The sequence below is a fragment of the Carassius gibelio genome, chromosome A10, assembly GCF_023724105.1.
Source record: "Carassius gibelio isolate Cgi1373 ecotype wild population from Czech Republic chromosome A10, carGib1.2-hapl.c, whole genome shotgun sequence".
Taxonomy (NCBI): domain Eukaryota; kingdom Metazoa; phylum Chordata; class Actinopteri; order Cypriniformes; family Cyprinidae; genus Carassius; species Carassius gibelio.
In genome coordinates, this window is record NC_068380.1 from 9,088,945 (window position 1) to 9,215,488 (window position 126,544).

At 37.7% G+C, this 126,544-nt stretch overlaps 6 protein-coding genes across 9 annotated transcripts; all 6 read right to left on the reverse strand.

The window, feature by feature from the left end:
• Positions 1-289: 289 nt before the first annotated feature.
• LOC128021094 (protein Wnt-11-like) lies at positions 290-11,444 on the reverse strand. 2 transcript variants are annotated; one of them, XM_052608022.1, is made up of 6 exons: positions 11,224-11,444; positions 9,649-9,862; positions 7,661-7,887; positions 6,214-6,494; positions 5,644-5,936; positions 290-1,555 (listed from the first exon to the last, which is right to left on the reverse strand). In XM_052608022.1, exons 2-6 carry the CDS (start codon positions 9,729-9,731, stop codon positions 1,381-1,383), a joined length of 1,059 nt encoding a protein of 352 aa, XP_052463982.1. In that variant the 5' UTR covers positions 9,732-9,862; positions 11,224-11,444; the 3' UTR covers positions 290-1,380. The 2 variants fall into 2 exon arrangements, with proteins under 2 accessions (XP_052463982.1, XP_052463981.1); XM_052608021.1 differs by having other exon boundaries at positions 303-1,555; positions 9,649-9,859; positions 11,224-11,443.
• Positions 11,445-21,444: 10,000 nt separating this feature from the next.
• LOC128021095 (uncharacterized) lies at positions 21,445-45,213 on the reverse strand. The gene is made up of 14 exons (XM_052608024.1): positions 44,924-45,213; positions 44,232-44,352; positions 41,493-41,591; positions 33,275-33,311; positions 31,290-33,139; positions 31,119-31,146; positions 29,204-30,972; positions 29,063-29,111; positions 28,752-28,795; positions 28,483-28,525; positions 26,513-28,368; positions 26,309-26,345; positions 26,098-26,181; positions 21,445-25,999 (listed from the first exon to the last, which is right to left on the reverse strand). Exons 1-14 carry the CDS (start codon positions 45,010-45,012, stop codon positions 22,320-22,322), a joined length of 9,786 nt encoding a protein of 3,261 aa, XP_052463984.1. The 5' UTR covers positions 45,013-45,213; the 3' UTR covers positions 21,445-22,319.
• A 1,262-nt stretch (positions 45,214-46,475) lies between these two features.
• On the reverse strand, positions 46,476-60,633 carry LOC128021096 (uncharacterized). 2 transcript variants are annotated; one of them, XM_052608025.1, is made up of 11 exons: positions 60,314-60,633; positions 60,057-60,177; positions 57,018-57,125; positions 53,925-53,961; positions 51,941-53,790; positions 51,765-51,792; positions 49,899-51,667; positions 49,759-49,807; positions 49,447-49,490; positions 49,178-49,220; positions 46,476-49,057 (listed from the first exon to the last, which is right to left on the reverse strand). In XM_052608025.1, the coding sequence occupies exons 1-11, from the start codon at positions 60,400-60,402 to the stop codon at positions 46,701-46,703; spliced, it is 6,495 nt and encodes a 2,164-aa protein (XP_052463985.1). In that variant the 5' UTR covers positions 60,403-60,633; the 3' UTR covers positions 46,476-46,700. The 2 variants fall into 2 exon arrangements, with proteins under 2 accessions (XP_052463985.1, XP_052463986.1); XM_052608026.1 differs by having other exon boundaries at positions 46,476-49,054; positions 60,314-60,624.
• Positions 60,634-61,696: 1,063 nt separating this feature from the next.
• Positions 61,697-65,388, reverse strand: LOC128021097 (52 kDa repressor of the inhibitor of the protein kinase-like). The gene is made up of 5 exons (XM_052608027.1): positions 65,105-65,388; positions 64,460-64,580; positions 64,205-64,285; positions 64,016-64,055; positions 61,697-63,818 (listed from the first exon to the last, which is right to left on the reverse strand). Exons 1-5 carry the CDS (start codon positions 65,191-65,193, stop codon positions 61,921-61,923), a joined length of 2,229 nt encoding a protein of 742 aa, XP_052463987.1. The 5' UTR covers positions 65,194-65,388; the 3' UTR covers positions 61,697-61,920.
• A 412-nt stretch (positions 65,389-65,800) lies between these two features.
• On the reverse strand, positions 65,801-69,905 carry LOC128021098 (cytoskeleton-associated protein 2). 2 transcript variants are annotated; one of them, XM_052608029.1, is made up of 8 exons: positions 69,739-69,899; positions 69,222-69,287; positions 68,258-69,078; positions 67,438-67,771; positions 67,254-67,314; positions 66,806-67,121; positions 66,583-66,716; positions 65,801-66,494 (listed from the first exon to the last, which is right to left on the reverse strand). In XM_052608029.1, exons 2-8 carry the CDS (start codon positions 69,240-69,242, stop codon positions 66,445-66,447), a joined length of 1,737 nt encoding a protein of 578 aa, XP_052463989.1. In that variant the 5' UTR covers positions 69,243-69,287; positions 69,739-69,899; the 3' UTR covers positions 65,801-66,444. The 2 variants fall into 2 exon arrangements, with proteins under 2 accessions (XP_052463989.1, XP_052463988.1); XM_052608028.1 differs by having other exon boundaries at positions 65,801-66,716; positions 69,739-69,905.
• A 2,742-nt stretch (positions 69,906-72,647) lies between these two features.
• Positions 72,648-101,106, reverse strand: LOC128021099 (LHFPL tetraspan subfamily member 6 protein-like). The gene is made up of 4 exons (XM_052608030.1): positions 100,869-101,106; positions 99,716-100,219; positions 73,583-73,681; positions 72,648-73,420 (listed from the first exon to the last, which is right to left on the reverse strand). The coding sequence occupies exons 2-4, from the start codon at positions 100,098-100,100 to the stop codon at positions 73,302-73,304; spliced, it is 603 nt and encodes a 200-aa protein (XP_052463990.1). The 5' UTR covers positions 100,101-100,219; positions 100,869-101,106; the 3' UTR covers positions 72,648-73,301.
• Between the last annotated feature and the right edge of the window lie 25,438 nt (positions 101,107-126,544).

A 126,544-nucleotide genomic window follows, 5' to 3' on the forward strand; every position in this document is an offset into this window, starting at 1 on the left:
TGCCAAACACAAGGTTTTGCTAGCACTAGCACGTTGCTATTTATTAGGCTATGGTGTCCAAACAAACACTTTCCCATGGTTTTTGAGTTTGAGAGACTGGTTCCTGTGTGCTGTTAATCGGAACAATAACAAGTGTGAGATGATTTATAGAAGTGTCATGCGTAATTGTGCTAAATTGTTATTTGCTCAAGACAAGGAACTTAAATTAGTGACAACTATGTTTTTGCAATCAGTCTTGCTCAATGTCTCATGAAAGTCCATAAAAGAAAAAAAGGAGTATCAGGTTTAAAAGGTAAAGATTTTTAATTAGTTCATAAATATTTTCTTTTTTAATTCAGCATACAAAAATGACTATGTACATCCACAGATAAGTGGTTCACGAAGACCGTAATGGGTGACCCACATATTCTGTTCACATGCTCAGAGAGGTTTGGCATTTGAATGTCAGCATTTTTTTTTTTTATGTTGAGTAAAAATATAACAAGGCACAACACATATAGTCCAATGTCCTCGTTGATATATTTGGAACAAATTACAGGTATTCTCCCTCTAGAACTGAAGTAACCAACCAACAGATGGAAGCCATTGCAAAGTCCCTCATTCAAAAGCCACATTTGAAGTTCCCTTTGCGTGTTCAGCAATTTCTTTATCTCGTCAGTCTATTAAACAAAAACAAATGTGGTGAAAAAAAGTACCATCTGAGTTTAGAGGTCTTAATCCCTTAGAACTTGGAATGTGGAATCCTCTGGAATGTCAAGCAATTCTGAAGGTTCTAAAAAGAGTCCTGAAAATCAATGCCTTGCCAAAAACTGGGAAGATGTACCTTTTAAAAACAATTAAAATAAAAACGGACCCAGGTATTGTGTAAGAAAATAGACTTTTAAGATCTGGAACATTAGAAAGGAGCATATGTTCTAATGTTTCAAAAAATGAGGAGTAAAAATCCTCTTGAGGACGGCGAGCTGGGTGTTTTTAACAAAAAAAACATAAAAGATAAAGTCCAGCTTCTGAGTTTCTTTATAAAAGTTCATAAAGCCCAAAACAAACCATGTCTTCTCAAAAACACATAAGCTGGAAAAGCATAAGACAAAAGAAAGGCTTGTTGGTAACATGCTTTGGTTATTTGTTGGAAAATTAACTCAGGTAGACAAAGGTTATGCTCCACACCCAGGCTGAATATATCTAGAATAGAATCAAGTCTTGAAATTTTCAGCTCGTTCAACCACAAAGTCTGGGAATTCGAATGAGAATTCTGTCCAGTTCTGTTACAATGAGTAGAGCGCATTCCAGATCTCCTTTAGATTAGTTTAGCTGAGAATAGGTACGTGTGGCGGGGATCGGGACAATTGTTGGAGATGACTGCAGAGATGGAGAGCCACCTCATTTGCACACGTATTTCTCCACAGTCCTCTCACACTTCTTGCACGTGACGTAGCAGCACCAGTGGTATTTGCAGTGGCATCGCTCCACCACTCTCTCTGAGTACGGGTTGTGTCCCCTGCCACAGCACATCAGATCACAGCTGTCACTTCCGCTGGAGGTTTTATTGCACTGCCTGCAGAAGAAACAGACAAAAAGAACTTTATAGTACATGCTGTACCACCGAAAACTCAGAAACTTTATGAATTAAAAAAAATAAAAAATAAACCTTATTGTTGTCAGTGGGTTGACAACAATCATCCATAAGGAATGCTTTTGTTATTGGACTTTTACACACATACACACACACGCACACACGCACACACACACACACACACACACACACACACATATATATATCTTAAAAACACAATGCTTTTAGTCCAACAAAGCACATACAATTTTGGGTAAAACATATTTTTTTAGAAATAGCTTTTCTATTATTTTATATGAGATAATTTTTTTATCAGCATATCATATTGAGGAATATTTTTGATAGAAAAATCAGCAAAAATATTTTTTATAGTTTTCTATGATTTCTTTGTTTTTTTTTTTATATAAATGTTATATTTGTATTATAGTTTGTATATAATATATTTGATTGTTTTTATCAAATATATATTTATATTTAGTTTTTTAAGCCAAAATACACTTTTCAACACTGAGGAATTATATTTTTTTGAGAAAAATCCGTGGAAATATTTGAAGAAATCTTTTCCATATGTATCTATTATAATTTAATTTTTATTTAAAAGATATAAAACAGAATTTTCAACATTAAGTGAACACTGAGTGAATTGTATTTACGTACTTAAATAAATAAATAAATAAATGTACTGACTAGTTAGTTAGTTGTTAGACAGCTAACTTATACATAATCCAAACTGTTTTGTACGTGGAACTTCAAAAACATGACTAAAAAAATACATTCACACAAATAGATGACAAAACATTTCTCTGTGACCATGAGAGAAATTGCTAAACATAAGCTTCTTTTCAAACCAAGGTAAAAAATTTAGCTCAACCACATATTAAACCAGCAGCACTGAACCTTCTTATAGCTCGTTTTAAGAGCCAGTTCATTCGTACCCAGGGAACGTGTTCTCTTGCATTTAAGTGGATCCTCCAGACATGTACTGAAGCCTGGGGCATCTTGAGCAATGAATAGCCCTGTCATAAATCACGCTCTATACACTAGGGGTCGGCCTGTGTGTAGCCCTCTCCACATAAGTGCATTGTTTTATAATTGTGTGGTATTAATGCTCAGGGTGCTGAGAGACAGACAAGAGCGGATGGCTACTACAGAACCAGAGAGAGGTGAAGAATGCTGTTATTTAAAACTAAAGTAAAAGTTTCTCTCAGGTCAGTGCTGAAAGAATAGAAAGGCAAGTAAACATGCATTAGGACTCAATGAGTAGCATATGTTCAATGCTGACCTGGACCAGTGTGGAGTTATATAGTCAAACAGTTTCTAATTCATGAAGAGACCTTTCAAAAAATGTAATAAGAAAGAAAAAGAAGTCTAAATTTAGTACATTTTGCTTCCAAAGTCCTAACATCTCTAAAGTGATCATCAGTTTAACAATATAACAGCTGTGAGCAGAACCATACCTCAAAGTGGAAAAACATTTTATAACACATCTTTTAAATAGCACTCAGTCACTCAGAGATTGCTTCCAATGCACTAATTTCATTAATAGCAGTCTTGTGGCACACAAAGCAGCATGAGGAACAGGGAGAGAAATGTAACTTCAGATCAGATATGTTCTGGGCTTCTCTAAGCTTGTCATTTGGACTCTCCCCATCTCTCATCACCAAATCCGATTAGAGAAGCCATCTCTGCAGGTCTAGTTAGGGTAACACTCATGGCTCATTATCTTAAGACCCTTCAAATCACAAAGAGAGGATGTGAAATGATAGCAGCTTCCTGACTTCATAGGTGAATCTCAAAAAAATAAAATAATAAAATAAATCCCAAGCACATTTCACTACAACACTGAAAGAAAAAAGAAAAAGAAAAATAGAAAGAAATTTTTACATTTATAATAAAATGTAATGATGAAAATGTAGTTATATGTGTTTTCATGTGCTTATAATTTGGACACCAATATATATATATATATATATATATATATATATATATATATATATATATATATATATATATATTGCTATTTTATTCAAATTTAGCACATTCCCACATCCCAAAATTATAATTATATAAAAAATACAATGATGTTTTTGTCACAAAGCACACACACATTACTATTTTTTTAATAATTAAAATGTATTTTTTAGAAAATATATGTTCGTTAAATAATATAAAATAATGCATTTTCATAAAATTTGAATTGCCATAATTTGTATGAACATTTTACTCAGAACTGACATATAATAATTTAACAATTCTCATTAGATTCTTAATACTGGCATTACAGATATAAGAATGGGCTTTTTTTTCTAATGGGAAGTGTGCTTAGTTGTCACAACACCACATATTTTCTTCATTCTTTCTGCTGATTTTAGTTTAAAACATGACCTGGATTTCTTCACAGAGTTCGTGAGATTCACCCCCGTTGTGTGGTATAATTATAATAACTGACCTTCTGTAAAATTGACATCAAAACACAGCACAATTGAATGCGAGGACAGCAGGTGTTGTATTCACGTTTTAGAGGCAGGTATGGGGTGATAGGAGTGCTAAACCCCCTACAAAACAGAGACCACCATGGAACCAACATGTGCGACACACACAGTTCCCTGTTGACGTTCTCTATTGATTACAAAACACACCAGAGTCTTGTGACCAAGTGCCAAGCACTAAATTTATGAACAGAGAGCACGTGTGAGTACTCTTATCAGCACTAAAGCTGAGGATGTATACTGTGTGATGAGTGCACCTGACATACAGCATGTATCTAGGTTATCAGTGCACTGACCTATAATTCCTATAAAAGCCTAAATGCTTACAGTGTTCAGCTGTAAATATTGAGTTTAAGAGTTTTAAAACTAACAGTACTGACTCTACAATTTGACTGAATGAGCAGCTTTCAAAGAAATGTGTAACTCGTACCGAAGTCCCAAATTTTACTCGGTGACCATCTTGGCAACAAATCAACAATAAAATGTGTAACCAGCAGTATATTATTAAATGTTTCTTCTATAGCTCCAATTACACACGAACACACACACACACACACACACACACACACACACACGCACACAAAATACTACATATCATTTACATTTTTTATTATTGTTATTTTTATTAAAATAATAAACAAAGAAAAAAATATTAGAAATACAATTATTATTATTATTTTACAGACATTAATGTCTTTTATTGCTGCTGCCACCATTTTTGGAGCTAGCTAAGACTGATTTCCACATTCATTCCATAAAGCTTAGTCAAAAAAAGAGACACGGAGCACATTAAAACGCAAACATAACAAAAGCGAGGAAGCTGAGGTTATTCCATTCTTACCTAAATCTACACCTGAGTCTCTGCTGATAAAGCAATAGGAAATAAGCAGGAAGAATTCATTGTCGTGCTAATCTGTGTGTGCAGAGCTGCTATCAGCTGAGAGCCCTTAGCTCTGGGAATAGCAGCATTACTCACAGACAGACTGTGATAACAGTAAAGAGGACACAGTCACTCTGGACATGTCAGAGACACACGTGTACACACACACACACACACACACACTCACAGTCTGGCTTTATCAGGGATTTTCAAGAGATATCTTATGAAGTGACAATGAATAACCCATAATAAAAAACATTTCAAGACATGCGCATTGTGTTTAGAGACTACCTGTCAAGTTAGAATAGTTCTTAAAATGTGGAATAGTTTCCTTCTCTGATCAGCAATAAATCATAAAGTTAAAAACAAGGCTTTTAGAGTTAGTTAAATTTGATTCTGGTTATATCAGCTTTTCTGGACTTAAGTTGGTTTACAATGTTTACAAGTTAAGATGTGGTTTCATGATCAATCATTACCGCCAAGTACTGTGTCTTTTCCACTTTCTACTACAAATGATTGATTTGAATGGACATCATTGGAATATTTAAGAAAAAATTAAATCATTTAATGAAATAAAAATAAATATTTTTGCATTAGAGGCTGTGAATATATTGTCACAGAATTTATAAACCTGACCTAAGTGGGCTACCAAAAAAGAAACTGTTGAGCAGTGATGTAATTTGTTAATTAGTTAGTCTCACCTGTCCTGAGTGCCGAAAGAGCCCAACTTGTCATTCTTTGTGCAATAATCCGGTGAACTCTGCAGATAAACCAGCTCATTCTCTCGGACTGGCCGGATGTCGATGTCTTTGGGGACGAGTTGCTTGCGTGTACCCATAGGCCGATGAACCACCTTAGTGGCTGACAAGTACTTGGTCTTTAGGTCCATGGCGATGTCCTTCAGATCCTGTAAGCCTCTCCAGCAAGTCCGAATGGAGCAAGAACCAGAAACACCGTGGCATTTGCACTTCATGACCAGAGCGTCTCGCAAGGCCTGCATTAGGCGGAAAAGTGGGATGGATTCAGATGAAAGTAATGAAAAATAATAATAAAATTACATGCAACATATTGGTGAATTTGGACAGCTTTTGCTCATTAAACCTCATGCATCAAATAAAACAAAATAAAATATCCAATCAGACTTGCAATAACCCATTTTCATTTTAAGGTTTATTATTCCTATCAGACTCCATGCCTGGCAGATTAAGTCATGTGACTGGCTTTTCTAGTGAATCATTGATGCCACATGGTTTCTGTGTGGCAACGCTTACCTGTCTGCCCACTTCACTATTGTGAAGATGCATCAGCTTGTTGGCATTCGAGCCAGACTTCTTCTTCATCTTCATTGGGGCATCAGAAAACTTGGAGCCCATGAGGAGACCATAATGCAGGTTATCAGCACAGCCGCCCCACCTGTACCCAGGCTCTGGTATTTCACCTGGAATCGGACCACACGAGCACAACCTCAGGTCTCCGGAGGTGCACGCCCGTGCTATAGTGTGACTTATAGTGGCTGCGGAGAGTGCATATACAAATGCAGATTCCCTCGTTCCTGAAAGACGGCAAAAAAAATAAAAAGATTAAAATTAGTTTCTTATACTAAAAAAAAAAGAAGACATGAATTCTGACTTTTTTTCCCTTAGAAAAAAAGCAACACAGAGCAAAATGAGAAACCTGTCAATATTCAGTATGAAAGGATAATGGCAGAGATTATGGAACTGTTCTAACAGTGCACATAAGTCATGATAATAGGTGTAGAAACAGGTGCAACTTGACCCCGTACAAGGTACATCAAAGGCCGCCAGTGCTTTTTGACAAATGCAAACAGTATGCAGGAAAAGTCGTCAAACAACCAGATTTAGTCTGACCATCTCCGGCATTTGGATCATGCTAAATGCATGTAATAAATAAATAAGGAGGACGATTAAACCACCTGTCAAAGCGTAGCATGCAAGTGTCACCACTGTGAGGAAATTCAAGATGTGATGCTGCGTCATTAATCCACAGAAAACCAGGTTGACTATCCCTTTTGTTTTATTTCGTTGATTTCATATATTTTTAGTTGGTTGACAGCTGAAAATCACATCTGTGCTGCAGGGGTCATACACAGGGTAAAACCGTAGGCTTTAAATGACTGTGAAACTAGGAAAAAAGGCAATTCTCTGTCCATTACTGACTAACTCGCTCAAAAGCATCTCTCATTGAATAGAATGGATCCTATTGTTTGTCCTCACAGTAAATGCTGCTCCTCTATGAAGCCTCTCATCAAAAGGAGCATGAGAAAGAAGAGAGGAGCAAGAATTCTGCGGGTCGGAGGTTTCTGGGTGGGCAGGGGTATGATTTCTTTTATCATGAAGCGAGGCACTTAGGCCGAATTGCAGCTTTTAACTGGAATAGTCTGTGTTACCCGGAGCGAGAGTGTTTAAAGATCACTGTAGGTTGCTTTTTAAGCCATTGCCCTCATTAAGTTTTCCTTAAACAGTTAGATGGGTTCCTCAGACCTATTAAGGCCTGAATGGAAACCACGCTTGGGTATAAAGAGAGGTGTGTGGTTGCCTTGAAGCGGCTGGCAATGGACAGACAGCGGCCCTTTCGCTAATTTAGGGCTTGTTCTGTCTAAACAGAACATCTGTGGATAGATTTCAGAAACACTTCACACAAAATAGACTTCAATTGGAAATAAATCCTCTTTGGACATGATTTTCCTCTGTATCTCACCTCGTTCCAGGTCCGGGAGGAATTTTGAAGCATCAATAGAGGAACAGTTCCAACGCATGTCTGCGAAGGTCTTTTGGCAGACCTTTTTAACCTCCCGTGCTGCTTGGATGATGGTTTGCATGAGTTCCAGGTTACTCCTACAGAGCAGAGCCTGAGAGGAGACGAGGCCTGGCAACGTCTTGCAGTGCTGGGTCTTGTTGATGTGTTGTGTGGTCTGCGATAGCACCCTGGATGAGAAAATGCATATGTTTTAATGAACACTGGATGTCTGTGAATTGTGTATATTGCTAGAAATGTCTTTTGAGTTATAGAAATTTAATCAAATTTTATATGACAAGTTAAACAGACCCTTGAAACATCATTAAAATGTTTGGTGTTGTGAAAAAGTGATCAAAATATTTGTGGCAAGTCTTGAATTTAAAGTGACTGAATAAAGCACAGTCAAATAAGCATGTATAAAGCCAACTGTTAAATATTAGGAACAAAGTCAATGGTTGAGATACGTTTTGAGAAAGTGTTCTCGCACGCATTTAGGCTGCGGGCTAAAATTGTTCAGTGTCTCGCTCGCAAAGGCATGCAAACAACAACTCATTCCCAGAGATAATCAATCAAGATTAGACCAAAATGGAAGAAGATTATTTCTGCATCGCTTGGAAGCAAGAAAGGCACCAAAAAGCAATTGCCAATGGAAAAAAAAAATGGGTTTAGATGATTCGGTTATTGTTAAAAGTTTAGTGAATGTTCCATGGTAAAGCTGCTGTCAGACAATGCCACAAGACTTTTTGCAAGCTTAAGTCATAGTAGAAAATGCAAATCGTGGATTTTATCTGAGCAATATTTCCCTGAAGCTTCTGTGACAAATAATTAAATTGAGTAAGACTTTGTAGTGAAACCTGGTGAATTCAAGCATTGTTTTACTATTCTCTTTTAGTAAAATGCACACATGTATCACTATTCGTGAGAACCAACTAATGCCCACTCTACCATCAAAAGGCAACCAATCTTGAAATTAGTTTTCTGTGTATCTAGATGAAATGATTACATGCTGAGATACTAGCAATCTTATTTTATTGTTATACAGTACAAAAAGTGCTCAGTGCATGTTAAAATCAACAAATGTTTCAGTCACGCAGGACCTTCCTCAGTGTTCACATACTGTTGAAACGATTCATTGTTCTATTTAATTCATCACATCTCAACACATGTGTGTCTAATCAATTCAATTAATGAATCAGTAACAGGTCATTTACTTCACTGACAATTTACAAATTTAAATAACTTTTTTTTTTTTGCACTTCATGAGAATAAAATAAGATTGCTAGTATCTCGGCATGTGATCCTTTTATTTGGATAAGCAGAAAACTAATTTCAAGATGAGCTTGGTTGCTTTTTGATGGATTTTACTTGAAATTGTTTTACATGTGAATGGAATTAAGTGCAAGATCCTCCGTTTTTCATTTTTGATACTCAGATTAGGGGAAGCCACTTTATGTTCCATGATATGTGACTGAAAGACCCCTGTCTTAACCTCCGCACACACATACACCCTTCGTCTTTGTTATCCAGGGAACACAGGTGTTTATGGCGGCATCTGTTTCACATTTCTTGCCATGCAATATCAAGATCTTGTGCGTGCAAAATGGCCTCTTTACGACCCAATTTCTCTACCATCATGCTTTCTATCGCAATTCATCAACAGTATGATTATGTGAAAACAAAACATTCTGCAGAAATCACAAGTTGCAAGGAAATTAGTGTTGAACTGGATTAACCTCTGATTTTATAGAACTAAAATAAAATTATTTTTAGATTTATTCCTAACACTTCCAAATCCATTATTTCATTACCACAAAAACATCTTTTCCTAAGTTCCAAACGTAACCTTTTTCCATGTTGCACATGATTTGACAAATCAGTCAAACTTGACAAACATCTTGAATGCATTAAAACAGTTTCAGTATATATATAAAGAAAAAAGAGCAACTCACAGCCATCTGATTCCTGTGCACTGCTGAGACAGGAGCAGAAATGTGAGGAGACAGAGCGGGAGTGAAGGGAAGGTTCGCTTCATGCTGTACAATAAGATCCAGCTCAATCAGAAGACACTGATGCAGGTGTTGTCTGACCCACTGCTTCTTGACACAGTTCTAATTAAAAGCCAAAAGCCATGGCTCTTGTTCCTTATTTCTGTCACTTCTCCTGCTTGAAAAAATAAAATCAAAAATCAGATTCAGATTACATAGATCACATGCAGCAAACCCTAGGTTCATGTTCTACTTTGATGATTACTAATGTGCCCCAGACATACTTTGAAGATTTAAAAAAATCTATATAAAATATTTGATAGCATTACTTTTGCTCCGAATAATACTTTTGTATTTATGTTCTGTATTGTTATTATGTTATGATATTGTATTACTGTATCACTTTCATTGATGAATATAATTTAAATAAAAAAAAATACTTTGTTTATTGGTTTGTGACAAGGAGATGTAATAATAATAATAATAATAATAATAATAATAATAATTAAAAAGATAAATTATTATTTATTTTTTTAATAATATTTTTAAGAGTTTTAATACTCTGCATGAAAATTTCTTAAATATAGGTGTGGCAGTTTTTGGAATGTTATCAAATGTCCTCTAATTATTCCATCTGCTGTAATAGGAGGGCAATAAACAGATACGAGCTCCCAGTGGACAGGCTGTCTGGCCTCAGGCATGATGCTTTCACATACAGACAGTGATCATTCAGATTGCAGAGAGCTTTTCCCCCCTTCTGGGTATAGACCTACCCAGAAAACTATACATCAAAAGTACAATTGCAATTACAAACGTAACTATTGTATCAAACTTATTATACTTAAATGTTTTCTTCTGTTGCACTTACAACTATAATTTCAACTATTTACTTTCAGCTTTATTTTTTATCAATAACAAAATGCAAAGTGCAGGTTGTAACTTTGATTTTACGAACAAATTTGGGGCAGCAATTTTCAAATTTTCTGTTTATTTTTTAGTGTACTAAATATAAAGAAACAAATACAAAATGTAGTGTAGTTAATATCCTATGCATTATCTATCAGTCTATATATCATTCACATGGCTAGCTATACGAATCCAAAGAGTTTAATATTTCTTCAGAGCTCCTATGTATACAAACTATGTAATTGAACAAATCCCATACGAGATATAAATAACGGTTCAAGATATTAGCGATTAGCTTTTATTGTGTGTAGCTATATATAGCCTATGTAAAAGCAATAAAACAGCTCTTTCACTCTTGCTTTCTCTACGTTTGCACTTTATCTTTTATTTTTTCGCCTTGGGGAGAAACGAGGTAAACTTAATGTAATTAGTTCACTCGATATAACCCCTCTAGATTGTCTACAATTTAGGCACTATTGCAGATTATTGCCCTGTCAATTTATTGCATCAATGATGATGTTTAAAAGCTAAAATATCTTTGTAAATAAGTTAAGAGACGCAATAAAGCGTATCATAGGCTATTAAATCAAGAAACTTTGCGCACAATAAATGGGAACGCACTTTTATCCTCACCTTTATCAAACGGATACTGATGCCAGAAAAATACCGCTTGTGCAAAGTAATCCAAAAGTGTGTTTTATTTAAATCCAGCCCAAATTCTCTAGCCAACTGTGTTAATGTGCGTTAATCCGTTTATGCGAAGTCCGACTGAGAATGCATCGTGCAACAGTCCACTGATAAAGAGATGCGTGTTGATTTTGCGGTGCTGTGCTGCTCGCGCGCTGGAATCTGCTGGACTGAAGGTGCAGACGGAGCTCGAGACACTATATGAGCCCGCGCGCCACTTTGATCTCGCGCTGATGTCAGGGGCCATTAGCATAACAAAGTGGTTAAGGTTTCCAAGCCAAAGAAAACGCTGAAAATATGATCTGTGACACGCTGGGATCTCGCTACTTTTGACACGGAATATCAACGTTATTCATTTATTTTTTCTTTCCAAGGCTATTTTAATTATGGGTCAGTCATCGAAAAAGGTGCGGTTTGTGTTCCTCATAAATAGCCTATTTGTGTAAACGAGTTTGAAAAGCTAAAACCAACTCTCATACTGTAATACTGTAGGCATTTTTTTTTTTATTGACAACTTAGGCTATTCCATAACTTATTTCAGTGGAAAATATATATGTATTCTTTCTATACCTTTAGATTAGTTTAGAATAAAAACAGTTGTTCATAACTATAGCTACTTTATTAAAATAATTTATTATTCCACATAATGTCATCTTTTTAAGATGTGAACTCAAGGACAAAGGTGTGATTTATTAGCGCTTAATCTCAGGGCATGATTTTAAATAGTCCACTCTGTCGCCATTATTTTCTACAGTAGTGATTTTTGGAGTGGATATTTGTTGAAATATCAGTATTAAATTCCCAACTTAATAAACTACTCATAACATCATGCCATAGGCTATATTTTAAAAGCATCAAATGGAACAGACACCCTATTACTAATTTCCAGCATCTGTAATCCATGGGAGGTGAAATTAGTGAGAAATCGTGGGAGCGTCAATTTCAGGAAATACAATCACAGAATTCGCAATAAAGTTGGAACTATTGCAATTCTGCATGGTCCATAAAATTAAGTAGGTTATGCGGCTGTATGCCAGAGTTTCCACACTCATGCCATTTAAAGTCCTGTACACAGCCCATATTGGCCACTCCAAAAACAAGGCAATTTTCCAAGCATGCTAATAATGATTTCAGCGTGATGAATGTGTCCTGATGGATGTTTCATATTAGCCACTATATGACAAAGCTTCTTCTACATTTCACACAATAAATGGTTTAAACCTCTAGAAATACTCCCAGTAGCCCATTGAAGTCCACATCTGAGCAAAGATATTTCCTAATTTATAAAAATGAGCTATTAAATTCTATTGTTGTTTTTGGTCTATAAAGAAGTATAAAAGAGTCAATTAAAGGATTCATTATCATTACAAATTGCTAATAATAAATATAAATGTGTTGAGAAAATATTGTTACAGAATAAAAAATAGGCCAGTATGTGTCCATTTATTACAGATTGCACCACACAGAATGGCCAAGTTAATATTTTAACCATTTAAGGAAACTGTCCTTTTAATAGTGTCTATGGTGTAATAAAAGTCAAGATGTTCTCTGGCCATATGCTTCTCTTATTAACCTGGCTCTCTGGTCCAAAAACGCCTCCTGCGGTGAATTCCGTAACACTCACACAAGTTTCCCTCTGTAAAACACACCACACAAGCCAATTTTCATATAACGACGCAATTAAAATACAATCATTAAGACTTTTTCCACTATTAACAGTATCTACTGTTTTATATAAAATAGGCAATTCCACTGATTTTGTGGTTAAGTGTGTAAAGGTAGGAGTGTATTAGTTTGAAACAAAAGAGCAAGAAAGTAAAAAAAAACAAAAAAACATCTAAGCTAAAGTGCAAAATTAAAGAGGTCCATACACTGCATATGAAAAAATGTACATGAAATTTTGGTCCAATTCAAGTAAAGTGCTTGTAAAGTAAAATACAGTGTTTTAATAGTAAGGTCAAAGCAGATGAGCAATAAAAGTCTGCTTGTTCTAAACTAATGCACTTTTCCTACCATCTACATATTTCTTCGTAATACACGCCAAAGTTTGAATGAGGTTATTCTCTGACACTCCTCAGTATCAAAAGAAAAAGAAACCCGATGGATGTCTCTCGCTATTAAGTTGAATTGAACTGCACAGATCCCGTTTGTTCAAGGCCTTGCGTGTATATGAGTAAACGCCAGGCGCTACTTATTATCTTGAACTGTATTTACTTATGTGCAGTAAATCAACCATTATAACCTTGATTGACCCACCGAATGCCTTTCCTTTCACCTTCTTTTGTATAATAAAACATACTGAGGGGTGTCAAGAAGACAAAATGCCACACAGACTTAAATCATTCATTCCAAAGAGGTATGCAAGAGGGGCATGATATTGGAAACTGTAGGCACAACTATTTTAGTTTAACTGATTTAAGAAATAATCTAATAAACTAATCCTCCTCTCACAGCTGAAACCAAAGCAGCAAAGAAAAGAAAATAGGGCAGCGTGGAGCTAATCTGATACTCTTAAGAGGTACCACCGACAATTGCAGGAGCATGACATTTCCATTCGCTGCCAAGCTGCACCATTTCAGCTCGTGAAATTTCAGTAACGTGAAATGCCCTTGGAGCTCTAATCTCGACCCACAGCGATGGGAAAGCAAATATATGTATTATTTCGCTAAAAACATCTGCCCACAGCAAATTATTTAAATATGCGGGAAAGGGAATTAGCCAAGCTTAGGGGGATGTGCTGGAGATAATAGACTTTGGACTTGAATAAAAACCACACTTTTATTTATTTTATTTTTTTTAGATTAAATGCATTCTGAACATTGTGGATGGATGGAAGCATCAATAAATGGGTCTTGTTTTAATGTTGAAACAAACTTATTTATGATTTGTTATATGAACTAAACAAAAATATACATTCACACGTCTTTCAGACAGCTAATCTTCATGCAATGTGAAGCCATAAATGGACCATGTTTATGGAAAACTAAGTCTTACACCCGTTTTATGAGAGATGTGAAAAGCATCTAGTAGCAGGGAGATGTGAATGGGCATGAACTCTTAATATCAGGTCAAACGGGACTGAAGACTGAGCAAAAGAGCAGTGACCTCTCTAGTGTGTCTGTGTTAGAGGTTTTAACACACAGGCTCTCAATTCCTTTTTATACCAGGATCAACACCACAGCCTCTTTGATCTTTCAGCCTTCTTCTATCAGCATTGAGAGTCTTACATAGCCTTAGGGTGGTGCATAGAGGGCAAGAAGGCTACTTCGGTTTATACAACTGAAATTATGCATGTGTTTGAATGAGAAAGTGTCTCTTTTTTTTATATTTTGCATTTGAAACGTTAACACAATTTAACAATTTTAGACATTTTGTTATGGCTATCCCTGTGTGAAGTTTAATGCCATTACTGAGACTAATGATTTAACGTTTGCATAATGAATCATTTGCGGCAGCTTTGCCAACTGGTCCACACTATTTGTCTTCTATCCAAGACATCATGAGACACACAGTACCATTTATGCTGACACATATTCAGATCATTCATTCTGAGCTTGTTGAAGGAGTGCAGAGACACAGTGCCCCCGTCCCCTGACATCTCGGGTCTCTGCCCTGCTCACAGCTGCCTTGTGTCTTAGTGACTGTCAGTGGCACAGAGCTAGAACTGCACGGCTGCATCTGCATGTCACACTCCTGATATGCATCACAAAGATTGCAAAGTTATAAGAAGAAATAAACCTCAATCAAAGGCGAAATAAATCTGTCCTCTGAAATAAAAATTCCTCTTAGTAAAAAAAAAAAAAAGCAGTTATTACATTTTATTGTCTTGTAAATGTATTCTATAATAAAATCTCATCATTACTCATGAATTTATATTTGATACTAAACATGTATTCCTACTGAAAGTGTAAACTTCCTTTAATCTTTTTCATCTTTTATTTTGGATTAATCTGAGTGCAACATTGTGAAAAAAATCTTTTTTTAAATATCATTGTATCATTGTACATGCATAAAATGTATCTATGATTATGTATGTGAGTGTGTGTGCAATTGTAATTATAATCAAAATAATGATATGCATATGTGTACACTTCAATAATTATTTAATAATATATAAAAAGTACATGTACATAAAGCATATTTACCATAAAATATAATAAAAATATGAATTAATGTCTAGATACACAAACATGTATTGTATAATTATAAATGTGTGTGTGTGTGTGTGTGTGTGTATATATATATATATATATATATATATATATATATATATATATATACACACACACACACACACACACACACACACACACACACACAGCATAAAAATAAAAAATCTATATTAATGCAAAAGTATTTACATGTAGATAGTCTACTTGTAGGCCACCTTAACATTTAAATAATAAAATTTACCCTAACTTTATATTCCAGTAAGCAATATATATTGATTTTCAGCAACGAATGGTGGGAATCATTACCCATTTGATGCAAAACATCTACACAGTACAAACAGAACCCAGCAGCAATGTTGATTTGAAACATTGTTCAGCAGCTCTGTGTCTTCGATAAATACAGAATCCATTTGTTTGATGCACAAGAAAGGCAGCAGCGCCTGTTTGGTGCTGTCTGCTACGCCATGATGGAGAGTCTGTCACTGACTGGCTGTTTAAACTAAGGAGAAATGCATCATTTTGGCTGCAGCACTGTGTCCAGCCAGTTTCTTTAAGCTAAGGTGGGAGAAGCTTTGTTTTGGCTGTTTTTTTGGCTTTTGAAACCTGTTTTAATTGGGCAATCTCATAAAAACAAATCATGACTTAATAGGCTAAACGAAGGGAAACCTGACAAACAGCTTATGTCTGCATGCCAGTATCCTGAGTTTTCTTTTTTTTTTCTGTGGCAAGCATGGTTGTGCTAAAGCTTAAATATAAACAAATTACTGTTAAGGCTAACATTTAAAAAAAGTTTACACACATCAAGAAAGAGAACTTAAAAACAGCTCTCCACAATTAAGTTTCCTATTCAGAAACTTGTCAAAATTAATACATTTTAAATTCCATGCTTTCAGAGCACAAAAAATTGCTGGACATGCTTTCGCATCTGGGTTTGTGTGTTGCCTGCTTTTTGCTTTAAACACACTGGGACAGTCATACTCAGCAGGAGAACTTAGAGAGAAAACGTTCAGCGTCCAATTCAGACTGTTTAGAGAGTTTGGACCTGTTCTTCAGAAAGGGGCCATTTGTTTAGGACAGGCCCTCTCTCCCCTCTTTGAAAGCGATGGCCCCTTTCATGTACCAGATGGGACATACTTGTCTTACTGTATGGGGAACATGCACCCGTTTTTTTTTTTCTATTAAAGTCTGGTAACATTTGCTGCTTCAAGAGACGTCCCTCATATATGGTTATATACAAACTGATTTGGAAAATGACTAAACCTGCTACAAGCAGTCAACCTTTCATGAAAGCAAATTCTATAATTGTCAAACTCCATTGCTTGTCGTTGCAGTGTTGTAGCTATGTGGGGTTGTAAATCATAAAATAGGTGGGAAAGACAAGGATGTGAAGGGGAGGAACAAAGAACACTTGTTCACAAGCCAGCATGAAACATGGAAGGAGAATTAAACTATGGTACAAACAGCAGGGGCATGAAAGGCCTTACAGACATCGCCTTGTGTGCGTCCATGTTGTCCATTTGAGTGAGCGTTACTTTTCCCTCAGTACGAGATCAAAGCTTTTACCCATCTGCAAAGGAGAATGCTGGGACAGGCGATACAGATGAGATAAAATCAGTATCACAGCGACTTTATCGGTCAGAAGAGATGTCCTTGTGGTAAGAGCATTTTCTGCTCAAAGCAAGATCAAAAGAAGCTGCTAATCAACAAAAGTGGGTGGGTTATAGAGGTTTATACAGATGAGATCTAACCACTGTCATCAGAAATGTATCAGTAGGCGGACTGGAATACATGCTGTTACAGCAGTCCTAGCAAAAGCTAGATCAAAAACCACTGTGCAACACTAGAGCCAGAGGATTACAGTTGGCCTCAAACCACAATAATAATAACAGAACATCACATGTCTATAAAATAGCACATCAATTTTAGAATAAACGGCTAGGAGTATCTATTATATTGACACAGACACAGTGTTGGGCTTGACATTTATTTAACAACAGGTGTGACTCTGGCTATTGCCAGGAATATTGGATCCAGTCTCTTTAACAGATCATGTCAATAGATATATCGATGATGACTGATTCAACTGACCCAAAATCCATAACACTGTAACTAAAAATCTTCTGTAAGCCTGATTGGTTGACAGAGGAGACCAGGAAAGAGAAGAAAGCAGGAGACGAAGTGAGGGTGATAAACATGAGCAGGGTTTACTTACATTCTTGTGTGTTTCAATGCTATGACTTTGTCTGACCAGCACAAATCCAGCAAGTGTTGTTATATCAAACTGCTTAAAACAAAAATAAATAAATAAATACAAATACAAACCCTTGAAACTAAGATATTCTCTCTCATTTGTAAAGTAAAAAATTCCATGAAACCCCACAATCATAAGATTAAACCATCACTAGCATTGCAAGGAAAATAAGTAATATAAAATGCAAAAATACAGGCTAATAAAAACGGTACAAATGCTAAAATAAAACAAAATGAAGAAAATAAAACAACACGCATGTATAAAGCTACACACAGGTCCTCAGATCCTTCACATGCATGTAGCAAGTGGTTAATGAATTTTATGATGTGACAACTAGTTATTTTCCAGTAGGGTCCAGTTCACACAACAGGGGTTCAAAAATGCTTATAGCAGATAGTGGCTATTCCAGCAAATGATTTGGAAGTCTTGCACATTCACAGGAAACAGCTTGCTTTTCACTTTCAGAAATAAGATGGATAGAAGCTTGTCACTCTTGGAAATTTATGCAAAATTGTAATTATATTAAGCACTTAAATAGACACTGCATTTTGCTGCTGTGGGAAAGTGGCCTATCATAATAGCCTTTCATATGACTTGCAGAGTTTGTCGGTTTCTGAAGATTAAGAGAATTTGAATTAATGAGAGAATGGAGTAAGCTTTCTGGGTGGCAAGAGCATAGACTTGGCAAAAGTTTTGGGTCTAGATGAACAATGATCTACTAAAGTGATGGAGATTAACAGGGCAGAAAGAGGTAACAAGTAGAACAACAGATAAACTGTGCGTACACATCTGTTTTTGTTCAATAGCCTTAGGATTAAAGCAAAAAGAAACCAGAGTATCGGGGTCAGTTATAAGAACTATAGATGCTATTACTTTGCTTTCCGATCTGAAAGCAAAGTAATTCTGAGAAAAGGCTACCAGAGCGGTAACCTAATCACTCCAAATCACAAGATAATCCTACTTGTCCTCCACTCGTACAGCAGGGCATTATTCATACCAGCAGGCACTCTTAAAAGAAAATTGATGAGCGACACACATTCCTAATATTCTTGATTTATAAAGCCAAAAAGGACTTATTTCAAGAATTCTAATAGCCATATTAATCTGTCCAAGATATGCCCATTTCATCTCCAACCAGTTCCAATGTAGGTTCAGCTTTAAGTGTGGGGGGAAAAACCGAAACACTAAAACTGCTTAAAACCTCACAGGTCAATCCATGGCTTTTAAATACATGAGCGATCTGATGTTAAAATCTAGATTTACCTGCAGAATACAATATTCAAGTGTTTCCGGATCTGACCAACATATCTGACATAGGAATAACTCAAACCAAATGCGTTATTTGTTGGTGGTTCTGAGATTTTTGCTTGGGATTGCCATCACGGAAACCTTGAAATAAAATCCTTTTAAGCCCTCTGTCTCTCTCTCAGGAGTATAGTTAAAACCATGCTGTGCATGGTCACGATTATGCACCGCCACAGGTCTTATGGCATGGCCCAACTTTGACTTCCAGCAGGAAACAAGCTCAGGAGTTCAATTAGGGCAATTCTCAGTTTGGCGGAGATTAGCAGGTGATGTAATACAATCAAAGAGGGATTAAGCATATAACATACTTTTTAATCAGCAATTCGAAAGAGTACAACTGATTTTAGAACTGATTATAAGGTTACTGACAACTCAGAATAAAGAATTAAAGTGGTTATGACAAAAGCTGAATGTGGGAGTCTCTGAGAGCTCGAAGACTGGAGGACTCCAACATAATCTTGTCTGCAAACAGCGCTGCCGAGCTGTCCAGCCGACAGAGGAGACGGATCCGTTTGCTCTGTGGATGAGCTGAGGTAACACGAAGAGATAGTTCTTTCACACCGGGCTGAGCAGACACAATCAGACCCTTGTTCTGAGAGGAGGAAGAGGGCAGCTCTGTTTCGGCCGACAGAGAATACATGAGCCCTCTACAGTGTGATCAGAGCAGTGGATGCTCCAGTTGAACACACAGAGTGAAACAACATTCAGACTGAGTGCCTTTGGAGGAAAGAGAGAGGAAACGTACTAATCCCATATAGCAGTACACAAGAGGAAATGTATCTTGGCATTTCAGCTGCAGTTAATGGCTTCAGGGGTTTTAAGGCTCATGTAATTAGCCTGGGAAAGGCCAACAAAAGGAACAAGAATTCAGTCCTCAAAGATATACTAGATCTTCATGGTTTCAGAATTTGAAATAATATAAAAACATTACCTGAGCAACAGTGTCATAAGAGCTGCAGTATTAACTGACGATATATAAACTCACCTGACTGATGCTGCAACTCCTGTCCTTAATAAACATTTAAGGGGTTTCTAAAGATAAAAAAAGAGAGAAAATAAATGTCTAAATTTTGCACTTGTAACTTTGTAATTGAGCACAATGAATATCATAAAGAACTTATAAAAATCTGGCCAGCAAATCTCACAAATAATAATTTATTGGTTGTGGAAAATGGGGAGAAAATCAAAACCACTGTGGTATGCGAAAAGCATTGGTCGATGAAAGATGGACAAGGACTTGGCTTGTCAGCACACTATCAAACCACACATACAAAAATCCTGACAATAGACACTCTACAATATTATCTAACCACAATTTTAACAACACATTCAACAACAGAGCAAGATTACAGTATAAATGTATTTATACAAAACGCTTTGATGAAATTTTTTATCCTTTCAGCTGTCGGCTGAAACCTACCCTAAGGAGCAAAGAAAGAAAAATACATACATTCTTTGGAATCGTCTTCATGGATTCCAGAACCACTACTCTACTTTCTCTTGACTGCAAGGCATAGATTAAATCTGCCACAATAAAGTAATAAAGCAGGCCTTGATTGATTTGTAGTTGTAATTACTGTAGCATTGTCTTGTTAATAGCTTTATTTTCCTGCCTTTCTAAAAACATCTACTGTGGCTCTCACAAGAAATGACCTTAAAAGGTTAAAGCCTGTAGCCCCCAAGGGTAGGTCCAAGGTTACATGGAAATGGGAGACTGATTGCTTCTCTAAGACATTTTGAAATCTACTCACGAAAACAATATTATATGACGGATCCACAGTCTATAAACCAAGGGTTAAAGAATGGCAGCAAATCATCGACAGGTAACAGGGGGCCAATGCTACATTTTGTTTTTTAAAAGCCTTAACTAAAAAAGGCATTAAAAAGTGAAAACATAAACAATTAACTACCTTTAAATTGGAGAGTAGAGGGCAGTAAGTGGTGAACTGAAGTGGTAATTTTCTTCCAAAATCATTTATACAAAAGTGAGTTTTTAACATTAACGAATTTCATTAGAGTAGCATGGCAAATAAATAACTTTATATTAATGACCACCTAATCTAACTGAAAAAGAGAGCATAATTTTGTTTCATCAATTTCTGTATCATTTGCCATTAATAAATGTGCTGTTGCATTTTCAATGCACAAGTCACACAGCTCTCTAGATGTTGAAGGGGAGAAGAAAAATGGAATCAACCACTAATCCATTACACACACTAACTTAATTGAGAGTAAATAAATTAATGTTTACTACAATTTAATTCGCTTCTACAATGCATTACAAAACATCTAGTTAAGAGTCTCGGCAAAAAGTTTTAAGAAAGGCGGGCATGAATCAATACTTACTCACAGATACTTGCCAAACTACACTGCCATCTTGTGGACACCATTAAATATTCTGGCTTTGAATTGAGCAGAGCTTCATATGTAAAACACTGATTCTTTTCATTGATTTTATTTGTTTATTTTAGTCAAACATATATGTACGCTTCCTTCATGAGGGCGGCTTCAGGGAGAATGGTTTACATAAAGATCCATTCATCTAAATAAAACTGCAAACAAATCAAACATTGTAACAAGCATAATGAGACAAGCTATTTTTAGTTTGTGCCGATGGATGACTTTTTGACAATATAACACAGTTACATTTCATTGTGTAAATGAATGAATAAAACATGAATCTCTTCTCCTCGCAATGCATCTCGAGTATTTATATGATTTGTAGTCTTTAAAAGTTCCTGAAGATATTAGGAAATTCCCAAAAAGTGTTTTTGTGAAAGCCTCCATCCACACTTTCGGTGTCACATGATTTAAAGAGTTATGTTGGAGGTTTTTGCATAAAGGCACAAAGCAGTAAGGCCCCACAAGGGCATCCTATTCTCATTTTTTTTTGGCAAGACATTGGTCCCAATTAGCGGTCCTCTTTTTCCATGCCACTTACATAAAAGAAATGTAAAAAAAAAAAGATGTTTTTAATAAAACCAATATGTGGTTATACTTAAAGTCTACAGGTATAATTCAATTATATATATTGACACACACACACACACACACACACACACACACACACACACACACACACACACACACACACACACACACACACACACACACACACACACACACACACACACACACACACACACACACACACACACACACACACACACATACATACATACATACACACACACACTGAAACCTACTGCCAGATGTGACCTACAGTTTACAGAAAACAATGGGACATTCTGAAGTTTCAGAAGTGTATGACATCCTATTAGAGAGCTTGTTTGGGGGCAGCTAAGCCAAGCTTACTACAGACGGTACAGCTCAGAATGAATCTTTCCCTGTGTGAAGCTACTCTGTGTGCTGGAGACAGGCAGGACTGCCAGGAGCCTAAGGATAGTTGAAATGTTGGGAAAAGACTCAATGTCTGAAGTTTTGAGAGTGCCGAGAACAGTGTCGGGTAGGTGTTGATGACTTGCAATAGAGTCTTGCCATCTGTCCCTCCACCTCTGCAGTTCATCCTGGAAGGAGTTTAGGTCAGGTAAGACATATTGGAACACCTTGACAAACTCCGTGTCCTTGCAGCATCCCTCCACTTTCGACATGACATAAGGCACAACCTGCAAGCAGCGAAGAGCAGACAGGACATCCTGGGAGAGCCCTTCCATCTCAGCAATACAGTGCTCAATGGCCCCTTTACTGAAGTCCTCTCTGTAGTGCACATTTAAGGGCGGTTGTAGTGAAAGTGGCTGCTTAGACGCTAATGCAACTGCCTCTTGAAACCAGATTTGATGATGTGAGTCAATACTGTTCTTTATTTCACTGAGAGAGGGGAGCAGATCAGACAGGCGGTTTACAGCTTGATACACATCGAAGGCATTTCCCTGAAGGCTTAGGCTTATGCTTTTGGTGAGCCTCAAGATGTTTTTCATAATCACAACAGTCAAAATGAAATCAAAGTTTTGGATAGCAGAAAGGAAGCTTTGAGCCTGTGTTTTGTTTGCCTCATTATCTTGGTTCCCTTTCATCTCATTCAAGGTAAAGGCAATGGCCTCTAGAATGTCTGAAGTAAGTTCCAGAACTTCGGGGCTCATTGCCAATTGATTGCTGCTGATCTTGGCTTTCAGATCACTTGCCTTCCTTTCATCATTCTGGAACAAATGCACAACAGCATCCTCTAGTCTTACACGTCGCTGAATATCCTCAGAGAACCACATGAAGAGCTGCTCCAAGCACTCAAAACAGTGAGTTGTGTCTGTTAGGGAGGACAAACTGGCTAGCAAAGATTTTGGAGTTACAAGGTTTGGGAAACTGAAAGCATGAGGGAGTCTCTGGGAAAGCAAAGCTGAAGCCTGTGTCATCTGAGGGACACCTGGTCTTGCCAAAGATTGACTTCTACAGAGTGCCAAGTTCAATCCCCAATTCTCAGAGAGGGTTATGGTGAGTGTATCCACAAATGAAGGAATGTTTGTGGAAAGGGGGATAAAGGCTAATATATTTTCACACTGAATGTCTTGTTTGTTAAGGTAGTGTATCCCTACAGGCATGTATGGTTGTCCATCAATTGCAAACTCTTCCTCAGTGACTATTGAAAATAACTTTATGTTGCACAGTTCCTTAAACAATTCCTCTCGAGCAACAGCATCGTATGGGGTAAAAACTATTTTTTCTAGTCCATTGCGATCCAGGTTAAGTACCTGGTTTGCACCATCCTGAGCCTTTGCTTCAGGCTGGACTGTGCCTTCAGATTCTGCTGCCATGGGATGATCAGTAATATCTTCAGGTGAAGCAGGTGTGCAATGGTCAGAAACACATGGAGATATTGCAGAGGACTGATCAAGGCTAATGTATACTGCTGCAGTTTCTTTGTCTGAGCAATCAGGAGCAACAGAACTAAACTTATCTGTGCCACAGTCTGCAACTATTTTGGGTTTCTCAAGGCCAGCCTGATCTAGTATGCTGGACTGATCAGTTTCACTTTGATTCCCTGGTACAATCTGATCATTTTCACCTTGACTAAGTGCCACACACTGATTAGGCACACTTTGATTCAATACAATTGAAAGAATAGTTTCACATTGAGCTTTTACTACAGACTGATCATTTCCATAAGGTTCATCTGCCACAAGCTGATCATTTCCATTTTGATTCCCTGATGCTATCTGACTCGTTCCACTTCCATCTGCTAACCCAAATACACTTTGATGTTCTACTAAAGGCTGATGAGTTGCAACTACAACAAATGTATCAGCTACAGTTTGATCTGCTGATGACTGATCAGCTCCAGCTTGACCTATGGTTGCAGTCTGATCATTTCCAGACTCAACAATCAGCTCATCAGATCTGCATTGATCTCCCAAAACTAACTGATTAGTTCCAACTTCATTTGGTAAGACAGACTGACCAGTTCCACTATGATCTACTTTTACAGACTGATAATTTCCAGAGTCAACTACCATGAGATGATCAGCTCCACTTTGATTCCCCAATATTAACGGACTAGTTCCAACTTTGTTTGGTAATATAGTTTCTGTCTGAGTGGTTTCAATTTTGCCCTCAGCTATAGATTGATCTGACTCAACTTGACCAACTGCTATAAACTGGTTAGGTACATTTTGATCTCCTGATACTAACTGACTAGTTTCACCTTGGCTTGGAAACCTAGATTCTGTCTGACCAATCTTATTTTGATCTTCTACTATGGAATGATCATTTACAACATGACCAACTATTATAAACTGTTCTGTTACCCTTGGGTCTCCCATTTCTGACTGACCAGTTAAACTTTGATCTGCTATTAGATACTGTTCATTTTCAGAGTCAACTACCGTGAGCTTGTGAGATTCACTTTGATCCTCTGATATGAACTCCCTTTCATTTGCTAACCCAGGTTCTGTCTGATCAGCATCTTGACTTTCCACTACTGAATGTACGGTTTCAAATTGACCATCTGCCATGAACTGATCATTTACGGTCTGATCTTCAGTTACTGACTGACCAGTTTCATCCTGACCTGCTGGTAGAGAATGATAATTTCCAGAGTTATCAACAGTCTCAAGTTCATGAGATCCAGTTTTTTCCACTGAAACCAACTGACCAGTTTCTCCTTCATGTGCCATCACTGTTACTATACGACAAGCTTCATCCTGACCTTTTACAATAGAGTGATCAGTTTCAACTGGACTAACTTCCAATTGGTCAACTACACACTGTTCCCCTGTTGCTGGATGACCATTTCCACCCTGATCTTCAACTATGTATGGATAATTTCCACTCACAGCAATTTCCATGACTTGATCAGTTTCGCTTGGATGGACTGACAATAACTGATCATTTACATTTTGATCAACTGACATGAGCTGAACAGGTTCACTCTGATCCGCTGACACAAGTTGACCATCTGCTAACCCTGTTACTGTGGGACAAACTTCATCTTGAGCAACTATGGAGGAATCAGTTTCAGTTTGAACAACTGCCATGACCTGATCAGGTACACTTTGTTCTTCTGTTGCTGGCTGGTCAGCTTTACCTGGTTCTGCTACTACAAACTGATCAACTTCCATAGGTTCATCAGTTTCACTTTGATTGAATGATACTGACTGAACATTGCTAACTGGCCGCTCTTCATTAAATTGCTCAGTTTCACCTTGATTAGTAATGATTTGATCCTCTGTTACTGACGGACCAATTCCACACTGATCAAGTACTTCAGATCTATTATTTACATCTTGAACAAGAACGATCAGTGGATCACTTTTATCATGTTCTGTTACTGTAGATTGCATAATGGCATCTTGGACAGATTCTATTAGTTGGTCAGATGTGCTGGTTGGCAGAGCATGGAAGACTTGAGCTGTAGTTGTGGCTCTTTCTGAGCTGTTAAGTGTTAAAGATGATGTCTGTTCAGGTATGTTTTCTTCAGCTCTTTCCATTTCACTAGAATCATTGGTTTCCACTAGAATTGCCTCTGGAGCAGCAGTTTCAACATCTAAACAAAGGATGATACAGATTTAATAAAAAAAAAAAAAAAAAAAAAAAGTTGAGATAATTACTTGTTACTAATACTTTTCATTTAATATCACTCACCGATTCCAGCAACCTTTGTCTCTTGTGGATAATCCGAACCATTTTTATCTACAGCCATCTCCTGTGGAGCCATGGTAATCACCTCTGAGAAAGGACAGGAAAGTGTGTCAGAATAAAACACAACAGCAATTTCATTACTTTGAATGCCCATTTGAGCTACTCAATTCATTTCAGTGGCCAAGTTATTCATTTAGAAATTAGTTTTACTTACCACCTTCCATTCTCAGATGATTAACTCTTGATTTTACCTACATGTACGAAAAACCCCCCCAAAAAACAGGAACATTACTTTGTTTATCAGTTGATATTAATACTAATAAGAGCAAACAGCTAGGGTGACTGATAGTGTATGTTAATTTCATGTTTTTGGACAATTAGAATTATTACAGGGTAACCACTAAGAAATTTACCACACCTGAGCAAGGAATTGATTTCTTTCTGGATCAACCTCCATGCATTTCTCAATAACCTCCTCCAGGCTCTGCAGTGTCTGGCGATGCATTAGAAGCATCACAGCTTCAGGCTTACTGAAGATACTACCTCTGAGTAAGGTCCTCAAGGAGTTTAGTGTCGTCTTCATTAGATCACACTCCATGCTAATACTAGGCAACACTGCCACAAGCTTAAGAAGTGTTGTAACGTTTGGAAGGTTTCTGGCTTCATTATGGAGCAATGTCTCAGAGATGGAGGTGGGGGGACAAACATCTTGATACTTCTCCCTCCATACTGTGGCCCAGGTGTTAATGTCTTCTTCAGCTGTCTCTGGCTCAGGGAGATCACTCAGGTATATAGTGTGCAGTTTATCTGTGGATTCTGGGAGAATAGGCAGAGGGTTGCACGTTGGCAGTAGGGACAAAACTTTCAGGGCTTTTAGATGATTCTCTGAGAAGTTAAACTTCATTTCTTCAATTAAACCATTTAGAATTGGTAAGCTTACTGCTTCCATGTAGAACATTTCTGGTGAATCATAGCTACTGACAGATTCTGCATATGACAGCAATCCCATGACCTTAGCAGCAAGCTCCACTGCCTCCTCAAACCAGATAGAATGCATTGCACTCAGATTGTCCAACATCTTGCTAAAATAATCTATTATTGGCATAATCTTCTCAAGTTCGCAAATAATGTCAGCAGGGTTTCCACAGCGAAACACAGTGCTGCAATTCCTCAAGGGAGCACAGACATTCTTTAAGATCACTAGGGGGATGACAAAATCAACCTGCCTAATAGCGGTGGACAGGGTCTGGGAATGCAGTGACATGCTTCTACTCCATGACCCACTGCAGTTGGTGCTCACAGAATCTAAGCAGTTCAGGACTCCCTCCAGCATGTCCACCAAAATATCGAAGAAGTCTTCTCTCTTTTTCCATCTGGAGAGGCAGGTCTCTGGGATCTCTCCAAGTGCTTCCCGTGGTGTATTCAGCAGCCCATCCATGGTCTTGGAAAGCTCACTGCCTAATTTGGGTGACTGGTCAAAAAACTGTAGCAGATTCTCAGCGGTCTCTAGAACCTTTGTAATGGAGGCATTTTGTAGGCTTAAAGCCAGCCAGTAGGCAAGTCCACAAGACTCACTGGGAGTGTTCACAGCTAACGGATAGCTCTCTATAAAGCCCAAAGCCATCTTTCTGAGACTTCTGCTCCCCGTACCAAAGCACATGATGGACTGGCCACGACAGCAGCCCATTTGAAGTCCCCACTCATCCTCAAGTGTGGTTGAAAGAGCCTTAGCTTGCAAATCCACATCAGAGCTTTCATCAAAAGGCAGAAATCCTATAAGCTCCACTTTGGGTATGCAGTCATTCACATATCTAACAAAGACTGGTAGGAACTTCACCTCTCCAACTGAGATAGTTCTATCAGTGATGATTGAAAAGAAAGGAGAGTCATGAACTTCAGTGAGGATTGTTTGTCGTATGGCCTTCACAATTCTTTGTAACATTTCTCCCTCTGAAAACAATTTCCCTTCCTCCTGTACCCAATGACACGAGGCAAGATTCTGAACAACGGCATCTTGCTCTGGTTTACTGAGGTCAATCAATGAGCAGTTTCTCCTTGCAAGCTTAGCTGCCTGTATAAAGACTTCGTCACAGTTACTTGTGCTGTCAGCTGGTTCATTGGAATGGCCATTCTCATCTGGAACCAGCTCTACTTCTTCAACCTTTACATGCGGCTCCTCAGATGCCACTTCCAAGCAACCAGCAAACACTTCTATATTCTCAGACTGCTGCAGAGTCTGTATGCTTTCTGCTCCAACTTTGTGGATGTCTGCTTCTAGAAGTCAGGGTAAACATTATTTTAGACAGCTTTTTCAACAACAACAACAAAATATGTAGGCTCAAACACATTAATAACTCAAATGCAAGACCATTCCCAAAGATGACATACCACTGCCAGTAATCTCAGAATTCATCACAAGTATTCTGGAGTCCTGTGAATAGAAATGCTACTCATGAACAAAACTGAAAAAAATAAACTAACAGCAACTGATTTGAATCAACAATTTACCCAAAATAGTTTAAAACAATTTTCAACTAAATCAATGATCTATTCTGTAATCTATAAACTATTCTCTCAACCCTTTGAAAATTTGAAGGTTATAAACTATTTAAAATGTTAATAACAATTATAATAATTATCACCACAACTATACAAACCTGCTGAGCTTCCCTGTCTTCTTCTTCAATCACGTGGGTGTCATCTGCAATGTTGGAAAGTGAGCATTAAAGTCGACATGGAATGAAAATTTACCCTACCTATTTTTCTAAGTAATTGTTTACTGAGCTTATTGTAAACAATTCATGCTTGCATGTTTTATTTCCTACTGTATGCAATTCATGCATTCATGTTTTATTTAGCAATTTTTCCCCCTCACTTTTAAATTAAAAGATAACTTAATCTACTGGGAAACAACAAAGCATCCAGATATTGATTCTTTTAAAAAAAGCAAGCATAATATATTGCATACCTTCGGTTTTCATTTCAGCAGCCCTTCCTAAGGTTTTGGATTCTTTGTCCTGTGAAGTAAAACAGACTTTACTAACACATCTAGAAAGCAAATTAAACATTTGAAACAAGCAACACATTACTGAAAAAAACTGATTCTTACCAGACAAATACCCTCCAATGTCTTCGGTGTGAGCCTTAAGCACTGAGCAACCATTTGGTCTAGGTCTCTGTTAAAGTCAATGCCCACCTGAAGCACGGCTAAACAGGGTGATCTGTCCATAGGTGAGGTGGTGCTCACATAGTCTTGATACATTTTGTGCCGCTTCACCTCACCACAATATTCCAAAGCTGTGCTTGGCAACACACACATAATCTTCAGCAATGTGTTGATGTTTATGAAGTACTGCATAAGGGGTAGACGCAGAGTCTGAAAAATGGTCTCTGGTATGGTTACACTAACCACTTTTGTTTTCCACTTCACTTTCCAGCAGCTCAGCTCCGTGAAGAAGTTGTCAGGATCGGGAAGATCACCAATGTACAATGGAGGTTTTGACTTGAGCATTTCAAAAACATAGCTCATTGTCACAGAGCAAGGGACCAAGGACAACAGGTTGAGGGCCTCCTTGTGGTCATCAGAGAAATAGTCTTTTACCATGTTTATAAGGTGGTCAACTAAAGGGACACTCATTGCATCTTTGTAGTATGAACCAGGTTTCAAAAGGCTGTCCCTTGGAATGATCACACTATCAGGAACTTTAACCTGCACACTCAGACTCTGAGCAAAACAAGAAGCTTCATCAAACCAATTCTGATGGAAAACCTTGATGTTGGTTTTCACTCTGTTAAGTGTGGCCACAATACCACTGATCTGGCTAAGCTGCGAGGCAGCACTAAAATGGTCTTTCTGTAGTGCTGCACTCAGTTCTTTGGTGAAGGATGAGGCGTTTTTTAGCGCAATGATTGCCACAATGAAATCAAAGTCCCTTATTAACTGAAGTAGTCTCTTGGCTTTTTTGGATACGGCCGAACTCCATCTCTGAGATTGGCAGTTATCAATATTTTCTAACCAATCTACCAGAGGCTCCAGAATCTGAGCAAAGACTTCATAAGAGTCATGTTTCTCAAGCCAAGTGGAGCAGAACTTTCCTTGAAGCTCATGGATTTTCTCATAGCTCTCTCTTAGGCCTATGGCTAAGACTTGATCTAACTCTTTCTCAAGGGCAGGCATGCTGTGGAAAAATGACACTATCTCCTCTAATGTGTCAATGGCTCTGATGACTGCAGCTACTGGAACTGACCTTGACCACCAGGTATTGAAAGAGTAACACGAGCAGTGTGTGCATATAGCAAGAGGATACTTCTCCTGTATTTTACATGCAAAGGCCTTGAGCTTGTAGGATACTTCCCCAGAGCCAAGGTAAGCTTGACCTCTGCAGTAGCTCAAATCCAGATGCCACTCATTGGTGACTACATCAAAAAGTCGTTCACACATGGCCTCAGTGTCATGCCTAACCTCGATAAAACCCAGAAGCTCAAGACGCATGACATCAAAACTGTCAACAAATCTGATGAACATGGGAATGTATTCTGTCTCTCCGAATCTAACAACTCTGTCGATAAACAGGGAGAAGAATGAATTTCCGGCCTCTAAAAGAATCCTATCCCTAACAACATCCTCACAAACTTTAAGGACTTCATTCATCTCGGATTTGGTCACATATTCTAATTCTTGATCTTGATCACCCTGAGTGTGTCTGCTTTGCCTACTGTATGCTGCGGTGACAGCTGCCTGTAATGCAGATTTGAATGCCTCTTTATCAGTTTCTGCATACTCAGGCAGTTTTGGTCTCTCAATGTCCATATTTAAAGTCATCTCTCTCTGTTCTTCTGTATCTTCTTTAGAGGCATCATTTGCACTGGTTTCAGGAACTGCATAGTTTTTGGAGTAAAAATAAATTAAATCAACAACTATCTAATTTAGTTAAATCAGTTAAACTCATTCTTGTTCAAGCTATGAAAATCAGGAGCGTGTTAACTTTTTTGAAGGAAAATAAGTCAAAGGTGAGAAGCTTTACCTGATGGTTGCACTTCCATTACATCATCCTAAAAACAAATGAGAGGATCAAAATGTTAAACAGCTCATTAAAAACATGCAAGTTTTTTTTATTAATCTCCAGAAATTAAATATAATTCAAAATAAAATGATATTAACTCAAATAAAATAAAAGTCTCCAAAACATGCTTACTTCACGTAATAGCTGCAAGATTTCTGGATATTTCTTCACATACGCCTCCACCATTTCCTCAGTGCTGAAGTGGACATCTTGATTGACATAAACAAAGGCCATATTGCTCAGTCTCTTTTCCGCTGGTAGTTCTTTCATGTAGGAGTGATAGCGGTCCAACACCATGTCATAGTGCCCATACACATCTGATTCGGCGCGGACACAAGGGATGGTGCCCAACACTCTCAACAGGCTCTGTACATTTGGGTAAAATCCTATATCTGGGATCTTTAGGGTAGCAAAAACACTGGTGGGAAGAATCCTTCGCTTGCTAGCATGTCGCCATTTCACTTCCCAACAGCCCAGCTCATCATAAAAGGAGTCAGGACGAGCCAAGTTATTCAGGTTAGCATCAGCAACTTTGTCTTTGCGTATGCTAAAATTGTGGTCAGCCATATATGAGGGCACCAATGACAACCATCTGAGGATTCTTGCCATTTCAGTGCCTAGGACTCTTTTGACTTCATCAACAAGGTACTGTATAACCTTCTTACTCAGTGCTTCTCTGTAGTAATCCTCCAATGAGGCTTGATGTTTCTCTGCACCATCACCATTTGTCACCATCTCCACTGGCAGATCCACTGACACCCCCAACTTCTTGGCTCTGGCCACTGCATCAGAAAACCACTTCCTGTGAAAAATGTTGATCTCCTGCATATGTTTGTTTAAAAGCTTTAAGGTGTTGGAGATGGTGTACTGCAAAGTGCTGCTGATGCTGATTATTCCCCTGAGACTAGGGTTCAGGATGCTCACGCAACACAGCGTGTTTTTCAAAACCACAAGAGTAATGAGGAAATTGAAGTTCTTCAGCTTCTCTTTCAGCATTAGAAGCCCTACGATTGTGTCAGCGTCCACATCTGAAAGGGCACTGGTGCACATCTCTCCAATGCTGCTCAAAAGTGGCTCTAAGATATCAAGCATTGTCTGAAAAGCATCTGTGGCATGTTCCCAATGGTTCTGACAGGACTCCTTTACTCTGTCCACTTCGCCTTTGATGTGGCTGTACGAAGCAATGATCTTGGCATTAAGTTTCTTTGCCAGAGTTTCCGATTGCCTAATAATGGAAGCAACCTGCTCTAAAGTATCAACAACATCCTGAATTGGAAGGATGGGCATGGAGCGAATCAACCACACATTGAAAGCGTAAGGTTCACTAGGGGACAAAACTACCTGTGGAAAATCCCGCAGCATCCTGCATGAGAGATCCTTCAGTTTCTGACACATGGCACCTGATGACAGGTAGGTGAAGCCGCGGCAGTGCTCCATCCGCAGACCCCACTTGTTCCGGATTTCAGATATAAGCATAAGGAACAGACTTTCAGAGTCTACATCACAGGGAAGGAATCCCATGAGGTGCTTCTGTGGGAAGCCTTCACTTGTGACTGAGCGGATAAACACAGAAATCTGGTCCTTGCCATCAATGTTTACCTTGTCTTGGAGAAATATGGAAAAAAAGCGCGCAAGCCGCAAGCTATTACGGATCTCCTCACGCATGACATCCTCACCTAAGGTGAGCACTTCTTTTTGGTCGATCTTCTCTGCACATATGGTGTTGACAGAGAGTGACCCAGCTGGGTCATTCCCCAGTGGTTTAACAACGTTAAGAGATGCATTGTTTGCGATGCTAAAACCAATGAAAGCTAAAGTCTCCTTGAAGTAGTCTTTCAAAGTTTCCTTCGCTTTGGAAATAGCAGGATCCTCCTCTGACTCCTCATGTGCAGGAGGATTGTGTGTTTCGCTGTTCTCAGCAGAATCACTCTCAACTTTATCTTGTGCCTCTGGCAAAGAGGGGTTTGAGTTATTGATGGTACCTTAAAAAAAGAAGAAAAAAAAAAGAGCACAAACAATTCAAAAGAAAAACAACAGAGAATATACTGTAATTACTTTGTGTAATTACAAAGAGATAAAAGAATTAAAAAATGGTGACATGGAAATGCATTACTTACCTTTAGATTTCTTTGTGGCAACCGGCTCCTCTCCTGTCTGAAAAAAATACGATACGATACAATAAATAAATAAATATTATTTGTAGGGCTGAAACGATTCCTCGAGTAACTTGATTACAAAAAATTATCGAGGCAAATACCTCTGCCTCGAAGCCTCTTTTAATTTATTTTAAATCTCACGTCAGGTTCTTTCGCAATAATTTTTTTTTAATGTGACAACGCGTTTACGTCACCCACAAAGTGGAAGGAGACACAAGCGCTGTGTCCGAAATCTTTTACTGCAAGGAGTCAGCAGTGTTTTGAATTGATGGTGCGGGCAAACGTAAAGAGAACGTTGTGGCATGTGTCCATTGCAAGATAGAGCTGGCATACAACAACTAGGACCATCTCGGTTATGTATGTAACCATGGTTCCCTGAATAGGGAACGAGATGCTGCGGTGACAACACCGGTATGGGAACACCCCTCGGTGTGATGAATGTCTGAAGCCCTATACCATCTCACCAATCCTATTGGCCAAATAGCGCCTGGCACTACCCTTACGCATGTGCACACATCATATACCTGGGTGCCGCAGGCCATTTCGCTCAGATTTCATGAACTGAATAAGAATGCTATCAAGGTATGGAACGGCCAGGACCGCAGCATCTCGTTCCCTATTCAGGGAACCATGGTTACATACATAACCGAGATGTTCCCTTTCATAGGTCACTTCGATGCTGCGGTGACGTCACCGGTATGGAAATGCTATACCATAACGCCTGACGTACCTGACAGTTGGGATCCAAGGAAGCATCTGCTCAAGCGAGACAACCCGGGAGCCAGGAGCCATCCTCACATCCAGACTGTAAGACTTGATAAAAGTGCTCGGTGAGGACCAGCCTGCCGCTGCACAGATATCATCCATAGAAGATCCACTGAGAAAAGCTCGAGAAGAAGGCACTGCTCTCGTGGAATGGGCTTTAACTCCTAAGGGCGAAGCGAGTCCGCGCGCCTCATAGGCTAAAGATATTGCTTCCACCAGCCAATGGGACATGCAGTGTTTTGTGACAGCATGGCCTTTATTCTTATGTCCAAAACAGACAAACAGCTGGTCAGACTCACGCCATGGGGCTGTTCGAGCAACATAAGTCTTTAAAGCTCTGACAGGGCAAAGACTCACTGCCTCAGCAGGGGGTAAAGCCTCCAAGAGCACTTGTTGAAAACGAAAGGGATTAGATGCGACCTTAGGGACATAATTAGGCCTCGGTCACAACACCACCACCACAGAGCCCGGTGCAAATTCCATGCACGAGGATGAGACCGAAAGATCCCGTAAATCCCCAACTCTCTTGAGGGAGGATAAAGCCTTAAGAAGAACTGTCTTCAGAGTCAGGATTTTATCCAGTACAGTTTCCAAGGGCTCAAACGGGTGCCCTGATAAACCTTGCAACACAATGGATAATTCCCATGAGGGAACTCGCATGGGGCGGAAAGGCCTCAGCATTGCGCACCCTGTATAAAACGAGAAAACAGCGGATGACGGCCCACTGAGGCACCATCTATATATTCGTGGTTAGCTGAAATGGCTGCCACCTAAACTTTTAGAGTGGTTGGTGTCACTCCATCAGAAAAACGGTCCTGAAGGAACTCCAGTACTGAAGCCACTGGGCAGTAAACTGGATCCATATTACGAATCCCACACCAGGTCGTAAACAGTCTCCACTTGAAAGCATATAAGCATCTCGTAGAAGCTGCTCTAGAATTCAGTATAGTCTTGGTGGTTTCAACAGAAAGACCGGGACATACTAACTCACTCCGTTCAGAGGCCACGCCCACAGTTTCCATAGATCTGGCCTTTGGTGCCAAATCATTCCCTGTGCTTGTTATAATAAATCCTGTCTGAGGGGAATCTCCCATGGAGAGCCCGCCAACAGACTGATCAGGTCCGCAAACGACGGCTGTGTGTGCCACCACGGAGCCACCAGCAGCAGCTTTTCCACTCTGTCCAGCCGTATTCTGGATAATAACACTGGGATTAAACAAATCAGGGGAAAACATACAAGCTGGTCTTGGGCCAATTGTGAGCTAACGCATCCAAGCCCAGGTGCGATGGAGGGCATAGGGAGAACCATAGCGGGCAATGCGTAGTCATGTTCGAGAGCTTAATCCTCCCTGATGATTCAGATAGGACACAACTGCTGTGTTGTCTGACTTGAGCAGCACATGACGGCTGATCCAAAAAATACTGGAGAGCTAGAAAAACTGCCAGTAATTCCAACCTGTTTATGTGCCAACTGCGTTGTGTCACTGTCCACACTCCGTGGGCTGGGCGCCCTTGAGCAACAGCTCCCCAACCGGTCAAAGACGCATCCGTCGTGACAGTCTCTCGGAAAGCACAAATCCCCAGCAAGAAGAAATTTGGTTGACATCCACAGTTTTAACGACATCACACACCTCCGTGTCACCGAAATCATCCGATGCGGAAGACAACGAGGTGAAATGTTCTGTCTTTTCGTCCACCACTGAAAAGGGCGCATGTGAAGTAATCCCAGGCGAATTATGGGGAATGCCGCTGCCATTAGACCTAAATGTCTGAGGCACAAGCTCACTGTCACTGTGTGACCCGCTTTGAAGCGACGCACGCATGACGCAATCGAATGAGCGTGCGGGAGAGATAGCTTTGCTGTCCTCGTGCGAGAGTCCAAGTCTATTCCCAGAAAGGTTATCCTTTGAGAGGGAATTAAAACACTTTTCTGGAAATTTGTGCGTAAGCTCAGGCTTTTTAAATGATTCAGCACAAAATCCTGATGAGAGTGTGCTTGGGTCTGCGATTAGGCTAACACCAGCCAAAGTAGTTCAAAACGCGAACGCCCTGGAGCCGCAACGGGGCCAGAGCTGCATCCATGCATTTTGAAAAAGTACGGGGATCCAGAGCTAAGCCAAAAGAAGAATGCAGTACTGATACACCTTGCCCTCTAAAGCGAATCTGAGGAACTTCCTGTGTCTCTTGATGATCTGAATATGAAAGTATGCATCCTTCAGATCGATCGTGACAAACCAGTCGTTTGGTTGAATCTGAGACAAAATAGACTTTACCGTTAACATCTTGAATTTGATCGCCCTGAGCGCAAGATTCAAACGGCGTAAATCCAGAATGGGTCGCAACCCGCCGTCTTTTTTTGGTACCACAAAATAGCATCTGTAAAACCCTGACTCCACCTGAGAGGGGTGTACTTCTTCTATAGCCCCTTTGCTCAGCAGAGTTGACATCTCCTGTTGCAGCACCGCTATTTCCATCGGTTTCACAACCGTGGGAAGAATTCCACGGAAAGGAGGCGGGCCTTTTCGAAACTGAATGGTGTATCCGTGATAAATTGTGCGTAACACCCATTGAGAAATGTCGGGCAAGCGTTCCCACGGGGCCGAAACAATATAAGCGGTCTCAAGATTTCCGATTCCTCCAACGCTTTCATATGTGTTAAAATGTCCAGGCACGAAAAGCTTGTGGCGTTCGTGAACGGGAAGTGCATGCGTAAAAGCCGTTGCGTCGTCTTGTGTATAATCCTGAAACGTGTCCATGGCAGGAATTATTCCAACAGGATGAACATCGGGCTCTGCCGCTGGCGTAAAAGCGGCGGCTGTGTGAGCCGTCATTAACGGGTCGTCTGTGCAAGACCCTTGAACCGTGCCTGGAATTCTGAAAGCTGGATTGCGCAGAGTGTCTGAGGGAACGCTTGGCGTAACAACTCGATCCAATGCTTCTCAAGGCACTGTTTGCGGCGAGACAGTCAGTGTTTGAGTATGGGGACTGCAGTGAGAGGGTTGAATGCACAAAAGCGGTCCAACAGCGCTCTCTATTGGAGGGCACAGTCCCTGGCAAGCAGCGAGAACATCAGGAGCTGCTTTTCGGGGCCCGAGAACAAGAGGCATTAGCCGTCGAGCTCAGGTTGGTGAGACGGTGGAGAAAATTCCAACGCTGCACTGTCCTCAAAATCCATGTCGCACGTGTCACCCCAAGCTATCACCCCAAGCTATCACCCCAAGCTATCACCTCGTGCGGTGCCTCGACAGTCGCAGAAGTGACATGACGGGGGTGACATTAGAAAATACTTCCACCCTCGATCGCAGTACTCTGAGCCGCAGGCCATCACAATGGGGACAAGAAGAAAGGCCGCTAAGCACCGCCTGTGCGTGATGTAAACCCTGTGTGCGCATGCGTATGGGTGGTGCCAGGCGCTATTTGGCCAATAGGATTGGCGAGATGGTATAGGGCTTCAGACATTCGTCACACCGAGAGGTGTTCCCATACCGGTGACCGCAGCATCGAAGTGAACTATGAAAGGGAACCTATGATTTCCGCAATGAAGAAAACATGGAAGGAATCGCGTTATCCAATCATAAACATTTACATGTTCTGCGTGTCTGTTAATGAATGAAGCAGAAGTGTGTCTTCCTTTATTAACACACACTGAAGCACATGTGACGCTCGCGGTAATTTCAGCATCTGCTGTCTCACCAAATAAGATGTGAACAACATCTCCAGAACTGCTCTGACGGTCACTTCATGAGTATTTGACCTTTTGATTTGAGTAAAACTAGCGTCACATCACATACTCAGAACTGTAAAGGTACGTCAACCCGTCAAAATAAAAGTCCGGTTAAAGACTATTGTTCAGCAGAATGTACATAGCCTACTACAAAAAATTTTTTTTAAGGTTTAATCACACAACATTTCTTCCATGTTTTATTTTTAATAGTAAATCCCCTTTGTTTACCAAAAGTTAAGTTAATTTTCAATAATTAAAAGATAAATTAAATTAATGTTTTATGCATTTAATGTGCATCTCAGAAAATGCTTTATTTTAAAACCCAACTGAATGGTACTTAATTCAGCTGTCAACTTTATTGTCATTGTTCACGGTACAAGTACAGACAGAGAAACAAGGGGTAATAATAAAAGTTTTATTTTTGATGTATGCAGTGCATTCTATGCATTTAAAGAAAATACAAATAAAATACAATTTTAAAAAAGGAAACTTGTTCATTTTAAGAGACCTAGGAGTGTTATTTTCTCCTGCATAATTACTATTGAACTTTAAGCAAAAACACATTTTATCTGATTACTCAATTAATCGATGGAATTTTTGGTAGAATACTCAATTACTAAAATATTTGATAGCTACAGCCCTAATTATTTGTACTCAATACAGACAATGTGTCTACAATGACAAATAAAAACAATTAATAATAAGAATAAAATGCTAGTATATAATTTTAATGATGGCTATAAATTATAAAGTTATTGTTGAGGGAAAGGGCCATTGATAACTATTACAAGCATGAAATCTATTTTACAAACCCGATTCCAAAAAAGTTGGGACATTGTACAAACTGGGAGTAAAAAATTAAATTATTAAATTATTTATAAATCTCATAAACTTATATTTCATTCACAATAGAATATAGATAACATATCAAATGTTAAAAGTGAGACATTTTGAAATGTCATGCCAAATATTGGCTCATTTTGGATTTCATGAGAGCTACACATTCCAAAAAAGTTGGAACAGGTAGCAATAAGAGGCCGGAAAAGTTAAATGTACATAAGGAACAGCTGTAGGACCAATTTGCTACTTATTAGGTCAATTGGCAACATGACTGGGTATAAAAAAAAGAGCCTCTCAGAGTGGCAGTGTCTCTCAGAGGATCACCAATTCCCCCAATGCTGCTTGCGAAAAATAGTGATGCAATATCAGTAAGGAGTTTCTCAGAGAAAAATTGTAAAGAGTTTGAAGTTATCATCATATACAGTGCATAATATCATCCAAAGAATCAGAGAATCTGGAACAATCTCTGTGCGTAAGGGTCAAGGCCGGAAAACCATACTGGATGCCCGTGATCTTCGGGCCCTTAGACGGCACTGCATCACATACAGGAATGCTACTGTAATGGAAATCACAACATGGCCTCAGGAATACTTCCAGAAAACATATCTAAACATGAATCAGAAGCGCAGGTGTTTTCTCTGGGCCAAAGCTCATTTGAAATGGACTTTGGCAAAATGGAAAACTGTTCTGTGGTCAAACTAATAAAAATTTGAAGTTCTTTTGGAAAACTGGGATGCTATGACATCCGGACAAGGACAACCCAAGTTGTTATCAGCGCTTAGTTCAGAAGCCTGTATCTCTGATGGTATGGGGTTTCATGAGTGCGTGTGGCATGGGCAGCTTACTAGTGCTGCAATGACTCGTCGACGTCATCGATTACGTCATCTACATAAATACGTCGACGTGCGTGAAATGCGTCGACGTGTCACACTGTTTGTTTACATCTCACGTAATGGCATACTGGGAAAGGAGAAAGTTGCATTCTATCACAAAAACAGAGAACACTGTTATCAAAATATGGGAATACTTTAAACAGAGGACAAATAAATTACCCTTTGTTCCCTTCACAAAACCGATATGGTGGACCACGGCAGCACAACTGCGATGCGCGAGCACCTCAGATGAAAACATCTTGGCGCCCCTCGGTGTTACGGTTTAGCTGGTTACCGTGTGAGCTGGTGACCAACTTACTGGTTCAGGTCTGATATTCTTGCGCTTGCGGCATTCTGGAAAGTTGAGATGTTTTTAACTCGATGCGGTGCAGACGCGCCTGGAAAAAACGAGCGCATTGCGGCCGCGTCACTTCCATTATGAGCACGCTTATTGCACGCCTACATTGGAAATAACGAACTTGAGCGCGCAAAAGACGTGGAATGTGAACGGCCCCTTAAAAGGCAGTGCGCCACAGGCAACAGTCACAAACCACCGAGCTACCCCGAATCAGCTCCAGATCTCTGCAAACCATGCTAAACCATAGCAGCAGAACCCTGACTACATTTTATGGTTTGTGATGCTAAAGAACATTTCATGACATCTCAGACAACTGTAAATTTATGGCTACTGTGGTTAAATTATAAACGCTATCATAAACTTATATTTACCATAGTAAAATAATTGTCTTTGCCTCTTTATTATTTTATACTGTAAAAAATTCAACCACATTGGTTGAAAATGAATAAAGGTTGAAATATTATATTGGAAGTTGTACTTATATATATATTTTTGTGAAGTTATACAAAGGATTCATTAGCTAATTAAAAAAAGAACATTAATTATTTATTGTAATACAAATAATCGTTAGATTAGTCGACAGAAAAAAGCTCTACAGCTTACACATCTGGAAAGGCACCATCAATGCTGAAAGGTATATCCAAGTTCTAGAACAACATATGCTCCCATCGAGATGGCGTCGCTTTCAGAGAAGACCTTGCATTTTCCAACATGACAATGCCAGACCTCATACTGCATCAATTACAACATCATGGCTGTGTAGAAGAAGGATCCAGGTACTGAAATGGTACAGGCCAGCCTGCAGTCCAGATCTTTCACCCATAGAAAACATTTGCCGCATAATAAAGAGGAAGAAGTGACAAAGAAGACCTAAGACAGTTGAGCAACTAGAAGCCTGTATAAGACAATAATGGGACAACATTCCTATTCCTAAACTTGAGCAACTTGTCTCCTCAGTCCCCAGACGTTTGCAGACTGTTATAAAAAGAAGAAGGGATGCCACACAGTGGTAAACATGGCCTTGTCCCAACTTTTTTGAGATGCGTTGATGCCATGAAATTTAAAACCAACTTATTTTTCCCTTAAAATGATACATTTTCTCAGTTTAAACATTTGATATTTCATCTATGTTGTATTCTGAATAAAATATTGAAATATCCACATCATTGCATTCTGTTTTTAATCTCAATTTGGACAGTGTCCCAACTTTTTTGGAATCAGGTTTGTACATGAGATGGTGCAATCACATTTATGTTCAAATGCAAGTAAGTACGTACTCTTAAGTAAATCTACACAGAACTCAATCCTGAAATTGTTTACCTTGCCATCTCGTTTTTAACTTATTTAATCAAAAAAGAAATACATTGGCAAATAGTTCGCTCCGTTATTTTAAGTTAACGTTATTTATAAACCTGTATTGCATAAGAATGTGCTGATAAATAAGTCTTTTGCTAGAGATCATGCATTATTTTATTTTTTTTTTCATGATTTTGACACTTTGAAATAAGTTTTCTTAAAAAAAAATTCTCTCAGTCCATTCACAAAGCAAGAAAATTATGAAATGGTATAAATAAATGTTTTTGAATCTAGATGTGTACATTAGATACATTAGATACATACTTTCTCCCGTGTCCTTTTTCTGTTGCCAGTTGGTTGGTTGGTTGCAAAATTGAAAACAGTAGGAACAGCATCATCCTTCAAAACAGACATCTGGGAGCTCTGAAATAAAAAGTAGTAACACAGAGTTCGCTAATCCTTAGCAAATAACAATAAGTAAATAAGTGGTTTCAAACGTTAATTCAAAAATGGTGCAGTTTTCTGGGGGATAATAGGACACATGTCAGCCTACTGGTCAACCCAAGTAAAAATTAATTTAACTGGATTTGTTTACTCACATAATGATAAATGTAATATATATATATATATATATATATATATATATACACACATACAGTGGGGCTCGAAAGTTTGGGCACCCCTTGCAGAATCTGTGAAAATAGGAGTAATTTAAAAAAAATAAGAGAGATCATACTAAATGCATGTTATTTTTTATTTAGTACTGTCCTGAATAAGATATTGTACATAAAAGATATTAACATTTAGTCCACAAGACAAAAAAAAAATTGCTGAAATTATTAAAATAACCCCATTCAAAAGTTTGGGAACCCTTGGTTCTTACTACTGTGTTCTGTTACCTGATGATCCTCGACTGTCTTTCTGTTTTGTGATGGTTCTGCATGAGTCCCTTGTTTGTTCTGAACAGTTAAACTGAGCAGCGTTCTTCAGAAAAATCTTTAAAGTACACATGAAATCAAAATGACTATATTTACTTTGTTCGCCTAAATTGATCGTTTTGTGCTGAACAATTCATCCATGCGAGTCAATCCACACAAAAATTTTTTTGGCTTCATAATCTTTAATCAAAATCTGAAAATGCCCCTCCCCTCTGCATTGGAGGACCTTCACTGATGACGTAGGCTTGAGGAATTGGGCGTCTGCTTAATCCGTAACCACGCCCCTCCAACTGACAGCAGACAGGCTGCCTGTGTGTTTGCGAGCATTGACAGCGCGTGAAGGGAAAGATGGCGAGGAGGTGCATTTTTGGTTGTGGAACTCACGGAACACTTTTCCCTTAAAATTCCCTCGTTACGGTCCAGATGGATCGATTTTATTACATTTTGAGGAAGGAGGGATAACAGAGTGTTCACGGATGTGCTCGAAACACTTCACGCGCGAATACTCCAAAATTAGGAAAGAACACGTAATGGGGTTCTTGAAATATCTGTCATTAACAGATAACGCTGTCCCGTCAGTGTACACCGTTGGTACCTCACAAAGTTTGACGACGGTGAGTTGAAATGAACCATGTCTCATGCAAGTGAACACACCTACTTATCTAGATCCAATCAGGTGCTAGTTGGAAAATAAGCCACGCCCACTATTTTCCTCATTTATTATTCCGTTTCTCTCGGAAATACGTCACAACACTGGAGAAAAGCCGTTTGCAACTTCCGTTTCACGGGGACTTTAAGGTCCTGCAGATTCTTCAGTTTTCCAGCATCTTTGCATATTTGAACACTTTCCAGCATTGACTTTATGATTTTGAGATGCATCTTTTCAGACTGAGGACATTTAAGGGGCTCAAACACAACTATTTAAAAAGATTCAAACATTCACTGATGCTCCAGAAGGAAACAAGATGCATTAAGAGCTGGGGGTGAAAACTTTTGGAATTTGAAGTTCAAGGTAAATTGTACTTAATTTGTGTACCGGGAAACATACAAGTAGCTTCTGTTGCTTACGAAGGGCAGAACTAAATGGAAAAAAATTATATTTCAACAAAATAAGACAAATTTGGGCAGCTCCATCGTGTTCAAAAGTTTTCACCCCCCAGCTCTTAATGCATCTTGTTTCCTTCTGGAGCATCAGTGAATGTTTTAATCTTTTTAAATAGTTGTGTTTGAGTCCGTCAAATGTCCTCAGTCTGAAAAGATGCATCTCAAAATCATAAAGTCACTGCTGGAAAGTGTTCAAATATGCAAAGATGCTGGAAAACTGAAGAATCTGCAGGACCTTAAAGATTTTTCTGAAGACTGCTGCTCAGTTTAACTGTTCAGAACAAACAAGGGACTCATGCACAACCATCACAAAACAGAAAGACAGTCGTGGATCATCAGGTAACAGAACACAGTCTAACTTTTGAATGGGGTTATTTTAATAATTTCAGCATTTTTTTTTGTCTTGTGGACTAAATGTTAATATCTTTTATGTACAATATCTTACTCAGGACAGTACTAAATAAAATAGATTTAATAAATAAATAAGTAAAATAGATAAATAAAATAGATAAAATGCATTTAGCATTATCTCTCTTTTTTTTTTTAATTACTCACATTTTCACAGATTCTGCAAAGGGTGCCCAAACTTTCGAGCCCCACTGGGAAGTCGTGGCCTAATGGTTAGAGGGTTGGACTCCCAATCGAAGGGTTGTGGGTTCTAGTCTCGGGCCGGACGGAATTGTGGGTGGGGGGAGTACATGAACAGTTCTCTCTCCACCTTCAATACCACGACTTAGGTGCCCTTGAGCAAGGCACTGAACCCCCAACTGCTCCCCGGGCGCCGCAGCATAAATGGCTGCGCACTGCTCCGGGTGTGTGCTCACAGTGTGTGTGTGTGTGTGTGTGTTCACTGTTCTGTGTGTGTGCATTTCGGATGGGTTAAATGCAGAGCACAAATTCTGAGTGTGGGTCACCATACTTGGCTGAATGTCACTTCACTTCACTATATATAAATATATATATATATAAAAAAATCACATTTTTTAAATAGAAGATGCTCAACAAAACCATGCAAACTTACTTGCGGACATATCATTGAGGTCTCAAAGTGTTTTGAGCACAATTTGTAGTTCCTGTGTAAATCTTCAGGTGTTTTGGTCTCCAGATCTGGTCTTTGGCACTTTCCCACCCATTGTTTACATCTAAAGATATGAAGTGAGGTTACCGCAGTAGTGCAAAAGTGATATTTTACCATTACAAACAACAACAATTAAAAATCACAGGTCTAAAACAGAGCACTTTTATAAACATTAAAATTGTCAGTTTGGCAAGAAGAAAGCAAGAGTAAAAAAAAAATCAAGCCATTAACAGACTAAAGTATTCTGGGGGAATTAAATCCCTGCCATTTTGGGAAGGGCCTGATGATGGCGAACGTGTATAGAAATCATTTGCTTACAGTAACCCCTTAAAAGTTGCATTAATCACTTTGAAAAAAAAAAAATCGAAAGATATTTTTATGATTGGCAATTACAAAATAGTCCCTCGCAAAAATAAATCACTTCATAACAGATTAAAGAAAGCAACAATACAACCATAAAATGACAATAAGGGGCCATGCATTCAATGAATCATTGTAAAAAAGGGGGGCAGAAGCTAACCAGCTAACAAAAAATGCTAATTTGCTCATTCTGTAATTAAATAAAAAATTTAATTTAGAAAAAAATATATAGCATTACATTGCGGTTGCATTTACGTTCAAAAGGCTGCACTCACCGAACGGGATCCAGTGGGAACCTGAAGAAGGAAACGTTGGACTGGTCCGTACTCTGCTCGCAGTTTGCTGCGGCACAGCAGTCGGGCATTTTGGACTTAGTCAAAATGAATACTGCATTGCATGAATCCTTCAGCTCAAAAGGAGACGCTTTTACAGCAAAAAGCGCGCGCGCGTCTACTCACGCTATCGAATGTTATTTTCAATTATCGCGTGCATTCTACTGAAACTTGCTAATGGCCGAGATGTTGCTACTTTCACATGGGAATCAACAACCAGGAAGAACACCTACGTAGAGCGGAAATGGTCTACACTGAGGACGGACCCCCGCCAAAAAAAACAAAACAAAAAAAAAACTCTTATCATCGTCATTCTTTACCCTTCTCTGGTGCATTTCCAGATGACTCAAATACAAATGTATGCCCATTCTGTACGAGCCGCCCAGGTTTTTTTGTAACCCACCAGAACATTCGAGATCACACCCTTTTAATAACACTTTGAACATTTTATTTAGTCCTGATTATTTCATAAGTGTAAGTATGGAGGAAAAAATTATAGGGAGTTTAACCCATTTATTCACACATTCTAACATTTGAATTCGAAGGATCTAATAAGAGTTGTTGATGTACTTTGCAACGATAAAATACAAACTCAGGTCGTACTGATGTTAAGATTTCAAACGATTACAGCAGTTTAATTTTATTTTGCCACTACAAAAGATGTTATAAAACACATACAAGCAAGCACCATGTTTGGTACATATATTATTACTTATTCTAAATATTTATATTTATATATTTAAAGGGTTTTATAAGGAGTAGCTATATAATTTACCCCACAACTGCCTAGTAGAAAAAATATTAAATATTTCTATAGTTTCCAACTCTACTTATGCCTTATTGAGTAACAATTTTGATTCAGTAAGAATAATCACACGATAAAACATGATTTCACATTTAAAAAAAATGCATGCTGTTTTTCAGTATAAGACTTTTCATTATTTTTCCAAAGAGTAAAATGCATGTGCTCACTTTGGGGGAAATGTTGTGTTGGAATAAATGAGTTAACATGGTGACTCGATTCTGCAATCAAATGCACAGGTCTCAGGATTATTAAATAATGTACCAATAAATAAGCAAAAAAGCTAATTTGTGACAAAAGCAATATAAATATTTAATAAATATTACATTATATATATATATATATATATATATATATATATATATATATATATATATATATATATATATGTGTGTGTGTTTGTCTGAAATAACTATGAAAAATCAAATGCACTATATAATAATCTGCAAAGATGTTAAGGCTATTTCTAAATGCTTTATAGAAATAATTATTAAGCCATAATACATAAAGTTGTAATTTTTATTAGACAAAATACATATTTTAAGAGATTTTTTGTTGAATACTTAAAAATAATTAAAATATATATACATATATATATATATATATATATATATACACATACACACACACACACACACACACACACACACACATATATACATACACTTTTTTCGTCAAGACAGAATCATGGAGTTGGTCAGCAAAATATCTTTTTAATGTTCAAATTCAAACTGGGGGTACACTTTTATATACACCATGTTAAATGAAACGGTAGAATAATAAGAAAAGGCTCAAGTAATCTTGTATGACTGTACATAAAAAGCAAAAGTAACAAAATTATAGCTGAAAAAAAAAATACAAACTGCTGATTGACAAGTCATCATTCTGCAATATGTAAGACTGTGCTGCTACATGCAATCAATCATGATTCTCTGACAGCTCACTATTTGGATACATTTTCAAGTATTTCTCCACCATAGTGTCCAAATCATGCTTAATGCCACAGTTAATAAAGAACAGAGCCATGCTCTTGTTTCTGTGATGCACAGGTGTATCTTCCAGGTATGTCTTCAGTCGTTGTTTCGCAGTGCTGCATTTGTCATTTGTCAAAGCAAAGACTGGCAGATGGTACAGGACTTTCAGGAGAGCACAGACGTTGGGGAAGAACTTCACATCAGACAGCTGAAGCGTCTCGTAGATGGTCGATGGCAATACAACATCTTTAGTGCCATGTTTCCATTTAATCTTCCAGCAGTGCAACTCAGCAGGAAAGGTGTCTGGGTTCAGCAAGTCATCTTTATAAATGTCTGCACTGGTCTCCTCTGCAGTGTTGAACTTCAACTGTCCCATGATAGCAGGGACAAGTGACAAGGACTTCAGGGCCTTCAGATGATTTTCAGAGAAAAGATCAGACAGCTCCTTAATCACATGGCTGACCACTGGAATGGTTACATGCTCTTTATAGTAGGTCTCAGGTTGGATTTTCTCACCAGAGGTTGGTCGTCTTCTATAGTACAGTCTGGGCACTTTCACTGGGATTTCAAGAGCTGCAGCCAGGTTAACAGCCTCCTCAAACCAGAACTCATGGTAGACTTCGATATTCTCGTAAACTCCATTCAGCGAATGCAGAACCGCAGTAAGACTGCTAGAAGCGAAGAAGACCTCGTTTGTTTGCCCTTGCAGATTCTTACCAAAGGCTCTGGAGAAGGAAAGTGTGTTCTTCAGGACCACTAATGTCATGACAAATTCAAAATCGGCCAATGCCTCGGATATGACAAAGGCCTTGTGTGCTACCTCATCGCTCCATTTGTGATCTTCATTGTCATGGACGCTATCCATGCAAAGCAGCAGAGACTCCAGGAGGTCGACAGCTACTTCGAATGTATCATGCTGCTCTGTCCATTTCGAGTAACAGGCCTCTTTGAGGACATTGGCTTTTTCTTCATGTCCCTGGTAGTAGATCGAAATGGCACTTTCCAGCTGATTTTGCAACAATGGCGTTTTACTAAAAAACGCATCCAGCTTTTTCAGGGTAGACATAACAAGATGCACTCCTGTTAAGGTCATTGTGTTTGCCAGGCAGATGTTTAAAGAGCAACTGGAGCAAGGGGTGAGAACTGCTAGTGGGTTTAACTCCGCTATTCTGGCCACCACTGCTTTGACCTTCATAGCGGACACACCAGAACACAAATATGCCTGTCCTCTGCAGTACTGCATGTCCAGGCCACATTTTTCGGTTACTTCAGCAATAAGCCTCTCGGTTATAGCCTCCACATCGCCTTCAAAAAGCAGGAACCCGACAAATTCTTCCCTTAGGCAGTTGGTGTTGTCCACAAAACGTATGAACAACGGGAGATGGCTCTCTCCACCTATCTCAACCAGGTTGTCTACTACCAACGAGAAGAAGCGTCCTTCTTTAACTTCAGCCAACAAGTCCTCACGAACACAGTTTTCGATCACTTCCAGCATCTGCTGCAATTGAGTAGAAGAGCAGTGCTCAAGGTTTACGGAGGACCCTTCGAACTTCTTTCTGAGGAATTCATCACCTGCATTGATGCGGTACTCCAACAGTGCCTGGAAGTTGCTGGGAGTGAAGCTTTTGCTTCTGGGTTCTTTGTCGGAGTGCCCATGCAGAGGGATGTTCTGTGTGCCCATCATCATGACAAGATCAAACAAAGACTTGAGAAACTCTTTGTTTAATGTTTCCTCATCAATGACCTGAGGGCTGCAGGCAACCCCATCACCATTTTTGCTCTCACTGATCTCTTTTGATTTTATAAGCTCCACTTTGGGTATGCAGTCATTCACATATCTAACAAAGACTGGTAGGAACTTCACCTCTCCAACTGAGATAGTTCTATCAGTGACGATGGAAAAGAAAGGAGAGTCATGAACTTCAGTGAGGATTGTTTGTTGTATGGCCTTTACAATTCTTTGTAACATTTCTCCCTCTGAAAACAATTTCCCTTCCTCCTGTACCCAATGACACGAGGCAAGATTCTGAACAACGGCATCTTGCTCTGGCTTACTGAGGTCAATCAATGAGCAGTTTCTCCTTGCAAGCTTAGCTTCCTGTTTAAAGACTTCGTCACAGTTACTTGTGCTGTCAGCTGGTTCATTGGAATGGCCATTCTCATCTGGAACCAGCTCTACTTCTTCAACCTTTACATGCGGCTCCTCAGATGCCACTTCCAAGCAACCAGCAAACACTTCTATATTCTCAGACTGCTGCAGAGTCTGTATGCTTTCTGCTCCCCCTTTGTGGATGTCTGCTTCTAGAAGTCAGGGTAAACATTATTTTAATCATCTTTTTTAACAACAACAACAAAATATTTAATTAAAGGCTCAAACACATTAATAACTCAAATGCAAGACCATTCCCAAAAATGACATACCACTGCCAGTAATCTCAGAATTCATCACAAGTATTCTGGAGTCCTGTGAATAGAAATACTACTCATGAACAAAACTGAAAAAAATAAACTAACAGCAACTGATTTTAATCAACAATTTACCCCAAATAGTTTAAAACAATTTTCAACTAAATCAATGATCTATTCTGTAATCTATAAACTATTCTCTCAACCCTTTGAAAATTTGAAGGTTATAAACTATTTAAAATGTTAATAACAATTATAATAATTATCACCACAACTATACAAACCTGCTGAGCTTCCCTGTCTTCTTCTTCAATCAGGTGGGTGTCATCTGCAATGTTGGAAAGTGAGCATTAAAGTCGACATGGAATGAAAATTTACCCTACCTATTTTTCTAAGTAATTGTTTACTGAGCTTATTGTAAACAATTCATGCTTGCATGTTTTATTTCCTACTGTATGCAATTCATGCATTCATGTTTTATTTAGCAATTTTTCCCCCTCACTTTTAAATCAAAAGATAACTTAATCTACTGATGAAACAACAAAGCTCTCAGATTTTGATTCTTTTAAAAAAAGCGAGCATAATATATTGCATACCTTCGGTTTTCATTTCAGCAGCCCTTCCTAAGGTTTTGGATTCTTTGGACTGTGAAGTAAAACAGACTTTACTAACACATCTGGAAAGCAAATTAAACTTTTGAAACAAGCAACACATTACTGAAAAAACTAATTCTTACCAGACAAATACCCTCCAATGTCTTCGGTGTGAGCCTTAAGCACTGTGCAACCATTTGGTCTAGGTCTCTGTTAAAGTCTATGCCCACTTGAAGCATGGCTGAACAGGGTGATCTGTCCATAGGTGAGGTGGTGCTCACATAGTCTTGATACATTTTGTGCCGCTTCACCTCACCACAATATTCCAAAGCTGTGCTTGGCAACACACACATAATCTTCAGCAATGTGTTGATGTTTATGAAGTACTGCATAAGGGGTAGACGCAGAGTCTGAAAAATGGTCTCTGGTATGGTTACACTAGCCACTTTCGATTTCCAATTCACTTTCCAGCAGCTCAGCTCCGTGAAAAAGTTGTCAGGATCGGGAAGATCACCAATGTACAATGGAGGTTTTGACTTGAGCATTTCAAAAACAGAGCTCCTTGTCACAGAGCAAGGGACCAAGGACAACAGGTTGAGAGCCTCCTTGTATTCATTGGAGAAATAGTCTTTCACCATGTTTATAAGGTGGTCAACTAAAGGGACACTCATTGTATCATTGTAGTATGAACCAGGTTTCAAAAGGCTGTCCCTTGGAATGATCACACTATCAGGAACTTTAACCTGCACACTCAGACTCTGAGCAAAACAAGAAGCTTCATCAAACCAATTCTGATGGAAAACCTTGATTTTGGTTTTCACTCTGTTAAGTTTGGCCACAATACCACTGATCCTCTTAAGCTGCGAGGTAGCACTAAAATGGTCTTTCTGTAGTGCTGCACTCAGTTCTTTGGTGAAGGATGAGGCGTTTTTTAGTGCAACGATTGCCACAATGAATTCAAAGTCCCTTATTAACTGAAGTAGTCTCTTGGCTCTGTTCGATACGGCCGAACTCCATCTCTGAGATTTGCAGTTATCAATATTTTCTAGCCAATCTACCAGAGGCTCCAGAATCTGAGCAAAGACTTCATAAGAGTCATGTTTCTCAAGCCAAGTGGAGCAGAACTTCCCTTGAAGCTCATGGATTTTCTCATAGCTCTCTCTTAGGCCTATGGCTAAGACTTGATCTAACGCTTTCTCAAGGGCAGGCATGCTGTGGAAAAATGACACTATCTCCTCTAATGTGTCAATGGCTCTGATGACTGCAGCTACTGGAACTGACCTTGACCACCAGGTATTGAAAGAGTAACACGAGCAGTGTGTGCATATAGCAAGAGGATACTTCTCCTGTATTTTACATGCAAAGGCCTTGAGCTTGTAGGATACATCCCCAGAGCCAAGGTAAGCTTGACCTCTGCAGTAGCTCAAATCCAGACGCCACTCATTGGTGACTACATCAAAAAGTCGTTCACACATGGCCTCAGTGTCATGCCTAACCTCGATAAAACCCAGAAGCTCAAGGCGCATGACATCAAAACTGTCAACAAATCTGATGAACATGGGAATGTATTCTGTCTCTCCGAATCTAACAACTCTGTCGATAAACAGGGAGAAGAATGAATTTCCGGCCTCTAAAAGAATCCTATCCCTAACAACATCCTCACAAACTTTAAGGACTTCATTCATCTCGGATTTGGTCACATATTCTAATTCTTGATCTTGATCACCCTGAGTGTGTCTGCTTTGCCTACTGTATGCTGTGGTGACAGCTGCCTGTAATGCAGATTTGAATGCCTCTTTATCAGTTTCTGCATACTCAGGCAGTTTTGGTCTCTCAATGTCCATATTTAAAGTCATCTCTCTCTGTTCTTCTGTATCTTCTTTAGAGGCATCATTTGCACTGGTTTCAGGAACTGCATAGTGTTTGGAGTAAAAATAAATTAAATCAACAACTATCAGGAGTGTGTTAACATTTTTGAAGGAAAATAAGTCAAAGGTGAGAAGCTTTACCTGATGGTTGCACTTCCGTTACATCATCCTAAAAACAAATGAGAGGATCAAAATGGTAAACAGCTCATTAAAAACATGCAAGTTTTTTTTTATTAATCTCCAGAATTTAAATATAATTCAATATAAATAAAATTACATTAACTCAAATAAAATAAAAGTCTCCAAAACATGCTTACTTCACGTAATAGCTGCAAGATTTCTGGATATTTCTTCACATACGCCTCCACCATTTCCTCAACGCTGAAGTGGACATCTTGATTGACATAAACAAAGGCCATATTGCTCAGTCTCTTTTCCGCTGGTAGTTCTTTCATGTAGGAGTGATAGCGGTCCAACACCATGTCATAGTGCTCATACACATCTGATTCAGCGCGGACACAAGGGATGGTGCCCAAAACTCTCAACAGGCTCTGTACATTTGGGTAAAATCCTATATCTGGGATCTTTAAGGTACCAAAAACACTGGTGGGAAGAATCCTTTGCTTGCTAGCATTTCGCCATTTCACTTCCCAACAGCCCAGCTCATCATAAAAGGAGTCAAACCGAGCCAAGTTATTCAGGTTAGCATCAGTAACTCTGTTTTTGCGTACGCTAAAATTGAGGTCAGCCATATATGAGGGCACCAATGACAACCATCTGAGGTTTCTTGCCATTTCAGTGCCTAGGACTCTTTTGACTTCATCAACAAGGTATTGTATAACCTTCTTACTCAGTGCTTCTCTGTAGTAATCCTCCAATGAGGCTTGAAGTTTCTCCGCACCATCACCATTTGTCACCATCTCCACTGGCAGATCCACTGGCACCCCCAACTTCTTGGCTCTGGCCACTGCATCAGAAAACCACTTCCTGTGAAAAATGTTGATCTCCTGCATATGTTTGTTTAAAAGCTTTAAGGTGTTGGAGATGGTGTACTGCAAAGTGCTGCTGATGTTGATTATTCCCTTGAGACTAGGGTTCAGGATGCTCACGCAACACAGCGTGTTTTTCAAAACCACAAGAGTAATGATGAAATTGAAGTTCATCAGCTTCTCTTTCAGCATTAGAAGCCCTACGACTGTGTCAGCGTCCACATCTGAAAGGGCACTGGTGCACATCTCTCCAATGCTGCTCAAAAGTGGCTCTAAGATATCAAGCATTGTCTGAAAAGCATCTGTGGCATGTTCCCAATGGTTCTGACAGGACTCCTTTACTCTGTCCACTTCGCCTTTGATGTGGCTGTACGAAGCAATGATCTTGGCATCAAGTTTCTTTGCCAGAGTTTCCAATTGCCTAATAATGGAAGCAACCTGCTCTAAAGTATCAACAACATCCTGAATTAGAAGGATGGGCATGGAGCGAATCAACCACACATTGAAAGCGTAAGGTTCACTAGGGGACAAAACTACCTGTGGAAAATCCTGCAGCATCCTGCATGAGAGATCCTTCAGTTTCTGACACATGGCACCTGATGACAGGTAGGTGAAGCCGCGGCAGTGCTCCATCCGCAGACCCCACTTGTTCCGGATTTCAGATATAAGCATAAGGAACAGACTTTCAGAGTCTACATCACAGGGAAGGAATCCCATGAGGTGCTTCTGTGGGAAGCCTTCACTTGTGACTGAGCGGATAAACACAGGAATCTGGTCCTTGCCATCAATGTTTACCTTGTCTTGGAGAGATATGGAAAAAAAGCGCGCAAGCCGCAAGCTATTACGGATCTCCTCACGCATGACATCCTCACCTAAGGTGAGCACTTCTTTTTGGTCGATCTTCTCTGCACATATGGTGTTGACAGAGAGTGACCCAGCTGGGTCATTCCCCAGTGGTTTAACAACGTTAAGAGATGCATTGTTGGCGATGCTAAAACCAATGAAGGCTAAAGTCTCCTTGAAGTAGTCTTTCAAAGTTTCCTTCGCTTTGGAAATAGCAGGATCCTCCTCTGACTCCTCATGTGCAGGAGGATTGAGTGTTTCGCTGTTCTCAGCAGAATCACTCTCAACTTTATCTTGTGCCTCTGGCAAAGAGGGGTTCGAGTTATTGATGGTACCTTAAAAAAAAAGAAAAGAAAAAAAGAGCACAAACAATTCAAAAGAAAAACAACAGAGAATCTGCTGTTATTACAGTGTTATTGCAAAGAGATAAAAGAATTAAAAAATGGTGACATGGAAATGCATTACTTACCTTTAGATTTCTTTGTGGCAACCGGCTCCTCTCCTGTCTGAAAAAAAATATGATACAATAAACATATATATATATATATATATATATTATTTGTAGGGCTGAAACGATTCCTTGAGTAACTCGATTACAAAAAATAATCGAGGCAAATTCATCAGCCTCGAAGCCTCTTTTAATTTGTTTTAAATCTCACGTCAGGTCCTTTCGCAATTATTTTTTTTTAATGTGACAACGCATTTACGTCACCCACAAAGCGGAAGGAGACACAAGCGCTGTGTCCGAAATCTTTTACTGCAAGGAGTCAGCAGTGTTTTGATTTGAGGGCACGGGCAAACGTCGTGGCATGTGTCCATTGCAAGATAGAGCTGGTATACCACAACTAGGACGCTATGATTTCCGCGATGCAGAAAACGCGGAAGGAATCGCGGAATCCAGTCATAAAAATTTACATGTTCTGCTTGTCTCTGTTAATGAATGGAGCAGAAGCGCGTCTTCCTTTATTAACACACACTGAAGCGCGCGTGATGCTCGCGGTAATTTCAGCATCTGCTGTCAAATAAGACGTGAACACATGAACAACATCTCCAGAATTGCTCTGACGGTCACTTCATGAGCATTTGACCTTTAGATTTGAGTAAAACTAGCGTCACATCACATACACAGAACTGTAAAGGTACGTCAACCCGTCAAAAGAAAAGTCTGGTTAAAGACTATTGTTCAGCAGAATGTACATAGCCTACTACAAAAAAAAAAAAGGTTTACTCACACAACATTTCTTCCATGTTTTATTTTTAATAGTAAATCCCCTTTGTTTACCAAAAGTTAAGTTAATTTTCAATAATTAAAAGATAAATTAAATTAATGTTTTATGCATTTAATGTGCATCTCAGAAAATGCTTTATTTTAAAACCCAACTGAATGGTCCTTAATTCATCTGTCAACTTTATTGTCATTGTTCACGGTACAAGTACAGACAATGGGTAAACAATGGGTAATAATAATTTTTTTATTTTTGATGTTTGCATTGCATTCTATGCATTTAAAAAAAAAATGCAAATAAAATACAATTCTAAAAAAGGAAACCTGTTCATTTTAAGAGACCCAGGAGTTTTATTTTCTCTTGCATAATTACTATTGCACTTTAAGCAAAAACACACCGATTACTCGATTAATCGATGGAATTTTTGGTAGAATACTCAATTACTAAAATATTCGATAGCTACAGCCCTAATTATTTGTACTCGATACAGACAGTGTGTCTACAATGACAAATAAAAACAATTAATAATAAGAATAAAATGCTAGTATATAATTTTAATGATGGCAATAAATTATAAAGTTATTGTTGAGGGAAAGGGCCATTGATAACTATTACAAGCATGAAATCTATTTTACAAACCCGATTCCAAAAAAGTTGGGACATTGTACAAACTGGGAGTAAAAAAGGAATTAAATAATTTATAAATCTCATAAACTTATATTTTATTCACAATAGAATATAGATAACATATCAAATGTTAAAAGTGAGACATTTTGAAATGTCATGCCAAATATTGGCTCATTTTGGATTTCATGAGAGCTACACATTCCAAAAAAGTTGGGACAGGTAGCAATAAGAGGCCGGAAAAGTTAAATGTACATAAGGAACAGCTGTAGGACCAATTTGCTACTTATTAGGTCAATTGGATGCCCGTGATCTTCGGGCCCTTAGACGGCACTGCATCACATACAGGAATGCTACTGTAATGGAAATCACAACATGGGCTCAGGAATACTTCCAGAAAACATTGTCGGTGAACACAATACACTGTGCCATTCGCCGTTGCCGGCTAAAACACTAAAGGTCAAAAAAGAAGCCATATCTAAACATGATTCAGAAGTGCAGGCGTTTTCTCTGGGCCAAAACTCACTGGAAATGGACTGTGGCAAAATGGAAAACTGTTCTGTGGTCAAACTAATCAAAATTTGAATTTCTTTTTGGAAAACTGGGACGCTATGACATCCGGACAAGGACAACCCAAGTTGTTATCAGCGCTTAGTTCAGAAGCCTGCATCTCTGATGGTATGGGGTTTTTTATGAGTGCGTGTGGCATGGGCAGCTCACACATCTGGAAAGGCACCATCAATGCTGAAAGGTATATCCAAGTTCTAGAACAACATATGCTCCTATCCAGATGGCGTCGCTTTCAGAGAAGACCTTGCATTTTCCAACATGACAATGCCAGACCTCATACTGCATCAATTACAACATCATGGCTGTGTAGAAGAAGGATCCAGGTACTGAAATGGCCAGCCTGCAGTCCAGATCTTTCACCCATAGAAAACATTTGCCGCATAATAAAGAGGAAGAAGCGACAAAGAAGACCTAAGACAGTTGAGCAACTAGAAGCCTGTATTAGACAATAATGGGACAACATTCCTATTCCTAAACTTGAGCAACTTGTCTCCTCAGTCCACAGACGTTTGCAGACTGTTATAAAAAGAAGAAGGGATGCCACACAGTGGTAAACATGGCCTTGTCCCAACTTTTTTGAGATGCCATGAAATTTAAAATCAACTTATTTTTCCCTTACAATGATACATTTTCTCAGTTTAAACATTTGATATGTCATCTATGTTGTATTCTGAATAAAATATTGAAATTTGAAACATCCACATCATTGCATTCTGTTTTTAATCTCAATTTGGACAGTGTCCCAACTTTTTTGGAATCAGGTTTGTACATGAGATGGTGCAATCACATTTATGTTCAAATGCAAGTACGTACTCTTAAGTAAATCTACACAGAACTCAATCCTGAAATTGTTTACCTTGCCATCTCGTTTTTAACTTATTTAATCAAAAAAGAAATACATTGGCAAATAGTTCGCTTCAAACGTTATTTATAAGCCTGTATTGCATAAGAATGTGCTGATAAATAAGTCTTTTGCTAGAGATCATGCATTATTTTTTTTTCTTCATGATTTTGACTTTTTGAAATCATTTTTCTCAATATTTTTTTTCTCTAAGTCCATTCACAAAGCAAGAAAATTATGAAACGGTATAAATCAATGTTTTTGAATCTAGATGTGTACATTAGATACATTAGATACATACTTTCTCCCATGTCCTTTTTATGTTGCCAGTTTGTGAATTGTCCTGGTTGGTTGCAAAACTGAAAACAGTAGGAACAGCATCATCCTTCAAAACAGACATCTGGAAGATCTGAAATAAAAAGAATTTTTACAGAGTTCGCTAATCCTTAGCAAATAATAAGTAAATAAGTGGTTTCAAACGTTAATTAAAAAATGGTGCAGTTTTCTGGGGGATAATAGGACACATGTCAGCCTACTGGTCAACCCAAGTAAAACTTAATTTGAAGGGGGGGGGGGTGAAATGCTCTGGAGGTGGGCGGAGCTAAAGAATCACGAGCACCAGTAAGCTTTTGCGTTGAGAGCGTTTGGAAGCTGTGACATTACCGTGAGGAAAAAAACATCCAAAACAAACCATGGCTAACTGTGGGATATTCTGTGCGCAGTTGGGTGGTTGGAACTCAGCTGACCTATTTCTCCAGTTAGAAAGAACTGCAGCTACTCCAGAGTGAACATGTCAAGGCTGAATGTTTATTTGAATGAATATGCACAAAATGTGGTTTCTGTCAGAGAACAATTGAAGATGATAAATATACATGTTATAATATAAAATGAGAAATGACAGATGCAAAGATAAAACACTATACTGTATGCTATAGGAACTCTACATAGAACTTATTGTCTGATGCAATAGTAAACAAAATAAACAAGAGATTATTTTCACATATGAACACTTAATGCAGCTTTATTAGAAAACCGGGACTGCTGCTGCTTACAAGTGGTGTCAAATTACACTGTGTGTGGGCGCTGTTCTAGCTCTCCAGTGTGCTCATTGTAATAATTGTTAAAATGCTGGTCAGAGACTAAATAAATATTTACATTGAAACATTTGACAAGCAATGCTCTTATACAAATAAATAAGCATCTTTGATTGCGAATAATTAAATAAAGGTAAAGTGTACATAGGTAAAATAAACTGAATTACGCTATGACACACTCTGAAACATCTACTATGATGATAAATATTATTACTTACGGAGTTATAAACGCACAGCAATACCACATAAAGCCAGGGAAACTCCGTATCAAACTATTATGCTGGACAATAGTGTCTAACTGAAAACTTTTGCACATGCAAAAGTCTGGACAAGTTCGACTCGCGCATGCATGAGGCAGGGAATTTTGTACACTAACAGTCAGATTCAGCGTATATTTATGATCCAGAATCAGATCCAGAGGCGCAGAAGAGCAGCATCAGCAAAGACGTCTCTATGTGGTAATGAAACTGTATATATTTGCTTAGCGGTTTTGGAAAATGACTACCACTTTATGTCGTCTTTTTTTTTTTTTTTTTTAACTGTACAGCTGTTTTACTCACCGCCTGCGGTTCCAACACACGATCGTGACCCCTTTTTCGTTGGGACAGCATTATCCTTAAAGGGGGGGTGAGATGCTCGTTTTCACTCAATATACTGTTAATCTTGAGTACCTATAGAGTATTACTGCATCCTTCATAACTCCAAAAAGTCTTTAGTTTTATTATATTCATAAGAGAAAGATAGTCTGTACCGATTTTTCCCGGAAAAACACGACAGGCTGGAGGCGTGACGTGTGGGCGGAGCTAAAGAATCACGAGCGCGAGTAAGCTTTTGCGTTGAGAGCGTTTGGAAGCTGTGACACAGATCCAGAGGCTGAAATTTAACAAGAGCAGCATCAGCAAACGACGTCTCTATGTGGTATGTACTAAAACTGTATATATTTGCTTAGCGGTTTTGGAAAATGACTAAGTTCCACTTTATGTCGTCATTTTTTTTTTTTTTTAAGCTGTACATGTGGAAAGTACAGTTTGATGACAACATCGCATGTTGTTTACTTGATGTGCTTACGCGCCGATAGCTAAGTTAACAACACGGAGATATTTGAAGCAGTTTTACTCACCGCATGCGGTTCCAACACACGATCGTGACCCTTTTTCATTGGGACTGCATTATCCTTAAGAAATAAACGATGTGCAAACCCGGCGTCAAACTGGGCCTTGTTTGTAAAACAAGCATCTTCGAAATGCAGGGAACAAACAAAAATACTTGCACAACTCCGTTGATGCTCTGTAAAAATAAACTCCATCCACTGGTCCCTTAATGCTGTTTTTTTTTTTTGTAATCTGTGCAGGGTTGTCTTGCCCTGGCAACCAAAAACACACTTCTGTGACATTTCGCGACACTCTCGCTCTGATCAGTGAATGTCTGTGCTCAGCCTCTCAGTGCGCTGCTATACGGGAGCGCGCGCTCTTCCGGCAGAAGTGTCATTAGGACCCATATAAGGAACAAAAATACTCCTTCAAACGTACAAATTAATTTTTGAAACTTTGTCCATGTTTAGCATGGGAATCCAACTCTTTAACAGTGTAAAAAAACTCAGTATGCATGAAATAGCATTTCAACCCCCCTTTAAGAAATAAACGATATGCAAATCCGGCATCAGACTGGGCCTTGTTTGTAAAACAAGCATCTTCGAAATGCAGGGAACAAACAAAAACACTTGCACAACTCCGTTGATGCACTGTAAAAATAAACTACATCCACTGGTCCCTTAATGCTGTTTTTTTTTGGTAATCTGTGCAGGGTTGTCTTGCCCTGGCAACCAAAAACACACTTCTTTTGTGACAATTCGGTCTCTCGCTCTGATATGTGAATGTCTCTGCTCTGCTCTATGGGAGCGCGCGCTCTTCCGGCAGACGTGCCCTTAGGACCCATATAAGGAAATTCCGCTCCAACTAACGTCACACAGAGCCATACTCGAAAAAAACTTACCGAAACTTGTGACAAACCGGAAGAGGTATTTTTGGAACAAAAATACTCCTTCAAACATACAACTTAATTTTTGAAAATTTGTCCATGTTTAGCATGGGAATCCAACTCTTCAACAGTGTAAAAAAACTCAGTATGCATGAAATAGCATTTCACCCCCCCTTTAACTGGATTTGTTTACTCACATAATGATAAAATTATATATAAATAACACATTTTTTAAATAGAAGATGCTCAACAAAACCATGCAAACTTACTTGCTGACATATCATTGAGGTCTCAAAGTGTTTTGAGCACAATTTGTAGTTCCTGTGTAAATCTTCAGGTGTTTTGGTCTCCAGATCTGGTCTTTGGCACTTTCCCACCCATTGTTTACATCTAAAGATATGAAGTGAGGTTACCGCAGTAGTGCAAAAGTGATATTTTACCATTACAAACAACAATTAAAAATCACAGGTCTAAAACAAAGCACGTTTATAAACATTAAAATTGACGTCCAAAAGGCTGCACTCACCGAACGGGATCCAGTGGGAACCTGAAGAAGGAAACGTTGGACTGGTCCGTACTCTGCTCGCAGTTTGCTGCGGCACAGCGGTCAGGCATTTTGGACTTAGTCAAAATGAATACTGCATTGCATGAATCCTTCAGCTCAAAAGGAGACGCTTTTACAGCAAAAAGCGCGCGCGCGTCTACTCACGCTATCGAATGTTATTTTCAATTACCGCGTGCATTCTACTGAAACTTGCTAATGGCCGAGATGTTGCTACTTTCACATGGGAATCAACAACCAGGAAGAACACCTACGTAGAGCGGAAATGGTCTACACTGAGGACGGACCCCCGCCAAAAAAAAAAAAACTCTTATCACCGTCATTCTTTACCCTTCTCTGGTGCATTTCCAGAATGTCAAAAATGCTGCACAACTGATATTAAAGAGTGTTATCACAAGCTGATGACTCAAATACAAATTTATGCCCATTAGTGTAAGTGTAAGTATGCAGGAAACAATTATAGGGAGTTTAACCCATTTATTCACACATTCTAACATTTGAATTCGAAGGATCTAATAAGAGTTGTTGATGTACTTTGCAACGATAAAATACAAACTCAGGTCGTACTGATGTTAAGATTTCAAACGATTACAGCAGTTTAATTTTTTCCCCTATAAAAGATGTTATAAAACACATACAAGCACCATGTTTGGTACATATATTATTACTTATTCTAAATATTTATATATCTAAAGGGTTTTATAAGGAGTAGCTATATAATTTACCCCACAACTGCCTAGTAGAAAAAATATTAAATATTTCTATAGTTTCCAACTCTACTTATGCCTTATTGAGTAACATTTTGATTCAGTAAGAATAATCCCACGATAAAACATGATTTCACATTTAAAAAATGCATGCTGTTTTTCAGTATAAGACTTTTCATTATTTTTCCAAAGAGTAAAATGCATGTGCTCACTTTGGGGGAAATGTTGTGTTGGAATAAATGAGTTAACATGGTGACTCGATTCTGCAATCAAATGCACAGGTCTCAGGATTATTAAATAATGTACCAATAAATAAGCAAAAAAGCTAATTTGTGACAAAAGCAATAGAAATATTTAATAATATTACATTTTTATATATATATATGTGTGTGTGTGTGTGTGTGTCTGAAATAACTATGAAAAATTAAATGTACTATATAATAATCTGAAAAGATGTAAAGGTTATTTCTAAATGCTTTATAGAAATAATTATTAAGCCATAATACATATAGTTGTAATTTTTATTAGACAAAATATATAATTATTTAAGAGTTTTTTTTTGTTGAATACTTAATATTAATAATAATAATAATTATATATACACTTTTTTTTTTTTAAATGTCAAGACAGAATCATGGAGTTGGTCAGCAAAAGATCTTTTTAATGTTCAAATTCAAACTGGGGGTACACTTTTATATACACCATGTTAAATGAAACGGTAGAATAATAAGAAAAGTCTCAAGTAATCTTGTATGACTGTACACAAAAAGCAAAAGTAACAAAATTATAGCTGAAAAAAAAATACAAACTGCTGATTGACAAGTCATCATTCTGCAATATGTAAGACTGTGCTGCTACATGCAATCAATCATGATTCTCTGACAGCTCACTATTTGGATACATTTTCAAGTATTTCTCCACCATGGTGTCCAAATCATGCTTAATGCCACAGTTAATAAAGAACAGAGCCATGCTCTTGTTTCTGTGATGCACAGGTGTATCTTCCAGGTATGTCTTCAGTCGTTGTTTCGCAGTGCTGCATTTGTCATTTGTCAAAGCAAAGACTGGCAGATGGTACAGGACTTTCAGGAGAGCACAGACGTTGGGGAAGAACTTCACATCAGACAGCTGAAGCGTCTCGTAGATGGTCGATGGCAATACAACATCTTTAGTGCCATGTTTCCATTTAATCTTCCAGCAGTGCAACTCAGCAGGAAAGGTGTCTGGGTTCAGCAAGTCATCTTTATAAATGTCTGCACTGGTCTCCTCTGCAGTGTTGAACTTCAACTGTCCCATGATAGCAGGGACAAGTGACAAGGACTTCAGGGCCTTCAGATGATTTTCAGAGAAAAGATCAGACAGCTCCTTAATCACATGGCTGACCACTGGAATGGTTACTTGCTCTTTATAGTAGGTCTCAGGTTGGATTTCCTCACCAGAGGTTGGTCGTTTTCTATAGTACAGTCTGGGCACTTTCACTGGGATTTCAAGAGCTGCAGCCAGGTTAACAGCCTCCTCAAACCAGAACTCATGGTAGACTTCGATATTCTCGTAAACTTCATTCAGCGAATGCAGAACCGCAGTAAGACTGCTAGAAGCGAAGAAGACCTCGTTTGTTTGCCCTTGCAGATTCTTACCAAAGGCTCTGGAGAAGGAAAGTGTGTTCTTCAGGACCACTAATGTCATGACAAATTCAAAATCGGCCAATGCCTCGGATATGACAAAGGCCTTGTGTGCTACCTCATCGCTCCATTTGTGATCTTCATTGTCATGGACGCTATCCATGCAAAGCAGCAGAGACTCCAGGAGGTCGACAGCTACTTCGAATGTATCATGCTGCTCTGTCCATTTCGAGTAACAGGCCTCTTTGAGGACATTGGCTTTTTCTTCATGTCCCTGGTAGTAGATCGAAATGGCACTTTCCAGCTGATTTTGCAACAATGGCGTTTTACTAAAAAACGCATCCAGCTTTTTCAGGGTAGACATAACAAGATGCACTCCTGTTAAGGTCATTGTGTTTGCCAGGCAGATGTTTAAAGAGCAACTGGAGCAAGGGGTGAGAACTGCTAGTGGGTTTAACTCCGCTATTCTGGCCACCACTGCTTTGACCTTCATAGCGGACACACCAGAACACAAATATGCCTGTCCTCTGCAGTACTGCATGTCCAGGCCACATTTATCGGTTACTTCAGCAATAAGCCTCTCGGTTATAGCCTCCACATCGCCTTCAAAAAGCAGGAACCCGACAAATTCTTCCCTTAGGCAGTTGGTGTTGTCCACAAAACGTATGAACAACGGGAGATGGCTCTCTCCACCTATCTCAACCAGGTTGTCTACTACCAACGAGAAGAAGCGTCCTTCTTTAACTTCAGCCAACAAGTCCTCACGAACACAGTTTTCGATCACTTCCAGCATCTGCTGCAATTGAGTAGAAGAGCAGTGCTCAAGGTTTACGGAGGACCCTTCGAACTTCTTTCTGAGGAATTCATCACCTGCATTGATGCGGTACTCCAACAGTGCCTGGAAGTTGCTGGGAGTGAAGCTTTTGCTTCTGGGTTCTTTGTCGGAGTGCCCATGCAAAGGGATGTTCTGTGTGCCCATCATCACGACAAGATCAAACAAAGACTTGAGAAACTCTTTGTTTAATGTTTCCTCATCAATGACCTGAGGGCTGCGGTCAACCCCATCACCATTTTTGCTCTCACTGATCTCTTTGATTGTTGCCTCAGTATTATCTTTCGTTGCCTCACCCTGGGAGTCCGCTGAGAATACAAAAATCTTTTTTATGTAAATTCAGTAATTATTTTGTTAATATATTCTATATATTAACATGTAAATGTATAGAATGTATCACACAGCTTTATTACAACATTACTAAATAAAATCATATTTTTTTATAAAATCCATGAAAATTACAGTTTGCATATGTAAAAGTGTGAGAAAATCACAAACAACTCACATTTACTTTTCTTTGCTTCAGGGGCATCATTATTTTCTTTCTGTTAGAAACATACCTAATTCATTAGGAAATCATTCACATTCAGTATTTACACATAATGGGCTTTAAATCTTTACTTTGAAATGTTAAGAAACATGCATAATACAGTACAGTAACAACTCATCAAATAATATACTGTGCAGATCTTACCTCATTATAAGACCGTTTGAGGGAAGGATTGTCAAATATGGTTGGTATCGCATTATCCTTCAGTACAGTCCTGAAGGGGCTCTGGATAATAATCACAATAATGAGCTTAAATGACACCTAAAATACACACTTAATGTACAACAACTTCATTTGTTTTAAGATGCATTAAATTTAAAGGTATAGTACATTTAATTGTTTTTTTGTTTTGTTTTTACAAAACGAGTACATATGAACTGCACAAAAATAACAACTTACGGTTTTGGTTATCAAGTTAGGTTCAAAGTGCCTGGCACACAGTCTGTGATATTTGTTCAGATGGTCCGGCGCTTTGTCTTTAAGGTCTGAGCGACTGCAGTTTTCCACCCATTTCTTACACCTAGGAAATAAATATCAAATGAATCGAGGGATGTTAGCATCTAGCATAGCAGTTATTGGTGTGGCTATAATATTAAAATGATAATATAGTGCATATTATGTCTTTACTGTAATATACAGTTGATTGTGTCTAGCTGCTAATAGACAACATACAGAATCATGGGATCAACATAGTTCATATATATGACAGATATAGCTAAATTAACCACATACAGTCATAACTGCACTGTAAAAGTTGATTTATTTTATTTGAACAATACAAAATGCAAAGTAAAACTGGGCTGACTGAAAAAGAACTCCTAATGATAACGTTAGTTCTCTAACAATACTTTGTGCAGTATATAAACACTATGTAATGTACGACAGATTCAACTTTGCATCTGATCTGCCATGCGAGCTAACTGGCTCAGTTAGAGCTCTGCACACAACGGTAAATAAATGAAGTTAAATGAAGGTTGAATACGACGTCGTCTATCGTCTAGATGACAAAGAGTAAGCTCGGGAAGCAAAATGTGTGTAATTTACCTCTCTGGGTCCCGTGGAAACCTGAAGAACGCCAGCACCGAATGAGTGCTGTTCCTGGAGCAATTTAGCGCCGCGCAGAAATTAGGCATCGTGCGTTCACTTTGAGTCGAATCTTTAATAGCGACTCAAGTTCATTGGACTCAATGTGATGATACTCCGGTCGGAAAGTTAAAAAACAGATAGTTTTAGAGACTAATAAAGTGGTAAATTGATGGGCACTCTAGTGCTTTGTGTGGCCTGGAGGAGAAGCGCGTTGGAGTTAGTCTCCGTCCCACAATGCTTTGCTCGCGCACAGCGAGTTCAAATTTCCAGCCAATCAGCATGCGCTTACAGGAAGAAATAGGCGGCAGCTAAGAGATAACCATGAATATATTAGATTTCATTTTTATTTTTTAGCAATACTAAAGTAATAGTTCAGCCAATAACTGATAGACGCGTCATTTACTCGCATTATATAAATATATATATTTTTTTTGTTGAAACCAAAACCTTTTCAGTCTCCATTCTCTTTGATTGTATTTCTTTCCCATACAGAAAAACTGAAAGATGGCTGAACCTGTCATCCTGACTGAAGTCATAAGTTTTGGAATAGCGTAAGTCATGATTGAATAAACTACATTTGTCATGTTTTCATTAACACTTAACTACACACACAAACAGTAAAATCATTTTTTGTTACACTGACACAATGAAACATTTATTTTGCACTGATATATTCTTTATTAAAATGTCTTACAGTCACTATTTCAGTGATCACAGTTATGTTTAAAATACAGTGAATGGTAATCTTGCCTTTAAAAAGACATGGTAACTTCTAAGGGATGAATGAAATCCTCTGTAGAAATTAAGTCTAGTTAATTAAATTACTTTACTGTGGGTTTAGACAATTTGACGGCATCTTAAAAATCTTGAAGAGAAATTACAGATAAATGCAACATTCTTTGGTTTGTTCATTTTTCAAAACAAACAAAAACAAAACAAATCATAATTTTTACAGCCATGTCATTTTTTTCAACTTCCAGGTTCACAAAATGAACAAAGCAGTGGTGTTAAAATGTAAAAGAAAACATGAAGAGGCTCTTATATACTGCATGAGCCTTGTTAGCATAGAAGTTAACTTTTTATAATATTGCCTATAAATCAAATTATTGTCTTTAAACAGTTAAGCCATTACAGTTAAGAGATTAGTGTTTAGCAGCCCAATGTAACAAAAACTTAAATATTTAAATAAACTATTTTAATAGTATCACATAGAATACTTCATGTAGGTGTTACGTATGCTATAAATGTCCAATTTTGATCATCAACATCAGCTTATAATACTTAACTGAATACTTTTGCTAAGTATTCAGGCTGATCTGGCAGGTCCTCCAGTAGTGCTGGGTTTTTTCTGTAGATGTAAACATTTGCATCTGCATCTTCAGTCTGCACCAGCTCAGCCAGTGAGGAGACGCATGTATCGTGGTCATTCAGCATACCTGGCAGACGAGAGGACTTCCGCTGGATTCGTGTTGATCGCCGCACGGGCGTCAGAAACTTGAGGTCTTTGATGGTGCTTTTGCGTCGCGAGCCACTGCCTTGGGTCGTTTCACATTCAATTCTCTTTTTCACACTAAAGGATGAGAAAACCAAATGAACACTTTAAACTTCTTACATATTGTAGGTTTCTTTCTTCAAACTGTTAAATTACCCCAAACACACCTTTGCAGATATGGAGTTGTTTTCACATTGTATTTTACAATGGATGACCCCGCCATTTCTGGAGTGGTGCTCTTCAACTCCTCATCACTGTCATCATCTTCACTCGCAAATGGCTTCTTCTCTATAGGTTCTCGATCATTATCCTTATTCTCTATGACAGCCTTCTTCGTGTCTTCTGTAAGGTCGCTCTCTGGGTCTTCTTCATCTCCCAGTTCCTCCTCTTCCAGAATTTTAAACACTTTATCGGTTTCCTGTTCCTCCATTTGCACTTCCATTCTTTTCTTTGCCACCATATCGGATTTGTCAAAATGTATATCTATCGAGGATGGGCAAAAACATAACAGCAATTTATATTAAAAAAAAAAAAAACATCTCAAAAAGAGTATAAGTTTGATTATTCTGGTAATGAATTTGCAGTTCCTGCATAAAGAATCAGGATGAGACTCACCATCTTCACCTGACGAGGACGTCTCCATTGCCTCCAATTTTTCACACAAGTTCAAAACCAACTGCATATTGCATAGAAGCAAATCAGAAGTTACAATAAAAAAAAATCCCAATATACATCAGTGAATATCTATTTGTGTGCCTATCTATCAGTTTCACAAATAAGCCTATCTTATGGTTCTTACCGACTCCATCCTTATCTCTGTGTCGATTGGCAAATCCGTATCACTGTTGTTCAGCAAGTCTAGTGTGGTATTCATAATAGTGCTTGATCTCCTAGAGCACACCGTTTTAGTGTCAGGGACTTCAATATCATTAGTCTGGTTGTCAGTCTTCAATGCAGCAGTTGGATTTACAGCCTCAGTCTGGACGACATGATGAGATTGGGAACCAATTGTGCCTTTAGGTCCTGTTTTAGGCTGTGGAGCTGGTTTTAGTGAAAAGGTTGTCAACTTTTCTGATATCGGAGGCCTCTTCAGAGCTTTTCCTTTAGATGCCAGCCACATTGCAAGCTTTGCTCTGAAAGTACAGTATAAATAAAACATAAGACAATCACATCAACACATCATCTTCTATCTGCAAATTGTCACATTTGTCCAGGTAAAACTTATCAGGTTATGCTTGGCTGAAGTTTATTAAACACATACATTATTGTTAAAAACTTTGGTGTCTGTAAGATTTTTTTTGGGGGGAGGGGTCTCATGCTCAACAAGGCTGCATTTATTTGACCAAAAATGCAGTAAAACAGTAATATTGTGAAATAATATAACCATTTCAAATACATTTTCTATTTTAAATTTAGTCTTAAATGTAATTAATTTTTTTGTTGGCAGAAAATATTTATTGGACACATTTTTGTTCATTACGGTCACGTGTAATATTTTTGTGGAAAGTTTGATTCTTCTTTGATTAATAATTTTTTGTAACTTAATGTATTTACAGTCACTTTTAATAATTCAAACATTTCATAAATTAAACTTTTCATTGGTATTGTACACAACTCACCTTCTCTCTTCAGCCGTATCTACTTGTAATTTGTACTGGCTGACTGTACTTGTGACAGGCCTGCGGACTTTCTGTTCAGTGGTGGCTATTTTGGGTTTCTCCACCTGCACGGTCATCTCTTTCTTCTTTAAGGTGCTTGGTTTGCTGATGGCTGAGCGCCCTGTAGCTAAAGGGGCTGACCTGGGAGGAGCACGGAGACCTGCTTGGGAGACAGTACCTGGGAACTTTTGTGGTATCCGTTTATGGGAAACGGACTTCTGGACTGTTTTTTCAGGGGCATTCAGCTGGATATCAGAGACAGATTTCGGTCTAGATGACAAAGCAGAGTTTACTTTGGGTTTAGTGGATGCCCATAGGGAAGTAACAGACTTGGACCGAACTTTAGACAATTCAAGTTTTGGTCTGATCACATCTGGTTTTGAAATCGCTTTCTTTTCTGTGGTCTTCACGTCACCACTGGTTTTTCTGAAACAGTCGATTTTAGACTGTACTACCCGACCCTTATATGTGCCAGGTTTGGATTTCTGGATGGCAGAGACAGTGGAGGGTGGTTTATGAACTTCTTCCACAAGCTTTTTGTGTCTTACAGTCTGCTGCGTACTGAATGCCTGGCTTAGTGTGCTACGCTCTGAGGGATCAGGATTAGTTTTGGCCTTCGATCTAACAACCTTTTCTTTCTCTCTTGTTCCAGAGATATCCTCCTTAAGATCATTCTTTGACTGAAGGGGGGCAGATTTACATAACACTTTTTGTTTTGATACAATACTGCTGATGACTTGTTTTTTTGGACTACATACTGGTTTAGCGTTTTCCTTATTGCTCTGAATAGAAAGAATAAAGAAGCAGTATTAAACAAACTACATTTTAAGCACACATACATCTTTCCCACACGTACATGTGAGAGAAAAAAAAGTTATAAATCTATGATAGAGCTGGGCTGCTTCACAAAATTTAATATGATCACCTTTCTCACCACCGACTTCATTCTGTGCAACTAGCAGTGGAGCTTTTCAAAGATGATGAACTTCCCCTGCAGAAGATCACATTGTTATAACATTCAAACAAACCAAACAAGAAAATATGTCTCAAAAAAATAAGCCTATAGACCCAATATTCATTACAAGATGTGTAAAATAAGCAACAACAAATATATGTAATTTTGTCGATTTTTATTAAGAATATTTAACATGACAGATAAATGTATATATTTTATGATATATATTTTGTATCTGACGACAATACACGCTTGAAAAAAAAAAAAAAAAAAACAGTTGGAAAATGAAAACGGGGGTTGCGCCCAGACAAACCTGAACACCTCAGAACATATCAGACAATAATTTCTGGTTTTATAACGGTTCTGAAAGATTCGGCGACGAGTTTCCAGTATAATAACACGCTTCAAAAAGATCCAAATCATGGCAATAACGTTATTCACAAAACATTTGTGACAGTCACCCAAACAAACATCTAACGTCACTTACGTTATCTGCTGCTTCTTCAATCAGTCAGGTAAGACCAGTATAAAAGTCTCAGTACTGAATTTGTTCAACAAATCTTCTTCACATTCAAAAACAGACAGCGCACGCTCTTTCAAAAAGATTTGAGTTCAGCTGCGCGGCGAGCTGTCGGATTGGAGAAAACCGTTTGTGAGTCACTTTTGCCTGCGAATCGTATTTGTTGTCTCTGATCACGTGATCAATGTTGACGCGTTCGAGTTGGCCCCACCCCTTTGACTGAAAGCTAGGAGCTGCCTGATTTGAATCAAAATAAAATTCCTTTAATAACTACTCAGTGGCAGTTTCAAAACTGTTGAGGAACCCAGATGCCCTCAATTCCATTCTAATGGCATTAATGTTTTAGATAGTATTAGTTTTTGCAAGAAAATCAATGTAATGTAATTTTTGATAGCTGTAGACACTAAGAAATTGTTAACTATGGGTTTTATGCGGGTGTGTGTTAACAGCATAGTTTATATAGTTGATTTTCTCCGTATGAGATTATCTAAATAATAATAATAATTTCATTTCATGTTTTTTGTTAGTATTTCTTATGTCACAGAACATGAGACGATGACAAACATGCCATTTAATATATTTATATTCTACACACGTGCATACACCCAGATTGCAGTTCAGACTTGGAAAGTTTGGACACTTCATTTGTTCTCCCAAAAGACCTTGAAGTGCATAGCAAATCACATTCAGCCACTAGATGGCAGAAGATTCCACAGTCTTGATGCTCGCTCTAAAATGATTAGAAACCCATTTGAACAATATGACTGTGAAAAGTGCCTTCGTTTCAGTGTGTTAATGAGTAAATAAGGAGTTATATCTATTAGGCTATGACTCCAACTGTGATCTCAAATTGCTTTCCTCAAGGGTTCTACTTTAATTAATATAATATTTAATTCATGTGATATTCTGCTGACTGCATCATGTGAGGTCTGTCACACACTTGTGGTCATTTCTGCTAGTTAATTATGACCTTTATTTGAATAAAGTAGGGCAAATAATTTTACTCTATACATGTGTCTTGACTAATTTCCTGAAATTCAGAGGCAAGAAGGAACCAATTTATCTGGTTGGATAATTAAGTAACTTATTGGTTAATCTGTTTTAAGTGGATATGGACTATGAAAAGCATTGTTTTCTATGTTGGACAGTAAATCGGCCATGGATCTAGCTACTAAATATCTGCTAACATTTCCATTTTATTACATTTATGAAAAGATATTCAGTCCTGATGGTACGAGATAATTTTTATAAAGAACATTAAACAAGTTGACTTCAAATATTCCACTGATGACAACCCTACTAACTAAAACCATGCATTCCCAGTCCTGCATTTAATCTTGACAGTAAACCTATAGTTGCATACTATTAAACAATTTCTATGAGGGCATCATAGAAACCACCTGCACAGCTTCCACCTTTATTTGCTACAGAACTGGTGTTTGTGTACTGAACTCATCTTGAACTCAAATGTAGCTTGAGTTTAAACTGCACATCAATAACAGCGCCTATTAAGGGCATCACCAGAGTAAATTTGGGTGGCATTATAGCCGTGTGAAATAGAGGGGGGGTAATGGAGATTGGTAATGTTCAATACTTGCTTATGACTGTTACTGTTCACATAAGATCAAAATGCTTTCTAGGATACAAAATAGAGAAGTTTTGACATCACCAGAGTCAATTTGGGTAACAATAAAACTATAATGTGTGAAACAAAGACGAGTGATGAATTTGTCTAACCTGTTAGATTTGCCTTGTCAGATTTGGAGACCCAGCTAGACCAAGATGTTATTTTAGGATATAAAGTAAATGAGGTTAGATATCAACAATGTGAGTTTAGGTAACATCAAACCACTCTGTATGAAACAGAGAGGGGTAATGGATTTCGGTAATGTTTCATTTCCTTGTCGCATTTAACGACACTGCTGTATGTCTGATACTGTCCGCATCGGACCAAAATACTTTTAAAGGACATAAAATAGAGAAGGTCAGATATCACCAGAGTGAATCTGCATAAAATTAAAGCCATTCTGTGTAAAATAGATATAATGGATTTTGGAAGTTAAGAAAAAAACTGTCTAATAAACAGTGTTGCCATGGTTATTAGGAAATATCTGACCAAAGACATTTGATCATGTTATTCAGTCAACCTGACTCAAGACAATACAGGTGTATTGACAGTAAATCGCCAATTAAAAAAATAGAGCAACGGTGAATTGTTTTTAATAAATACACACTTGTTTTCCCATTAGTCTGACACATTCTGCTTGTTTTAGCTGAAAACATGGCAAAGCAATGCATTTGTCAAAACTCCACCACGTGTGACATTGCTTTTCGGTTCCACCATTGGCCTGTCCTTCTCACGGACAGGTTTAGCATAATTGAGTGGGAAACTGTATGAACTCTCTCCCACTCAGTCAAGTGTTAAACCTGGGTGAGGTTTGATGAAATGCTATAATTATCAGTAACAGTTCAGTAACTTCTTCAGATAGACATATGCATTCCTAAAACTATAACAGCATGCATGTGTGTGTGTGTGAAGGTTTGCTGTGAAGGAACAGCAGATCGCCAATAACTTCTGATCAGCCCTAACATCTTCCCGCAGTGTGAATCCCTGCAGTTTCGTATTCCATCGGCGAATACTTCTGCACTGCATCACCCTGTCGGAAATTAACACCAGGCAATCCATCATTCCAAAAGAGAAAGATACACGCAGGTTAAAAATACACAGATCATTCAGATCAGGAATGAGGTTTACAGAGTCTCTGTTAGAGCAGTTAAATAAAAGTGATTATGAAAAACAAATAAACTAAAAAAAAAAAAAAAACTCAAAATGAGCATTGGTGAAATGCATTTTAAAAATAGTTTCTTTAAATATAAACATCGATATATCCTCAACAACTGAGTTTTTTAATGACAGTATTTATTTACAAATGCAGTGAAATAAAATGGGACATTTATCCATGTCATATAAAAGTCGTAAATACCAAACGAAGATCATATAAGTCACAATCTATAGTCAAACATACAATGATTAGCAAATACACAGTCCGTTTCAGTATATTATTGCAGCAGAAATATTTAAGGCAATAACAGGACATTATTGAAACTCGTAATATAGAATACAGTAGGTTATTATAATAACACAATATACCAAAACACAACAACTTAAGCCACAGAGAAAACTGTACTTACACAAACATGATAAAAAAGCAACGATAAATGAGAGTAATACAGTAGAGTCCTTCTGAACACAGAAGGTCAAAATGGGTTGTTTGACAAATATTCCTTTTTAATGACACTGGCACCACTTGAAATGCAAAAGATCGCAATGCAGGTCAAAGGTCAGTCGTAGGAAAAATCTCATGTGGGAACTGTCGTGGAAAGTTAACTGTTCAGTCATGTCTCCTTATATACGATATGTGTTTGGGAAGTGCACAGGATGTAGAAGCTCTCTGAATCGGAGAATGAAACTCATGCCCATATACGTACTGTTTATGGTTTCCTCTACTGTTTTTTTTTTATCCACATGTTTAGTAAGGGTAGTGTTTCTGTTTCTTCCCTGCGAAACATGCCATCCACGTGCACAACAGCATGGCCACCACAGCTCCAGCCCCGGTGCAGTAATAAGCCCATCCGATTTCACAAGAACCTGAAAGAAACATCAACCTCAACAATTAATACTCAAAAGTTATTATGTTCACACAATATATAATGTGAGGCACAATATATTGTGTATATGATATCTCCAGTCTGCCTACCTATAAACAGCAAAAATAAAATAAAATCTGAAATTGTCTATATACTAACGTACCAAGTTCGAACTGGTCAGAGCTGTTGCCACAAGTCTGTCTGACCTCTTCACTGTCCCACCCTAAAGGGTACAGGGCACACCCCGATCCAATCAGCAGCCCTGCAGAGAGAGAAAACACACTGTGAATACAAATAGACCTAAAAGTACACTTTAGAACATGACTAAGAGCTCACGTAGGTTCACGCTGTGTGAGGAGAAGAGCATGATATCTCTTGAAAAATATATGATAACCATGAAAAACAGCACTTTATGCATTCTGTCACTGGTGTGAAAAGCTGTTATTTGTTTTACTGCAAACAATGCAGGATCATTAACTTGTTCTTTTTATATGACACAGATACTCTATCACAAGCAAATGCAAACACACACCTCCGCAGAGACGATAAAGCACAAATCTTGTTTTCATCTGGGCTCAAGATCCAAACAGCTTTGAAAATATGATAATTAATGCAGCAAGTAGCTTATTTATAAATGAGCTTCTTGGGAACGCTTTCATATTTTCCCTTTTATGTTATTACCAATACAGCAAAAATAACCAGGCATGTATTTCCCACCAGAAGCATATAAAAACATGGTTTCAGTAATGCTCCTCCTCTCCTGTGAGCTCTAAATTCTTACCAGTACATTTCCTAATAAAGAACAACTGCACGTGCCTTCATCTACCCAGATGCTTTGCTTTATGGTCGCTAAAGTCAGGCTCTTTTTTCAGTGAATATTTTGTGATTATGAATTCTATATGTATATATTCAAATTATTATATATAGAATATTATATAAATAATATAATATTTATATGAATATTATTATTTATATTATATATCACAGGTCAAAAGTGTGGAATAATTTTATGCTCACCAAAGCTGCATTTAACTGATCATACAGTGAAGAGTAATATTGTGATATATTATTACAGTTTTTAAATAATTGTTGAGCACATTGCTATGTGTATTATGTAATGCCTGGTTCTCTTTGTGTCTGGTTACAAATGATGGGTGTGTGATCATCTCAAGTTGTCTGTGGTAATGAAAGGACAGAGGACTGAACACAAAGAACACTCCCAAACTGCCAAAGCACAAGCTAAAGCCCAGTAACAGTTTATTTTTGGAATGATGTGCTTTCATTTGGACTTAAGACTTTGATGTCACAGGCATTCTTTGATATAAAAAAGTATTTTCTTCAAATGCCTCCTGTTCAGCAGTTCTCCTTGACAAAGACAAAAATGGACCATTGTACGCCCTACAAAACTAGTACAGACTAGGTATAATTCAATACTAATAAATAGAATGAATGCTATGTTTTTCCAACCAAATACGCACTAAATGTATCATATACTAGGTAGATTAGCTTTAGCATTAGCATTCACTGCAAAAAAAAAAAAGTACTACAGAACTAGTCTGAGAGACACTATGCATTACAAAACATTTACGCACTAAATGTAGCATATACTAGGCTAAACATCCAAACTAGTATGCAATAGGTAGAATTCACTACAAAAATGTACTAGCCAACTAGAGACTGCATTACAAATCAAGTGAGCACTAATGTAGTATGTACTACACTGAACAAAATTATTAACGCCACACTTTTGTTTTTGCCCCCATTTTTCATGAGCTGAACTCAAAGATCTAAGACTTTTTCCATGTACACAAAAGGCCTATTTCTCTCAAATATTGTTTACAAATCTGTCTAAATCTGAGTTAGTGAGCACTTCTACTTTGCCGAGATAATCCATCCACCTCACAGGTGTGGCATATCAAGATGCTGATTAGACAGCATGATTATTGCACAGGTGTGCCTTAGGCTGGCCACAATAAAATAGGCTTTTTGTGTTTTGATTCACAAAAGTGTTGTATTTATAATTGTGTTCAGTATATGTAGAGTGCACAACAAAACTAGTATGTACTAGGTGCCCTACTCTACAAAATACTGTCAAATATAAAAGTTGATGGTAAGGAGCATGTGAGTAATGTATATTACTGGACCTGAACAAACAGATTGAGCAGCACTAGAGCTCAGAATAAGAGGAACCCAAAAGGAATTTTGCTTTGACTCAAGAATGAATCAAGGGAACAAAGCAAAAAAAATAAAAAAAAATAATAATAAATAATGATCTCATGAAATGTGTGCGTTTACAACATATGTGTTTTAGTAACACGACGAAAAGGGCATTGTCTGCGATGGATAAAGTCTCTTGAATGCAGCTGCTACATATTTAGAGGAAAAAGCGCATCAATCTGAAACAGAGGAAAGTATGTGTGAGAGAGGCACGGGTTAACACAATCCAGCATAGGAAGTGCTATTTCTGAACATTTCATCTCTAAGGATTCTCATGTTGCTCCCATATAGAGATCAAGCTCTAAACCGAAACCCATAATCCTATTTTAAACCCTCATCTAAACACAATTCTCTCCCTGCATGGAGAGTGGTAGGGTTTGAATTTTCAATCAGGCCAAAAAAATAGTGACCAACTTCAATCTTCTCACACACAAATATCTTGGCAATGCCAATGATTAGGAGACCAGCAGCATTTAATTTGAGAAAAAAACATATTTAATAAATTTAATTTAATATATGAATAAGTATTTAAACATTTATTATAAATAAAAATAAATTCTCTAATAAATTTCTAAAATTCCAAACTTCTAAATATTCACAATGGATGCATTGTTATTTTTATTTAGCAACTGACAATCATACTAATTCTACTACTAGTAGAACTACTACAAATTTTCAATCTTTTTAAAAATAAAATGTTAAAAATAGACATTATTATTAATTTAGTTACTGATTAATTTATTTAAAGAATAAAATAAAAAATATGTATTATATTTTAATAAATAAGAGTTTAATAAAACTATTATTATTATTATTATTATTATTAATAATAATAATAATAATACAAATAAATAATAAATTAAATTAAATTAAATTAAATTTAAATGTATGCATTTAGCAGACACTTTTATCCAAAGCGACTTACAGTGCATTCAGGCTATCAATTTTTACCTATCATGTATTATTATAAATACATATATTTAATAATAATAAAAATTGCAACAATAAGAAATCTATTTGCAATCTATAAAATCAAACTAAGAATAAAATATACACAGAAAAGCATTAACTAATCAAAAAAATTATTCACTGTAAACCCGAACGTTCAAATTATTAAAAAAGATTAAGTACTGTATACTTAAAGTTTTAGAAAAGGTTCTACTAACTTAATTATTTCAAGTTTGTGTAACATTGTCTTCCTTTTTGAGTAATTTTAACAAATTATTTTTATTAAATGGACATTTTTTGTGAATAAGTAATCATAACTTAAAAACATAAATACAACTTTGTATAATTAAGTAATTACATGCTAAGAATGATGAAGTCCCGTTATTTCTATTGTTTCAAATAGAGATTATTTAAAAATAAACTTAATTTATATAGCATATTTATATTTATATAGGCTTGACTGCCATCTTCCTCGACTGATGAGCTTATTCAGACAAAAGGCATCAAAAACTGGGAAGATATCAGATGCTCTGGCTGTTTTTTTTTTTAATACATGATGAACAGATAAATAGATTATTACACATTTCATAGGTTGAACTAGTGTAACATTGAACAGGTTCAATGATTCAAACAAGCTTTTAGCAATTAAAAGAATTTAGCAATTACTCCAATTTGTGTTTGCCATTTGTCTGATTGCATTAAATATGTGAACAGGTTATTTGGGGACATATGTCCTGATTGGACTGTTTAAAATCAGCTTTGATCACTAAGCTCTTCAGTATATACAATTCTGTTTTTATCTAAATACACTGTAAAACCGAACAGTGAAATTAATTAAATGAAATGAGTTACTGTCACTCAAATAATAAGGAGAATTCATTGGACTTAATTAAGACTAAATAAGTTTTGTAAACTCAAAATGTTGCAGTAGTAAGGTGAACTTAATAAAATTGATTTTTCTAGTTCCCAGCATGATTTGCATCAGACAACAAGGAAAATAAATTTAGAAATTAAGTGTTATTTTGTGTATTTTTACCATAAGATCAACATAGAGAGACATAAATTGGTACTTAAAACTTGTGTTATGTTAGGATTTGCATCGTTTTCTGTTATGCTAGTTTTGTAGTGCTACCATTGTGATGAAGAGTAGAGCCTGTGGTTAGGTTGAGAATGGACAGATAAACTTAAAGACTACTGTATGTTGTTTGATTATTTACATGCAAATATTATAAATGTTTTTGGCAACTACATTACATGGCAGTGTACTTACACAGTGTACTAGTGTGACTAAGGTGTACTTAAAACAATAACAACACAAACCAATAAAAATTGAGTTTGTTAACATAAAATGGTGTGGATGTGTACTTATGTCTTAAAAGTTCTGTGAAAACTCAAAACTTTGTTATAATAACTGAAAAGAATTGAATTGGCTTAACAGAAAACTGTAAGTCATATTAACTGCAAATATGTAAGTTGAGTTAAATGAGCACTTTAATTTAACTGTTATCAAAAGGTACAAGTAGCAGGTAAGCCAACCTTTTAAGTTCTGGAAACTTATTCGGGGTGTACAGTGTTTGGAAACTTAAAAAGGATGAGGGACTCCAACCCCTGATAGGGGAAAACAAATGGAATCTGTTGTTTTCTATTGGTGAACACACACAGCTGTAGTCATTGTGTAACACAGCAGATGGTCCCCTGTCAACACTATACAGTGCTCCCACAGCCACAGCCAGACAACACCTCAGGAAATGAGAGCGCCAAGACATGGTCTTCAGTGGAGACAGGACAGCTGAGACAACAGTCTTATCACTAAGAGCAACACCTCTCATAGCTACTTACACACGCTCTCTTCTGTGAGTGCACATATAGGGCCTGCATACTGTATCTTAAGTGTTTTTACCAGAAACAACAGGAACCACAGTGTGAAGGAAGGGACTGGAGTGCAGTTGTGACCTTCAAGAGCTTGCATAATCTTAAAGGAATGACTTGAACTTCACATTTAACTTACAATCCAAAAGATCTATTGCCAGGAACGATGGTTGCAATTCACTTATAGATTCATTAAACACTCCAGCACACAACGATGAGACGTGTCTCTTATCCTGACAGCCGACAACAGTCTCAAAACATTCCACTTTCATCTCCACTGCAATCAGTCATCCCATTCCTTCTGTAAGTGAGAAGAGAAGATTTGTAGTTGTATGGCATTTTCTATCGCCACATTAATTTTCCATGACCCTTTCTGAGTTTGGGACACAGAGGTCTACAGAAAATCTAATTTCAAGTGTAAAATTCATGATTATAAGAACCTTATATAAAATATAGTAATAATAATAATATTATCATAAATGTTTTATATAAAAACACAATTATATTATATATACTTCATATTTAGAAATTTTTTGTTCAGAAGTGCATTTCATGGCTTGAAGATCAACAAATAAATAACAAAATAAACGATAACAATAATAATAATGTATTATTATTATTTTATACAAATTATTATTATAGAAATATACAATTATACACACTTAAATTTCATTAAATAATTAAATAAATGATAATAATTAATGTTGCCTGAAAAACCACCAGATGAGTAATGCCACATTCATGTGTAATTCACCATAACCGTTTGGGTCAATAAACTGCAAGCAGCAGCTTTACAAAGCCAATATTTCTCAAACAAAAACACTGATTTGGCAAATTATGCCACAAACTAGCCATGATTCAAAGTCTTTATAGACCTTGGGATCTTGAAAGTTCTGTATACTTCTAAAGCTTGTTTGAAGTTTCTTCAGAAGCACTTATATGTTTGATGATAGCACTATCATCGATCATGTTCTTCTCTTCCATACAGTTTGGCACCTTGTAGGCGAACAATGTCAGACATCTCGCATCTCACTTTGAAGTCGGCATAAATCTGCCCCTCTTTATTAAAAAAGTCCTAGCAGGCTGTGATCGCTTCTGATTGAGAACAAAACCCAGATGGTTCTCATTCTATCACTGAAAGCCGTCACTCCTCAGAATTGGAGTGTGCTGTCTTGACATAACCATCATTTTCATGGAAGGGAGGCATTCATACGGCGCTGGCAGGTCTTGCAGGTCTTACAGGCTTTGGGATATTTTATTATAGAGCTCTTTCATGACCTAGATGTCTGGCTCCATGCCTGCACTGCTGCTCTCTCCTGCCCACCCACTTACATAGCCTCCATGCTCCTCAGAAAAATACCCATCTCCAAGGTAGGGGAGGATAAAGAATTGTGTTACGTTGGCTTAAAGATGAGCCTCTCAGCCAGATCATTTGTTAAGTGCTCAGACACTCTGGACCATATACTGGAATAGACAGCCCACTAAAGTAGTGATACATATCTCTGCTGACTCAAGCATCACATTCATCATTGCTCATACTTAAGGTTAAGGATTTGAATCGGTGTTATTTTAGTAATATTTATATACTATTATAGTATTTATTCCAATTTCAAATTAGCCTTTACAGTTATATTCAGTTTTCATTTTATTTCATTTCCTCTACAAACTGAATGATTGTAATAGAATATTCCAACAACAAAATTATTCTACAGTCACATTTACGAAAATGGCCCTAGATCTCAATCTAATCTAGCCATATTACAGACAAAAATTTGACCAAATAATGGTTTGAATACAAGTAACTGGTGATCAACTCCAATTTTGTTCATATCATAATGGATATTCAGTCTGCTGATCAAAGGTATTTCAAAGAATTTAATGACTGCTGAAATTTTCAAACTTAGCAGCTGCAAAAGCAGCGTGACGATTAGCAATGCTACTGTTGCCTCTCTCTGGAGGGAGAGTCAGGTCAAGGATGAAAGGCCATGACAAACGGGTCAACGTGGCTTGTGAGTTTAGACAAAGTCTACTCGTGTTCTCATGAGCAAGCACTTCTGAGGGATGATGAGGCTCCAGGCGGGGTGCCACGTCAATCCACAAAGCCAACGGAGAAACACAACAGAAGATATTTTGAATAAAATTTCAACTGTTTTTTTGCCCATTTAATGATAGTGGACGACAACGCTTGTTACATGGATAAAAGAAAACACTTAAGACATTTTTCAAAATATCTTCTTTCGTGTTGCACAGGAGACTGTAAGTCATAGAGATTTGGAATGGCATAAGCATGAGTAAATGATGACATAAAAGGATTTCAATCTCATCTCCGACTCGAAGGAGGTCTTTTTGGGGCAGCTGTGGCCTAATGGTTAGAGAACTGGACTAGTTATCAGAAAGTCGCCGGTTCGAGTCTTGGTGCTGGCAGGAGTTGTAGGTAGGAGGGAGTTTATGAATAGCGCTCTCTTCCACCCTCAATACCCATGGCTGAAGTGCAAGGCACTGAACCCCCAGTTGCTCCCCGGGCGCTGGATATAAAGCTGCCCGCTGCTCTGGGTTTGTGTTCACACTTCACTGCTGTATGTGTGCACTTGGATGGGTTAAATGCAGAGCACCAATTCTGAGTATGGGTCACCATACTTGGCAAATGTCACTTTTCACTCATCTTTTACATTAATTTTGCCAGAAAACGTATTGAGAATATAATTTGGTGCCCTACAACAACTCTTCTTGATTAAAGAAACAGACAGCCCTGAAACAGAGACGGTTCTTGGCTTTAATGTAACTCATCTAAATGAGACACTTGTGGTGTCCTGAAGGCTTCATATGACCAGCATTGGTCTCCATGTTCATGCATTCTCCCTGTCATTAACATCAGTATGTGAAATCTTGGTTGGAAGATCTGATCACAAATGGCTCCATAACGGCAGCATATGGTGGAAGAGCATATCCACAAACCATCAAAGTCAACTTCAATCTGAAATTAAGGCCCCCGTGGAGAATGATGCAACATTTCTATTCCACACCATCTTCCTGTTAAATATTACAGAATCAGTTTCCATTTCACGTTTGGTCAGTCCGCTTGAGTTGCTCCTTCAACAGATTATTTGCTTTAAACTGAAAATTGTGTCATCATCTACCAAACCTCACATATCACTTCAAATGGATGTGGCTTTAAACCAACTGATCTTTTTAAACCCTGAAGGAAATGAATTTAGCTATTCTTAAATAAATATACTTGCTTCTGAAAGTATGCCTTTTGATTATTTGACCAAGTATTTTCTGAGGGCAAAGGACTTTCACAGACCACCCACAAACTCTTGAATGGGATTTAGGATAGAGGATTAAATAGGGAAAACTAAGGCATTGTTGTCCTAACCCAAACACTGACTGGGTGTCCTTCAGAAACAGGTTATGATCTGAAGTGCTTCTACAGTCTCTCTTTCGACACCCTAATGATTTCAATAGTTTCAACATAACATTCTTGCAGATGTTGAGTTTTGCTTTTCTGCTTAACCCTAGAGAGAAGGGGAGGTTTATTGAATTTGGTTGAAGTCTACATTGGAAACATCTGGATGCAGTTACAACATATAGTACATTCCCACACAGAGGAGACGACGTCATTCAGGAATCAGCTGGAGAGAATTCAGAAAAAGAACTGATGGGAGGAACCTTCCCAAAAGACCCACAACGTCTATCCATACCAGATGCTAAAACGACACTCGAGAGGTTCTGGGTAAAAGAACAGAGCTCCATTGTTGTAGAAACAGCTCTAGAAGTGTACCTTCAAATATTAAGTGACTGAGAGAGTAACTAAGGCGTACGTTCAGCTGTTAATAGCTTTATTCATTACCCATTAAACTTTTATGTTTAAGGCATAGTTCACCCAAAAATAAAAATTCTAGCATGATTTACTCACCTTCATGTTGTTAAACATCTGCATTTTTTGTATGTGAAATATACAAGATATTTGAAAAAAAAAATTGCCACACAATGAAAGACTTTACATTTAGAATGGAAACAAATGATGACAGAATTATAAGTTTTGGATGAATTATCTGCTTTAAAATTGTTTGGAAAAAAGTTTGTAGTATTTCTAAAGAGGTTTCACCAATATGCTATTGGTCAGCCAAACATATTGCTGTGCCCCCAAACACAAGCCATTGGTTGAGCAGATTGGGTTGCTCAAATAAACAAAGCAATGTTTTGAATTTACCACAGAGTTTACACTTTTTGGCAAGAAATCAACCGTTGAAACCATTTACTTCCAGCAGTCTATGCATATCAAGTTGGGATTTTTTTATATATTTAAAAAAATAACTTCAATGCAATTCAACATTTAATTCAAATCAAAATTTCCCTGCCTTTTACTTTGTAAAAATGACATCTTAATTGCTCACATTTAAGACTTCTTCCAAGTAGAAAAAGTCTGTACCCTTTTAATATTTTTCACCCTTTCAAGATGTGATTTGATCATGGACGAGCAATGGAGTGGGAATCTGAAGGGTAAAAAAAAACAGACAGGAACGAATGACATCAAAGGAAGTTATGGAAAACATGTAAAGGTGTAAAAAAAAGAAAAGAAAAAAACACACATTCCAATCAAAAATGCCAGGGTGAAGTGATATCCCACATAATAAAGGTGAGGAGTAATTTACACGTCATTAGAATCAGTTACCTACTAAAAGGAGGAAAAAAAAAAATAGAAACCAAGGTCACTGCTGAGGACACATATCAAAAGTAGAGTCATCATCAGCTTGGATGTGAGAAAGAAAATCGTAGTTAAGCTCATGGGATGGATATCAAGGTATTCTTATACAATTATGATTTCTCTTTACTGAAGTTCTGGCCATATATATATATATATATCCAACTCAGTGATACAGTTTTTTTTTACTATTATTATTAATAAGTTACATGGTTAATACTCTTGGTTAACAGTTTGTTAAAATCCCTTACCCCAAGTATGAGCTTGGCAAGCACCAGTAAAAAGATTCAAAATGCACACACTCTTACTGACAGAAAACCCTGATTGTAAATCGCGGAAGGACTGCCAAATAGGAAATTAAATCTTTAGTTTATAGTCCACCGCTCATGTGAAGAATTGGTGTGTATGTGTGGGTGTGCGCGAGAAAAATCGCCGATCATAGTTTGTCCTATGCTGGCATACTAGACTGTCACATTGTGCTGTGACAGCTGTACTAGGAGTTCCAAGAACAGAATATGACTTCTTGTCATCCCCACTTAAGACTACACTACCTTCCCTGCTCTACACACAAAATAACTCAAACAAATTAAATCGCTTTTTTACTTTGTCCCTATAAAATTTTATCAGCTCAAAGGACCATGTATGCCCTCTTACATGTCACAGTGGCACTGGGGTCAAGAGTAATTATCTTCCTATTGATCTGATTTACACGGACCGTTGTTCAATGTTCAGGAAGCACACCATTGCACGTGATACATTTTCAATTTAGTTGGCGCGATGCCAGAGAGTAAAGATGTCCATAAACGGCAGAGAATGTTTAAAGTTTGGGATCGTTACATTCTTAAAAAAAGAAGAGAACAAGGTGCAATTTGTCTACTGCAAAGTAGACCTAGCATTCCACAGCAGTAAGACTTCAATGATTCAGCATCTGAACCGAAAAAAAAACATCCACTCAATGCTGTTTCATCATGATTTTAATCCCATGCTGTATTTATCGTGATGCAGTTTGACTAGATATGATGTTAAGCTTTGATGTTTTTAAGTAGTAAACATATTGATGTTCAATTGCAAGAGAGTATAGCCTAAAAAAAAAAGAACCCCTTCTCATACACACACGCACCCTCGTCTCTCTCACGCGCCGGTCAGGCCAATCGCGGCAATGCATCACATATGCTTAAACTTTTATGTAGCCACGCAACAATAATTTCAGCATGCATTCACTGTATACACTGGGACGAGATGTTGTGACGTGATTTTTCGAATGGATGCTTCACCTAAAATGCACCGCAGTTCAAGTGATGCAAGCCAAATGCAGCGTTCTATTGAAAATTAATGTATGTATTTCTGCTGTACCAAATTGCAATGAAGCAACTGGTCTGAATGGGGCGACACTTTTCCTCACACATGGCATGCATGCACACACACACACACACACACACACACACACACACACACACACACACACTGAGCAGTAAAATAGGCTCTCAAACAATTGGCAAAGTGAGAAAGTTAAAAACGTCTTGTCTTAAAAAGCACAGTGCTTTTGATGCAAGATGCAGCAAGACATGTTGCAATGGTCAAAGTCATTTAGTGCATGCATTTAGTACACCTAACAAATAGACCAACAATTACATCTGAGCTCCATTTTTGGGTGAATACAACTGAATAGTCTGGTGGCAATTGGGTTTTAAAAAAAGTAATTAATTAATACTTTTATTCAGCAAGGATACACTAAACTGCAATAAAGACATTCATATAGTTACAAAATATTTAAATTATACTGCTTTTTTAATTATTATTACTCTCCACGATTCATGTCCGTCTCCTACTTCTTTCCTAAAGAAATCAATGCAAATATAAGATTACCAATGCAGCCTGTCTTTTGAGGTGATTCATATCCAATATCAACTGAGATTTAGCATTTTATTTTTTGCATGTACTTTCTTACAATATAATTAAAGCACACTTACAAAATGGAAAATCAATAGCTTTCAAATCAAGCACAGTAGATCTTTCAAACCTGCAACAACAAGAAGTCTTCAGTCATGAAGCTCGCCAAAAAAAAAAAAAAAAGAGTGCACAGCTAGAGACTGGGACAGTGTGTTAGAAGAACACAATAGTGTTGTGTAAGATGAACACACAACATTTATCACTTATTATTAGCCAAAACAAAATTATCTGTATTTTAAAAATAAAGCATCCATAGATCTCTCATAACTCACTGGTTTATTTAAAGACTTACCTAAAAATCAGTGAAAACAAATCTATCCATTTGTCTGTAGTAAAGAAAATAAGTGCTTCAGGGGTACAATGTTTGTAAACCACAAAAGGAAGAAATTCTAGCACATAAAGAAGATTGTCTTCTCCTCATCTGACTTTCTCCACCAAGCACTTTTTAATCTATATATAACTACACTTGGCAAATAGCATCTCAATTACCAGAGCGCTATCTGTGAAGTGGCCTGCCAGGGATGAAGGGTTACTGCTGCCAGCACTCGCCATGTCATTGTTGACTTCTGGGTCGCCAAGTCAACTGGTCAGAATGTAGACAGAGTGTTCCAAAACTCACATACTTACAATCTGGAACTCTTCATAGCAATTATATCCATTTCTAAAAATTCTGACATCCTGTTGTGTCTATATGTGGGTGGGCAGGTGGATGTTTATGTGCAGTCCAATCAAGGCTCATTGCCAGGAAGTGAAGTCCTGTCTTATCAAATCCCAACACCGTGAAAACAGAGGAAAGACCCGCACAGACTCGGACCTGCTGTTACACATGGAATTTTCCACAGCTGACTGGCATTTTTTTGGCAGCTTTCATGATGAATTAGCTGTTGTTTGTTGAAGTCTGCATGAAAAGGTGCCAACAAAGCGTGGACACAAAAGGGACCTTTGAAATAAAATGGTAAAGTAAATCTGAAGAAAAACCTAGAGTGCTAATTTAGACTCATTGCCTTTTCACCACTAACAAAACAAACCTGACCTAACAAGATTTACTTTGAACACAGAGATGTGTATCCATCTCAAAAACATCTTCTTGCTCTTCTCAAAATGCTTTTACCAAAAGACTGAGAGAGCATGGGTAAAATTCCATGACAGCAATGTGTGAGAAGTAGTGCTGTCAAAATTAGCGCGTTAACGCATTCGATTAATTTGAAATATTTAACGCGTTAAAAAAAAATAACGCAATTAACGCGGTTGCAGTTTTTTTTATTTCCAGTTGTGGCCTATGTGTGTTCAACGTGCAAAGAAATATGGATAAGACCAAGGAAGGACTTTTAGACGGAAAGTTTCAGTATAAAACTCTGCCGGATTACTCTTCAGTCTGCCACAAGAAACATTACTCTTCATTTAGTCTGCCACAAGAAACAGCAACATTAAAATCATGAACTCAAATATCATTGTTTAAAAAACAAAACAAAAAAACAATGACTGTAACAGTGCGTGAATCAGACCTTTCTGTAACGCTAACGTTAATAAGCTTAAGCGAAAATAACGAAATAATTGTGTAGCGGAGTATTTTTTGTACACAGTGCCGCGAACTGTCAATCACTCCTGTACGCGTGCATCACTGTCCTCCTCGCAGCTGCAGCAACTTGCGCTCTCTCTCTTCATCAAGCTTTAAAACAAAAAGGGGACAAAAAGATCATATTGTCTTTGTGCATAGGCTATAGATTAATTAGATAAATGAATATCTAAATTTGTGCCTTTCCGTCTACGGTATTTTTTTAGAACTTAGAAAAAAGTTGCTGCAGCCAATGAACAGCCAGCGGGGGCTGCAGGACGACTCAACCTCCGCAGACAGTTTGTAATGTTTATCAGACAATAAATACTCAAGATTTTGCTTTAGTATAACTCACAACGAGTTTCACACACCTTCTCCGGCCACGTTGAGTTGTTGACACTTAACAGTGGGAAAAGCGACACATGCGCTATTCACTTGTATAACTTAAGGGTGAATGGGTAATGTAGTTTCTGCTCTGGGTGGGATGAATTAGGAAGCTTGCATTGTGAAGGGCGCTCTGAAAATCGGCAGTGCAGGTAAAAGATTAAAACCTCTATTAAAACAGATGTCCAAATGAGCGTACGGGTACGCTACAAGCACGTTCTGGGCGCACGGAGAGGTGGCGGTATGCTCAAGAGCTATATTTGGAAGTGGCGGTACTGAGTACTGGTGTGTACAGGCCCACTTAAAGCACTGGCAATGACTATACTTTGGAATTTTTTTGCAGTCCACTTAGAATTCAACATGGAAATCATTTTTGTTTTTTATTGGCATTGATTGTTTTGAAATTCAAATGATACTTACATGCCTGTGTTTTTATTTCTGTAATAAATATGGCTTTCAAGCCAACAGTTAATTTGGAGGATATTGATGGTTTATTGCAGGTATGTTGTAGGTACATGAGAAAATCTGTGTTACAAGTTAAACAAAAATTCCAATAAACAATCATATTTTGAATTTAAATAGTTTCTTTGTCTTGAGTTTACATTAATTATTTACATTTTACATTTACATATCTAAAAAGTTTCAGTCTTTTAATTGCGATTAATCGCGATTAATCGCGATTAATTTTAAAAAAGTGTGCGATTAATTAGTTAATTTTTTTTTAATCGATTGACAGCACTAGTGAGAAGGCAATGAAGGGTATGGTCTCCATACAATCCTTTTGCTCCTGCTCACCCCTGAAAGGGATTGTCATTACGTTTAACCCAGAAACTACATGCCAATAATGAACATTAAAGTAAAATAAGAATGCACTACAAAACTATTCTTTCTCCAACTGATTTGAGCTATTAAAGGGGGGGTGAAATGCTATTTCATGCATACTGAGTTTTTTACACTGTTAAAGAGTTGGATTCCCATGCTAAACATGGACAAAGTTTCAAAAATGAAGTTGTATGTTTGAAGGAGTATTTTTGTTCCCAAAATACTCCTTCCAGTTTGTCACAAATTTCGGAAAGTTTTTTTCGAGTATGGCTCTGTGTGACGTTAGATGGAGCGGAATTTCCTTATATGAGTCCTAAGAGCACTTCTCCCGGAAGAGCGCGCGCTCCCGTATAGCGAGGCTGAGCACAGACATTTCACTGATCAGAGTGATTCACTGATCAGAGCGAGAGCATCGCGAAAAGTCACAAAAGAAGTGTGTTTTTGGTTGCCAGGGCAAGACAACCCTGCACAGATTACCAAAAAAAATTACCATTAAGGGACCAGTGGATGGAGTTTATTTTTACAGAGCATCAACGGAGTTGTTGCAAGTGTTTGTGTTTGTTCCCTGCATTTCGAAGATGCTTGTTTTACAAACAAGGCCCAGTTTGACGACGGATTTGCGTATCGTTTATTTCTTAAGGATGATGCAATCCCAAAGAAAAAGGGTCACGATCGTGTGTTGGAACCGCAGGCGGTGAGTAAAACGGCTTAAAATATCTCTGCCTCCTTGTTAGTGCGTCCGCCTCCCATCGGAGACCCGGGTTCGAGCCCCGCTCGGAGCGAGTCGTTGCTGCTGCTGCTCTCGTTCAGTTTCAGCCTCGGGATCTGATTCTGGATCATAAATAAATGACTGAATCTGACTGTAAGCCATGGTTTGTTTTAGATGATGGTTTTTCCCTCACGTAATGTCACAGCTTCCACATGCTCTCAACGCAAAAGCCTACTGGCGCTCGTGATTCTTTAGCTCCGCCCACACGTCACGCCTCCAGGCGCTCGTGTTTTTCCGGGAAAAATCGGTACAGACTATCTTTCTCTTATGAATATAATAAAACTAAAGACTTTTTGGAGTTATGAAGGATGCAGTACTACTCTATAGGTACTCAAGATTAACAGGATATTGAGTGAAAACGAGCATTTCACCCCCCCCCCCCCTTTAAAGATTTGCTTTGGGGTTCCACAGAAGAAACAATGGCATGGGTTTGTAAAAACATGATAGTGAGTAAATGAAGACAAAATTTTAATTTTGGGGGGAAATATCCCTTTAATAAAGCAATCGGGGTGAGCAGCTGCCTAGACCAAATTGTCTGCATTGAGTTCCATCATAAACCTTGGCATTCAATCCCTAGACATGATTGACAGTCCTGAGCTCAGCTCTAGCGGCCGGCCAGCCGCTGCTATCAGCCTCGTGCATATTATGTAAAGCCGCACTGTAACCAACGCTGTTACAGACCACCACACACTTACACGGACCATAATTCTTATTTCAATCAGCCAGAGAGTGAGGAATGAATGAAATGGTGAGGGGGAAAAAAAGAGAGAAAAAAAGGCCACTGGTGTGGCCTAAACTAAGCTCATGAATTATTTTACCTTCATAACAGCCAACAACAGCTGGGAATGTTTTCATGGACCTACATGCATGATTATTCCAAAAGCCTGTTCCTTTTTAAAATCACACAGCGGAAAACTTCACGATGTCAGTGTTTTGACGCAGGGAATAAATTAGCAATGCAGTTTAGAAGAGCATAACATGTCTGCTATTTAAAATTATATATTAATAAAGGAGCAGTTAACACTGGGGAATACACTGCCGTTCAAAAGTCTGGGGTCAGTAAGAATGTTTTAATGTTAATGAGAAAATTGTAAAATAACTTATTTCTATTGAAATCTATTTTAAAAATGTAATTTATTCAAGTGATACAGAGCTAAATTTTCAGCAGCCATTACTCCAGTCTTCAGTGTTACAGGATCCTTCAGAAATGATTCTAATACGCTGATTTGGTGCTCAATGAAAATGTTTTATTATTAACAATATAGAAAACAATTGTGCTGCTTAATATTTTCTATTTTATTATTATACATATTTTATGAATATAAAGTAAAAAAATTATAATATATACATAAATATATTTTTTCATATTCATAATATATATATATATATATATATATATTTGACAAATCTTTCATAACATTCTAAATGTCTTTACTGTCACATTTGATCAATTTAATGAAAAAGTTCTAAGTCTTGATCTTTGGCAAAATCTTGGCAAGATTTGGCAAATTTCCCAAGATTAACATGCCATTAGAGTAGGAAATCTTTTTTGTTGTTGTTGTTCATCACGCAAAGTGGCACATTTGCAGTATATTGTGATTAAGTCATATGGAGAACTTTTATGATATATTTATGATATGTTTTGGTGCTTCTGTGTCCTTTTTGTCCAGTCTCCAAACTCCCCATTCATCATAAATACATAGAAACGAGCAAGCAGCTAATTCTTTCCATTCTTGCTCTATGAAGAAAGTAAGTCCTATAGATGAGTACGCAACAGAATTTTCATTACATTGGTTTTGACAGCAACTGCAGTAGGCTAAAAAAGAAACATTTTACAGATTGCTGTGGAAAAAACTAATACATATTTAAACTCAAGAATGCAGTAAACTGAAAAACAAATCTTCAAAGCTCTAATGGTGACTCAGTGATAATACCTTCTGGATGCAAGAGACTCTAAGAGATGAAAACTGTTCTCTACTGAGCTTTCCTCATATGTGCCTGTGCCATCTGTGTGAATCCAAAGCTTTTTTCTCTTCTGCCTTATCCTCCAAAAAATCTCCCTGCCACACTGTTGGATCAGTCTCTGAGCTAGTAAAGAAAACCATTTATTTCCTCTTTTACTGTAGCCAAAAAATGTGTCTACTGCCACAGTCGTGGACCTTAGAGGACCATCTGGAAGCCTGGAACATTCCAGCATGATTGCCCTGAGGAGAATGCAGACCTGCATTCCAATCTGAGGGAGGGAGCCGTGCTGGAGAGGGACCACGCAGCATTGGAAGTGGACTGAGCCAAGTTCGCCATGGAACTTCTCAAAGTTTTTGATCACAGAGTCTCCTTTGTTCACTCAACCATGGAAAGTTGGCTTTGCTCAAGAGTGCGTTTACGTATTTGTGAAAAGTTAATCATGTCTAGCTCATGCCCTCCTGGATAAGAAAAACCTTTGCGATAAGAAATTAAAGTGATAGTGCACACAAAACCAAAATTCTGTCATCATTTAGTTACCCTCATGTTGTTCCAAACCAGTACAACATGTATTCTTTCTTCTGTGGAACATAAAGTGTCTCAGTGTTGTCAATGGGGTCTAACATTGTTTTAACATAATGGCATACCAAGACACAAATCTTGAGTAATGCCTCATATATATTTGACCAAAAACATGCATGCAACATTGTGGTTGAAATGATTGTGTAATGATTTTAAATTTCAGCCACATCAACTCTTTTTAGTTGATTTTGGATGAATCAGTTGATCCATTTCACAAAACTGAACCATCTGTTCATGAATCAGACTTATCTGGTTCTCAGATTTAACTCACTGAATGCTTCAGTCAAAGCAGTTAAATTAATTTCAGTACGGACTTCTTATTAATCACACTTTACACCATTAAAGATTTAAACCCTCAGTCAGTTCCCATTGAATATAACTGATTGGAAAAGAACAGTCCTTCAAAATGCCTTCTTTTGTGTTCTGTGGAAGACAGACAGTAAGTCATACCGGTTATAAACAACATGAGGGTAAGTACATTTTAAAATCTTCCTTTTTTGGGTCAACTATCTCTTTAACCACAGTGAAAGATGTCTCCTATTTGCTGATAGTTTTATTTGATGATGACACAGAAAGGAGTGCTAGATACTATTCAAGAGATGCTGAAGCAGACTGAGGACATGGTATACAGGCAAATATGAAAAAGTATCCGGACTTTCTTTCATGCCCTGCACACCCCCACACGCTCACATATGCTATTCTGAGCATCTGAGGATTTGAACATCCCCACTCTCTTGTGAATCACTGCCTTTCTCAATTATGTGAGCTGGTTTCAAGATGTGCCTCAAAGCTAAAATATCATACTGGATTTGAAAACCATTTTTTTTTTTGCCAGTTAAGTTTCAATGAATAATTCATGATTTAAAGATCTCTTTCCAACACATGTTTGCCTGACTGCGGATTATCAGGACAAACACACCCACAAAGAAACTCAAAACAATGGGAACACAAACCTCTTTATATTCAACACACTATAGCAAACTCATTCTGAAACTCATCAAAGACTACAACACATTCTCATTTGTGACACTAATTATGTTTCCATCTCCCCGTTTTTATGCGCATTTTGAAGTACTGCATCATAAACAAGTGATGGAAATGCTACATTGATGGAAAAAAACAATTCGCAAAAGAGTTTTTACGCTTGAGTGTTTTTTGACTTCTGTGAAAAAGGGTTTCTCCTACTTTTCTTGGTGATATTTAGTGCCAGCTTATCAGGAAGTGATGAAACGGTGCTTTTTCACAAATGTTTTATGCGATATTCCAATTCAAATTCACAAATATTTTATGCGATATTCCAAGTTAAATTCGCAACTTTGGATGGAAACACAGCTACTGTCTGTATTTTCAGAAAATCTTAATTATTTATACTAAAATAAAAACAACCTTTTTATTCATATTTAACCCTTTTATTTTTCCAGTAGATTTTAACATGCACCTAAATACACTAAATTATTCCTCTTATCTCAACCCAAAAATCCTTCTTTGCATTCCATTTTTCCCTTAAGCTACAATAAGTGAGCAAATCGTTCCAGACTAGTGCTAAACAAAGGCAAAGATTTTGTCAAGCTGAAAATGAAGTCATGCAGCACTCCGCTTTTCTTACAAGAATGTAAACACATGCGAACACCAGTCGAAGCCATGACCTACATATCCTTACGACTGTTGTGTACAGTTTTGTCAAAGTGGCCGATGTTGCAGCCTGTTGGAGAAGTTTGAGTCATTTCCTTATGGAGTCACGGAGGAATCATTTCTTGTAAACCATGAGGGTTTCTTTATAAAAGTTGAGATTGGCTAGCTGATGGTGCCCTGCTGCTCTCACGTTGTTTTCTCTGGAATCCAAAAGTCTGCTCTGAGGATGTTATATCTACTAAGTATGCCTTAAATTATGTGTGTGGGTCAAATAACAAGAGAGAATAGAAAACGGCAAGCCTCCTAAATGACTCCTAAAGCGAGAACTGTTATTGCACATCTTGTCTAATGACCCATTTTTATTTCCCAAAGCATAAAATATCCCTATGGCTGCACTACGTATTAAAAATCTGCACTCTGTGATGAGAAAACAAATACCAGTATTGAGACATTGCACATCATGAAACTGCATCTTGATATCAATTTGTGCTAGTATCTAGGTATATTCATTACTTTAAAACTCATATAGACAACATTTTTATTCAGACATTTAAAAGACTGTTGTGGAAGTTTCTGTCTTTCATTCTTTCACTATGCCATTTTCTTGGTTGTAAGGAAATAATCACAACACCTCTTCTTTTATAGCATAGGTTGTGGACAATTTCAGCTTGCATGTATGCACACTAGTACATCATTCAGGCATATTCTGGCATTTCATTTAATATACATACTATAATTTGGGATACACTAGGACAAACCTAGTAAAAAAACAAGTAATATTTCACTTTAGCACAAATGGTCAAACATATTTTGCACATAAAAAAAAAGAATTAGTAAAAAAGTTGTTTGAAAAACACATTATTTTTCACATAGTTTACATTATTACAACACATATCTCCCCAGTCTGGCATGAACGGGTTGGTCAAATATCGACAAATTGGTTATTTGTCGATATTTGTGATATCACAAATCCCAAAATATACGCGTTGTAGTCCAAACAAGTCGTTTGTTGTAGTTTTTGAAAAGTAATTTCTGTTAAATAAAATATCTCCTTTTGAACTGGACTTTGAGCTCTAATATGTAACATGTAAAACAAACAGTGTTCAGCTTATATATGTTTCTGTTGATGGATGTGCATTCTGGCTTCCCAGACATTACAACAACAGGGATAAAAAAAAAACCTTGACAAACCATTCACTCAATGCAAAAGCCATATGATGGTATATGAGCAGTCATTTATTCCGTCATCACCTGGGTGCTGATAGCGTGTACGCACAGATGAGACCTGAACAGCATACGTTGATATCTGTGTTTAAACTAAACTCATTTAAGCTCTCATCCAAAGCTCGCAAACCCGCACCTCAGAATATTAAGTTCCCTCAGAAGTATTGTGTTTAAATGGACAAATTCACACAAAAATTATGTTAAAATGCCCGTCTTGGTTAAGTATCCTACAGCAGCCATAGCCGGCTGAACGTAGGCCTACTGCATCAGTGCATTCTCTTAAAGTGACAGTCTTTATATTAATCGAACAGCAACAACAAAGAAATCACTCACTGCTCTTTGATTGAAAAGCATTTGTAACTTTAATAAAGATTAATCTTATATAGTCCAATATGCAATGCTGTTTTACATTTGATTACTTTATTCAATTTCTGTACCTAAAAAGTAATGCTAGGCCTACCTAAAAAAAAAACGAAAATCACTGTTTATTTTATTTGTATCTTTACTCTTTACTCTATTCTTAATAATATATGATAAAATATTTATTTTTAATTTGAAAGTATAGTTTTTCCGTAGCCTGGTAATACCAAATTCTGCTACTTCGCTTTGCTTCGTAGACAGAGTCTGGATGGGCATAATTGACAAGCATTATCTTTCTCATGGGGGGGCGCTTGTCTGAAGTTTAAAATCATTGGTTACCCGTAAGCCAATCACATAACGTTTGGTTATGACGTGTGTTATTCGCCGGCTCAGCTGCCTCGAAGTTTCACTGTAAACACAGGAATGCTGCGAAAACAAAACCATCGAGCGAAATACCTCTCGCTGACGATCAGTAACAGTTGATAAATTTAACTTTTCCCAAAACCTGTTGAGACTCGGGAGTAGGGCCACAACTTCACCTCCACTCAAAATGTGAAACAAACACTTTTTGTTCGGGCTTCAGTTGGCAAATGCCGGGAATATTCTCCACCACAGAGTGAATAGCATCCCATGTCTCCATGTCCACTGTCGTTTTCGATTTCCCTAACCTAAACTACAATACAAAATTTGGCGCTTACCGTCTACGTCACGGCTCTCAGCCCGCCCTCTGTTCGTTGATTGGCGGCTGTTTTGGAGACGTTGGGAGATAGTTCGCTATCTCAGACCGAGTACAGAAGCAAACAGAAATTGAGCGGAGGTACGAAGTCTGACGTTGTCAGGCTAGTTTTTCCCGTAAACATAGCACATACCGAACCGTACCGATACATGACTCTATAACTGTGAAACAAACAGAACCGTGAAAAAGTTGAACCGCTTTCACCCCTGCTTAATAGTCACGAAAAACAACATCGCAATGCAACAAATCTTTATGGTTTTAAAAATAGGCTTTGTGTAAAATAAAATAGCATTCTGATTTTGTGGTGTAATATAACTGGCCCTGTGAGATTTCTAATGTTGCATATCATTTAGGAAGGATGAAATGTGGACTGAAATTCAATCATAACCGGCTACACCCAATGGTGTTGGGTTTACAAGACATTATCTGGTAGACACTGTCATTGATTTCTGTGAAGGATAGGAACAGACTTTCTTCACCTCTGGCCTGTTTAGTTCACTGTGTGTGACTCTCTCAGACTCTTTTTCTCCTATCCAGCAACATTCCAAATACAAATCAAACAGACAGTGAGACATAGTGAGAGATGTGCACCAGTACTGGAGCCAGTCAGTCTCTTCCTGCTGCTGCAGCTGTCTCCATCAGCTGGATCCTGCCTGTCTTTCTCATTCACACCTCCCTACGCTCTCACATCTCTCCATCCGTCTCTTTCCAAGCACCCAGGGGTCGGCACGGGTCAGCTAAAACTAGCGTATACACTGTCAGCTAAGTCTGTTACCACACGACCACAAATACACATTTCACATTGCTCAAGCATACACATGCTTCCGTTCACCGCCCAAATGTACACAAAAATCAGCAGTTCTCAACACCTGGCCATATCTGCAATTAGAAACGTTCCAGCGTGACTAATTCAATATTGTCAATGTAGATTTAGAGAGGGATTTACACAGCACACAAACATGACATGTGTGACATCCGAGCTAACAGAGGGAGAACAGGAGGTAAACTTTCACAGCATCAACAATTTTGTACATTGTGCAGTCCAATGTAACTGGACGTAAAGTCAAGGACAACTTTTTAGAAGTTAATTATTATTGTGACACTTTGACAGCCTAATGACTTACAAGTAAAGTGCCAAACTGTTGCAGTTTCTGAATTCAATCTTTGACAAACAACATATATATTTTTTCCAAGCTGCATTGATTCTCTGTTGATATTCCTTGAAAGTTTACAGCTCAATCAGTGAAAGCTTCTACAGTAATTCTACAGTAAGACAACTTCTGCTGGCTGGATTACTGAACCGTCACGTCTCAAAGCTCACTCGAGCACACGGACAGACAATTGTTGCCACCTGGCTTATATGTGTTTTCCTTAGGGTAAGGTTGTATAAGATTTCCTCACTAAGTATGACGACATGAACTATTGAATGAAGGGCCCACAGAAACACACAGGGCAACTGTGTTATTATTCTGAGCACTGAGTCACAGCTAAACATAAACTGGCCTTATTTTTTTATTCATTTAAACAACTGAAGACAAGGCATTCACAAGTGAGTATAGAGGAAGAGGACACATACACACATATATATATATATATATAAATAAATAAATCTGTATTACTTTTTTGACTCTTATGCTCACAGAGGCTGAAATTCTTTGATCAAAATTTTTTTTTTTACAAACACACACACACACACACACACACACGCACGTTTCCAATCAGCTTATCTTTGTAAAATGGCACAGCTTCTTAAATCTTACCTTATTAATCAGTCAGTCACGCATTATATTATGGTATTAAGCACTATTAATGATATAACTTTAGTGATTAGTACTAAAACTTGATAACCATGTATGAATGCATATTTGTCATTTTAACTGAACTTAAGACTGGTGGTGATGCTTAAGATATTTTTGGTCATTGAGGGTTTCTGTAAAAAAAAAATATAGTAATAGATCATATTAATTATTATTAAAAGATAATACTACTACTAATTCTACTACCATTCTAACAACATACAAGGCACTATGGATTGATGAGCTGCTGGGTTCATGAATATTAATCACATTGTCTGCGTTCGGTCAAACTGATTTGCTGAAATCAAAACAGGGATGGTAATAGATGAGCGCCAGCCAATGAAATTGCCATTTTCCCATTCTTATAATCTTATAATAGTCTTGAACACACACACTGGCGAGTAAAATCTAAGAATTTACTAGTTCTTTGACTAGTTCTCCAACAACCAGCTCATCGATCTGACCATTAAGAGTTCCTTAAGTCTTATTGTCAGGTGAGCCCAAAACCAATCTAATCATAGGCTTTTAGTTTAGACTGATTAGTCGACTAAAAGTTATACCAAACAATTAAACTATGTAATTTTGCACTTTTCTAATGTGAAGTGTGCTTGTATGGGATCAGCAAATGCAGAATTCCACAGAAAGTCTATAGAAAGAAATGTGATCTCACTTTGCTTCCATGTTAATTTTAGAATATTTTGGTAAATTTGATAATGCTAAGAGCTAGTGTAAAAGTGTAGTATCTCATTTCTTTTTATCATATTTTATTTTACCCTTTAAATTTCCTGACTGTCTTTCAGGAGAGCGTGCATGATGTATTCAAACGTGCAACGGATGCTGTGAAGCAAGACATGGGTGTGAGAGGAAATCCAACAGGATGCAGGAACCATAATGTTCCTTCTGAACACACAGGCAACAATATACAAGTGAAGTAACAAATAATATTCCCACATGAAAAGGGCAAACTGAAGAAGTGATACACCAATGTGGCATCTGGCATCCGTCCCAGAATCAGTAAGTCCATAAGTGAGTCTCTTTTATCTTTACTGTATCAAGTGATAAAAACACTGTAATGTCACAGCCTTCAAGGACAAGGAAAAAATGCAAACAGGAAATATTTAGTTGGCCTTGAATAAAACATCACAAAGCAAGCAGGTGTACATATCAAAGTGTGTGTGGAAAAGTAAAGAGTGCACAAAGGAGAAGGAAAATGAAAGAGACATGAAAGAGAAAAAAAGAGAGAAAGTGTTGCCTACAGTCCCTAATAGAGAGGTCACATATAATCAACCTCCATTATTTCCCATCTCTCTGAAATGGAGCAAAGTCACTGCTCTGAGGCAGGACAAAAGAAGAGAGGGTGATCATAAGCTATAAAGCCCCATGAGGGGTTCTCCTTCCCTCATATTCTGCTCATTACGAGGCCAATCGCTTCATAAGCAGCTCTGTGACTGCCTCGAAATATAAAGATCTTGTAAAAGAATAGTAACAAGAGCCAATTTATTCTGTTACCTCCTGCTCTCTCTTTTTATGTGTGAGCAAGCCTGGATTTGCAATGCACATCCTCTTTCTTGACCATTAAAAGCTTATTTGGCCAGGACTAGTTTACCCTGAGGATGTCAGGTAAATTTGTGCTTCTCAGACAATTGAGCAAGCCCATTTTTTTTCTCTCATTCCTCTGTTTAAATTACTGAGCAAGTCATTTTTTCGGGCCAACTTTGGAGTCCTGTGAGAAATCGAATGCTGTCCGGGGAGGAATGTGTGTGATTAGGGTATATTATTTTTCACATCGCTTCTCCTCATTTGCTTTGACCTTTTGTGAATGCCGTAACTAAAGCTTAAATTTCTCATTTCACTGCCTGGTGCCTTCTTGATGGATTTAGACCTCTTAGCTGACTTCACCTTGCCATGTGGGTAAAATAACAGTTGGTGGTTCAAGTACTACTGGTATTGCATCTGATTAAAGCAATACAGAAAGCCCAGCCACAAACTAATCAGAAAGGCCAAAGTAGTAGGAGGATCAGGTTCGATTCTGTCATTTTGTACTCACCCTCATGTCATTCCAAAGTCCAAACCTGTACAACTTTTCTGTACATAAAATGAAATTCAGTGGATCCCATTGACATTCATTGTAAGAACCAAAAAAAGACGTTATTCATAAATTTTTTGGTGCTTCACAGAAGAATTTCAGAGCGATATGAGGGTGTGTAAATGATGACAGAATTTATATTTTGCTGTGAAATATCCTTTTAATTAATTTAATGCTTTATTTTGTAATTGTACATCCCATCCGAAATCACCAATTGAAAAACCAATCCCATTCAACCAGTACTAAGGACATGAAAAGAAACTCTTGTTTGCTTTTCACTATTTGTTTAGTTACCAAACAAACTCAAACTGATTTTCACCAGGGTGTAGGTTTGCAGTTTCGGCACAATCAACAAGAGGTCACAGGCTCCACTCCTCACAAGATGACGTGAATCATAGCAACAGAATGTCAAAACAAGCACACCGGCTTTCACTAAGAGGATACGGTTGTCATCATGTGTTCCCGCTAAGGAGCTACTAAGTACGTGCGTCTGGGAAAGATGCAAACGAAAGTGTGTTTGTGAAGTTGCAGTGTTTAATTTGAATATGCATTTACAAGCACATTCATCCATCCTTCTGACAACCATTCTATACATCCAACCAACCAATAAATCCATTCATTCTGCCATCTATACATTTATTTATTCACCATTTACCCATCCAGTGAATCTCCAGTCGAGCTCCTTGTAATTGAACTTACCTCCCACAAACTGTATCCCTCCTGCCACACGTCCTATGGTGCGAGAGATTAGATCTGTAACACAGCATCCCATGATTGCTGTGAGAGCCACCAGGAGCAGCAGTCCGCAGCCTGTCCCCGTCAGCACCGTGCAGATCCTCCACTCCAGACTTGGGATGCCCTGAAAGGAGGCATAGCGCCCACACTGCTCCAGCATAACCGTGCCACCACGGGCCTCATCCCTTATGGGGTAGGAACAGCGACGGAATGTTCCAAATGACACCGGCTTACCCATCTGTGACCCAAGTAGCCAGTATGGCATGAAGAAGCCTATGCAAGATGTGGCTGCACAAAGGAAGGACAACAGGGCCCATACCATCCCTGCACATGTAAGACTAGATGCCATTGCACTCAGCTCAAACTTTTATATAGATGCAAAAGACACTGATTTCAGGTTGAGTGTGCATGCAGACCTCCTAAGCCCACCAGCCCAAATCCTCCAGGCATCTTCTTGTTTGGTTACACCTGAGGAAATATAAAAAAAGAATGTGAGCATTAGTAAAACATTGGGACACCGGTTTCTTCCAGCCACAAATCTGAAGTGACAATCTCTTCAGAAACTGCGTAAGCTTAAAGATGTTTACTTTCTCGTGTAATTTTCAACCTGAAGAAACAAAGGGAACTTTGAGAGAGAGAGAGAGAGAGCAAAAGCTTGTGTACAAATATTTTTTTATGACAAATCTTAATTCATACCATGAGTACATAGAGCACTTTTTTACAAAATTTCACAAATTAATGAAAAATGAATTGCTGTATGTCAATTGTATTATGCATAACTATTAAGTGCATATTATACATAATTATTAGCCTACCTTATGTGTGACAAGACCTCAAAAAACGTAGATAAATGGAGAAAAAAATGGCAATGCTATGTTGCACATACCTTCTCTCGTGCATTTCATTTTTAATTCTTAATGTTACCAAAAAGAAAAGTTAACGGACACATTGTCAATTCTTAATGTTACCAAAAAGAAAAGTTAACGGACACATTGTCAGTCATCTATCAATGACCATATGGAATGTAAACAAAAAGGAAAACATGTATGGCACACTGTCATGTGGAAAGTCCAAAAGTGAGTCAGAAACTGATTCAAGCATGCGATATAGATCTTACATGTCTGTGTCGTTCACCGTGTCCGAGTCCACTTGATTTGAAAAATTAAAGAGAATATATGACGGCAAAATTCAGCGTCTACGGTTTGCTTATATCCGTTCCTGGGTTCCGCGTCTCTGAAGTCTTTAACTCCGCCGTGTACAGTCCACTTACTGCCCGAGCGCTTGCACGTCTCTTCACGGGACTAAACCGAGCAGGAAAGCACAAGCTGAGGCACCGATCTCCATATCCTCCGCCCAGGGGCTGGTCTGACAGTACGCCGCGTTTCCCAAGACTCCGCCTGCAGCCGCGAGCTCTCGCAGACTCCCTCGTCAAAGTCAAAGTGATTTATTTGTCATTCTGTTCTCCGTGGGAGAAACGAAAATATATAGGCTATAGAAACGAAAACAATGTCTCCAGATGGCATGGTGAATAACAATTACATTTTAGCCTACTATAGCCTTGTGTTACACAATGAGTATATTCAGTAGTTTTATAATTCACAAATTAACGATAAGTAGTAGCCTAACATACTGACAATAAATGATCAAATTGTCTATAGGTCTATGCCGATTTTGAAACATACGTCTAATAAAAACGCAACAATACAGGCTAGTTCACATAAAATGCACAATTTACAGAAAATAGGTAGCCTAACTTAAGTAGGCCTAATTTTTGTGGCACATGCTAAATAGCGATGTCCGATTGGAGAACAAATCGTTCTTTTGAGTCGGATCTTTTCAACGAATCGCTTCAAACAGTGCACACATCGGAATGACTATCGCTCCCAATATCGCATTTCATTCGGTTCTCTGAAACGAACTGTTCGAAAGAATCTAGACTCGCAATCATGAGTCCCAACAAATCCCGCCCCAGACTCAGGGTCTCAGGGTAAAATATTTGTTTGAACTCAGGATAAAATTCACTGGAAAATCACTTACTAAAGAATTTTTGTACATTTGGAATTTATACCATAGCCTAAATAAATTTTGCTGTTCGATCACCCTCAATCTTAAAACACAGTTTAAAACAACCTAATTTGGATAGTTTTTGGAATATTTTACAAAAGTTTAAAGGGGGGGTGAAATGCTATTTCATGCATACTGAGTTTTTTACACTGTTAAAGAGTTGGATTCTCATGCTAAACATGGACAAAGTTTCAAAAATTAAGTTGTACGTTTGAAGGAGTATTTTTGTTCCCAAAATACTCCTTTCCGGTTTGTCACAAATTTCGGAAAGTTTTTTTCGAGTATGGGTCTGTGTGACGTTAGATGGAACGGAATTTCCTTCTATGGGTCCTAAGGGCACGTCTGCCGGAAGAGCGCGCGCTCCCGTATAGCAGAGCAGAGAGAGGCTGAGCACAGACATTCATTCACTGATCAGAGCGAGAGCGTCGCGAAAAGTCACAAAAGAAGTGTGTTTTTGGTTGCCAGGGCAAGACAACCCTGCACAGATTACCAAAAAAAAAACAGCATTAAGGGACCAGTGGACAGAGTTTATTTTTACAGAACATCAACGGAGTTGTGCAAGTGTTTGTGTTTGTTCCCTGCATTTCGAAGATGCTTGTTTTACAAACAAGGCCCAGTTTGATGACGGATTTGCGTATCGTCTATTTCTTAAGGATGATGCATCCCCAACGAAAAAGGGTCACGATCGTGTGTTGGAACCGCAGGCGGTGAATAAAACTGCTTCAAATATCTCTGCCTCCTTGTTAGTGCGTCCGCCTCCCATGCCGGAGACCCGGGTTCGAGCCCCGCTCGGAGCAAGTCGTTGCTGCTGCTGCTCTCGTTCAGTTTCAGCCTCTTGATCTGATTCTGGATCATAAATAAACGGCTGAATCTGACTGTTAGCCATGGTTTGTTTTGGATGATATTTTTTTTCCTCACGGTAATGTCACAACTTCCAAACGCTCTCAATGCAAAAGCCTACTGGCGCTCGTGATTCTTTAGCTCCGCCCACATGTCACGCCTCCAGCCGGTCGTGTTTTTCCGGGAAAAATCGGTACAGACTATCTTTCTCTTATGAATATAATAAAACTAAACACTTTTTGGAGTTATGAAGGATGCAGTACTACTCTATAGGTACTCAAGATTAACAGGATATTGAGTGAAAACGAGCATTTCACCCCCCCTTTAATGAGAACTTAAAGCTGCAGTAGGGAACTTTTGACGCTCTAGCGGTTAATAAACAGAACTGCTTGCGTCTTGCAGAAGAACATCGTAGCCGGAACTACTTCTCTCTGTTTATGTCTATGAAGAATCACAAAGGTACTGGGTTACTCCGCCGCGGTATCCCACGAAGCAATCTAAAATAGTCCGAATATAAACACTTAATATAGGTGCACCCTAGTGATTCAGGACAAGCCAAAAACACGGTTTGGAAAATGGATTCATGGTGTACTCACTTATTATATACATTTTTCTACATTTTGAACACAAACAAAGTTACGGACCGCAGCTCTGATTGGTTCTTTTTTACCGGGAGCGATGGAGTTTCTGCAAATGGCAATAGGACCACTGGGAGGAGCCAGAGGAGCTTGATTTTTTTCACAGATTATCCGTCTCATATTCTACTGTCAGGACATAATGACAGGTTTAATAAATATGTAAAAAATATTTTTTTACAAAAGTTCCCTACAGCACCTTTAAGTTTAGTTTTTAACCCAAGGACTGAGTAAATATAGGACAGAACACATGTTGGGTTAATTTTACATGTAGGCTATTTTACAATTATATTTAAACTAATTTAACAAACATTATTAGTAAAAAATTAAATAGTAAACAGAAGTAATTCACGATTAAACGATTAAACGATAAGTAATTTAAGTAATTAAACGATATACAGCACAGTAACGATTTTATAGATTAAATAAAATGTACACAAACCTTTATTTTACCAAATAAATGCATCAGTTCGATAGCGCTTAGAACTGCTCTCTCCTAAAGAAGACGCAAAATCCCCATGATAAATAACTCCAACCCGATGGGTTACATCTGACCCATCTGAGTAACACTTAACTACCCAAACATTGGGTTGTTAACATTTGACCCAGGAGCTGGGTAACACTAAAACTACCCAAAAACTTAAAAAATAATCCCCAAAAATGCTCAACTCAATATTTGGGTTAGGGTTATAATCCAGGATTTGTATTTATTTATTGATTTTGCATTTTTTTAGACCAGTTGGTTTATTTCTCATAATTATAAACAATCCTTAAGAAAGTATTTTAAAGCTTTTTTTATGTGAACATCATATGCAGCTGACCTGACAAAAGAAAACTCTTCAGTCTAAACATTTTTAAAAGGTATAGCCTGGACATCAATCTCATTTATGCTGTCACACTGCCTAAACGGCACATAAAAACCGACGTTGCATATCAAAATGGGTCTGAGGGCAGCGACGACCTTCACGATCAGACAGAGGGAAGGGTACACCATCAGCAGCTCTTCTTGATCCATTATTATAATTTCTCGTCAGCAGTGTGTCTCTGGTGACATTGGCTGATGTGGCTGTAATGATGCTTTAGTATTCAATATCTTCACTGCTGTTTCATACATTTTATTATAAACCAAAAGCAACATCAGAGATTCTCTGCATGTTAAAGCAGTTCTGATCCTAATGAGAAATTCAAATTGGGGAAGCCCATCTCTTCTTCATTCTTCTTTCCCTTGTGTAAAGTGATGTAGCCGTAAGCAGTCATGCAGAATTCATGGAAAGTGCCTCTTGCACCTGAAATAACCAGACTGGTTAAAGATCTGGGCAGCAACGTCTTCTACAGTGGGAGGTATTTCTCCTATCAAAGAGTTGAGCCAGAATGTGAATTTGAGATGAAATCTCTAAATCAAACGTTAGAGACAGCACAATCTGAGCAGTTCAGACAACCCTCTGATCTCTGTTCTAACAGTTTGTTCAACCCAGGTCTGCTTTTAGATAAATGGATCATTTAGCTTCTCAATGGACCATGGGCTTACAGAAAAGAACCACCCAGAGAGCAATACTTGTTTGCACCTTGAGATCGATTGAAGTATTTGTGACCATATGTTTGTATACCTGATGCCCCCCCCCCCTCATGTTACTGAATACTCTCCCTCTCCCTCTCTCTCTCTCTCTCTCTCTCACACACACACACACACACTTTGTGGTGCTGCTCATATTTAATTTCACCAACAAACAGAAAAAGGTGACAAATTTCAGGTTTAATTAGAGTTTAGTTCGTTAAATAAAAGCAATGTGGATGTGCTTAAAATCTGTTTGCAAAGAAATCTGATTTTGATCTGGCTACATATGCCTACTTTCATTTTACATTACTTGTTTGTCTTCTAAAATCTTTATTGATTATAAACTTATTAATATATTATTAATAATAAACATTCTATATTAAAAACGAACATTAAATCAATTCTAATACAATTTAAGTTAATTATATTTATTAAAAATAAATCAATCCATCTAGCCTTTAGTCATGAAGTGTTTTGTAGGGAACAGTCAATAAAATGCATTCAGCAGCTACTACATATGATATAACTTTAATTTATGATATTTGTGTCCTGATAGAGTTATGGCTCCATTAGCTCTTATGATTAATTGAGCACCAAGTCAATTTGCAGCAGCCATATTGCTTTCCGCCTGACTGATCTGATTTCAGCTTAGTATTCAATGAACCCAGTAAGCCAGATGTCTATTAGAAGTGTGAGGAGGTAGGTGCCAGACGTGTGTTCAGCTCAGTGGAATTCACCTGTACGTCACAGATGTATATGACAGTAGTTAGAGTAATTTAGTGCCAGGATGACATTTACTATCCTCGTAAATGACATCATATGGCTTTCTTTGGTGTTGACTGAGATCTCTCTGGTGAGTCGCCATTTGAGCGCATGAGCACATGGCAGCGACCTGAAGGAACAAAGACGCTCATCAAAACCTGCGTATTATAATTGTACTTTCGCTCTCTCTCCCAAGCCGAACACAAGATGGTTATAAGCTGTCAAAACTTCATAAGAATCATGTTAAATAGTCTTCCTTTGTGTGGTGTAATTGACACCAGACACCGAGACACCAGAACTGTTACCTGCTAATGATGAGGAATCTCACACAAGAAGTTAATGAGATCTCGCAGTTTCCCACACAGTTACCTCATTACTGCGAATTCTTGATGACAGAACAGTGTCCTTGTGAGAAATTCATCAGTGAGGCGGACAACGAAAGTCACTTCACAGTGATTGTCATTGTCATTCCCTTCTTCACTGAATTGAGCCAAGATTAAGGATAAGGTTTTTAGACTGCAGGCGTTTTACTGATCAGCTAGCTAACCAATAATGAAAAAACAAGCGTAAAAGCCCCTGGAAGTCACAATCGATAGCAATGTGCTCATTCAATCCAATTCAGGAGGCCATATAAGCAGTTGTTACTCTTTCCAGATGGAACAGCCTCAACATATGGAAGCTTGTTTGGGAGCAGCACCAAATAAAATGTGGCCTATAACAGCTATTGCATTTTATATTGCAATTATCAAAGCAATTGTGGCCTACATCACATGTGGAAACACAATTATTTGGCCAAGTGCAAATACAATGTACAGATCCAATAAGATAGCAGTGTGGCTGATCAAATGACACATATAGGTCCAGAGGAAGAACGAGAAGAACAAAGAGTGATTCCTTGTTTGAGCATGATCAAAAGTACAGAGGTGGGAATGTGGGAAGGGCAGAGTGAGAGAATGAATCAGAGAAAGAGGACGACAGCTGGCAGTTATTCCCCCTCTTGTAGTCTGAGCCATGAACCTCATGGCAAAAATCACAGATGCTAACACAGCACTCAAGAAAGGTGAAAGGGACAAAAACCCTTTAACACAGTGCTCAAACTGACTTTCACACTATAACACTCTATTTTTCTCCCTGAAAAGTCGTTTTAGCTTCTGCTTTCTTCATTATTACATGTTGTGAACGTGATGAATAAAAAATAGTTTTCATATCATTGCATGTCATAGTTCATCTTTTCTGTGGCACAAGCCCCATCACCTATTGTAAAAAAAATAATTATTATCTTCAAACAGGTTTCCCCAAACACTCTGCTGTTACCTACCTGTCTGCTACTAGTTAACCAAAATGGACAGCCTCAAACTCACGCCATTGGTTGAAACACTGTTACTGTTTAGTAATGAAAAGATTGCCTTTTAAATTCTTCATCTTTGTATTTCGTTCAGCAAAATGAACTAATCTTTCATAAAGTCATCAAATTGTTATCTTTTCAAAGTCAAAACCCACAAACGTGTCCACATAAGCAATCTTTGACCATATTCTGAATTAATAAATGAATAAATTATGAGAAGCATAAATGATTAGTTCACCTCCTGAGTCCAGAGTCTTGGGTTCATTAGTCAAGTGACAAAATTAAAAATAATTTTTTTTAAGGAGTATATGTTGTTTTGCAGAGAAAGAGAAAAAAATCAAGAAAAAACACGACCTGAGGACAAACATCAAGGTAGCCTTGACGTTTTGCCATTCCATTAATTACATTAAAGAAGTCAATCATTGTACTCTTGCTTGTAAAGTTACAGATTTTTTTTGTACAGAGTAACTTAGTCATTTGATGCCAATTTAGAAATTGCCTAATATGCTGCACTCTTTACATTCTTCTTGCTGAAGTTTACTGAGGCCCCCTAGTGGGCCATTGCTATAAAAAAAGGCAGCCACTTAGATTTAGTTCTGCTTCAGGTTCCAGAATTTACAGTCGATATCAACTTATTCATTTCAATACTAAAATTCTTTATAATACAAAAATAAACAAAATACCTTTTGATGCCAGCAACAAAATATATGGTACGTTTCCTTTATTATTATTATTATTATTATTATTATTATTATTATTATTAAAATTATTATTTTTATTATTATATGCTTAATTTGCATTTAGCATTGTTTATCAGAACAGACCTGTGAATAATTTTTGGGTAGGTACATTTTTTTATTGCGACCCAGAAGTTGAGGACTTTTGATCTAGAGTATGTGATATTTATTATATAATTTTATATAATAAGATATAATACCCCTCCCAATATATAAATTACTATTTAATGTTGAATGTTATACACTGGAGAAGAAAAATAAATCAGTCTAGAAACAACTTTCACTCAGAAATTGCTAGTAAATTACAACTAACACACTGCATTAAATGCAAAAAAAAAAATAATAATAATAATAATAATAATAATTTCTTGTAAAACCTACTCCAATTATCTTTTTTCGAACTAATTCATTTTTTTACAGTGAACAAAGTAATAGTTCATGCCTACTTAAAGACAGAAAAGTTTAAAAACATTACAGACAAAAAATAATAATTTTAAGAGTGCACCAATAATGTAAAGATTCACATATAACAGAGGGATAAATACTCTCAAAGGATAACGTTTAATTATATAATATTAAATATTGAAGTATAATTATAAATTCCATCGTTGATATATCAGCATGTCAGCATAAAAATATAAAGTCTCAATCGTGGTCTATTACTCACGAAAATTAGACTGCATTTTGACCAAAAAACAATCCTTGTGTTTAAATGGCAACTAAACAGTGCATGTAGACTCAGTCCACTAGAGGGAGCACTTTAGCATTAATTCAATACCAATTGAGGCATGATTCCTTCTTGAAGCACAATAGGTGTCGCTGTGGGATTTGTTATAGTGCCTAACTGTCGTGGAAACCCATACTTCCATCGAAAGTATGTAGTATTATACATTAAACAGTATGCTAATGTGCTGAAATGTGTGCAAAAGAAGAAGAGAAAAATAAATTTTAATTAGTGTGACGTTTTAGACCCTACAATTTAAAGGGTACATAACATACACAGTTTCACCTAATCTCATGTTAATCTTGAGTACCTATAGAGTAGTACTGCATCCTTCATATATCCAAAAGGTCTTTAGTTTTATCATATTTATAAAAGAAAAATACACCTTTCCGATTCTTTCCGGAAAAGCTGAGCTCCTGTGCGTGCCGTGAGCGGATCTATAATACTGATGTTTAGTGTTGTTTCCATTAACATATATTCACTTATGTGTTGATTTCCAACAAAATACAGAAATCATGCAGTTATTCCTACATGAATGAGGTGTTTTATCACAGGGACAGCTGGGGGATGTTTTAATAGCAAACGATGTGCAAATCCAGCGTCGACTTAGGCCATGTTTATAAAACATTCGTCACTCAAATGACCAGAACACACATATGCACTTTATACACTCCATTGCTGCCCCAGAAAAACAAACTGCATCCACTGTTCATGTAACGCTGGGTTCTTTGTGAAGCTGAACACGTTAAACTTTCCCTCACATCCAAAAATGCACTTATTTGGAGGCATTCTCGAACAAATCCTATGCAGCACTGCCGATGGTTTTGAAGCGCGTGTGATGTGTGTGCGGGCGCACTTTTCTGGGAGAAATGCCTTATGCTCCTTGACCTCTATACTGTTCCTCTATACTGTATATATTAATAATATTTAATATAATATACAAGCCATCAGTTTGTGCAGATGTAGCTGAAGCTGAGGGGCGCTAAGGGTCTCTTGCAACACAAACTGTTAACAAAACACTTGCGAACTGTGTACAATTTCTTACATCGTTTCAGAGTCATCTCCATGCTTTTCAACAGCATTACATCGACTACACCTAACTCATACAGTGACACAGAGAAGAACATTGCATTTTGAGAGCAGACATTAGAGTTTAGGATAAGAGAAATACTTTTAAACAGCTTGACAGTCATGAAATTTCATTTGCTACTTCTTGGTCATTCTCAGTGTAGAGTGTCGTGAAGTGTATGAGTCATCAGAATTTTTGCACATGCGTTAAAGGTTAATTGTTTCCGCTTGTTCACATTCTTTTAACCTGGTATATATAGATGGTTTTAAAGCTAACATAAATTGACTAAATAATGGACTATCCACTGAAGTCCAAATTTGAATTCATAGTCTCTTTAAAATGTTGCCATGTTTGGCAATGGACAGTGCTGCAAATGCTGAAAGTAGGCAAGAGTGCTTTCATCTCTGTCAGCACAATCACGATACACTCTTTAATTGGCCGAAAAAGCCTGCCAGACTTAATTTGCCCTGTATTTAAAGTAAAGAGAAAATATGGAAAGTAGGACAGAGTCTTTTTTAAAGTCACTTGCTTAGCTGATGCTTCAGTGGTACTCACAGTATTTGGTTTTGCATTTTGTGCAGACCTCACCGTGCGATGGAGGGGATACTGCTGATCTAGTGCACTTGTGGTGTATCTGAAGACAAATGAGAGACTTATTTTGACAAGGTGGCAGCCATTTTCTTCAGTGAGATTTGTTAGTGTGGTATGTTCAATTAGCCATAAAACTTACCCCAAATTGACCATAATTTGGATTCTCTCGAAAGCAAAGCCTAAGATCAGAGAAAACCACGCTGGAACCTGTTCTTCAGACAGACCATGATCTGTCAACCCAGCTGGAGAAGTATAAAGGGGAATTCACATATTCAAAGGGAACCTCCCTTTGTTCCATCTCTTCTGAAACACGCTGACAAGCTGAAAAGAATATGTCTAACATGTGCCTGTTGGCCACATCTGACTTTTTAACAGCAATGTAAATTACACAATTTGTGCTGTTATAAAGCCACTTCACACATTTCAAACCCAGACGTTCCAACCAACCCAACCCAAATTTACACTTAAAAAAATGTTTGACCTAAAGATCTTACAATGAAATGTCTTTGAATATTATGCACAGTCTGCATTTTTTTAGGAAAGAAAAAACTGGTTGCATATGTTCAAAATTTGTTTCTCAATTAAATGCCACATTACAAAAAAGCTTTAGACTTTAGCTGCCCTCTTATCTATTTAAACCTATTGTTAGGCCTTTAAATGGATTTAATTTAAGAGGCTAATATGGAAACTAGCTTTGCTAAAATAATGAGTAGCTTTTAGAAGCTGTCAGTAAATTAGTTTTTTATTATCATCTAAGATACAGTATGTACCCTATAGGTTTAAGAAATGACATTTCCGAGACAATGTCACCATGAAATCTCTGCGAGACCCGACCCGAGAGCCGACAGTTTTGTGTTTACAGAGTTTAAAATCCTTTTTTTGTTTTGTAAGTCTCTAAATAATTTAGCTCCCTATAGGCTATTTATCTGAACTGCTTTCTTTACATAATCTTACTTGAGCTCTTAGATCTGGTAGACTTAGACTGCTCACTTTTCCCAGAATTAAACTAAAACAAAGGGGTAAATGTGCCTTTGCTGTTATGGGCCCTATACTCTGGAACAGCTTACCGCTTAACTACTTTACAGGTTTTTTAAATCTTTACTCATAAGGCATTACTTTTCCATCACTTTAAATGTCCCTTGCTGATCCACCTTAGTATCAGTATTTTGTTGGTAATTTTTGGCTTTTAAATGTTGATATATCCTAATGCGGTTTTGTTTTTAGCTGTGATTTTATTTATTTATTGATTTCCTATTACTTCTTATTTTATCTGATGTTGTAAAGCACATTGGTCAGCTGCTGCTGGGGTTAATAGTGCTATATAAATAAAATAAATTGAAACTTAATTCGCATAACTTTTTAGTATGGTCAGTCTTTTAGCATTTCCATGGTAAAACAATTGTCAAATATTTAATGTTTTACTACTTCTTACCTCGCTGTCTTAACGTTAACGTAACGCTTTGCGGTGGAATTTGCGCCTTTGCTTCCATGATTCGTAAAACCCTCATACTTTGATTTGATTGGCCATCCCAATCATTTTGACATTGACGCGCTCTGAGGAGGTGGGGCATACTCGCCCATTCAAAAATAATTTGAACTCAAATTAATATTTAATTTCCACATAAATATTTTTAATTGACTGAATAACAGTGCTGCACGCCGGGTTCTTTGTCAGTGTTTATTTTGCGATAATGACCCTCTGATTACATTTGCATTGCACAAAAATCAAAGAATCACGTAGGCATAATTTACTGAAATAAAAGACAGATTTCGAGAAAATGGCTTTTTAGTTTTGCCCGTTATAGGTGTCAGTCCTTGTGAAGCAGCTGATGCACATGATGTGTTTCAGGTATTCTCTTACACACACCCAGACCCACACACACCAAGTAAAACGAACCGAAATACCAAAGAAAGCTGGTGGTTTGCTCTTTTAATAATGTATTCTTTTAGGCTGGCTCAATAAGTCAGTTTAGGTGAACAGAAACCCTCTGATATAGGCCTAACTGTAGGCCACATGAAAATAGTGCAGTTTAAAATGATTTGTACAAAATACGATTGGAGGGTTTCAACCGCTGCATAATGTTAATTAAAGCTGAAATCTGATAATTGGTCAGTTTATTTTAAGCAGCTGAAAGAGACACTCTACAGTGGCAAGACCCCCGCCTGAAATCATATTTTCGTCAGCCTTAATCGTATTTAAGTTGCAGCGCTTTGGCTAAATCGTCTCTCCAGAAAGTTTATAAGGGAGCTTTCTGTTTTGCCCAGCTCCGTTCTGCTCCATTACCAAACACCGCACGCCTGCTTCATGCTGTGGGTCTGTCTGCAGTGTCTCCCATCATCCGCAGTGAAATAAACTGAGTCAACAACTCACGAGTCGAGCAACTGTATTATTATGTGCAATTAGGCTGGTGAACATTACACAGTGAATGGGTGAATGTAGCTGTGGCCACAGTGCACTCAAAATTAAAGGACCAAATTAGGCTAGAAGCAAAAAACGTTTTTTGTAGCCTGGTGACATAAAGAAACTTTTTTTTTAATCATACAGAGAATTTTTATTCCCACATTCTTTACAACAGTGAATCTCAGCCTTTTTTGAGAATAGCAATCTATCTAGTGTATCTATTATATTCTAATATATCTATTCTATTATATTCTGACAGAAATGTAGCCTTGGTGAAGGTGATGAAATCCTTAAAAGAGGAATACAGCACCAGAAATCCCAGAATAAAATGTTCTTTAATTAGCTTAATTATTAAATACAAAAGAAAATGTACATACTCTAAATTCCATGATATCAGTATTCTTTGAACCTAAAATTATTCTAAAATATTACATTTTCCAATAACTATTCAGTCAACAAGAACCAAATAGTGAACCAAATGTCTTTAATTGGTCTTGCATTTGCACACTATCGCATTCTTTTTATGCATTTCCACACACACGCACACACACACACACACACAATTTTAACAAGACTAGTGGAGCAACACAAAACGACCACACAACTTGAGTGGAAAGAGTTTCTATTTTCTAAAAGTGTTCAGTTCAATCCAGCACCATAAATGCATAAGACCTACACAGAAAATGCCACATTCACTGATAAACACACATTTTTCGAAAAAAATAAAGGATTCATCTTATCGTTTAGGGGTAAAATGAATCTGATTTGGTGGTTTGAACTCTTTTCTTGGGCATCTTGAAGGCACGTTGCCCATGGTTTCACAACCTGGTACCAGTAGTGAGGAACTGAGGAGCATCTTTGATAGCCAAGATTAAATTGAGAAAAGCATTAAAGCCTAAATTTGATTAGGTGAGCCATAATCAAATCAAAATGAGCTTGTGAGAGTTGGCCTTGCGTCACAGATTCAACACAATTTCCTGAAGGGTGAAGGGATAGACAGCAGTCAACGGAATATGATCAGACAAAACACACCACAACAGACCGGTCGGAGAGACACGGCGGAGGAACACGGAGAGGATTCTTTCATGTCCTTGTGTTACGTAAATGTCAACTTTCTTTCCTGAGAACGCAAGGCCTAAAAGTTTGCAGTCGTGTGTTCGCTTTTTGAGTCATAACTTTCAGAAAATACATTGAGTGCAGAAGAGAAAGACATCTGAAAATAACCTTCATAATGTCCATCTTCCAACGAGTCTGAACACCACATCAAAGCCATTTTGGTAATTTCTCTGAGTAACTTTAACTATTACGACACCGCATGATGGCATTATCTTCCACACAGGAATATTAACCATTGTGCATCAGCTTTATTACATCGGCTGTACGCTTTTTTATTCAGATGGCCCTTGATTCAAATAATATCTCTTGCTTTTCATAAAGACCAAATTACAATCTGAAGAGAGGAACCGGGCTCTTGGTCTGCATGAGCTGAAACTAGCCGACTAATAATGATTGACCTTTAACTAGCACAGCATTTTAGGGCTGTGAAAAACCCCTCATGATTAGTCCTTTTATTCCCGTTCACATTTTCAATGGCACACTCTTATCCCCACGTTTCCCACTTTGTGTCTTTTAAGAGCAATTATTGGTCTTTCCATTAGGCTGCAGAGAGCAGGCTCGGCTTAATTCACTCTCTGTCCAGCAGTGCTTTTATACAGAAACGTTTTGTTCTCATGAAGAAAAAAAAATGGAGTGCCGGAGACAGACAGACATGAAAAATCTTCATATCACAGCATATGAAGTGCTACATCTACCCACCTACTTTCCAAGTGAATGCAACAAGTACTCAGACATAGAGACCTTTTAGTGGTGAATATTCTTCTCGTGGACTTATAATATACATCCTAGTCTTTTGAGATCCAATGTCTGAGACCATTTGCATTTATAAATCTAATTCAATGAAGTTTCCAATACAAATTGTATTATCAGTATATTTCTTTTTTCATAAATCAGTTTCTTAGTGTTGATTATAAATCTCATATTTTCACTGCACACCTTCAGACATAGTTTGAGGATGAAATCGAACATTAGTTGAAAAACAAACTTATGCATACAGTGTTTGGGAAATTTCAAAGCTATGGCAATGGTTTCAAATTCTAAATTTAATTTTAACATTGTAGTTAATTCTTTAGATATCAAACTAAAAATGCTTTTTTTTTCATTGTTGATTTGTTTGTTGTAACATTAACAAAGGTTTATATTTAAAAACATTAACAAAGACATTATATATATATATTTTTTAAGGGTAATTATTTATTATATTATAGGCTATTATCTTATGTTAATTATTGATTTGTTTATTCATAATAAATAAGTATAAGTAAATACTGACATAAATCAAGAATAATAAATCTTGTGAAAGTATTGTTCAATTTTAGTTGAAGATACTCAATGCAATGTAAATATTCCAAATGTAATATTAATGTAAACCTTTGGCAAAGGACCAGCACCACCCCCTCAACTGTGCTTGTCAACACCAAACACCTTACAGATCCCATGAGAGGGATGTATGATACTCGTTACTTTTGTCCCAGGTCTGAAGCAGGCCTGTCTAGGCCTGCCTGCGAGGGGTAAGATCTCTTACCACTGCTAGTAGCTTGCCATCTGGGTGTAATCCACAGCTCAAATCAGGTAATTAGATGGTGTCTCACAGCTGGTGTCTAATCCCTCTGTATAGCAGAAGACACAACATACATGATACATACAGTATCTATGTGTGTGTTGCATCTTTTATAGCATTACTGCCAGCGGTATCACACCCCTAATTATAACTTGTTGTTCTTATTCAACAATTCTCACTTCCCTGCGGGTAGCTCATTCTCTGTGTGTTTGGAATGGTTAGTGTGAGGTTTTACATGGCTGTGATTCCCTGATTCACTGAGAAACTATGCATGTTTAAAGTGTTGCATTTAACTTGTCTGATGGTTTATGACTCAATCAATTCACTTGAGCACAGACACACACAAACAAAGTAATGTTAGAATGTTTAAACAACGGTTTAATTAAACATATACACTATTTTTCAAACGTTTGGAGTCAATAAGATTTTTTAAATGATTTTGTTTTGTATTAACATTTTTGTGTCTTTTATGCTCACCAAGGTTGCATTTATTTGATCAGACATACAATAAAAACAACACTGTTAAATATTATTATTATTATTATTATTATTTTAAAATACATACAGTTTTTTAAACTATGGCTCCATTTGTCAAAACTCTACACACCAAACCACTAAACACACACACACACACACACACACACACAACATACAAAACGTCACACATATCTTGAAATCAAACTTAAAATATTTAGCCACATACATGCCAAACTACACACAGATGTGTTTTGTAAAACAATACTGTATACACACAAACACACACACACACACACACATACGTGTATATATATATATATATACGATTATATACTGTGTGTGGGTGTGTGTGTGTGTGTATATATATATATATATATATATATATATATATATATATATATATATATATATATATATTTCTCAAAAGAGTTTTGATTTCTAAGTGAACAAATTGTGTTTTCATAAATGATCACTGGGTGTGCGTCATCAGTAAATGAGTGTGGCATTTTCCCAAATGAAAATAAAGTGCTGTCTTGAATGATGAGTGTAATGTAGAGAACTGTTTTGAGTTTTGCAAAACGTTTTTTTTTTTTTCAATAGCAAACTGAGTTTAAAGCATGTAGTGTGCTTATAGCTTTGCAGACTTGGTCTAAATATTAGGTATACGAGTGAATAGTACCACTTTTACAATATATTTATGAATAAAAACATTTTCTTTTAAATCTAATGAAGGAAAAAAACTTTAATATTCACAGTTAGTGGTTTGCTCCCTATAGCGAGCATCACTGAACATCATTAATCATATGCATTCCTTTGCTGATTGTATTTGAATTTAGTCTGGTTTTACCTGCATGTGATTTTTTCTTTTTTTTTTTTGTACATCATCTATTGTTTCTCTCAGTGATTCCACCCTACAGGTTTTCATGTTTCTTAAACTGAGCTGGAGCTGCAGGGTGTGGGAGTTCTCGTGTGTTATGTTGTTACCATGGCAACATACGATGATTAAAAGTTCTACATGAGAGTTCCTATGGGACAGACAGCAGAATCTCGACAGCCCAATAACACAGTGAAGCAATCAGAAAAGCCCACGGCATATTTGTTCAACCTGTCGGCATAGTTTACACTAGACAGTGTGGGAAACTGCACTTTGACCACTTTATCCATGAAACCTACCCTCCCAGAGGAAAAACTGAATCTTGACAAGCAATGCATTAGATAAATAGATTGCAGTTAAAATCTGATTTATACTTATTCTGAATAGTGCTGCTATTAAACTAAAACTATTCAAATGGTCTTTGTTAAGTGAAATAGAGCTAAAATAGAAAGTACTAAAAGTACTAAAAAGACTGTTTTAGACAACAAACTAAAACTGAAAAATAAATTAAACCTAAATAGAAATTAAATTTTAGGAACAGAATAGAGAACTATAATTCATAACTGAAATATAACACAAACTTGAATCTAAATATTAATAAATACTATAATAGTATATAAATAACGCTAAAATAAATATCTATCATAAACCCACTTTAAAGCAACATTTGTTCTGTGTGTTTTATGAATTAAACCAATTCCTGGCATAATTAGCAGTGATAACTGCACATGTTTTCAATAATATAGTAACAGGTTTGCATGTTAAGAGCAAACGCACAAACTTGGCTGCTTGACAGGATGAGATTTCTGCTAGAACCGTCCAGAGCCAAGCTTATCATAATATAAAAAATATAGAAGATCAGACACAGATCAACACATGGAAATGTACAAAAGTAAATGTGATAACGTAATGAGAGCAAATGAGATGGAGAAGAAAATGAAAAACCTCTTAACATGACCAATAAGGTCTGTGAATGGAGGAGATGGAGATGGTGGTGGTAAGTATAAAGGACATAGGCTCAGCTTGTTGCTACCCCTCTGAATTGATGGTCATTTTTCACTGATGTTTCCAAAATGTTTACTGTGTTGACATCAAGTAAAGACCATAAGAACTACAGAATCACACAAAAACAGAAACAAATACTATATAAACCAAATGCGAAACCATTTGAAAATCATTTACCTCATAACCCTTTCAGTGAGATGCACAAATACAATAAAGAGAAGGGAAAATATGCCACAAACTGCAGGCTGCGTCCTTCACAAAGCTGCACACACTAAATGGGTCGTGCTTTATGCAGTCATAAGTTCCTTTAAAAATAAAAGTCCTTCTAAACCTTTCAATGCAGTAAAGTCAATGCAGATAATAAATTCTATTTAAATTAGCAGTCCTTCACAGAGCTGGGACATTAAATTATTTTGGAGACGTTTTCTGTATTGCAGATGAGCAACCACTCAAAAAAATACTTCTTGCAGACATCAAATAGACGTTTCGGAGTTGTACGTGTGCTGTCAGGGACAACACTACAAAAACAAGTTGTAAGTAGAAAAATTTGAAGCTCTCCTGAGCTCAAACATAAAAATACTGATCGGGTCAGTTGCACCGATGCTCCCCCCCCAAAAAAAAAAAAACATAATTGACTGAAATGGTCACACTGTAAGCCCTGTGAAGACAGTCTGATATTCCATATATTGCCTATTTTGGTATTGTAAAGGATTATTTTAGTAAAGGGAGTCTATATAAAGAGTTAAAAAATACTGATAATGAAACAACCACATCATCATGTGAGTATGTTAATGAAATTTTTAATTCGCTAAATATGTGAGCTCAAATCAAATTAAACCCTTGTCCAAAGCTAAAGCTTTAATTTCCGGCACAACTAATCTCATCCTATCATCTTGCCATGTTTTCTTCATGAGCTCGTCCTAAATCAACTTCCTTTTGCCATTGCTGGGCCGCAGTGACAACAGCACAGACATTCCAGTGGAGCGTCACACTCTTGGTTAGATCAGTGCTGAAACATTCCTCTGGCACAGCTGAGGAATGAGGCTCTCTGGACTCACTAGTGGATTTTGGCTAAACTATAGTGTGAGTTCAAACAAACACACACACACACACACACACACACACACACGTTTATTTTTGTGAAAAGTGGGGAAATCCCATAGGCGTAATGGTTTTTATACTGTACAAACTGTATATTCTATAGCCCTTCACCAACCCTACACCTAACCCTAACCCTCACAGGAAACTTTGTGCATTTTTACTTTCTCAAAAAACTTATTCTCCATGGTTTATAAGCGTTTTGAAAAATGGGGACATGGGTTATGTCCTCATAAGTCACCCTCTCCTTGTAATTCCTGTGTCATACCCATGTCATTATACAGAGTTGTGTCCTGATATGTCACAAACACAAGAGCACACACACACACACACAAACACACACACGGATAACTCCCAGTTCACCACTTTGCTTCCCATTACAAATTCATAGCATGTTAGTGGAGTCAATCTCTTTCTTATTTAATTGTTCATCCATCCATCCAGTCATCCATCTATCTATGCTAAACAGTAATGGTTACCCATATCTTTCACATTTCAAAGATATAGACAGACAGACAGACATAATCTTTTTTTTTCAAAGCATCATCATTTCTTGCTTCTGTCAGCAGAATCAGTGTCTGAAAATGAAAGTTCATGTCTGCACCCACTGCTTTCTCAGTGAAAACCTGATTAATTCCCATAAGCTGTGCCACAGGCGGGCCGCAACATTTCTCCTGGGCCTCTCTCTCACCACGTTGCCAGTTAGGCCATGCAGCACGCTCACGGGGAGAGACAGCGGGTGGCATAGAGGTGCAGGGTGGAGGACTGGCTCTCACCTGGGGTGACTGACATCAACAGTGGGTCATGTGGGACACATATACATACATACACACTCATGCACACAAACACTCACTGCATGATACCCGTCCAGGAGGCGACACTGGCCCTTATCATGTGATTAAAGCACAGGAAGTGATGAGAGGGTGGTGACAGCGAGCTGGACTGATGCACAGGAGGTGGCCAATATTAGTAATACTCTCCCTAACCACCAACAAAGGAGATAATATCAGATCAGCAACACAATTCTCTCTCATCCGTGGGAGAGTCCATGGTAATGTAAAAAGAATTCATGAAAAAGGGAATGAATAAATGCGTGTATGTGCGTGTGTGTGTGTGTGTGTGTGTGTGTATATAATCAGTATTTTTTTCTTGATTAATTACATAAAAGAATACATCTTAAAATAAGATTTTTATTTTATTTTATTTTATTTTTAAGATTTTTATTTATAATTTTTATCTTATTTTGAGCATAAATCCAGCAAGATATAGATAAGAAAATATACTTAAAGGGTTAATTCATCCCAAAAAAAATTTTTATGTAATTTTTCATGTAATTCCAAATCCGTATAATCTTCATTCATCTCCAGGAACACAAATTAAGATATTTTTGATGAAATGTGAGAGCTTTCTGACCCTGCCTAGACAGCGATGCAACTGAAACTTTGTATGGCCCAGAAAGGTAGTAAGGACATCAGTGGATCAACCATAATGTTGTGAAGCTCAGAGAATACTCTTTGTGCACAAAAAAACAAACCAAAAATAATGACTTAATTCAACAATTCAACTCAATTCAACAATTCTTTGCAGCTATTCATGAGAATAAAATTCTTTGTGTTCCAAAAATGAACGAAGGCCTTATTGGTTTGAAATAGCATGAGGGTGAGTAATTAATGACAGAATTTTCATTTTTGGGTGAACTATCCCTTTAATTTAACGTGTATTCTCAGTAAACGTGGGATCTATATTCACAAATTATGTATTGTGTCAGGGATGTCTAACATTTTGGGGACAAAAAAGTAAAACAAAAATAATCATAAAACTCATCTGTGCAATTAAAGTATCATTCAAAACATAAAAAAAAATTTGTAAAAAAAGGAAAAGAAAAATCACAAACGTGAAGCTATTCTTAGAATACCTATTATAAAGAAGAAAGATTTTATGCGTGTTCAGCCAATAAGGGACTTCATTCTCTTTAGTGCTCCAATAACAAGGACAGCTAATGACCCGAATAGTGCAAAGCAATTTTCTTTGGATTTATGTAGTGGAATAGTATGACTGGGACACTTGTTTTATGCTTATGCTGTTTGCACCCTTTTAGTGCAGTGCGGGGTCCTATAATTTTTGGCCTGTTCTGTGTTTTTTCAGCTGTAAATTGCTCTGTCTGTCACTAAACCCCAAGGGCATCAATTTGCTGTCTCTCATCAGCATTAAAAGGGCCGTGGATCAAATCAAAGTTTGTTTAAATAAATAGTTCATCCAAAAAATGAAAATTCTGTCATTATTTACTCAACCACGTATTATATTTTTCTTTGGAAAATACGAAACGTTTTGTGTGCCCTTTTAATGCAGACGAGAGAGAGCAAATCCATGCCTTTCCATCACATGTTTGGCTTCAGCGACAGGTGGAACAATTCACATTTTAGTTTTTGGTGAACTGTTCCTTTAAGCATTTAAAATGATTATTGCACAGTAGCGTGTTTGTATGGTGAGATCAAATGATCATAAACAGACATTCTTTTTGCAGGAAAATTGGTATTTGTGATCTTTTGATAACAGGTGGCAAAACTGAAGCATAATAAATCTGAGTGCTGAAAAAAAAATGACATTTAGAAAATTATAGGTTCAATCAGACTTTCCCAGCACTAACAAATGACTCAATTAAATGACATTTGATAAGTGTTACATCAAAGATAATTTAAGATAAATCCGCTGTGAATAAAAACTGTTGAATTCACTCTACAAGAGCTTTCATTAACAACACCTTTACAACCTCGTAAAGCATTAACAATCAACATAAAATGCACTGGGTTTGAGTGTCAAAGGTCAGTAACAAACAGAGCTTTTTACTTTAGCGTTCGCCCAGGTAACATGCATAGCTTGAGACACGGAATAAGCTGAAATGCTCAGAATTCCTACAATGCAATGCACCGTTCAAATGCACTGATGTGCTTTTAACATCATGACACTTAACAAGAGCATTGTGACATGCTAAGTACCAACTTCAGCTCCTGTCAAGCATTCTCCTCTCGTACACACTGAACTCTTGTTCAACCAGGCCACTGAAAAATAAATTGCAAGGTACCTTTTGTGTGCTGCAACCTTTAGCGAACAGCGACTAATTAAGTCAGTTTATTGTGTAATACCCCACCATCTACTATGTGGGTGACTAGCCAGAAAGTGTGTTAATCTTAAGGCTATATAACACTAATACACTACATGCCATTTAAAATCAGAACAGGTTTTTAAACACTTATAAACTTGCAGACTTGAAAAAAAAAAAAAAAAAACTGGGCACACTAAAAGACTGAGGATCATGCAAACTTTCAAGTCGTTCCAAACACAACAAACTCGCGCAGAAACATGCATTGTTTCTAGGAAACCCACGACACGTGAAAACAATGTGTTCTAAAACTGATTCAAAATTTCAAACAAATGTTTGAAATCCTCCAACTGGATGGAATCATAGTCTGAAGCTTTCAAATTTGTGTCTCTTCCTATCATAAACAAATCAGATCTGAACTAGGATATCAAAGCCACAACTAGTGGGTCTGCGTAAAAATATCAATTCAGAATAATCAATTTTGCCATTCGAACCTGCATCTCATTTTGGAGGCTGCGTCCTCCAAAGGTTGCATTTGTCGGCCACAAACATCATTTAGGCTTTTATTCCTTGTGAGGAGTGAAATACGGTCATTTCTTTCTTACTTTGCAAACTAAACGCTGTAATTTACATATTACACAAAAATTCTTGACATCAATTATTCTCTTCAAGCCAACTGTACGCTCCAAACGACAGGATGTCAGCTGTCCCCTTCATCCAATCATCCTCTGCTATCATCCTCCACATGGTCTACAATCGCCATGGTTACTCCTCACATTTAAAGCAGACTTTAGCCTTTAGTCATTGTACATGCACTTTCCATGACATCATCAGCGAAGGCCAAATGTCTGCAAAACAAACCAAGTTAGCAAGTGGTCCACAGGAAAGACCACATTCTATGGGACAGACAGTGTAATACAAGTCGCTAAAGCTGCCAATTAAACAAATTAATGCATTGACTACTTGTATCTCATAACAAATTTAACAAAAGTGCATCAAGGACAACCTTTATCGCAATATTACCATCATATCCACTACACAGCCAGGCAACCATAATGAACTCACAGCAGAGATGGACCTAAGATAATGGTAATAATCATATTTGCGCCTCTCAAAACTGAACTGCTTTCAGCTCTCTTTGTGATTTCCGTGTATCAAAGCTGTCAGCAGTCGCTGTAAGTTTTCTTCCACTTTTACAGCTTAACAAGACATTCTAGCATGGCCAGAGGGCTTCAAGCAGTTGTTCTGAGGTGAAACAGACCCAAAAACAGAATGGATCGCTCATCAGCGTAAGTAAAATCCAGACTGAGAAAAGAGAGAATGAGAATAAGTGTGTGTAAAAGAGAAAAAGTGAAAGACAAACAGTAAAATGAGAGAGGCAGCACTAATGAAGGCCAGAACTGAGAGATTTAACGTGCATTTCTTAGATTTCACGTTTCTGTAGAACATTTACATTTTTGGTTTGTTTATATTTCAGCCCAGAACAACAATTAAAATCCAGACTTAAAGTTTACCGTGTGTGCCACATGGACATGGTTGCAAGAACCAGATGATGGGAGATATACTGTATGTACTGTAGGCATGCTGCTTACTAAATTTAAGTTAGAAATATGGAGCTAGTCAAAAAAAAAGCAATCCATTTTAAAAATCAAATATTATTATTATATATTGACAAAATACTGTACATATACAAAACAAAAGTGAAGATTCTACTTCAATGTTTTAAATGACTTGTGAAAATGAAATGGCAAAATATGGGTGAAACAATGTTTTATCATCAGTGTAACAGATATGTTGATGTAAATATGAAACAACATACTTATTGGCCTGTGAAAATTGATCATACGCAATTGTATCATGTATTTGCAGGCAAATGGGTAAAACATATTGGTTTGAAAAGGTAAAAACCTGTCACTGTAATGGTACCCTTTCAAATTGTACTAATCTGAACCAATTAGTTATGAATATGTACACTTAAGGTACAAATATGTAACTTTAAGGTACTAAAATGCAACCTTTAGGGGTAAATAACGTAAACATTTATACCTTTTGAATGGTTTGGTATGTGTCATGTTTAGGAAAAACGACTATACTGTCAAATAAAGAAAATTAACAAACCAAATTACAGATGCATTACAAGATTTAAGTTGAACCGTGGTGCAAGTGCACGCTGAACTGTGGGTGAAGAACGGTACAGTTTGATTTTTTACAGAGTGAGAACTATTACACCCCAATATAAATATAGAACACAAGTCATATGAAATGGACCACTTTCATGGTACTTTTTTCAAGGAAGTCCTTATTCCAACTTTTTCTTTTAACCATGATAGAGGAAGAGCATTTCTATTGCAAGCACTTAAAGAACTTTTAAATTAAGGTTTTAAGGTAATAACGCTTTGGATCATAAACGTTCTTTTTTTGAACGTCAACTTAATAGATCTTTCTATACTGTAGGTCTACCTGACTCAGTGTGAGTGTGTGCTGCATGCTGACACACTTGTGCTGAACTTGATGAACTTCAGCTGAAGTCTCGATGGGGTTCTATTTTGGCAGCTGAAAGTTTGCCTGGCGGTTTCTAGCTGAGGAGAGATACACGTCTCACTTCCTTCTTGAACAAACTGTGGCCTGAGCCTCGCCACGGACACTTTAAAACAGGGGAACAAGAAATGTGTGCATGTACAAGGTCTCTGTGTCTTAAAGAAATTGTCCATACACGTATGTAGAAATGCAGGTGTGTGTGTATGCGGATGGATGCATATAAACTGTGCCACAAAAAGATGTTTACTTGTAAAAGAAACGTTACAACATCACAAAGTATGACTTATTTATTTATATATATATATTTGTAAGTATTTTGTTTCATTTTATGTTTTTAGATGTTACAAACAGGTGGAAAACTGTATATGTCCTCATGGATTTCTCTTTTACTGCAGAATAAAGGATATATTAAAAGAACAAATCCCAGTGGAATTCTCAATAAATGGCCATGTGACCGTTTAGATACATCTTCAAAGGACTAAAAGAGCTCAGTGTGGTTTATGTCCAAAAACTAAATGGAGAAACCTGACTGTTGGCACAAGAAGAAACTTTCTCTAAATCGGAAGAACACGCACATTGACAAGAAGACATGTTTCGCGTGCACAGCTTCACTAACAATAAACCTCTACAGCTTAGAAGTAGTTATAGAGATTCCTATCTGAAAATGAGAAAGAGGTCTATGAGTTCAGTTCTTAGTGTGTCCCGTAAAGTGAACTCATGTCCTTGAATGTTCCAGCATCCTAACGTGGCCTCTCTTCTTCTTTCTTCCTAATCCCTCTCTGTAGATCCATCAAGAGGAACATATGGGGAGCATATGTGTCTAGCCACATTCTTCAGCAGACCTGACCCACCACAGAGACACCACTGACCCAGCAAGAGGGGACAACGTGTTGTCCTTTCACTTAACCAGAGATGTCGGTCAATGACCCGACACCAAAAAGATCCTCTGTCCTCCATCTTGCCCTCTTCACCATCAATTAAACTGGAATAATGCACATGTAAGACCAGCAGAGACCTATTATCTTGTTATTAATTCAGCCAGGGAAGACTCAGCCTCCTTTCGTTATATATATATAAATAAACTTCTGTCTTTTTAAAGAGTTAGTTGATCACGATCTCTAGCTAGAGTGCCCATGAGCTTCATTAGAGGGCACTCCATTCCAGACTCTTGCCACTTCACCCTGGACTCCATTTCCCATAATCCTTTGACCGGACTCATAATCAATTGCAATCACCTGTCTCTCATCACCTCATCAGCCTCACACTATGAGAACAGCACATACACATGCTCACATCGCTGGTGATTGAATGTTTAGCCCTTCTGTGTTTTCTAGTTTCCATGCTCCTAACTTTTTCGTGATTTGATCCTTGGACCGTTACCTTGTTTATGATTGTTTACTGCTTGCCCTGACCTTCGCCTGTTTAGTGCATTACTCTTTTGGATTGCCTTGTATGTACAGTTTCGCTGGTGTTTGACCTTGCCTTTGATTACACTCTACTAATAAAGCCTGCAAGTGGATCCCCACTCCGTTGTCACAACGCCTCAATTGTTACAGCTGACCCCCCAAAAATGGAAATTCTGCCATTGTTTTCTCACCCTCATGCAGTTCCAGCCTGTATGAGTTTGTTTCTTTATTGTAACAAAAAACTAAGAAAACAGGCAATTATAATAAATTGGGACAGAAGATTTTGTGCTTAAAATTGGATGGATACTGTTTAAGTATAAACATGATTGCTTTTTGTTACTAAAAGTCTGAAAAAGCAATCTCCAATGATAATCTCCCACTTGTTTGGACTTGAGAAATGGAACAATCTGATTTGTGAACAAATTGTTCAGATCCGACACAAAAGAACGATTTGTTCACGTTGAAACCAACAGAGATAACATCATTGCAATTGTTAGTCTTTTGTGCATCAATTTGCGTAATTAATTGTGATGCATCTAGTGGTGGTCGACCGATATATCGGCCATATTTAAAATATCGGTAGCGGCTGTTAAGTTTTTCTGTTCGGCCAATGTCTTCGAGGCGGGAATTTTATTTTGATGGCTCTTAAAATGGCAGCGCCTGAGCTCATGGTGCTTATATTCTCCCTCTTGTTTACTGTCATTGTTAACAGTTCTGTCTAATACGGACAGAAGTAATAAAAAAGGCAAACATTATAATACTTTCTTGTTTGCCATCAGCATTAAGCAAATAAATATTTCTATATCATCATCAATTTATATAATTTATATCACAAATCTTTGAATGACTACTGAATATGAAATTTCACAAACCTTGCAAACTTGGTCAAATCCAT

What these genes read in the sequence shown, in the direction of transcription:
- LOC128021094 (XM_052608022.1), bottom strand. Translation starts at nt 9,731, where the DNA reads ATGAAGCGAACCTTCCCTTCACTCCCGCTCTGTCTCCTCACATTTCTG. An exon ending in ATAGTGAAGTGGGCAGACAG is followed by an intron (nt 5,937 to 6,213) that starts GTAAGCGTTGCC and finishes CGCCTAATGCAG; the next exon opens with GCCTTGCGAGACGCTCTGGT. An exon ending in TCTTTCGGCACTCAGGACAG is followed by an intron (nt 1,556 to 5,643) that starts GTGAGACTAACT and finishes TTTCTTCTGCAG; the next exon opens with GCAGTGCAATAAAACCTCCA.
- LOC128021095 (XM_052608024.1), bottom strand. Translation starts at nt 45,012, where the DNA reads ATGCCCGACTGCTGTGCCGCAGCAAACTGCGAGCAGAGTACGGACCAG. An exon ending in TCTTGCAGCTATTACGTGAA is followed by an intron (nt 31,147 to 31,289) that starts GTAAGCATGTTT and finishes ATTTGTTTTTAG; the next exon opens with GATGATGTAATGGAAGTGCA. An exon ending in GAAATCAATTCCTTGCTCAG is followed by an intron (nt 26,346 to 26,512) that starts GTGTGGTAAATT and finishes TCGTACATGTAG; the next exon opens with GTAAAATCAAGAGTTAATCA.
- LOC128021096 (XM_052608025.1), bottom strand. Translation starts at nt 60,402, where the DNA reads ATGCCTGACCGCTGTGCCGCAGCAAACTGCGAGCAGAGTACGGACCAG. An exon ending in TCTTGCAGCTATTACGTGAA is followed by an intron (nt 51,793 to 51,940) that starts GTAAGCATGTTT and finishes ATTTGTTTTTAG; the next exon opens with GATGATGTAACGGAAGTGCA. An exon ending in TTCTGAGATTACTGGCAGTG is followed by an intron (nt 49,058 to 49,177) that starts GTATGTCATTTT and finishes CCTGACTTCTAG; the next exon opens with AAGCAGACATCCACAAAGGG.
- LOC128021097 (XM_052608027.1), bottom strand. Translation starts at nt 65,193, where the DNA reads ATGCCTAATTTCTGCGCGGCGCTAAATTGCTCCAGGAACAGCACTCAT. An exon ending in CTAACTTGATAACCAAAACC is followed by an intron (nt 64,286 to 64,459) that starts GTAAGTTGTTAT and finishes ATTATTATCCAG; the next exon opens with AGCCCCTTCAGGACTGTACT. An exon ending in TCAAACGGTCTTATAATGAG is followed by an intron (nt 64,056 to 64,204) that starts GTAAGATCTGCA and finishes TGTTTCTAACAG; the next exon opens with AAAGAAAATAATGATGCCCC.
- LOC128021098 (XM_052608028.1), bottom strand. Translation starts at nt 69,242, where the DNA reads ATGAAGTCGGTGGTGAGAAAG. An exon ending in CAGAGATAAGGATGGAGTCG is followed by an intron (nt 67,315 to 67,437) that starts GTAAGAACCATA and finishes TGCAATATGCAG; the next exon opens with TTGGTTTTGAACTTGTGTGA. An exon ending in GTCCTCGTCAGGTGAAGATG is followed by an intron (nt 67,122 to 67,253) that starts GTGAGTCTCATC and finishes CATCCTCGATAG; the next exon opens with ATATACATTTTGACAAATCC.
- LOC128021099 (XM_052608030.1), bottom strand. Translation starts at nt 100,100, where the DNA reads ATGGCATCTAGTCTTACATGTGCAGGGATGGTATGGGCCCTGTTGTCC. An exon ending in AGGGATACAGTTTGTGGGAG is followed by an intron (nt 73,682 to 99,715) that starts GTAAGTTCAATT and finishes CTCTCTCTGCAG; the next exon opens with GGCTGCTGATTGGATCGGGG. An exon ending in CTCTGACCAGTTCGAACTTG is followed by an intron (nt 73,421 to 73,582) that starts GTACGTTAGTAT and finishes TGTTTCTTTCAG; the next exon opens with GTTCTTGTGAAATCGGATGG.